Source organism: Sciurus vulgaris (assembly GCF_902686455.1).
Source record: "Sciurus vulgaris genome assembly, chromosome: 15".
Taxonomy (NCBI): domain Eukaryota; kingdom Metazoa; phylum Chordata; class Mammalia; order Rodentia; family Sciuridae; genus Sciurus; species Sciurus vulgaris.
This window is the reverse complement of record NC_136476.1, coordinates 35,525,543-35,669,721: the sequence shown is the minus strand read 5'-3', so window position 1 is coordinate 35,669,721 and position 144,179 is coordinate 35,525,543. Positions and strand designations below refer to the sequence as shown.

General features: G+C 38.6%; 1 protein-coding gene, 1 long non-coding RNA gene and 1 pseudogene across 15 annotated transcripts in view; 1 reads left to right on the top strand and 2 right to left on the bottom strand.

Moving 5' to 3' along the window:
- Positions 1–35,695: 35,695 nt before the first annotated feature.
- On the bottom strand, positions 35,696–41,980 carry LOC306644740. The gene is made up of 3 exons (XR_013759456.1): positions 41,858–41,980; positions 38,847–39,059; positions 35,696–37,157 (listed from the first exon to the last, which is right to left on the bottom strand). It is a non-coding gene; the product is annotated as an uncharacterized lncRNA (long non-coding RNA).
- A 27,084-nt stretch (positions 41,981–69,064) lies between these two features.
- LOC306644948 (ER lumen protein-retaining receptor 1-like) lies at positions 69,065–131,717 on the bottom strand (annotated as a pseudogene). The gene is made up of 2 exons: positions 131,693–131,717; positions 69,065–69,977 (listed from the first exon to the last, which is right to left on the bottom strand). The product of its transcript is annotated as an ER lumen protein-retaining receptor 1-like (transcript).
- An 8,323-nt stretch (positions 131,718–140,040) lies between these two features.
- The window catches only part of BNC2 (basonuclin zinc finger protein 2), a 404,537-nt gene continuing 400,398 nt past the window's right edge, over positions 140,041–144,179 (top strand). For 8 of the 13 annotated variants that reach the window (XM_079113184.1, XM_079113182.1, XM_079113181.1 and 5 more), the window contains exon 1: positions 140,075–140,169. In XM_079113184.1, the coding sequence (XP_078969310.1) occupies positions 140,167–140,169 (3 nt within the window). In that variant the 5' untranslated portion in view covers positions 140,075–140,166. Of the gene's footprint in view, positions 140,170–142,676; positions 142,898–144,179 lie in introns of all 13 variants that reach the window. The other 5 variants (XM_079113168.1, XM_079113185.1, XM_079113183.1 and 2 more) reach the window with 5 other exon arrangements.

The following is a 144,179-nucleotide window of genomic DNA, read 5'->3' as shown; positions in this document are numbered from 1 at the left end:
CTAAGAATCAAGATCCCTTTGAGCTCGATTTTCTTCTCTCCTTGGACAACAACCCCACTCACCTGCAAGTACCAGGAGGGCTTTCTGCAGATTTTCCTTATCTCCCTTCCCAGATCCCCAATTGCCTCAGTCTTGAGAGCCAGAGAAGACTAAATTCATAGCTCAGGAAGAAAGACTGAATTCTGCCAACACACGTGGACTATCTTTTGTCATACACTGTATTGGTCCCATTGAATATTCCAAAGAGAATAGTTTATAAACCATTTCTGTTCTGTTGGCCAAGCATTTTGTCCCAGACTGTTGAATGTTCTCCAAATCCATTCAGTTCCCTAAAATTCATATACCATTTCCCTAAAAATTGTCTATGTTTCCCATTCTTCCCCCTCCTATATAAAAAAGGGTATATGAGTTTTTTAATCACATCGGGCTGGGGTTAATTACATTATGTGATTGCCTCAAAGCACATAATAAATTTGTGTGTCCTTTCTCCAATAATCTGCTTTATTCAGTTTATTCCAGTGAAACCTCAGAAGGCAGAGGGGAAATTTCCTTTTGCCATTACAACAGAAAGCAGTATAAAGAAGAAAACAATCACCTGAATTCGTATTTCCTCATCTAGCAATAAATCATTAAGGAGATCAATCAATTGATCAATCTATTTCTACATATAGATATATAAATTTTGAAAAAAATTGGAATTATATCATACATGTTTATTTCACTTAATAATATATCATGAGTATGTTCCTATGACATTGAATGTCTCAGCAATTAATTTTCTATGGTGATATGATATTCCAGTGGATGGATAAGGATTTATCTCTTTACTACTTATTATCAACCATTTGAATTCTTTTCATTTTTATTTATTGCTAATAATATCTCAAACCCTCTTTGTACATAAATCACCGTACACATCTCTGATTATTTCTTTAGGTTAAATTCCTGAAATAACAATTATTGTGTAAACACTATTAACATCTTTAAAACTAGTCATATGCATTCCCCAAATACCCTATAAGAGAATCATACACTTCCCCCAGTGTGAAAGATGCCAGTCACAAAACAGCATTTTTATGTAACTCCATTTATATTTGGCAAACATATAGAGACAGAAAATGGAACAACCTGAGATCTGGGGGGTGGGCAGGGGTTGTGCTGGGAGGAAATGGGGGTGACTTTTAATGTGTACAAAGTTTTTTTTCTTGTGATGATAAAAACATTCTAAAATAAATTGTGGTGATGGCTGCACAATTCTGTGAATATAATAAAACTATTAATTGTATGCTTTAAATGGGCAAATTGTGCGGTATGTGAATTATATCCCAATATAGCCAGTTAAAAGTGTAACTAAGGATATAAATGACTGAATAATCATGTGCTGTGAATATATTTTTCCATTAATCTTAGGTTTTGAATATGTTTATGATGGTTTTTATGGAGTACAGAAAAATTAAGTACTCATGTGGTAAGGTCTCAATCTGGTTCTTTCTTTATATTTTTTCTTTGAATGCTATAAAAGATCATCTTACTATTATAATCAGATAAATATTTATCTATATATTCTACTTTGGATTTTTCTTTTTTATATTTAACTTACTCCTTTAGAATGTGTTTTCCATATTTTGCAAGTAGTTAAAGGGCATTTTCTGAGTGGTGTTCTTAACCTGTTTTGCTTTCTCTTCTTTCTTTCTTTTTTTAAAATATCAATAAAACATGGTGATCAGTAGTTTCAGTGCCCCAAATGTAACTTTATTTCTCATTCTTTGTTTTGTATTCAGACTACAATCCAGCTTTAGCTGCTGTGATAAATCAGAAGCCACCTCCTCCTCCCCCTCCACCCCTCCTTCCCCTCCAACTGCATCCTCTGAATTATACTTGGCAAATTATATTGCTGGATATGTTACTTGTTGAGTTGACTTCAGAGCTATAATCTGGAAGTTTGTCTAATTGGACTGATTAGTTTTGGTCTTGTGGTCATGAAAGAACCAAGAAATAAGTCTGAAGTATCAGATACATTCATCAGCCAAGATAGGGAGGTGTTGATGGCTTCCCTTTCATGTAAATCCAAATGGCTGTGGCATGTTTGGCTCATATTCTTTTGATTTGTGATTTAATTTTTACAAACTGTAGGAAGAAAACTGCTGCCAATGTTATGGTTTGAAGAGCTGGCTTTTCTCTCCAAAGGCACAGAAAATGTAGAATAATGACTGAACTCAGATAATGAGGTGGGGGAGGGAAAGGAGAAGGTTGGCAGGAGAGTGTGTCCCTTTCTGCCATTTTGTGGGAAATCAGAAATGGCAAAGAATGAGAATGAAAATCTGCTCATTAGTCTTGTCTCCAAAGGCTTCCTCATTCTCTAGTGGGTCCTGTGTTGCCTTGTAAGCCTTCCTTGATGGCATTTAGCCTGAGGGACACCACCTGAAGGACACATTCTGTACCTGAGAGCTCTGTGGTCTGCTTGTTCATTTTGGGGTCCTTCTAATTGTCTTCCTCCCTTGGTACACGATCTTCCTCTTCTATTAGGAAATTGAAACATGGAGGTGTTACACTAACATAAAACACTAATACCCCTTTACTGGCAAATGTCTCCAGAAATTGACCTGGGCCCTACTCTTACCTTCTCTCTTGTCGTCCATGTTCTGGCTTACTACCTAGCTCAAACTACATTTTCAAAAGTGACTAGTTGCCTGTTTGGTTACAATCAGATAGTCTTCCCTTAGTTTTCATTTTCTTCTTCCTATTAAGTAAAACTCACCCTGGCCTGCTTCCTTCTAGTGGAACTCTCCTCTTCTCTGATCTCACAGATACTCTTTCTATTCCCTGGGTCAGCAGGGTGAGGTGGTTAAGAGTATAAGCTCTGGAATCAAATCCTTGTCTCCATCAGTTATGAGCTGTGGACCTGAACTTCTCATAACTTGGTGTCCCCTGGTGCAACAGGAGAATAACTATGCCTATCTCACAGGGTTGTAATTAATGAATTAATGTATATAAAGAGCTTAGAAGAGTGCCTGCCTCAAATGGGTCAGATACTTCCTGTGTACCACTCAGATCCACTCAACTCTACTTTCTCCTCCAGCCAATGCTGTCATGGTCATATCCTTGCAGGCTTCACCAGTGTCCTGGTTCATTTATGTTGGTATAACAAAATGCCTGATGCTGGATAACTTATAAAATAAAAGTATTTGCTTGGCTCCTGATTCTGAGGCTGGAGGATCCAAGCAGCATGGCACTGGTGTACTAACGAGTTCTGGCTGCATCATGATATAGCAGAGGAACAAAGCAGAAAAGCCACGTACAGAAGAAATAAGCAAGGAAGCAAGAGAGTGGAGCATGGCAGGCTTCCTCTTTTATAATCAGCCATGTAAGAAATAACCTGGACCTGTAAGATCTATATCAACCTCTTCCTAGAATAGTGCTCCCATGATCTAATCATTTTCCACTAGGCACCACCTCCTAAAGGTCTACCACACTCCAACACTAGAACATTCAAGGTACAAACAATATCCACACCATCCCAACCAACGTCACACTAGTGCAACACACAGCATCTCACTGTGGGTTCCTAACAGGTACCTCTTGCTTCCCATCATAGTTTTCCTGCTGGATCACCTTCAGGAATTCTGCAATATAAATATGCAGGTATATCCATGTACCTGAGGCCATGCTTGACCAATGGGGATAAGACCCATGGATCAATGTTTCCTTCTCCCTTTCAGATCTGAATCTCATTTCACATAGCTCCTCCTAAGGACCCAGGACAAAAAAGTCAGCTGCCAGTTAGTCAGAAATGATTTGACAGCAGGTCCTTGTCTGGCTTTTTCTCCTTCCATATTTTTACTTATTTCTAATTCTTGCTCCTTGAGATCAAATTCCCAGGTTAATGTCCTTATGCAAGTCTTTGCTCCAGGTTGTCTTGGAGAGAAACCAGGCTAAGACCTTTATTTAACATGTAGTAATATTTAACTTCAAGTATTCTCTGTGCAGTTTTCTCTCTAAATTAGAGATTTCCATTAATTCTTGCCATAGGACAGCTCTTTATCAGGGGGTGGTCACTGAAATAGGTCCTTTTTTTTTTTTTTTTTTTTTTTTGGCGGTACTGGGGATTGAACCTACCAACTGAGCTATATCCCCAGCTCTTGAAATAGGTCCTTTAGGTCACAAATAAATAAAATAAATAAATAAATAAAAGTAGCCATCCATGATACTGGGAGAAACTGAAAAGTGTCCTTATCTGAGCACAGATGTTCAGTGTGCTATTCTCCACATAAATTCCTGTGTCCTGTTTTCACTTAAAATGATCTCTCTGAGATGCTTCTTGCCTTTGTTTGGTTAGGAGGGATAGTTCTGTCGTTTGTCATTGGTCGTTTTGTTTGTTTGCTCTTGGTGGAGGTAAGGAGTTGAGGGGAAAGAAATGTGTTCATTTATGTGTGTTTTGAGGTTATCATGTACCTGAAATATTGCTGCTCCTGCAAGGTACCCGGGGCTTTGATGTGTGGTAGAGTGAGAGGGACGGTTTGAAGAAGATAAGGAATGAAAAGGGGAAGTTGATGAGGATACTCTCTATGGGACTTTATGGAACTGATAAAAGAAATATTGTTAGGGGCTGGTGACAAAATGTACCAGGAGGTTGGAGGTTGGAGGTTGGGTTCTTCTCCCCTTTCCTCTTCCCAGCCTCCACATTCACCCAGAACAATTCTGATACCCCAGAAGTAGCAGCTTTGGCAGCATCAGGGGACCTCAGGCGTGGCTCAGACACCACTGTTTCCTCAAGATTCCTGCCCACAGAGGCAGCACCGTTTTCTTGGGCAACTCCAGGCGGCAGCAGAGGCCTGGGAAGCCACGTTGGAAGAAATCAGAGTAGATGAAGTAAGTAGGCAGACTGGTTTGCGGGCCCAGATCAAGCATCTTTGGGGAGGCTCTCCTATTTATTGCGGCACACTTAGTTGGAGATTCACCCCTCAGGTTCTCTTGACCTTCCCTATCTTCAGAGCCTCTAGCAATTTGCTTCTACCAGACATGACTGTGGTGACCAGATCTGAGTCTGTGGGATGGAACCCGACAGGCTCTCACCCCATGCCATACTTGCTACATTTTGTCCCTTGTCCCATGGCTTTCTGATGGATACTGTGACTTTAGAAACCATGAGACTCTCATAGTACCTACACAAGCACCACCTGAAAGTGTGAGTTATTATCCCATAGTGCAAACCTTTGGCCTATGTGAAATGGAGCCAGAGAATAATTTCATCCCACTTCCTCCCACTGGGTTCTCCTGAGAACTAGTTATTTATATGGATTCTTAGAAGATTGAGTAATCAATCTCCCTTGATACCAAAGGGTGGCTGTCTCATTAGCACACTTTTATATTGGCTCCCACCTTCGCTGCCTCACTCCCACTTTCCCTCCAGTCTGGTACCCAGGATTGTAGTCCCTAACAAAGAAATGGCTTACAAGCTTTTGCCTCAGGCTGTGCTTTCTGAGGAACAAAGAATAAGATAGGGTGGAGCTGTGGTTGGGCAATGAGTCAGTGGGACTGGGGCCAATGTAATTTTGGATATTAAAATTTAATACTATTTCATTTTATATTTCTGAGTCCACTAAAGGCAGGTTATCTCTTCACTAGATCAAAATATGGAGCCCTAGAGCCTCCCAAATACAAGTCTCATATTTTCTACCTACTAGACAACTCCACCTCAATCACTCCACCATCATCTCCATCTGTAGTATTTCCAACTCAATTTATCCCCTTAATTTGGATTTTTCAAACTTCCCCTTAAACTGATCAAATGATTCATGATGTATGTTCCCTGTCTCAGTTGTCATTTTTATCCTAATCACTACCCTAGTCTAGCAGACTAGAACAATCAAGTAAAAATTGAACTCCTTTTCCAGAATATTCCATGGCTAGTCATGCATGCTCCACTGTTTATTTCTGCCTCTTCCATATCTCTACCCTTGGACCCTTTTGCTCTGTTCTTGTTGCCACTGTCCTGATTGATGCTCTTATTTTCATTGGCTTGAAGGGTTGCGGTAGTCTCTACAAGTTTCCTTGCTTCAGACTTCTCCTCTCTGGTCCACCTTATCAATCCCCCACCCACAAAACCATCATTATGTTCTTTATTCACCCAAAGTTCAGAGATTTTAAGACTACAATTAAAAGTACCCTTGAAAATTCCTTAAATATTTTGGCCTATGAAGCACTGTGTGAAGTCTTTACGCAAACATACAAGCAAGCAACCCTAAGTGCATTTGATTTATGTCTCTTTGTAAGTCCAACACAGCTGGTTGCTGTTCTTCTTGTATTAGGACAGATTGTTGTCTTTCTATTAAACACTCAGTGGAGTAGTTGCCTTGTGTTTAAGAGCCATGTGCATGAAAAACACATATCTTTAAAGACAATAATCACTCTCAATAAGGTATGATGGTCACATTATGAGAAGCACTTGACAAATGAGACCACCAAGAAAAGGAAATACTCACCAGGCCCATCTCACAGGCTCTCAAGACATTCTCATTGGTAGAAAGGCAGGTGGAACTAGCTGCTCTGTGTAAACAGCTCTCTTGAGCTCGTTCTCATACTTCTCGGGGTCTTATTGAACCAGGGTAAGGTAAATGAACATGTGATTGGCCTATATTGTATCAGAGATTCAGTGAGGTAGCCTGCCCAGAGATGAGACAATCAAATGAATAAACATAACAATAAATTGAATCAAGAGAACTCAATTTGTGTCTTGGTTCTAGCATAGCGAACTGTGATTTAGGCAAGTCATTTAATATCCCACAACTAAATTTGATTTGTACAAGTGTATAATTGGTTTATTTATCCCAAGTTATATGTATTATATGCACACATATGATTATGCCTTTTATGATTTATAATAATGACTAGTATTTATTGAGGATATACTTACACCAGAAACTAGGGTGTTTTAGTCAGTTTTTTCATTGCTGCTACCAAAAGACCTGACAGTTTTAGAGAAGGAAGGGTTTATTTAGGGACTCACCATTTCAGAGGTCTCAGCCCATAGACAGCCGGCTCCCTTCCTTGGGGAATGAGCAGAGGCAGAACATCATAGTGGAAGAATGTGGCAGAGGAGCCACTGGGGACATGACACCAGGGAGCAGAGAGAGAGAAAGAGAGGCTCCACTCAACAAGGACAAAATATATACCCCAAAGGCCTACTCCCAAGGACCCACTTCTTCCAGCCATACCTACCTGCCTACAGTTCCCACCTGGTTAATCCCTATCAGGGGATTAATATACTCATCAGGTTAAGGCTCCCATAACCCAATCATTTTGCCTCTCAACTTTCTTGCATTGTCTCACACAGGAGCTTTTGGGAGGCACCTCATATGTAAACTATAACATAGAGCCTTTTTATAGATCATTTCTAATTCTCACATTAACCACATGAAGAAGCTACAAATTGTAAACAGGTACCAGAAGTGTGTTTTTCAGAGTCCTTTCACAAATGTCCACTTACACTAATTCTTTGTGTTAGGCATCATGGAGAGCTTTTGCTTTAAGAGGTGGATTTGTATTGATACAGTGCAACTTGTTGACTCTAAGACAACTTGACAGTAAGACACAGGAGTATTTTGAGACTACGAAAGCAAAAAGTATTTTTTCGATTAAGTAACAAAGCTATGCTTCCTTGTCACATTTTTTTTTTTTTTTTTAATCTCAGGGATTGAACACAGGGGCACTTAACCACTAAGCCACATCCCCAGCCCTTTTTTATATTTTATTTAGAGACAGGATCTTACTAAGGTGCCGAGGGCCCCACTAAGTTGCTGAGGCTGACTTTGAACTCTTGATCCTCCTGCGTCAGCCTCCCAGGCTACAGGCATTACAGGCATGTGCCACCATATGTGACTTCCTATCACATATAATGTTCATTTTACACTTCCTGAAAGAACTCTTTCAGCTTTTAATATCGTATCACTCTTGCGCACACATAGAGAGGGAAATATAAGTGAAATGGATGGGTTAAAGTTTCCCTAAACCTCTGCACATTCAGAGGTGGGGTTTTGTTCTGAATTACTTTCCCACTCAGGATTGTTGTTGCCTGCATTTTCCAACACAACACTGTCCTGTGTCCATCAACAACGTTGATGATGTAGTTTTCTTAAGAGAACACACAAAAATAAACCACTGGTTTTGGGTCCTTAAGCCTGCTTTGCAATGATCGTTGTCAGACTGAGTCAACTGACATTGACTCCAACTTTGCAGATAATTGCTGCACACATCTGGTTCATTACCTCCTCGTCCCTTTGCTATCACCATTTAGTCTTATTGTTTGTACTTGTAATTTTCATCCAAGCCTCCTATGCCCATTTTACAGCTTGGGTGCCGGCATTTTTTACATTTACACACGTACAGGCATGATAACTACCTTGAGACTAAAGTTACTGTTGGTCACTATTGATTATAAAGCACATCCTGTTTTGAAGATGTTAAAATGTGGGTGGGGACAGCATTTTAGAACTGATAAAATGTGTTAAATTCACAGACATAGAAGCTTTTTGTGTGTGGTGCTGAGGACTGAACCCATAATTCCCTGTTTAAGGAGGAGGAAACTGGCTCACAGAAGATAGTTAAATATGCAGAAGATATGTCCCATGTGATTCCAAAACACCATGTCCCATGTGATTCCAAAACACCCTTCAGTCATCACACAGCCCCTCCTTCCCAGCCAGCTACTGGTTCGTTTCTACCTTAAAACAGCTCCATATTTCTTGCCCTTGAACCTTTAAGAGGGGCCCCCAGTTGCTGGTCATCACTACCACGGTGACCTCAGTGGGTGTTGTTGCTGGATTGTTTCCCCCAGTGTCTTTGCTGCCTCCTCTATTTATTAGTATAGTTAACAAGAGACCTTTAGTCTCCAAGAAACCAGATGAGACAAATAACATCACATGGCCAAAATTAAGACATTTTTACCAGAGAAGAATGAAATGCAGCAGTTTCAATTGACCAGAGATTTGGCAACATGTTTTATGGATTTCATTGTGCACCATTCAGATTGTTGGCAGCCAATGAAACCAAGTGCAAAATTCCAATTATTGCCTCATTTTTACCTAAACTGTACAGTTTTTTTTCCTGGTTTCTCCCTAATTGTAATACTTTCATTTTACATCTGAAAATCTGGTATAGATTTAAGTGTTTCCAAATAACATCAGGGTTTTCTGTTAACTTGCTATACTTTTGTATAACTTTTGATCATGGTTGGCAAACTTTTCTTTCCTGGTGCTGGTTCATTCCTGATCAAGTGGATTATCATTACTGCATAAGAGGCCATCTTCCAGAAGGTATCTACTGAGGGTTTCATTATATATATATCCAGTAACACATGAGACCAGGGCAAAACTATTAAAATAAAAGCATTTACCCTCTCCCTACTACCAGGAAGGGAATGTTCTTGGTTGCCAGACATGTTATAAGGCTTGGACCTCTTTCTAACAATTGTAGTAATAGGTAGAGCTGCAGAATTAACACTACCAGAATTGATTAGAAGATCACCGTACATAAAAAAGGATACCAAGTTACCCAATAGGAAAAAAATCTATAAAGAGAGAGAATAAAGAGACTTCAGACTAGCCAGAGTTCTCAGAAAGTGGAGAAAAGAGCTAACAATCTGCTACGAAGATTAAGGACCTTTGAGGAGACAACAATATAATAAGAATTTTCAGGAAATTTTACCTAGTACTGTGAAATGTAATTGCTTCTCTTTGTAGAACCTACAGAAACTAATAGAAATATTATTTTTCAAGACTTTAAAGAATCATATTTCCTCTGAATGGGGTGCTTCACTAAAAGTATAAAAAAGCTGTAGGACAAGAGATAAAAGACCTTTCTTTATATTAGTTATAATATATGTAATTTCATGATTATTCTGCCTGTTTTCTGATGTCATGCTGGATGTCACTCTAAGTCTGAGACTTCCAGAGTGCAGCACAGTTACTCCCTAGCCTGTGACTAATAAGCATGCAGAAGAATGACTGTCTACACCTGAACCAGTCTTCTCTTCCAAGGCCAGACCCACCCTCCCCCCAAAAAAATTTCCCGATGTTAAAAAAGTGGTGGTGATTGAAAGCAGATATAAAATTAAGGAGAACACATATTAACTAATCTCTGTGCACCATCCTCTGAACAGCACAGGGCGGCGGGTGGGCACTGACCCTTCTTGACTTTAGCCATCCTTATCAATAAAATTCTGACAGACGTGAGAATGCCTGGAGTTCTGCATGCTTTCCTTAAATCGTAGGAAAAATAGGAGTTCAAATGAAACCTCTATTACAAATATTAAACCAGCCAAACATATTAACAATAAAATTCGCAAATATTTGGCCAACCTCATTTTTTCAGAGGTTAGTTTAACACTGCTCTCCCCTACCCTCTGATATTATTGTAAGTGCTAAGTAACACTTTATTATATAAATATGGCCTGCCAGCTTTAATTGCTATGTGCAATTTTTGCTAAATCACAAAGTAAGGGTACATATGAAGCTGCTTATAGAAAATTGCAAAGTATTTAAGTGATGGGAAGAGAATGTTATGATTGGCAGGAATATACATTTACTCTACCTAAAATTGAGGAGGCTACATAAACAAAGTGGAGTTTCCATACACAAATGATCTCTTCCCCCCAAATTTTGTAAGTAATACCAAAAATGAAAAGAATAGCTATGAAAAATGATCCCTGTGAGACAATGTATGGCATTGGAGTAATACAACATGTAAACAGCCTTTTTTCTTGGACTGCAGAGGAACACAACCCCAAAAGAGTCTGATTTTAGATTCTGTTCTCCATTTACACAGTTTATATCAAAACTTATTAACAGTGAATAAAGCATGGAGATAATTTCGAAATGATGATCATTGGCACTTTCAAAGGGCTAAGTGCTTTTAACACTTGAAAATATCTATTTCAGAGATACTTAGATCCTAAACTGTAGCATTAGTTAAATAACATGTCAGGAGCATATGGGAGAGTTGGGAGAGTTGCATTCATGCAACTTTCAGGAAGCATTGATGTTTTTTTTTTTTTTTTTTGGAGAGAGTACCAAAGTATTGTTTACAAACGACACAAAGCCAGGTGTGGTGGTACACACCTGTAAATCCTAGTGACTTGGGAGGCTGAGGCAGGGGGATCGAAAGTTCCAGACCAGCCTCAGCAACTTAATGAGACCTTGTCTGAAAACAAAAAATAGAAGACTGGAATGTAGCTCAGTAGAAGAGTGCCCCTGAGTTCAATTCCCAGTGTGTGTGTGTAAATATATATGTGTGTGTGTGTGTGTGTGTGTGTGTGTGTGTGTGTGTGTGTATGGAAGGAGGAGGAGGAGGAGGAGGACTAACATCAACATTCAGGTTGTGCCATTCATTTCAGGATTTGCCACCCCCTAACCCAACTCCTATTTGTTGCTTTGATATTTAACCTTCTATTTTCACCACAAAACAACATACTTTTGTTATGCTATCTTCAGATACCTAGCAGGGACCTACTATGCTGAGATTTGCACACACCACTGCAAACTGCAACTTCCAAGTTTTTGTTCTGCCAAAAGTCTCTCAGTCATTGAGAAACCACCATTACTTGGTCTGTATTTGTTAGGAAAATAATCCATCCCTAGGGATTTCCTTGAAAGGGTTGTTCCTTCATACTGGGTCAATTAAGTGTACATTGCTTCCAAGAGCGATCACTCCACTGGCAAGACAATTGCTGCTCTAGTAGTAGCCGAACAATTGGGGGAAACATTTAGAGACTAATTTCCTGTCCTTGGATTGGGTAGAGAGCACCATCAGCATTTACTTGCCTCTGCACAGTGATGTAGAAGGTTGCATAGTTAACTCATTGTTGGGTCAGAACGCCTGATGATGAGGATTTATAAAGAATGGCATGATAAATGGTATCACCTAACATTTATGATCACAAGATTTAGCACAGGGAGGTTTTATTAATGACAATACAATTGGTATTAATCACAATTGACTTAGAATTTAAATTTCAGAAAAAGCAAAGTATTTGCTTAAAGTAATGTGACTAAAAAATAATGGACCCAGGCTCAGAACCCAGACCATTATTTAAATAAGGGAAATTTTTTATATGTTGCTTTTTCTTTTCATTAAAATGTCAGAATATTTCCATTTTTTAAAATATTTTTATTAATTCTTGATGGATCTTTAGTTTATTTAATGGTGCTGAGGATCTAAACCAGTGCCTCACCACTGAGCTACAGCCCCAGCCACCATATTTCTATTTTTGAAATAGCGAATACCTACATATTCTTTCTTAGTTGAGTATTTACATCATCCCACATATTTTGGCTGTAATTCTTCCCTTTATTTAAAAAAGTTGATATTCGGGGACTAGGGCTATAGCTCAGTGGTGGAGTGCTTGCCTAACGTGGGAGGCACTGGGTTCAATCCTCAGCACCACATAAAAATAAATGAATAAAATAAAGGTATTGTGTCCATCTACAACTAAAAATAATATTAAAAAGAAGTTGACAGTCCACTTTAACATGGAAGTCATCATTGTTTGTTGCATCATTAGGAATTAGGAAGCAGTTTTTTGTTTGTTTGTTTGTTTCCCCTTTTTTATTCTCTCCCCTTTCAGAAGAAACAGTATATATCACCCCTCTGGAAATCTTACACTAACCTATAGTGAATAGGCACTGCTCCACTCAAGTATTATATCAACTTGGTATCACTTGTTTTCTCATAATAATGTGATTGTTTTGTTCTCTTCCAGGTACCATTGAAGTGAATGTGTATCAAGGAATATTGAAATTACATGTTTCTAGTAATCTCCAATAAAATGAAGATGGCATTTTGATGCCATGGGAAAAGAATGATGCTTTAACAAATAATATTTGTATAGTTAGTTATGTAGCTAGAAGAAAACAAACTTAAATTCCCACTGCATTGTGTAAATATACACCAAAAAATTGAAATGAGAAAGAAATGTAAATGTAAATAAAAATGTAAGACATTAGAAGAAAATTTAACAGAATATTTTTATATGGCACAGGAGATTAGGGAAAACATTTTAAGATAATTCAAAAGGTTAAGAAACTGTAAAAGAAAAAAAAATCAATAGATTTGTCTATGCTGAAATTAAAATGATTTGTATCAAAAGTATACCCACATACAAAAATCTAAAGATAAAAGGAGAGGTAGAGAAAAATATTCATAATATATATGATAGTGTAGAGCTAATTATTTTTATACACAAAGCCCTTATGAATTTATAAGAACCAAGACAATCTATTAGAAATCTAGGAAAAGAAAATGAACAGGAAATTTACAGAATAAGATCCTGAACTGACCAAGGTTAAGTAACATGGTTGGAGGTCATGAAACAGTTCGATCCCATCAAATGACTGAGGACACCAACGGTTAGGCTAACCCACAGAGGCCCATCTCTGCCTTGCAGACCTTGATTGGTTGCTGGCTAGTCTTACTGCTCCAAAAAGGTTTCTGAGATCAGAGACTTTTCCTACCCGTCCTCCTTCCTTCTCTGTCTCCTTCATAGGTGTCAGAACTGCCTTATGTGGCAAAGTCTCTCTCTCTCTCTCTCTCTCTCTCTCTCTCTCTCTCTCTCTCTCTCTCTCTCTCTCTCTCTCTCCTCTCTGTTTTCCTTCCTTTTCATTACATTTCAGAGGATTTTACCCAGTATATCTTGAATTTATAATTCTGTTTTGACATTTGCTTCTAAAAGCACTCAAACTAATACTAAAGAACAATGAGATCTGTGGATAAATATGGACTCTATTATGCTGGTCTTGGGAGTATAAAACTACTTTGGAAAACATTGATATCATCTAGTGACGCCAGAGAGGTCCATGTAATATAGAAATTTCATTGCTAGGTAGACCTTAGAAATGTGGTCCTCCAGATATTTTCCACAGAAAATGTCCAGGGAACAGTGAAAGTCAGTAAGTCTCTTCTAGGGTGTCTATAAGGTCAAATCTTTTTAAAAACTATAGTTTTAAAAATTGTCATTACCACCTCAGTGTACATTGGTATTTTTGAGGAACTTCATGATATAGGAAAAAATGATTACTCTGACAGATAACAGAATCTGTACTTGTATATTCATATTGTTTTTTAACTTTCTAATATAACTAAGTTAGGGTATAAAAGGGCATATTTTTGGATATTAACTCAAAGAGTTCATCTGTGAACTTTTGCTATGTTGTTAATTAGCTGTTGCTGATTATATCTATCATCATTTTTGTTAAGCTTATTGTCCTTTATCATCTAATGCATCACTATTTTGAAAGTCTAAAAATTTCCCAGCACTTATGCAGGCACATAAAAAGTATACTTCATTTCCTTATCTTGAAAAATCTTACAATTGAAAAATGTTTTTGAAGACTTCTTTACACAATTAAATTCATTTCAAACTGTTGGGTTGTTTGTTAGTTTGTTTGTGTTTGAGACGTCATCTTGCTATGTTATCCAGGCTGGTCTCTACATTCCTGGGCTCAAATGATCCTCCTAACTCAGCATCCTGAGTGCTGGGGCTACCAGTGGACACCATCACTCCCAACTTTGTTAGTATTTTTAAACATCATAAAATTCATTGGCTTTAAGATGGAAAATTATTCAAAAATGACAAAAAAATTTTAAAGGAGCAATTTTTCATTGTCAATTGAAAATTATCATTTTGATGGCTATTCAATATCTACTCAATTCATAGGAGATAGACCAAATGCACTTGAAAAGATGCTCAACATCACTCATCATCAGGAATATAAAATAAAAACTATGAGACACCAGTTTCAATTTTGCAAGATGAAAAGAATTCTGGAGATGGATAGAGGTGATAGTTGCACAAAAATGTCATCCATTAGGATGACTACAGTATTTTTTTTTAAATTTGAAAACAGAAAGTAAGTGTCGGTGATGGTGTGAAGAAATTGGATCCCTGTGCACTGCTTTTGGGAAGGTAAAATTTTGCAGCTACTATGGAAAACTATATGGAGGTTCTTCAACAAATTCAACATAGAAATACCATTTGATCCAACAATTCCACTTCTGGACATAGGCCCCAAAGAATTGAAAGCAAGGGCTTAAATACAAAAGGTGAAAGTAACCCAAGTGTCCATTCAACAACAATAAAAACATTGATTAAAATGGGGAAATTTTTTCATTGTCAATTGAAAATTGGATGAACGGATTTTTTAATGAAGTATATATACATGATGCAATATTACTTAGCCTTAAAAATGAAGGAAGTCTGGCACATGGCATAATGTAGATGAAACTCAAGGACTTATGCTAAATGAAATAAGCTAGTCCTAAAAGAGTAATCTCTGTATGATTGATTTACATGAAGTACATAAGTAGGAAAATTCATAGAGACTGAAAGGGGAATGTGATTGCCAGGGAGGCATTTTTTAACAGGTACAGAGTTTCAATTTTGCAAGATGAAAAGAATTCTGGAGATGGATAGAGGTGATAGTTGCACAAAAATGTGAATATACTTAATGTCACTGAACTGAACAATTAAAAAGGGTTAGGATGGTAAGTTTTCTGTGATGTGTATCTTAGCACCTATGATTTGAAATGCTGAAAAAGATGATATTGATATCCAGAGAGCTCCCTTACTACTAGAAAGGAGTTGTTCTACACCAAAGAAACTGAGAGCAACTGTTGGAGGAAGAGGAGGAGAAGGAGGAGGAAGAGGAGAAGAAGAAAAAGAAAGTTTGATATACACTATCTTTCCCTTAGCTTTACAGATGATAATAATATGTCTTATATGTCTTTGTCAATAGGACATTTAAAAATATTTTTTTGGTTCAAATTAAGTTGTAGCCTCATTTGGAGACCAAACTGAATTTAAAGAAAAAGAAATTGAACATTTTAAAAACCAAAACTTGTTTTGTAACAAGGAACAAAAAATTTCCTGAGGTCTCCTACAGGGTAAATCATCATGGTGCATTAGCTAGAGAAGGGCACACAGTAGCTGAGAGCCAATAAACCCTTGTGCAGTTGAATCGCTTAATAATTGCTGGATGAAAAGTTGTAAACGAACTCATGGCACTGCCACCGTCTCACAAAATGGTAACCTGCTGAACCAGAAATATGAAGACCGATTTGCTCTCTCTTTATTGAATTGTACTTCTGCCTTATAAATTGATGACTCTAGGAATGGGACAATTTTATTTATACTTGTCCAGCATAAGTACCAATCAAATATCAAAGTTTTGAATTTACATATATGCCAGGTACCAGCTGCACTGAAATACATGAAGTGTCAAATAGCTTTTTTAATCTCCAAAGTTGAGTGGTAAATGGGGAAAAAGAAAGGAGGACCTGGATGGTTATAAGTAACATTGTTGTTGGAATAACAGAAAATATCTAGAGTATCAGGCACTTGTATTGTAATACAAACTTCAAAATTATTTTTCAAAGTTCAATACTAGAAAACCGTAATTAAAACAAAATATTCTGAAAACTGAAATAGTTGAGACATTCTAATTTTTTTTTTTTAATTCCATTTAGAGTTATTCAGAAAATCCTTTTGATGAGCACGCCTACATTCTCCTGCTCTGGGAAGTGGACATACAGTTGTAAAGAAGCCTCATCCTTGCTTCCAGAGTCCACCATGGGAACCAATTCTTGTGAGGCATCCTTCCTATATCTGCTCACACCGAACTACCACACTTGGGAGAGCAGGCATCTCTTCTCTAGGATGAGCCAAGGGCGTTTGCCTCTGGTAGATCATTTCATACCAAGCCTCTCATTTGGATCACACTAAAGAGATCAGACAATGAAGAAAATCCCACAGCTATTAAATGTTCAAAGTAATTTCCTTGTTTTTTTCCCCTGCAATTAAAGTCCAGACTATACAAACCAATCTTAATCCCAAATCTCAATTATTTTAATTATATATATATATATATATATATATATATATATATATTTTTTTTTTTTTGGGGTGCTGGGGATCGAACCCAGGGCCTTATGCTTGCAAGGCAAGCACTCTACCGACTGAGCTATCTCCCAGCCCCTTAATTTTATATTTTTAATGGATTATTTTTGAAGTCATGTGTGGCTTGAGGATTTTACCCAATGATTTCCATTCTTACAGTCATTCGCTAACACAAGAAACATCTATTCAACATTTCCCAGGGCTCCGGGCACTATCATAAACACTGACTGGTAATACAATAATTAATAATATGGACATAGCCCCTCCCTCTTGAGGCTTTCAGCTTACAAAATGAGAATTGACTATAAATGAAAAATGATAACTGATAACAATAACTCTCTTCAAGCAAATGCTGTTGTCACATGGTGCAAATGAGAGGAGTTGGAACTGCATGAAACCAGAAAGCTTTTCTTTTCTAGGATTCTTGTGGCTACTATAGAAAGTTACCACTAAAGCCAGGGATGGTTATGTATGTCCATCCAGTGGCACATACCTGTAATCCCAGCATCTGGGGAGGCTGAGGCATAGGAACTGTAAGTTTAAAGACAGCCTCAGCAACTTAGCAAGACCCCATTTCAAAATTTAGAAATTAAAAGGGTTGGGGATAAAGTTCAGTGGCAGAGGGTCCCTGGGTTCAATCCCCAGTACCACAAAACAAATAAACAAAAATAAGGAAAAAAATTAACCATTGAATTTCCTAACTTCAAATATGGAAATCAGTATTTCAAGAGCTCTCTGGTTGGATCTGTTAGTTAAAAGTACTAAATCAAGCACCAGTATTGGAAAGGGTCCCAGTCTTGTTTAAATTTCCTAACTTAATATTGTTGGTTAAGGTTTGAATTTTTTGACTCAATTTTTGGTATAAAAGCAAACATAGGGTGAATATGTGTAATCACAAAATTATAGTAGAGATTATATTAAATATTGGATAATATACTACAGTAGTAAACAGTACAGCAGAAGGGTAAAAAAATTTAAAAATTATTAATTAATAAAAAGTTATACTATAAAAAATATCACATCCCATTGCACACAAGGATAAGTTGACTGATTCCTTCTATCTTCAGTTGTGAGCACTATAGGACAGACCATTTTAAAATAAGAATTCATACTTACATAATTGAAATCAGATCATTTTTTTTCCTCCTCAGGCACTTTACCTACTTACGGATGTCCTTTGAAGTAATAATATTTATATTAGTGGGGCCTGTACTATGGTTTTCAAATGAACTTTCTTTTGCTTTGGGGAGTTGTCCATGTTAATTTTTCTGAGGAAACTCCCTAGTTTAAAGGTCAAAGAGTCAAAAATAATAAAGCAAAATAAAAATAACAGATGGTTTTTGTGTTATTCTAATTATTCTTACCTCGGATCCAGTGATTCATTTTAAGATAACATTTATCAACAGGTCTTCCCAAGAATAAATGATGATAACAACAACAGCTCACATTCACTAAGTGCTAAACCTGTGCTCTGTACTGTGCTATGAACTTTCTGTGTACTGTCACATTTATCCTAACAGTCTAAAAAGGGAGGAAATCATATCATATAATCCCCATTCTACATATAAGTAGCCTGAGACCAAAAAAAAAAAAAAAAATTAAGTGGTAGCTCTGCAAGTTTTCACTTGGGCAGTATTATTCAGATCAAGAAGTAGAGGCATGACCAGCACTCCCCTGAAATCCCTCTTTGTGTCCCTGCTAGTTATTACCCCTTCCTGAGATAACTACTATCCCGACTCCTAATACCATACATTAATTAGTTTTGCTTCTTTATGCACTTTTTATAGATAGAATAATACAATACCTTCTTTTTCAGGTCTGGTTTCTTTCATCAACATTATGATTGTGAAAGTCAACCAGACTGCTGTGCATAATAGTTATTTTATTTTAATTGTTGAATTCTAATATATAATCATACTGTAATTTACTTATTCATTCTACTGTTGAGAGAAATTTCAGTACTTTCCAGTTTGGGAGCATTAAAAATAAAATTACTATAAAGATCCTTACTTGTGTATTTTGGAGCATATGTATATACTTTTGTGTTGTGCAATTGATTAATTGCTAGTTTGTGGTGTATGTTCCTTTTATTAGAAATTATCAAACAATTTTCAAAATGTTTGTAACAATTTACACTTTTGCCAGTAGTACTTGAGAATTCCAGTTATTCTATATCCTTTCCAATACTTGGTATTGTTTGCCTTTTTATTTTTGGTCATTCTGCTGGAAAGTGTAAATCTTACTGTGGCTTCAATTTGCACTTCTCTGACGATTAATAATGTTGAGCAAATCATTGAGTACCTGGTTCAAATCTTTTGCCCAATGTTCTATTGGGTTGTTTATCTTTCACTCACTGGTTTTTAGAAGTTTTTATACATCCTGAATATGATTCTTCATCAGAAATATCTATTGCCATTATTATATCACACTTTGTTTTGCCTTTTCAGTCTCATAATAGTATCTAGATGAAGAAAAGTGCTTATATTCTTAACCACCACACTGTACTGCTTCAGTTTTAGAAAAAAGAGTAATTTTTAGTGTCATCGTGATAATGAGTATCTTAGAAAGATTTCTCTTTTGTTACCATTTAAAAGTTGTGCTTCTCCCATGTGGCCTAATAAACTATGATTGATTATTTATAAATGCATGGTTTGTCTGAAGGATATGGAAACTGACAACCCCCAAGACAGTGTGACCTGGGAGGAAGGAGGGAGGAAGAGGGCAAAACATTGATCCTTCCCCAGTAAATCCTTTCCTAGTGACAAGACAATCCCTGGGAAGAAGGCAATCATCAATCCTAAGATGTCAGTCCCTGGGAAGAGGACAAATATTGATCCTTTCCCAGTAAATTCTTTCCTAGTGACAAGGAAGCCACATATTAATCCTGTCCCAATGACAATACAATGATCCCCAGAGGACAAGATAAGCACAGGGCCTGAGCTCTAGACCTTCCATCCTTGCCCAAACAAGTTTCAAACTTTTACAACCTTTTTCCTGAATGCCAGAACCGAGATATTCTGTTGAAGTGATTAAGCCACCTCTCAGTATAATCTATAAAAGCCCAGACCCATTCTGTAACTGGGGGCCATTTTCTACCCAGAAAGTGAGCCCCTTTGATATCTGACTCTGCTGCTGAATAAAAGTCATTGCTGATCCATGAAGTCTGCTCCTATCCTGGTTATTTGTGCTTCCATTATGGTGCCAAAACACTTTTGGTTATTTTTGCTTACATTGCCTTTAATGACTAAACTGGATTTTGTGTCACCTAGAATGTCTATGAACAATTCTGTGCTTTGGTTTTTTTGGTCATAAAAATATAAACACAATCTGACCTACGAAAACCTTTCCTCAAAATCACACTGTTCTAATCTGGGCTTGGTGGCATGCACCTGTAATCCCAGTTACTTAAGAGGCTGAGGTAGGAACATCATAATTTTGAGGCCGGCCTTGGCAAATTAGCAACATCATGTCTGGAAATAAAAAATAGAACAGCCTGAGGATGTAGCTTAATAGTACAGCATTCCTAGGTTCAATCCTCAGTATCACAAAAAGAAGAAAGAAAGGAAGGAAGGAAGGAAGGAAGGAAGGAAGGAAGGAAGGAAGGAAGGAAGGAAGAAAGAAAGAAAGAAAGAAAGAAAGAAAGAAAGAAAGAAAGAAAGAAAGAAAGAAAGAAAGAAAGAAGGAAAGAAAGAAGGAAAGAAAGAAAGAAAGAAAGAAAGAAAGAAAGAAAGAAAGAAAGGAAGGAAGGAAGGAGAGGGAAGAAAAGAGAAAAAATCACACTGTTCCAATAATGCCTTTAAGAAGAAAAAAATAGAAATAAAAATTTAAAAATTTAATTTAAGTCATTTTTTAAAATGGTTCCCTGATGAATTGGGGGTACATAATAAAATTTAGTTTTCCGTACCAACCTGCTGACAATGGCCTCTTTATACTATACAATTGATCTAGCTAATTATGTTCTCATGTTGTCCAGTAGTTTTATTCCTGATTTTTTTCCCCTTGGAAATGCCTTAACTCCACTTTGGGGGTTGTTTTTAGCCTAGAGGCTTTTATATTGCTCATGTTTGTTTGGTAATTTTTGTTTTATTTTTTATTTTTATTTTTTCACTTTTACTCCACTGGGTGTTTGTTTCCGAAAGCTCCTAAAAGAAATGGAATTTTCCAGTTGATTCATTTGAAAGTATGTGTGGTGACATACATAAAAATTTACTTATAAAACCATGATTTGTTAAGCATTTATTTGAGATTGAAAATAATGCTTACTTACAAACTGTAGTGTCACATTTTCGGGCTCAGTGGACTCCGAATTCTTCTCTAGGATTGCTCTATCTAGTGGAACTCCTTTCTTTATTATCGCAATGCTCATTATCTGCTTGAACTGGGCAAGCAAATGCTACCCCCATAAAAGACAAACTCTGAAATCCAGATGGCTTAACACAATAGAAGTTTATGCTGGTAGTTTTGTGTGTTTGAAGGGAGAAGGGATATTTTATGCTCTGCAGAGTCCCCCTAAATTGATAGAGGCTTTGTTGCCCAAATCTAGCCAGCAGGATAGATAGTGTGAAGGAACCAGTGGGACATTTTATGGGTGAGGCCCTAAGGTGATGTAAATTATTTCCACCCACATCTTACTGACTTGAACCCAGGCTCATGCTTCTACCTACACGCAAGGGAGGCCGGGAAGTCAAACCCCTGTAATAATTCCATATCCTGGAAAGCATGGATGGGGAGCCTGTACATTAATGGACAGTGAGCCTTTATAGTTTTTACCATTACAAGGCTGGATGCAGAGAAGTGGGGCTTTAAGACAGGAGAGGGCAGTTTTGGAGCTAGAGATCTTGTCATTCAAGAGAATTCAGTTTTCCAACAAAATGACTTGCAATCCCCTCTGTCTGACCCCTTCCATGGCCCGTTTGTTCCTGTCAGTTTTTAACCTCAAAGGCTCTGTGAATTTCACCACCTGTGTCTACTTCATCAGAGTCCCGTCTACCATTCTCCCCAGGGACAATTCCTGGTCATGCTCTTCTGGTCACTTGCATTTCAGGACAGGTGTCCAACTCTCCCCTGGCCTTCTGATTCAGCTCCTTCCTGGTTCCTGAAACACTGACCATCCCATCAGCTGAGCCTGCAGCGAGGCTCTCACGAGGCAGTCCGTTTCATCCGGCCCAGCACAACTCTTGCTAGTATATAGTTCATCTTATTTTTCAGACAGTGGTTCAGAAGAATAGAAATTCACTTTAAGCCACTAATGAAGGCATAGAACTTTCGACATGAGTTCTCCTTTTTAGTAGTGTTTTGGCCAGCTTATAATAGACACCTTTGCCTCTGATGGTATTTTCTAAGGGCTGATTCCTAAACCAACATCATAGAAGAGTTGCTAATTTTACATTATTTTTCAAAGAAATTTCTTGTAGTTAACTAGGATGACAAGAGTCTAAAATAACAACCCTAAGCAGTGTCTTATGCTTCGTTGGTTAGACTTGCCCTTCTCTTTGCCCTTGTGTCAGGTCTAACTAAATACATCCACATATTGCTCTTACTTGGAAAGCCATGGATTTTTCACAGAGACTTAACTTCTGCTTCAGCAAACAATGAATGAAGTGTGACTGTAAAGCAGTGGTCAGCCACCTATAGTCCACAGGCAAATCCAACCTGATGCCTATGTTTGTAAATAAAGTTTTATTGGAACACAACCACGTCCATTCACTTACATATTCATATTATAATGGCAGCATTGAGGGGTTGTGAGAGAGACTAAATGAGCCTCAGAGCTTAAAATATTTACTATCTGACTATTTACGGAACAAGTTTGTTGACTCTTGCTGTGAAGTACAGAGACAACTTCCTATAGATGTGATATATGAGCAGAATTTTTAAAAATAAGTAATCTTTTACAGAGGTGAGGGAAGAGGCAGAGATTGTTTTTGTTAAAAAAAAAAAAAAAGTCTGAAACACAGTGATAGGTGTGAGGACAAAGGTCTGCTTTGTTTTGCCAGAGCATAAAACCCTAGAGGAGGACTGATGAGAGATGAGCTGCAGCAGAGGAGGAGGGGCCGGGCCACAAAGACCCATGTATACCTCATGCGAAGCAAGTTGGATTTTCCCTCTGTACTTCAGTATTTCTCAAAGCATTTTCAAACAATGTCCTAGATTTTATGGAAAAAGGCAGGGTTGCTCCATGGTTTAAAAAGTAAAGTATTTGGCGAATACTTTTGACAAGTTGTTGAAACACTTAACATACAGCCAATTGCTGCAGACCTTCTCAGAGCCCTTAAAATACATCTCCGTTGGAAATCTCTAATAAAAGGAAAGATAGCCTTGAAGAATTCCCAACTTCACTGACTACACACCCTTCTTCCACCAATTGCCCTACAGAATTAGTATTCACCAAAACACCTAGGGAATCTGCATGAACAATAGGCAGGCAGTGGAAGGGTTTAGGCAAAGGGGAGATGTGATCAGACTTGTGTTTTAGAAGAATCCCTTTGGCAGCTACATAAGGAATGGATTGTCCGGAAGGAAGACCAAAAGCAGGAAGACAAGATAAGCTGGTGCAACAGTCCAGGTGAGAGGTGATGAGGAATAATGTATCATTTCCCAACACTTATTTGTGTGACATGCTTGTTACAAAAATAAAAGTAATCCTCTTATCTAGGAAATTTTCTGGCTGGAGTGAAAGAGTGCCTTGGGATCAAGACCTTCCCTTTCCCAGAAAGCACCAAAAGTCTGCAGCTCAGATGGCTTGCCTGAGGTCTCACTCCCAGCCACTCCCTAGACCTGAACCTTACACCTGGTTTTGGCTTTTAGTTCTTTCATATCACTTGTCTCATCACTGCTTGCAGGGTCTCTGACTTGCCTTTGTTTTTTCCTACAGCATTTCTGACTTCCTGGAGTCTGCTTTGAGCGACTGCCTTGTCTTGTCTTCAGACACCAAGCTCTCCGAGATCCTGCTTGACGGCAGGTTGGTTCCTGAAGCTGGTTTTTGCATGCCTCGGGGCTCTTCCAGTTTCAATTCCCTCTTGGGAAGGATTCTGACCTCATGGCCCATGCCGGGGTGCCACCCTGATTTCCCTGACATGAGCACCTTCAGAGAGCAGCCTGCCCTCCTGTGCTGCCTTCTGCACCAGGTTTTACGGTATGTGCAACTCCATTTCCTAATCACCTGCTGCTCCTCTCTGCCTGGAACCTCTCATGTTGTGAGGCGACAGAGCCAAAACCCTGACAACAAAGACGAAATCAAACTCTACCTGGTACTTTTCTCCCAGGGGATTTCCAAGACTTCTTTATACTTCCTTGGGCTTTCTTTGGGCTGAGTGATTCAGCTTTTCTCAAAACTTTTGCCCAAGAATAGATTTAGAGATAAAACATCCTGAAGACGGCCACACCTGCCCTTTATCCCCTCCTCGCTTTTCGCACTTAAGGGATGCTGTTTCGTATTTCTACCTTTAGGAGGAAAGAAAAGAGGTTCAAGGCATCTCGGAGAAGCAGGCCAGGACTGGAACTCTTTAGAAGAATTGGGTCCTCCTCCTCCAGTTGTGGCCGTTAGGTCTCCGGTTTCCTTCCTCTCATGTGGCCTGCAGTCAGACACTCCCTTCGCAGGACTCTTCAGCCCTGTCCAGTTAACCTTGTTATTCCACACAGAGCACATGCTGTCCCAGGAGTGGTCCAGCTGGGAGGGGCAGAGAGGTGCTAAGCCAAGAGATTCCAGGGAGAGCCGAGGCAGCTCAGCAGGAGGGGTGTTAGGGGCCTGTGTCCGAAGCAGGCAGGCTCCAGGGGACACCGAGTGGTTTGGCTGGAGGGGAATGAACACTGTGTGTCCCGTAGAGACCACCAGATCCTGCTGCTGAGCTCTGCAGCGATCAAGCTGGTATGTTTCAGCCACATGCCCTCCTCCTTACCCCTGCCATCCCTGGCTGTGGTCTGGTCCTTAGCAAGGCCAAACTATGTGATCTCTTCTGGTGAGCTGGCAGCCACATGCTATGAGCTGGACTGAACAGTGTATGTCCCTGTTCCCTTGACTCGTTATTTTACAACTAAACAATCAGCATATTTTTGTGAAAGCCTGTCTCCTTTTCTGAATTCTGAAGCACTATTCATTCAGGAACACATTTTAAGTTTTCACGTCCTAATGAATGTCAGATACATATTCAGGAAAAGGAAAAGGAAGGCTCTGTAAAGGAGCAGTTAGTTACCTCTAAGTGATAAAAGATGTGAGTGCACTCTCAAAGTACTTGCTCCTAATTATTCTCCTTCTGAGAGACTTATTTGACTGTTCAGACCCAAGCCAGCTCAAGAAACATCTGAGGCCTCAGGTTTCTGTCTGGCCTGGAGGACGCTGAGCTTACAAAATTCCGGGCCAACTCAGAGACTTTTCTTTGGAATTGAGATTGAAGGGGAGCATTTTTCCCCCCGACAGACTTAAGTTTCAGAAAAGGAACAACAATCAGTGTCAGGTAATTCTTTTCAGGGAGTGTGGTCTTCTGTTTATTTTATGTTCTTAAAACTTCAGGTAAGAAGAGGAGGCTAATCTCTAAGAAGGAAATCACAGTTGATGGAAAACACGTTGCAGAGAAGGGCGGCCCCGTTCCTCTGACGTTTCACTTACTGGCTCCCGTACATGTGTGTGTATCTCAAATGAGTCCCGCTGCTAGGCGGCAATGCAGTAAATACATCCTCCAATTTAAAGTTCTGCACAACCTTGAAACATCTTCCTCGTTAGAAGTCTTTCAGCTCAAAATTTATTATATTGTAGAAGAATTGAATTAGATCAAACTTTTGAGTTTCAAAAGTTTGTGGATGGGGTTTTTAAGTTTAGTGTCTTTATTTCAAACAGTGTACAAATCAGAATTTCTAAAGATAAGGTTTAAAAGCTACAATGAAAACTAAAATGCTCTTTAAACTTCCTTTCATGAGGGACATCTAGGTAATTGTAAGCTGCAATTTGGCAGATTCATGTCTCTGACCAATTTAATACTGATTTTTTTTTAATAGCAAAAGAATAGGGGGGAAAAAAGGATCCTGAAAACATTAAAGTTGGAATCCTGCTGACTCTCACATTTAAATAAGTAATTCTTCCTTTACTGTCCACCTAGCAAATGTCACTCACCACTATTCCCTCTCTTGCCCCACACCTGAATTCCAAGCCCCTGGTTCTATATTCCCTATTTCACACTCTTCCATCCAGAGGACTTGTACCCATCATTTTTAGTGTTCATTTGTAACTCCAAATCCTTACTTACCTGTCTTGAAAAATGTTGTTAGCAGTAAAGTGGTGCTAAGTATATTTTTCTATCCAAATTTCCTTATTTCTAGGTTCAAGATAGTGTGATCACTCACTAATATTATTTGTTAACATTTTCCTTACAATAAGCACTGGAAAATTACAACAATGCTTATCACTTGGGAAATATGATACGCCCCCACGGCCTCCTTGATTTAATTCGATATGATCAGTGGATGGGTGCACACTACATGGCATACTTTGATGTGGTGAACTAAAAAAGCAAAGAATAATGGAATCAGAGAAAATATTTAGCCTATTTGTCATTTCATTCTCCCTCTGGATATTCAAAAAACCCTGTAAAATAAGAAAATTGACACACTTATATAACTCCCATTGACATCTAGCAGTATCTTTCAGTGGAATCTGATAATACAAGTATGAAACATGTCTTAGAGAATTTCTGCTATGTCATTACTTTGAAGTGACTCCAAGTTGAATAGAAGAGTAGTCACTCATGCCATTTTTTGCTAAATGAAAGACCTAAACATATGTTTTTATTTTATTTTGTCCCTATATGTCCTTGCTTCTTTAAAAAAAAAGGGGGGGGGGAAGGAATCAAATTAGCAATCCCCTGTTAGATTCTTGAAAAATATGGCATCACACATAGAAGATGAATAATTAAAATTGCTAATCTATATAAAGCCACATTGTACATTATAAATACTATCATTGGGCCATTCACTTAGATAATTATGTAGTTAGATGTGTATGTGTGTGCATGCACACATGAGTTTAAATGTGTTTAGATAGCACCATGAAAAAATGAAGAATGATTACAATATACAGAAACTCCCTGACTCTTAAATAAGTAAAACAAAAAATTAAGTAGCAACTTATAATGCACAAATAGTAAATTTTTTGTACTGCAAAGCTCATTTGAAGGACATTTTACAGAGTAGCTGTTCTATGAAAGAATAATGTGGGCAGCACCCAGTGTAATATTCCAATGTGATATGGCTCTTTCCATGGTCAAAGAATTTCTACAAACATTACCCGACTAATCTTCACAACAATTCTGTAGGAGGCAAATATTATTAATGATTTCATTTCACCAGTGGGGAATCTAAGTCAAGAGATTAAGTGACATGCTGAAGACAGCAGCAAGACAAAATGCTAGAAAGAGGATTAGAAGACAGAAGGTTCTGAATTTCAGTCCTCATTATAAATCACAGAAGCAAGATAAAATACATGGTAGCAGATTTTTTTTTTTTTGACAAATAGGACCTCATGAATCTGAAACTTCTAATGTGAGCAATTTTGAAATTGCCAATAAAAAATGTATATTTTAAATAAATCACATCATTTATCTCATTTCTGCTGAAAATAAATCTAGTAAAAAACGTAGTTGAAAAATCAGAAATTAATAAATGCCTAACACCATCAATCCTAATCATGCTGGATATGGAGGTGGCTCTAAATAGGTCTAGCCTATTGTGTCCTATGTTCCAAACTCATAACATCCAGATTTTAGGGTTAAAAATCCTGTCAGGCCATATCCAGATACATGTATCATGAGTGACTTAAACTCCAAACTTCATCCAGCCCAATTGGTTTTCCTTATTCAGTACTATTCTTCACTTGAGTCAGCTAAACTAAGCCAAGCCAAGAAGTAAATAAAACAAAATGGGGAGAAAATAAATAGATACAGAGATAAAGAGAAGAGGACAAAGTTGAAATGATGATGACTGGACAATAATTTAAACTATTCTATGCATCTGCCTGGATTCTGCAAAGAAACAGAACCAATAGGAATATATTTAGTCATGCACCACGTTATGATGCTTTGGTCAATGATGAACTATATATTCAATGGTGAATCCATAAGATTATAGTGGAGCTGAAAAATTCCTATTGCTTGGTGAACACATAGCTGAAGAAGAGGCAAGAGAAAAGGAAACTGCCAAAGAGAAAGAACTCCCAGAAAAATTAATAGTACAGCATTTAGCAGAAGTTTTTAGAGAACTCAGCGAGCTCCTTAAGAGTTTGAAAACCTGAGGATCTAGGAATGTAGCTTAGTAGTAGAGTGCTTGCCTCTCATGTGCAAAGCCCCAAATTCAATCCCCAGCACTGGAAGAAGGCAGAAGGGAGAAGAGGAGGAGGAGAAAGAGCAGGAAGAAGACTTTGAAAACATGGAGCCCAATAGCAGTTTTCATTACTAATGAGGAATGTTCATGCTGCATTATCTGCTCACAAGCAGATAATAGGCACATTTCTGTGAAGAGTGACAACTCCTTAAGAAGGGCCTGAGGCATGTCCTTCCTTAGGGACTCCAGAAGGCATTGTTATCACAGGAGCTGACAATCTCCCCTGAAGGCCTTCCAGCGGGACAAGATGTGGAAGTGCAAGAGAGTGATATGGGTGATCCTGATCCTGTGTAGGCCTAGGCTACCATGTGCTTGTGTGTTCGTTTTTAACAAAAAAAAAAAAAAAAAAAAAAAATTGAAAAGCAAAATAATAATAATAAATTTTCTTTAGAAAATTAACAAATTATTTTTGTGAAGCTGTATAATGTAATCATGTTTTAAGCTATTTTAACAAATCAAAGAGTTCAAAACATTTAAAGTTTGTAAAAAAGTCAGAGTAAGCTAAGGTTAATTTATTATTTAAAAAGAAATGTTTAATAAATTTAGTAGAGCCCAAGAATACAATGTTTTATGTCTATGGGAGTGTGATATCCTAGGCCTTCATATTCATTTTACACTCACTGACTCACCTAGAGAAACTTTCAGAGTTTTTATCTTTTATACTGTATTTTCTGTACCTTGTCTATATTTAGGTACTAAATACTTACAATAGTGTCACAGTTGCCTAAAGCATTCAGTACAGTAACATGCTGTATAGGTTCGTAGTCTAGAGCTATGCCATATAGTGTAGGTGCATACTAGGCTGTACCATATAGGTTTGTTTAAGTACACTCTTTGAAGTTCAAACAGTGATGAACTTGCCTAACAATACATTTCTCATACAGTACCTCCATTGTTAAGTGACACTTGACTATAGATATATAGATAAAAGAAACTGTCTTGTGTGGTTATGAGGACAAGAAGTTCCATATTCTGCAGTAAGCCGATCAGACACAGAGGAGTTAATGGTATAGTTCTGGAGCAAGTCCAAAAACCTGGGAACCAGCAGAGCTGATGGCACAAGCTATAGTACAAGCCTGAGTCCAAAGGCAAAAGACTGATGTCCCAGCTTATAGACAGTAGGGCAAAGAGAGTTAATTCTCTTACTCTGGATTTTTGTTCTATTCAATGGATTGGACGAGGCCCATTCACATTGGAGAGGACAATTTGTTTTACTGGTTGTAGTGATCAAATGTTAATCTCATCCTTAAACACCCTCATGGGCACAATCAGAATACTGTTTAACCAAATATCTGGGCAATCCATGACTGTCAAGTTGACACACAAAATTAACCACAATAGCATCTCTCTCCAAATTTTCCTCCTATTTCTGTCCTTCATCCCACTCAGACAGTGTCGGATACCAAAGGAAAAAGATCTAAACTTACCTTTTGGGGCTTATGGATTCTTTATTTATCCATCGTAACCTATAATACATACTAATGACTATGCATAGGGACTGTTCTAAGTGCTTTGTAAATATTAACTCATTAATCCCCATAACATCAGGAAATAAACACTATTACCATCATTCCTGTCTTACAGATGAGGAAACTGAGACACAGAGAGTGTCCCAGGGTCTAAATCTATTGTCCAATGGAGTGATAGTTCAAACCCAGCAAGTCTGGCTCAGCGTCCATGCTCCTAACCTTTACAATATGACCCTTGAAACTCATGGCAGAGAAGTTTGATAGAAAGACACTGGAGAGGCAAAAGAAAAGTGAAAACCCTGAAAGACCCTATGTATAAAGTTAGTACTATAAGCAATAACTACAAAAATGATGCATGATTATCTGTGTGGGGTTTTGTCCTACCTTCAAAGAAGTTTTGATTAGTATAAGGATGGAGCAAAGGAAGATTTGTGCCTTGTGTCCTCAGTGAAACTGGAGGAGCCTCTCGTAGCTCCCCTAGCTCCAGCCCCACAGGGGAAATGAAGGAGGGACGCCATGGGCACTGGAGCATGATGGGCAGGATACAGCTCCAACCTGGGGTCCCAGAGCTCCAGAGCAGCACGAGAGAGCATCCGAACACTTGCTGTATGTCCCTGTCCGCCCCCCAAGTGGGGCACAAAAGAGAGCCTGGGGAACCTCAAGCAGCCCAGCAGTCATGACCCAGAGGAGAACAAGGCCAGCTCAGGGGTATCACCAGGGCTGGATCCCTGTTTGGAAACAAAAGGGTGCCACCATGAGTAAACAATAATTCTGAGGACCAAGGTCCCCTTTCCGTGGATGACTTAAGCCTCCCAAACTAAAAGGCCAACCCAGGGAGGAAAGGGTGAGTGAAAAGCCTTGAATGGACTGAATAAATAATTAGCAAAAATTAACTGCAGTGAATAAGACTGAAATGAAATTCAGTTAGGAAAAATAAAGTTACTCTTCTTTTCTTTTCTGCACAGCTGATTTTGCTGCCGAAACTTATACCTACTCAGCTATAAAGCAATAAAACTTGTTTACCTTTGCAACCAGTACTCTCTCTCTGAAAGCCAAAGGAAAAGCTCCAAAAATGTTTTGAGAAATAACATCATTATTGGACTAAGTATATAACTTCCCAAAGGGATTACTTTATAGAGCAACACTCCTTTCTATCGAGTGTTTGTTCTGCCTGTTTCTTGAAAACATTAGTATCATTAGCTCAAACTGGTACTCATACTACAGACCCTATCCTCAAAATGACTAAAGTAGTTTAATGATGGTTGCTGTCCATGAATTCAGATAAAACTGCTAGATTTGAGGCTAAGATGGAAAAAGATTTAAGATTTTGTGAAGTCAGGATCTAATTCAGCTTGGAGTTTGGCTACTACTCAAGCCAAAGCTTTGAAGCTCTTAGACATGGTGAAACGATATTGTGTTGAAGGATCAAAGGATGAAAAATTCAATGCAAATTTGGGTTGGTTCATACATTTTAAAGGTAGTGATGTTTTATATAACATCGGGGTACGCAATGAAGCTGCCAGTGCTGAGGTGGCACTTCCAGAGAGCAAAAGGATTTTCTCTCTCGAAGGCAGAGAAGGATCTGACACTTTGTGCCCTAACCCCCATTCTAGACATAGGTCACTTGTGATAGGAATAAAAGTGCAGCAAAATGAAAATCACTGAATTGGTTTCCTCAAAATTCATCAGATGATCCCAGGTCTCTCTAAAATACTCTCTTACTTGCTTGTGATTAAAGAAAAAAAAATTTTTTTTGAGTGTTTTTCAAACCCTTTGCTCTGATTAGCAAAGGGTTTTCTTAACTTCGGTTATTATACTATAACCCATAGTATAATAAAGAAGATTTATCTAAGGTTTGTGTTTGTTTCTTTGTTTTGTGACTGGCCTTGAACTCAGGTCATCCTGCCTCAGCCTCCAGAGCAGCTGGGATTTGGAATTACAGGTGTGTGATGCCACACCTAGCTCTGATTTTTTTTTTCCCCCAAACTGGGGATTGAACCCAGGATTCCTTTACCACCAATTTATCCTAGTCCTTTATAATTTTTTGAGACAGCGTTTCTCAAAGTGGCCAAGGCTCACCTTGAACTTGCAATCCTCTTGCCTTAGCCTCTTGAGTTACTGGGATTACAGGCCTCCGCCACTGTGCCCAGCCTGAGATCATTTTAAAAAGAACCTGGCCTTCAGTTTCCCAAACAATGTAACGAACTACTGTGCTATTGTTCCAATATGAAAAAGAAATAAAATTGGTCTGACTTAAATATTTTTCCTTACAGGAACTTCTAGAAGAAATGTAACTCACTAAAAGTGTGAGGAATACCACTAGAGTTGGCATATGAAAACACAATTACAGGAGCAATCTTCTAGAAGTATGTATTTTTGGGAAATCTTAGTCATTAAAAATATGCTGTAAACCAAATATAATTTTGATTCTTAAAATTCTCAAATTTAATGGATTTGTCTTTGAAAAATTTAGGGCACTCAATATGATTTCAAATAGATTTATTAAAGAAAATTCCAGGACTCTTCTTTAATACCTTCCCTATTATACCTTTCCTAAGTAATCTATGAGTTACAGAAGGACTGTCAGACTTCAATTTGATTTTATTAGCATTTGTTGCTTTAAATCAGAGCTTTCACATTATTTATACAAGGTTTTCTTAATTCAATATTCAAAATGATAGAACATATACACTGAACCACAAATAGGGACATAATTCATTGTAGTATGAAGCATGCCTTATAACACTTAAGTGGTTTATTAAACCTGTCTGCTCTTATATTGGATAAATTCTATCCTTGACAACAAGATGTGTGTATGACACATTTATCATGTTTAGGATTCCTCTAAGTTACATAAAACTATTTCATCTGGGGATTGCTAAGAGTTCTATCCTGAAGTGAAAATACTCCAAACATCCAAATATTTCTCTTAAATATGAGTTAGACCTGGACTACCACATAGAATTATTTTAGTGGTCTCAATTCCATCCCCGGTGGACAGTAGCACATAGTAAGCAAAACCACCTCATATAATTTGGCGCTGTTTAGAACCAGCAGCCTCTGATCAAAAGGGGCTCGCAATGAGCCCACGGAGACTGAATGACCTCTTATTAGAAGGAGCACAGTCTCTCAAGCAAGGCTGAGGTTGGAAACTACAGAGGACCAGACAGCAGCTCTTGGCTCCCGTTTTGACTTGGGAAGGTAGAGGCCTTTCAGGGGCCGAGCTGCCCACTTACTTCAGAAATGGGGAACTGGTTAGTAAAGAAGAATGAAATGAAAGAGCTTCTTGTGAGTGTAATATAGGTGAAGTTTATCATTTGGGGGAATAATAAATGTCAAATACCACTTCTATATAGATAACATAGGATCTAAAACTAGGGAAGAGGGAAATAAAAAAACACTGTCGTCCTGAAAGAACTTCAACTCAGTTTAGTTAGAGTATTGATAAACACATGACCTATTTATCATTTATACTCTACTGACTCCCATTGAGATTTCAACAGAAAGGCTATTACATAATTATTTTCACTAACCTCTAACTAATGTCATATTTCTTAAAGAATGCAATGCATGTAAGCAATATTAGCATATACACTACCTGTGATGTTGACACTAATAGAAATCACAGATATTTTTCTAACACAGCATAGTAATTACAAATATTTCAAAAATATTGTTTATATTCATCTCTATTTTGAAATTATGGTAGTTAGTAGACCTGCTGTTAGTTCTTGTTATTTAATGCATTAATAAAGAAGAACATTTATTAAAATCTCACAAAATTGTTTTTAATATTTTACCAATTATATTTCAGTAATCAATTGCCTTTGTATTCTATGCATTTTATTTTATTCTTTCAAAACATGCTTAAATGAGAATTAAAAACAATTTTTCTGAGATAAGGACCAGAGGCTTCAACAAATTGCCAAATGAGTTTATTTTACTCTCCGATAGAAGTGTGCTATTCAGTCAATGTGAGAAGGACAAAGTCGTTTGCGACTGTGACTAGATATGACCATTTTTCAGATGTAACTAATTTGGGTTGTTGTCTGCAAAAATAATCACTTTGAATTTACAGGTGATTTTGGTTGCTACTCAGCTGTTGCCCATTTGATGAGAGTTTTCCTTGAAATGAAGAATGAAAGTCAACCTTTACATTTCATCTTTTCTTGATCTCACAAGCAAAGTGGAAAACAAGGAGATGCATCCAGGTCCTGGGAGTCATTTCCATGTGCACATGCCCCAAGGCTCTTAGAGAGTCATTAGGATTTTACGACACCAAGTTATTGGCTTTATTTGTGGCAAAGGTACTGTGAAATAAGATAAGAATCAGTGGCTTTTAAATCTTGTCTCTCAGCCGTTAAAAATAAAAACTGATTCAATCATCGGCTAGTTAATATTTCCTTACATTTCACTGGTTCTGCAACATGCCAAAATATGCCCACTTGCAACAGCTGGAAAATTATACTGCAACTAAAATTAATTCTTGGTTTTCTATGAAATATTTTTGCTCAAACTCAGGAATAGTCAAACCAGTGATTTAAAAAAAATCTACGTCAATAATCCAAAGAGAAATATCACCCATTTTTGTTATAGAACAAAATACATTTTATAAGCTACTTTGCTGTATATGGACAGCATATTTCTTATTCTAATGTGTACATAAAAAAAGATTGCAGCAGGGTAATTTATAATGCAGCATATGTTAAGTCTGAATCTATTTTTTTAATTTGGTATACTTGCATTTGGTATACCCTTTACCACATGGGTAGTCTTACAAATGAATCAAACAGCATCACATGTGTTAACGTTCTCTTTATGGCAGCATTTATTTGAAAGGAAGAGAATAGAATTTGACTAATGTTGAGTGCAACTGGTTTTAAACAGTGCTTATTCACCAACAACGTCCTTTAACCTGTTGTTGAGATAAACATGCCATTGACTGCATGTCTGTACTCACTGCAAAGTATTTCTGAGGCAGGTAGACTTTTTAGAATCCCAGCAACCGTCTTTCTTCCCTTTTCAGTTGTTACCAAACACCTGCTCTGAGTTGTGGAAAATGCACTTCCTAGTCTGCCTTTTAACGTTAACTTTATTTTGCCCCAACTTGGCTTACTTTATACATTGAAGCAAAGAAAGCCTAGTTGAATACTTCATCCTAATAGAAAGCACTTCCCGTTGAAAGAAACATCCCAATGGTCCAGATGGAGTCCTCTTTTTCTGGAATTACATATTAGAGGTTGGGCCAATTTTTCCTTTCCATATTATTCAAGACCTCTGACTATTGGAGACTAAAAGTTATAGAGTTTCTACTTCTATAAGAGTGTAATCCTTATAGAAGGATCTTATTTTAAAAAAAAGCATATGCTATTAAGTATAATATGATTAATGTAGATTTTCTTTTTCCTTATTCTGCTCCTTCTCTCCTTTTTTCTTTTCTTCATTCCTAATCCTTCAATAAAATGTTTACAAATTTGGTGGCAAAAGAAAGTCAACAGACAAGATCCTGGTGATCCCTTATTTTTAAAACAGTGAGATTTTATTTTTCTTTGTTAATGATTACATGCAAAAAGATTTTTTTAAACCCAACAGTGCTAAAAGCTTTATGACATAAATGGTTTTTTGGTCCCTTTCATATTTCAAAGACCTCTCTCCTTTTTGCCCTTTCTTAGAAGAAATTTCTTTAAAAATTCTTCATTATTTCTTTCTGACTTTACTTCCATATTTCTAAAAAGTATTTATAGTAATGGATGTTTCTAATCATTTTCAGTTGACTTTTTTCCATGATAGATGAGGATTTTGGCTCAGTTGTCTTCTCTGTTGCTTATCCTTCTAATTTTATGTAAATTAAAATATTTAGTTTATAATTACTCTGTATGGCAGTAGGATCTGATACTTATTTACTTATTTAATTTTGATTTTAATTTGTTGTTCAAGGTTTTATTTATCCTAGAGTTAATAAATGCCTCATTTAAAAAAAAAAAAGAGTGTGATCCTTTTCTTTCCAATTGAAACCATTATAATAAGTGATCTCTGGAGCTCAATGTCTCCTGTGCTCTCTGTTCATTGATTGGTTCACCCATTCGTCCAATAAGCATTCAATATGCGTCAGTGAACAGGTGCACTGATTGCAGCTCCACCCACTCAGATTCTCCCTCCTTTTTTTTTGCTTTTGTTTTTGCTTTTGTTTGCTTTTCTAGTACTGGGCATTAAATCTACTGAGCTACATTCCCGCCCTTCCTCTTTTTTTTTTTTTTTTTTTTTTTTGAGTTGCCAAGGCTGGCCACAAACTTGGGCTCCTCCTGCCTCTACCTTCTGAATAGCTGTGATTACTCAACTCCTCTTTATCTTCCAAGAGAACTTATCATGGCTTTAATGAAAACACGACTCATTCTTGGCTTGCAATTGCATAGTGAATCTGCTCATCTATGAGCCAAATTCAGGATTTCTCCTCCTTCTCCTCCACACTACCATGGAATGAACAGGCAAGAAAGAGGTGCTACTGTGACTGGTGGATGCTGAGGGTCTGGGTCACCTGCCCATACAGCTTATCCAGACTGTACCATTTCTGCCTTAAAGTGGACCCTTGCTATAGCTGAGCCATTCTGACTTCTTGACTTGGTTGATCTAAGAGAATAGCCAGTATAGGGCTGTAGCCAATATAGCATCTGTAGATGCTGAGTTAATTGGTTTTTGTGGTTAAGGGTTTCATCTTTACCAGGGCACAGTAACATGCCAGGGAATGCTACATAATTCTCTGCTGTAGATGTCATGTCTTCTAATTTTCACACTGTGACCTCTCACCACTGAATGTTTAGTGATACTGGTACCCCCACCAGCTCTTTCCTATTGTCCTTGGCAAGGTGTATGCCCTCTGGGCCCTCTCACTGAATATATTCCTATGGTAAGTCTTTGACCTGACCTAAGATAGCCATTCTAACATGACTACTTCTCTCAGACTCTATTCTTTCATCATCTGCTGGACATCTGCTAGGCATTTCCATCTCATTCAGTCTTCGCCATCATTTTTTCTACACTTTTTAAAAGCTACATTTAGCAACAAAGACGCCCTCTTTCTGGGGTTCTTGCCAGAATGTTAAATCCTGTGTCCTGAAGTCATATTCTGGCTCCTTAATCAAATATCTTCAAAATGCAACCTCAGGAGTACTTCTCTAGCCAGTGCTGGTTTGTGGTAGCTTGTTCACATCGAGTCTCCAGTATCAAATCATCTTCCTTCCTGCTCAGGTGCTGCTTATCTCCAGCTAGTTGTGCCGGACTTAAACTCCAGTTATTATCCCATCAAGCAGAAGAGGAGGTGGAGGCAGCTTCTGAGGCAGATACCTGTTCCCTTTGAGAAGTCTTGCTGTGTCTTCCAGCTGGAAAGAAGCACCAGTTATTACTAAGGAAGAGCGGGGCACCTCTGCAATTTCTGAAAGGATAGGGGGTTGGCAAGGTCAGCATTCTGAGGGACATTCATTCAAATGCCCCCCCCTAATGTCTGCCTCTAATATTTTGGGGCCCAAGTTTGCCTCATCAGGGCCTTGATTTTAGCATAACAGAACTGCCTTGGCTGAGCACCAGACATCAAGCATCTCAGAGCTCTGCAGCTCTGACTATCAGATCCTATATCTGCCACTCAGCTATGACAGCTATTCCATTGAAGGAGATAAGCACTTCTCTGTATGCTACTAAAAGAAGCCCTCTGGCCCTCATACTTAGCCTTTACCCTTGTTAACGGTCTCTTGTTATTCTTACTCAGAGTGTCAGAACAACTTGACAGTAACAGTCAACTCCACTGCCCATGTAGGACTGCTCCCTTTCTCTCTCTCTCTTTCTCTCCAGTACTGGGGATTGAACCCTACCAAATGCTAGGCAAGTGCTCTACCACTGAGCTACATCTCCAGCCCACCCTCTTTAAAAAAATTGTTTTGAAGCCAGACACAGTGGTGCATACCTGTAATCCCAGCAGCTCAGGAGGCTAAGGCAGGAGAATCACAAGTTCAAAGCCAGTCTCAGCAATTTAGCGAGACACTTAGCAACTCAGAGAGACCCTGTCTCTAAATTAAATATTTAAAAGGCCTGGGGGTGTGGCTCAGTGGGTTAAGCACCCCTGAGTCCAATCCTTAGTACCTAAAATAAAATAGAATAATGTTTTGAGACAGAGTCTTGCCAAGTTGCCTGCCTGGCCTCAAACTGGCAATCCTTGCCTCGTCTCCAGGATTGCAGGTTAGTGGCTGGGATACAGGTTGTGCCACCATGCACAGCTCTCTCCTTATTTTATGTCAAATGCCTGAAGCATTGTAACTTCAACAGTTCCCCCATTCACCAAGACATTTTCTTAGGTCTCCACCCGTGAAGTCCTCAGCAATTAGGCTGCCACCAATTTTTGTGTCCATCTACTACACAGGTTGGTGTTCTGCCTGTCAGGCAGTGACTGAGCATCCTTATTCCTCATTTTACTGCTCTAAGAAGCAGACACAAAGAATTAACCTTGTAAAACATGTCTGCCTGTGAAGGATAAAGGTGAGGGAGTTAGAGGATGCATTGAGAGCTCAGGCTCCCATTAAGAAGACAGGGAAGAAAGGATGGTTGACGGCAAGGTTCCAAGAACCGATCCTCAAGGTTTACCAAGTAGCCTGTTAAAGAAGTTGTATCTGTCGTGGGAATGGGCTTCCCTTAGTATGACGGTGTGCTCATTCATTGGCTGGGAGCACTCCCTGGGAAGTGTTGGTGCTAACGTGGGGGCGGAGCTATAGGATAGCACCGTGCATGCCGTGAGTAGATAATGCCCCCCAGAGCGGGAGCTCTGCAGGATGCATTTTCCTGACTGCTCCATCATGGAATTGTGTTACCTTCCTTTAGAGCACGTGCAACTTCTTTCTACTGCATTATATGCTTCCAGAGAGCTTACACTGCTTTGTTCACCACTTTCTTTCCAACTCCTAGCACGCTGCCTGGCACAAACTGACTCTCAAATATTTTTTCATGAATGTGGAAGTGACATGCTACTCCTAGTATCCCTTCATCACTCTGTATAGTAAACAAGGAAAAATATGTTCTCTTACCCTAAATAGAAGGTACTGCCATCAACATCACATCATGGTGCATTGGTCCTTGACACTGGGCAGAGTGTGCGGGCCCACCCCCAGCCACCTTCAAGCCAACCATGAAGATAGGGCTTTGTCTCCATTCTGATGTCCCTTCACAGGCTTCCCCTTGAGCATCAGCCCCTTCTTCATTTTTATAGACTTCTCACTCCCATGCCTAATCAGAAGCTGCTGTAAAGAGAGGATCATGAAGTTAATCATTCTAAGCAGTAAATGACTTGCAGCTAAGCAGAAATGAAACACTGAGGTTAACAAAATGAAACCTCTGCGATAGAATTTTCTGACGTGTTGGCAATATGGGGGTAGCAACAGACGTATACTCAGAGAGCAAAACCCTGATATTTTCCCCTACAACTGCCTTTTTACCTGTGCTGAGGCCCTGCATTCCCAGGGTAGGCTCTGAACTTAGCAGTCTAATCACATTTTCTGGTCTAAGACACAAACTTTCAAAATAAAAGAGGGATCCTGTGGAATATATACGTTTGCAAAAAGCAGAAATCCACATTTTTGAAATGTTTATGGAAATGAAGCAAGACCAAGTGCTATAGGATATCGTTCTGAATCTGCTGAACAAGCTCAATTTTAAACAAGTTCCTTGCCTAGACTGCTGTATTCTCTGACCAGTGCCCAGCAACAAGAAACCCATAATGCCTTTCATCTACTGCAGTGTTTACAATGGAAATACATGTCAAGACAAAGATTACCATTCATACCTCTATTAGTGCATATAATACATTGTGTTGTAATTATTTGTTTATGGCTCTATTCCTCTCAAAGGCAGGAATCCTAAGGGCTGGACTCTGACTTACTCATATTTCTGCCCCCAGGGTCTAGGCTAGTGCCCTGCATAGAAGAGGTTCTTAGCAAATATTTGTTGAGTGATTGAATCAAAGATTATTATAGAGACAGATGTCTCAGACCAGGTCTTCACAGCCCAAAATAGTTATTCTGTGTATCAGAATGGTGTAGAGTTAATTCAGATTCCTCCTTGACCCTGCCAAACTATGTAATTCACTACCATCTTTCCCCCTTCATTTTCCACTTGGTAAGATTGGCTTTGGTGTTAGATAATACATATGTAATTAAAAACTCTAATTACCAGTTACACTCATCTGCTTATTATGATACTAGTCTTTTATTAAAACTAGATTTCACTTCTCCATGCTCTTGGCTATAAAATAGAGCTCTTTTACTTTCTACCAATTCTATTGGCACTCCTTTTTAATTCAAATACTGCTCTGGGATCAACAATGCAATAAGACATAATTATGTTTTAAGATCCATGAATTGGTTGTGAAAAGGCAGGTATTTTCTCTCTAGGTAGTTTGCTCCAGGAAATACACTGAGAAGTATATTTTTATCTTGATGTATGGGGATTTACATAGGAACATACCCCTTAGAGTTGGAAGTAGTATTTTGTAGAAATGCTGGAACAAATACCACCCATCACCACTTTATTATGTTCACAATGTACTCCATTATCATCAGTATGTGAGTATAAATCCTCATAAGAAACCTCCCAGTATTAAAAACCATAATTATAACATGTATTTATTCCAAACATATGTACCACCGTTTCAAACTACCCACCAGCTGAATATATTTTGCAGCTTTCAAAATTTGACTGGTGCGAAGATGGCTTTTATAAATGTGATTTATGACAATTTAGGTGCCGAAAACCATCGTAATTACAAGTACTGTAAATGTTTTCTCTCTGCTTAAGTAGCCTCGCTGAGGAGGACAGCCTTCATTTCCTGTGGGCTGGGTCTTTTGGCTCCAGCCTTCTCTACAGCCAACAGGCTGCTCTGTTCCCAGCTCCGTTTCACCAGTAAAAGATTAACAAAAACTTTTCAGCGCTCGGTTTTCTTTTCCCTCTGGAGCTATCCATTTTCCCATCTCCAAAGAGGGCAGCCTCTCCTAACATATGTTGGAAATTGTTGTTCAACTTCACAGAGTATACAAACATAAGACTTTTCTCCATTCTCCGTGCCAGAGCAGACGTTTCAATGGAATATTTCATTATAATGCAGAGCCCATGTGCCAGAAAAGAGGCTTTTCAAATGAAATTCATGATTTTCTTTTTTTTTACCATGTGGTATCTGGGGTTTCTATAAAGCACCAGAGACTTGACTTTTGGTATAAAAAGTTTAAACTTTTAACCTACCTGGATTTAAACAGGATAATAAATTGTCAAGTAACGACTCTTTGCCAAATGTTAATAATCTTCATGAAAAGTAAAACCAGAGTGTCATGGAGAGGCTCTGATGTTCTGCACCCTTCTAGCACCTTCCATTTCATTAAAGTCTCTCTCTCTCTCTCTCTCTCTCTCTCTCTCTCTCTCTCTCTCTCTCTCTCTCTCTCTCTCTCTCTCTCTCTCAGCACACCCACAGAGAGTCAAGCCACCAGAAAGTGGTGACTCACCCAAAGTTACAAAGGGAGTTGGTGGCCAGACCCATGCATGAGAGAACTTGGGTTCCTAATTCCCAGTTCAATGCTGTAGTCTAAAAAGCACCCCAAACACCACTCTTGTAAATTACACTGTCAGCAGCACTTTCCTTATTACTCTTTGTTTTCAGTAGTTAGAAACTTAGTAGTTTTTAAAAAATGGCTTTGGGACAAAATTTAGCCAACAAAATCTCTAGCTTACAGTCAATTATTTCCAAAAGACAATTTAAAAATCTGTAGTTCAGCTACTTTGGGGGAATAGACATGCCAAAATCCAAAGTTCACTGTCTTCTTGGTGTCTTTGAATTTAAGGGAAGTTAACTTGTGGGATTTATTAATGTTGTGTGTTAATTACTGAGTTTGGGTTTTATTACCAAACCAACATAAAAGGAGAAGCTGAATTTTTAAAATATGTACTAATTGCTATAAAATAATAACGAGCTTGATTTATCTCAGCTTTACTCCTAAATTATGGTAGAAGTGAATTAAAGAAATTTACATACAGGCTTTCCATGAAAACTCACCATATAGCTGATATTTATGGAGGAACGTGACTTGGAAGGCGCCCGAGGGCAGGCTTTCCTTTTCAACCAGCTTTCAGAGCTCCACGTGCCAGCCAGCTCAGGATCAGATGGTGGCCACCAGTGAGACTCATGTGTTTCTTACAGTCAGACTGTCCTGACATCCCATTGTACTGTAGTAATGCACTCTACTGATATTAATTTGCATTTGTTTAGCTGTCAAAAGGACCATTCCTTCAAAATCAATAGAGGGACAGGAACAACACAGAAAATAACAGTCACTGAAACAAGAGCAGCCACAACATGTTGTCAGATGGAAAATGAAAACAGAACACAGACTAATCATAGTCTGCAATTTGCAATTCCTTGAAGGAGTATTTCTTGCACTAAGTGATTCATAGATGATGCAAATCACAACCCTCTTTGGCTTTTGCTGCTGCCTTTATGAAAATTCAGATGTGACAAGCTGGCTGGGTTGAACTCAAATATAAAATCCATGGGATTTCACCCCTCTTTTGCCTTTATTTTTCTAAACTCTCAAAAATTTTGATAGTATATACAGATTACTTTTATTACAGAATTACCACTGTTTAAAAATGAAAAATTAGAGTGCTGTTAAGATGAATATTATTTGTCAAATAAAGATAATAAGTTTAGTGTGGAGAAGGTTGCTAGACTGAGAATGTTTCAAGCCAGCAAATTTATACTTCTTTAATACATTCACTCTGCAGAGAACAAATGTTAACCATAATTTTTCAGTTCAGTAAGCCACAGTGAACATTGATAGGGGCTTACTTTCTTGTAGAACATAAACCCCAAAGACTATTCCAGTTCATACATCAGAATTAAGCCATTTCACATTATTTTCTCTTGTATTATGCCCTTGAATCCCAGTTCCTTACTGATTTGTAACACAGATTTGAAACATTTAAACATTTGAAACATTTAAAGTTTAAAATATAATTTAAACTTTTTTAAATTATATTTTTTCCGTGCAAATTGGAGATAATAATTCTCAGAGGTTAACCACAAGTTTCTCACTTTCCAAAGAATTCCATACTCTCTTAGAAAGGGGTTCGGCTTAAAGATAAGGAAAAAGTACAAATAAACTTAACAGGTTTCAAATAAGTGAATATAAGTATAAAAGTGAATGTGTGTGTGTGTGTGTGTGTGTGTGTGTGTGTGTGTTTCACTTAAAGACTCTTTCTTCCAAAATTTATGGAAGTACTGAAACAAAAACAAATAACAACCATTGAATCAAGATGGTCACAAGCAAGTTGTCATATAGACACACGCTACTTGTCCTGAAACATTCTTTCAAATTACCGTTTAGAATGAAAATGTTCAAAGTAAGGCTACCATTATCCAGTGGCAGAGGTACCCAGGAGAAACACTAAAGAGATCATGCAAGTCTTTTTTCTCCCATCTCAAACTTATTCTCTACATCAGATCTATTCCTTTCCATTAGCCAAAACTTCCCACCATGGCTCTGCACACCCTTCTCTTTATCTTTTCAGTCCTCATCCCTCCCACCTAACCTACCAGGATCACCACAACACAGTTATGGGTGACATGTACATTTTTTGCTAACAGAAGCCACTCCCTGACTCCTCTGCCCCATGAAATTTGTGTGTTTCTCATTCAGAGTCCCCGGAGTCCCCCTTGTCAATAGCTATTTTATGTCTGTTTAGACATACTCACATTTTTTTTCTCTACGAATTAATTTTAAAATAGTATTGTAGAATTAAATAGTAATAGGTGCATAATCTGGAGAAATTAGATTGAATAGTGAAGCTCATATACATCTAGTCTCAACCATGTTGTGCTGCATGGCTTATTTGTGGACCTCAATCAGTTGGGCAGAAGTGCATGCCAGACCCAAGGTAGACACCAGACACAAACTAAGCTAAATTTTCTTCCCAGAGAAGGCAGAACTAAAAGCAGGATAAAACCACTTAGGTTCTTTGCATGTGACTGGACTATACCATGGCACTTGGAACTGTACAAGGCCATTCTCTAACATGTGGGGTGTAAAGTAGAGAAGACCAGTAGCAAAGAGTGAAACAGAAGCTCAGAAAGAAGCAGGGATGAGAGAAGGAAGTTCTGATGGTCTTTCCAGGTCTTAATTCTAAAATCTTCCCAAGTCCTGAATGCCTGTCTGTTCATGATTTCAGTGAGCTACCTCTTTATTTCTAAAAAGTCCCTCCCTACTTTCTTAACCAGCTCATGATAAGTTATGGAGTTTTATTTTTTTATTTTTTTTCTTCAAATAGCTTAAACAACACTCCTAAACTGAGAGAGTGGGGTTCATTCTATTACCTCATGACTAACACCTGATTATTGACCTAACCACCCTGCTTGCCACACTTCATAAGTTGGACTAATGCTGGAAATACAAAAATAGTTGTAAGTCTACGCATTTCCTGATGGCTGTCAGACATCAGCTTGGAAGACAGCTGTAATTCTGAGTGTATTTCATAGAAGAGGCCAATACGACTAAGTAAGCAGTTCCTTTTGATGTGCTCTTCTTGTGAAAGAAAGTAGAGCCTCAATAAATGTCTGTTGAAGACAGGACTAAACAAATTGATTCTCCAACCGTGTCAGGATTACTAGATAAAGTTGAGCAAAATAAACATTTGTTACCAGAAAATGTTGAGAATTACTTTGGTTGAAAGTAGTAGAGGTTAAAGTAATTTGAGACCGATGAAAGAAATGGACTAGTTTGATGAAGTTGAAGGAATGAAATTTTCTATGAATTATCCTTTGTATAAAAAAAGTATTTTTTACAAGAAATTTTATTTTTTTATTTTTTCATTATATTGTCTTATTTTATCAGCATTAATATTTATAAATATTCTAATAATACCACTAATATTATTTCAGACTGTAATGAGTCACACCTATAGTTTGGTAGTAAAAGTTAAAGAAAAGTAGCACTGCTTCATAAAAATTTACCTTCAGCTTTACAAGGTGGTGCACCCTGTAATCCCAACAGCTTAGGAGGCTAAGGTAGGTGAATCATGAGTTCAAAGCCAACCTCAGCAACTTAGTGAGGCTGTAAGCCAACTCATAGAGGCCCTGTCTCTAAATGCAATGTTTTTTTTAAAAAAAGGGCTGGGAATGTGGCTCAGTGGTTGAGTGCCCCTGGGTTCAATCCCTGGTACCAAAAAAATTTACCTTCATGTCACCATTGCTCCTTACTACCTTACTACTAGATGAGGTATGTCCACAAAAATTGTAAATCAACACATTTTAAAATCATATATAAATTTTATATATATGCATGTATATATAAATTACTTCCATGAAATGATAATTTCAAAATAGTATTGCAGAATTAAATAGTAATAGGTGCATAATTTGGGGAAATTAAATAATGAACCTTATATACATCTAGTCTCAAACTGTAATTTGACAAATAGACTCTGAGGAATAAATAATAGCTACAGCTTAGCCAAAGTTCAAGCTCAGTTTCTGTATTAATCTAACTTCTGTATCTATAAAAAAATGCCTAAAGCTGAGGATTTTATAAAGAAAGAAGGTTTATTTAGTTCACACTTTAGAAACTGAAAGTTCAAAATCAGGTGACCCCGTTGATTCATCCCCTATTGAAGACCTACTTGGACACATCACAACATGGCAGATAGCATTGTGAGATGAGCATGTGCAAGAAGGGATTTAGGGGCTAATTTTGCTCTTTCATAACAACTTCTCTTGAGAAAATTCCATCTAGGAAAACCAACATTAATCCATTCAAAGGGCAATGCCCCCAACAACCTAACCACTTTTCCCTAGCTCCCCAATTCTTAAGGGTTGCACTACATCTTTAATGCCACTTTAGGGACCAAGCTTCCAACATATAAACCTTTGAAAGACAAACCACATTTAAACCTTAGCAGTATCCCTAGTTTCCAGTCTATTGCATGTTTCATCTTCTTTTTGATTTCCCCTATGGTAATAGTTTAAACCTGTTTTCTAAATATTTTCAAAACTAACCTATCAGTTTTCTAAACAACCGTATGGTTGAAATAAAGTGAGCATGAACTGACAGGGTCACATGTCTGTAGTTCTAGCAACTTTAGAGGTTAAGGCAGATCCCTTGAGTTCAGGAGTTCCAGACCAACCTGGGCAATATCACAAGACCCCATCTCAAATTTAAAATAAATAAATAAATAAATAAATTTTATACAAGTAGTGGATGCGTAGATAAATCAACATGCAGCTCCATAACAGTAGGCAATAGTGCGTGCGTGTGTGTGTGTGTGTGTGTGTGACAGATAGACTAGGATCAGCCAGTGGAAATTACATAGCTCTCTGTTTCCTCATTCATTGATTAAAATGGTTATTGAATGCCAGCTGGGGTTGGCACTGAGTAAGCACTAAGGATGCAATGGAGATTTCTAGACTTGGTCCTGTCCTCAAAAAACTTAGAGTCTAAGTAGAGAAGACCTCTGATACAGAGGAAAACACTGACTGAATATAAAAATAAATTTGAGAAAATTCTTTTGATGCTTGTGAACAAGACAGCAAGACTGAGAACAAAATGGAGATGAAGCGAAACACTCATCAAAAGAAATTTACAAATGGGGTAAGAGCTAAGAATGCCAGATAGAGGATCCTGTGAGAGCAACCGGCCGAATCGGAGGCTTTAGAAAACTCTTCCTCTAAAAAGTGCTGTTTAAACTCCATTCTGAAGGGTGAAGAGGAGATGGAGGAAGGAATGGGGTGGGGAGAAGAACTCCAGGCAGAGGGAGCAGTATTCCTATGAGTCCTGAGCTAAGAAGGAGGCAGGAACACAACCACTAGAAAAGAGCCAAGAGGAGCCACAGAGAGGCAGGACGCCAAGGTGAGGGCAGCTCATGTGGGACCTTTCAGAAGGGAGATCCTGTCACTAGCATGAGCTAGTGTCACTAGCATGAGCTCTCTATCACTTCTGTGCTGCCTCACAATTGACCTCAAACTTAGTGTCTTAGAACAATACCCATTTTCCAGCTCAGCTTCTGTAGGTGGAACGTCCAACAGGACTCATCTGGGTTCTTCTGCTTGGGATCTCAGAAGACCAAATCAAAATGTCAGGTGGAAGTTCTGGAGAAGAATCCCCTTCCAAGTTTAACGTCACCAGGGTTGTTGGTGGGATGTGCCTCCTTGGGCCATAGGTCCTAGGTTCCTGTTTGCTTGCTGTCTATCCACTGGATGTCACCATCGGCTCCTCCAAGCCACCCACATTCCTTTGCTTGTGCTTCTCTCCAACTTTACACTGCAACAGTGCACAAGTCCTAGTCAAATCTGAATCTCTGTGACTTCTACCAACAGCCAGATATACTCTCTGCCTTTAAGAGGGCTGTGGGAGTAGATCATCTCCTGCTTAAAGTTAACTGATTAGAAACCTTAATTACATCTGCAAAATTTCTTTTGCCATGTAATATCTAATAATGGTGGGAGTAACACCAGGGAGCAAAGGTCAAAGGGACCATCAAAAATTCTGTCTACCCCAGGATTCTAGAGAAAGGCCGAGGCTTTCAGAGTCTGACACCACTGTTAACCATCTCTGGAACCTGGGCATGTCAAACAGATGTCTTCACCAGTAAAATGGTGATGTCAGGCATACTTCATAAAGTTTGCTGCACTTAAATGAAATGTAATGTTTATAGAATGCCTGGTAGAGCACCTGACTAGTTCAGAGCTGAGTAAACATTAACTATTATTTTGAAATGAAATTTGGACTCGGTTATATGAACAAAAAGGGAAGGGGTGCCTTTGCTTTTGTTGTAAATTAAGAGATGGAGTAAGGCTATTTTTTTTTAGGAGTCAGGTTTTTGGAGGAATAATAAACACAGGCTATGAATAACTATATCTCAAAAAACGACCACAAATCCTTTCCCCAAGTTAGTTTTTAAATACTGTGTTTTTACCCTTCAGTAAATTTTAAATATAAATGTGATGCACGTTTTTTTGTTTGTTTGTTTTTTGGTGTTGGGGCTTGAACCCAGGGCCTTGCGCATGTGAGGCAAGCACTCTACCAACTGAGTTATATCCCCAGCCCCTTGATGCAGGTTTTGAGCTAAGCATAAAAAGTTTTTCCAGTATGACATATGCTGTCTGTGTGTGGAAGGAGAGGCAGAATACAAATGGTCAAAGGTGCTGTATGGGTTGGAGTCTCTCCCTAACTCTGCTTAGGCAGCCTTCGGCAAGTTGCTTGGCTTCTCAATGTCTTAATTTCCTCATCACAAAAATGGAAATAATACTGGATGCATCCCATGGAATTAATATGAAGATTTCAAAAACTGTTTAAAAAAAAAAGTGGGAAAGTGATAAACTATAAGGTGCTTAAACAGGTATCTGGTTCATAGTTTGCATTCAATCCATGTCATCAGTTTTGTAGATAAGGTGAAACACATCCAAATGCAGGTATTAATGTTAGGTACTGTCCCCCTTGTACACTTTCTACAGACATGTTCATAATCTTCTAATAGTTCTGAGTTTGCTAGCTTCTTAAGTGGGGCTGATACCATCTTGCCTATATACACTCTGAAATTTCTGCAGTGAATTCAGTTTAGCTAACATCTTTCCATCTGGGTGATGGAAATATTTACAAACTGAACTTGGAAACTGATGCTAATTGATGTTTGAGAAAGCTAAAGAAGGTAGACTTTGGTTATGATGATTTATTATGTCATTTGTTTCTTCCTGAAAAAAAAAAAAAAAAGAAAAGAAAAGAAAAAAGAAAACCACACACAAACTTGGCTTTGCCTAGACTGCTTATTTTGCAACCCCTTGATAGCAGTCAGTTTTCCCCTTGTAGAGCACTGTAGTTCATAAATACCATTACCTACTTCCCAATGAATCCCCAAGAAGTGAGAACAGATCCTTATCTAGTGTGATGGAGGAAGAAACCGAGGCTCAGTAGGGATGAGTGGCTTGGGTCAAGATTAATCCCTCACATGCTGGGATGGAGGTGAATGACTAAGTCTAGAGAAGAGGGAAGGAATGAGAAAGTAGAAAAGACCCAGAAATAAAGGAGCATAGTCAGCGGTAGCTCCTCCCATCCTGAATCTGAACTGCAGCTGTGAAGCACACTCAGGTTTGAAATCTGGGCAGAATCAGTTCAGAAGACCCTGAGCAGAGTTAGTGCCATAAAGGCACAAAGACAGAGGCTGGGAAAATAGCTGAGCTGAGGGAGGGAGGAAAATTCAGTCCAAATGAAGCAGAGAAGATCTGTACTCTAGGGAGAAGAGACAGGGAAGAACTGGGACCAGTATCTCCTCTCTGGAGCACAGGAAGGCTGAGAGAAGAACCTAGAAGGCCCAGCAATCTCCAGATTTGTTGCAGACCTATTGAGCAGAGCTGCTCACTCAAGCAGAAAAGGATACTGTTTGGCAAACTGATTTACAGAACTACAGAGAAAAATGCATCCTTGTTGCTTCAGTTAGTCAAACCAAGTCCTTCGTTTGTGTAGGAAGGATCACTAGTTACTTGAGGAAAATCAACAGCATGAAAAAGAATCATACAGAACAACTGACCCCGGGGTGGGTGGTAAGTCACAGAAAACAAGGAATTGCTGCAATGAGTGCCTCCTCCATCTGTGTAAGAGCAACCTACTATTCAAAAAGAGAGAGCTAGCCCAGCTCAGTGGCACATGTCTATAATTCTGGCAACTCAGGAGGCTGAGGAAGGAGGATCTCAAGTTCAAGGCCAGCCTCAGCAACTTAACAAGAGTCTGTCTCAAAAGGAAAAGTCAAAAGGGCTGGGGTTGTAGCTCAGTGGTAGAGCTCTTCTGTACTAAAAAAAAAAAAGAAAAGAGGGAGAGAAAGAGAGAGGATCATCAAGTAATAGAATAGACATACTTGAAGTCTAAATTAATTCTTTTTAAAATACAGTGTAGGACAATCCAGAACACAGGGTAAAGAGACAAAAAATAGGGAGATACCATGAAAAGCCAGTACAATAGAGCTAGAAATTCTATATCCATCTAACAGATGCCCCTAAAAAGTGAAATAAGAAAACAGGAGGGAAGAGACAACCTAGAGTAATAGTAAAATGCTTTTTCTCCTCACTGAGGAAAGGACGGAGAACGGAGGCTGCCGGGCAGGCCTGGCTCCAACCTGGAAGTGTCTTCTCATCAGAATAAACTCCCAGACTCGAACCACTGGCTTTCTGCACTGCAAGTGCAAAGAGAAAACCAGGAAAGCTTCCTCCCTGAAAACGTACACTATGCCCATGAAGAAAGGGAGGTAAACAGAAAGCACAATCCACAACAAAACCCGCCTCCGTCCCTCGGCGTGTTTTTCCTACGTGAAAAACTGAAGAGAATTTTAAGGAACTAAGATGTTTTCTTTTGAAGCAATGTTTTCTAAAGTCCTGCAATTCCGTTTCTGTCTTCCTATTAAATTCAAATAAATTTAAAATTATTTTTCAAGTTGATGATGGGTTGATAAATTAATAGTTTGAAAAGTCATCATTAGAGAGTAGAGCAAAAGAAAAGGGAAAGGAAGGAGAAATGTAGAGAAATCTGCTTCTGGTGTGATTTGAGGACAGCTTGTAAGTTCTCTGGGAGTCCCCCAGGAATATCTCTTCAGAGAGTGAAACTCACTAATCGTTATAAATTCCGTTATGCTAAACAGTGCCAATTCCCAGTGTTTGCCTTTTGAAATATAAATATTGTACTGTGCTCCTGGCAGGATTAACACATTAAATCCCTCACACCTTGGTTGAATGATTGTCGCCAGGAAGAGAAAACTGTCCTCAAACTCCACTGAACATCATAATCACCATGGGAACTTTAAAAAAAATTATATACACACACACACACACAAATTCACATGCTCCCAAATATATGGAAGGTGAGCACAGTAGAGGAGCACTAGACTCAGAGAGTTTGGGGGAAGATTACTCTTCTGCCACTAATTGTGTTAACTCCACCAAGTTTCTTGAGCCTCACTTAGCTTTCTTATGAAAATAAAAAAAATGGTACCCACTTCCGGAAATTTGGAGGATTAAAGGAGATAAGGGATAGGCAATGTCTTGAACTTAATAGTTGTTCAACTAATAATAATGAAGTTCCTACTAATTTTATCTAGAACCAAGTCTGAAGGCTTTAAAAATACCTTCTATTTGTAACGTCTTCTACATAACAAAATCCTAAATATTCAGCCAAGATTCTCAAAATACTCCATCAGCCCTTTTGCTAACCACTCCTTCAATAACATTAACTGCTAATCCTTCCTCTTCTAGAAGTTGTAGCAGCTTGAAGTGGTAAGCCTCTTTGTTCTAAGGTGTCATGGTTACAGAAGGACTCAACCCAGGCTCACAAGGCCTGCTCCTTTTGAAGTTCATCCAGGGAAAGAAAACCACACCCAAGGAAGAGTGCTCCAACTTAGTCATGCCCTGTGGATAAACCAGTCAAAGCTGGGGCAAGGCACAATGGGAACAAGAAATTCAGCATCCAGTTGAGCAAAACACATTAAAAGGCCACCTCGTCCCTACTCCATCTTTCAAACCTAGCCATCCAGGGTTTTGTTTGTTTTTGTCTTCTAGACAAGTTCATGACCAAATCATAGGGGCTAAGTGAACTAATAGGAAGAGGGCTATTCAATATGAGGTATTCCAAAAAGTGAATTCAAATTATAATAGTATTTTCTACATTAGTTCTTCGATTTTCTGATTTTCCATTTATCTTCATGGGAGTTTCACTCTTCTCCAGAATGAACGTTTGATTTTTTTTAGTACCCAAATATTATTCTTTTAAAGAGCTCTAATCTATACAGGGTTTCTTCTATTACTTCTTGTGTTGTGTGTGAGCTACTAGCAGGTTTTTAATAGATTTGTCTACATTATTAAGATGACAGCTTATTTTCTTCTGAGAAGTATCTTTTAAAAATCTTCCTAAAAGCATATAGTAATCAAGAGAGCAATAAGTTAAAATCATGCTCTTTTTTGTGCATTTTCCTCTTTAAATTCCATAAATACAACAGTGACTCAAAATAATTTACTGGTTTTTTTTTTTTTTAGTATTTTGTAAATGTTTTCCATAATCACAGCTCTTATATAACCTTACTTATGTGAAATAAAAAAAGAGGCTGTTCACAGAAAAGATGCTTCAAATGAGTGTAGGAGAAGCCAGATCATCAAGGGGATAGGTGGGGAAGAGTATTCCTGAGGAAGGAAACCATACTTGCAAAGGGACCATGAAACCACCCGTCATGCGTGGGGAGCTGCCACGAGTGAAAAGCAGGGCTGGGGGTGACACATGTGGGTGGCAGGGCGGTATGATAGGGAGCAGGGTCTTTCCACTGAAATGTGGGAAAGTGTAAGAGGGAGTTAATGTTGGAGACCAGACAGGTAGCACATGAAGGAAAATGGAAAAACAGGAGGGGCAAAAAGGCCAAAATCAAAATTGTAGTGTTTTTTCTTATTCGTTTTTATCTCTGATATTTTATCTTTATTGACCATAGGCACTATTATTACTTTTGGAATGTTCTATAGAGTCTTGCTGATTGACTTTTGTATTTGTTCTTTCCTTAATTCTCCTTGGTATAGCCTTAATCCTTGTGGGTATGTGCACTATGTTCAACAAACCGAAGTTTCAACCCAAGTGACATCGGTTGACCTCCGTGGCCAAGTCCTTCGTTTCAAAAGTTCTTGGTTTTGCTCCTGTATCTATGACGAGTCATTATTTATACATTTTCATTTGATTTATTTTTTTATGGTAAAACACACATAATACAAAATGTATCATCTTAACCATTTTTAAATGTTCGGTTCAGTAGCATTAAGTACATTCATACTACAGTACAACAAATCTCTAGGACTCTTTTCATCTTGCAAATGACAACTCCAGACCCATTAAACAACAACTCCCTGTCTCCCTCCCCTCTGGCTGTTGGCATCCAACCTTCTGCTTTCTGTCTCTATGAATTTGACTATACCACGTACCTCATATAAGCGAAAGAGTATTTGTCTTCTTATGACTGGTTTATCAAGATTCATCCATGTTTTAGTATGTATCAAATATCTTTCCTTTTTAAGGTTGAAGAATATTCCATTGTGTATAAACATGCCACATTTTGTTTATTCATTCATTCTTCAGTGGATACATGGTTGGCTTCTACCTTTTGGCTATTGCTAATAGTGCTGCTGTGAACACAAATACACAAATATCTGTGAGTCTCAGTTTTCAGTTCCTTGGGGTATATACCCAGAAGTGCTGGGTCTTTCTCTTTTTTAATTTTTTAAGGAACTGCCTCTGCTCTGATATTCTGCTGTTGGACACACAAGATGGTATAACCACTTTGGAAAACTGTGGCAGTTTTCTAAAAAGTTAACACATACCCACTGTGTGATCCAGCCATTCTACTTCCAAGTATTTACCCAAGAGGTGTGAAAACATATGTCCCTATGAATGTTCAGATTCATAAATCAAAAACTGGGGGGAAAAAAACAAATATTTTCAGTAATAATTATTATTCAGCTTTGTAAAGGAATAAAATATTGATGTATAATATAACATGAATAAATCACAAAATAATTATGCTGAGTGAAATAAACCAGGCTTTTTAAAAGTATGTGATTCTCTTTATATAAAATACTAATAAAAGTAATATAATTGTATAGTGATGATGCAGAGGCACAGAAAAGGGGAAGGCGGGATTATAATGAGGCATGGAAAAACTTCTTGTGTGACAAACATGTTTATTATCTTGATGTGGCAATGCGGTCATGGGTGTCTATATAACATATGTAAAAACTTAAATTTTAGGCTTATAGCTTAGTGCTTGCCTAGAATGCGTGAGGCACTGGGTTCTTTCCTCAGCACTACATAAAAATAAATGAATAAAAAATAAGAGTATTGTATCCATCTATAACTAAAATAAATTTAAAAAAAGAAAATTTAAATTTTACACTTGAAGGGTGTGTAGTCTATTTACATGTCCACTGTATCTCAATACAATTGACTAAAAATTGAGGCTAAAAATTGTAGACTCAACAAATAAAAAATATAAAATAATTAAGCATTAAAATGTACTAATGTACTATAAATGTATATTATTGAGTTGAAACATTTGGTCGAGTAGTGTAAATCTGAATGTCATTTGAAGTCTTCCTGTTTATGAAAAATCATAACATTAACAATCCCCTTTTAATGGAGTTGGAATGGAGACATGCTGTGAAGCAGAAATGATATCCAAGTCACTATCTCCTCAGAGGGAGAAATTACATAACTTGCCAAGGTCAACCGCTAATGGAAAGAGACAGAATTTGAAGCCAGGCCCTGTACTACATACCCACCTGACCCTTCCAGATTCACTTTCCATCCTCTCCTGGCTGCCCATGCCACAGAAGGCTGACCTAGAAGGACCAAAACAAGGAACTAGGTTGACCACTGGCTTCCCATGGGGTTTGGTCAATGAGGAGCACAGGTAGGATGTGAGAAGAAAGAGGAGGAAGGCCAGTGTGTTCCTTCTCACCACTTCCTCCTTGGAGCCACTCTTGAAGGTCGCCTCGCCAGTCCAGTGGTCCTCTGCACAAAGCCATCTTCCTGCAGGCTCCCGTAGCACTCCCTCCCATGCTGTTCAGGCCAGAAGTGCACACGCAGATGTTAAAGCCCTGGGATGCTGTACTATCTCTTGTGATTTTCTTATAACCTTCAGACAACTTTGTAAAGAGTCCTTTTATTCAGCTTCCCTCGAGTTAGCTAAATTGAGTATCCCAACTGTTTCCTGTCAGGTCCCCAACCTGTACCATTATAATGAAGGCTCACATTTTTCCACTGCAATTTGATAAGGAGGCATTGTTTTTTGACCAAAAGGGGCAATATTGGCTTTGGTGTCAGAATGAAAAAATAAAGAAAAAAGCAGAAAGCTGGTGGAGTTATCCTGAAGGTGCATTTGCAGAGGAAGCAGTGTTTTTTCCCTTGGTATAATTGCTTATTTGATGGATGCTTGGCGGGGCTTAGTGACATGACTGACTAAGATTCTCTGACTGCAAACTAGTCCACCAATGAACTCCATTTGGTCCCACATCTGATTTTCAATGGCTATAAGCAAGGCCTTAGTGTCAGCATTACAGCATTATTATGCCATTTACAAAGGAAGTAAACACTTTACCTTTAGCTATTCATTTGCCATTGGACCTGTGACAACTCACCCTTCCCGTCTTGCATCACCTGAAGCCGGTATACTGCAAAGAAATTATGATATGTAGCACAATGATGGATGATGAATGGCCTATGAAGTCTCCTCATTCTCTTACAATAGGGACTAAATTAATGAAATACTTTATTCAGCACCATTCAGTTCTTCTAGTGGTTGCCAGTGGAGTGACTTCCCCTCTTCTACATTACTTCACTCATGGAACATTCTCCAATGATGCAGGAAAGACTCAAGGCTTTTTTTGGTACAAGGCAAAAACAGTTTTTACCATCATCATGCAAGAAGGCCCTGATGCAACTTTTAGAAGCAGGAGAATTTCTATATCTTGTACTTAGAACTTTAATAACAAGTCTTTGCCTGTGCCAAAAACATACACACCAGCAGCACACTCTCCTCCCTTCTTACCACCCCACTACGTTTCCATGAGTACAAATGTTCTGTTCCTTCTCAGGACAAACCACTTTCATGCAGTTGAGGAAAGGGAATGGGCCCTGAGTTTTCCTTAAACAGACCTCCCCTTCATGCTCTTTCCTCTACCTTCTACCCTCAGGGAACTCATTCAAAGTGAATGTGCATCTGGAAATGTAGGCTTATTCTTGTCTGTAAGATTTTTACCCCAAGGGAAAGTGTGGTCACTAACAATGATCTGGCACCCATATATTTTAAACTCTTTCAAGGTGTCCAACTGTTCAGCATGTTTCTCATCATGAAGCCAAAGTTACTTTTAGGTAGCTTGAGCTTAAGGAGAAGAAAGGAGATCAAATACCTTTTGTTCCCAATAGGCTAACTACTCAAAGAGTAACACCCAGGGTTGGCATGCAGAGGCACAGTCACAAGCCACAACTGTGGTTCTTACACCTATGCCAGGAATCGAAAGGAAACATGCGCGCGCGCGCGCGCACACACACACACACACACACACACACACACACACACACACACACACAGAGCTCTTCTGTGAAGCAGTTACTGCAGGAATGGTGGAATGGTTGACTCTAGAGGAGATTTTGGATTTAGGTTGTCCTTTATTCATAGACTTATCAGTTTTTTCCCTAATATTTTCTTCATAGCACATTCTACATGCTTCCATATTTAAGAGAGAGAGAAAGAGAGAGAAAGTGAGAGAGTTTGTGTGTCCCACTCAAATCTATTGATCTTGGTGACTATCGTGATCTTGTCTATAAGTTTGTCTAATGTTTTTCTTCTGGATTTTGTAGAAATGAGTCCATTGTTTCATTAGTTGGAAAATCTGGATCTGATCTTTGGAAAGAAGGATTTGGAACATAATGACTGTGCCTTTTAATGAAAAGATTAACAATGCTTCAGAGAGGAATGGTTCTGTATTTGTTTAAAATGGGCCTTGTAGTTTGCTTTTTTGAGGAGAACATACAATACCAAGTCTTGTCCTGGATTTACATACCATGGCAATCCCCTCGCTCATGTTCTAAATAAAGGTGGTATGACTTTATGTTTGAAATAAGGAGTGACTCTAGTGTGCTATGACTCTGTTTATAAAAATGAAAGCGAGACGTTTTCTTGGATCTTTGCAAGAAATGACATCCTATGCCGATGCCCCTTTTGTAATCACAACACTAACCACTTCCAGCCCCTGGTATTGTGTTGCAGCATTTTGATGATGTTTAGTTTTACACTTATTAAAGAACCATGTCCCGCTTGATTATCCTTGTTCCTGCATTGCTGGCAGGGTGCAGACCATTCTAGTCTACACGGGATTACACACACTTCCACTGATTTTGCTGGCTGAGTGTAGGTGGTGATGCAGTTTGGCCAGGAGTCCTCAGTCGGTCCCTTTCCTAATTTGGTACTACTGTCAGCCTGTCCCTGGCAACACGAGGACACCCCACTCGCTCTTCTGGTTGCTCACCAAGGGAAGGGACGTACACAACCCAGTCTTGTTGCTGAGGAAATGAAGCATATTCATTTACACTGCTGCTGCACACAGACAAAAAAGGCCAAGACAAACAGTGACACAGCATGCCGAACACGCTGAAATGTCCAAGACATTCTTCCAGTCTGGGACTCCAGCCCCATGAGACCCAGATTTACAAGAGTGGCTTTCTCCCTCCCCTCCCTTTCTCCTCCCTTCCCCTCTACTCCCACATGTGCCAATTATGAATACAGGCACTTCTGAAGAAAGAAAGATTAAATCATGAGATTTAAAGAATGAATGGGACTTTAGCGCATCCAGTCCAATGGTTTTCAAATTGCTCTGAAGAGCCCCAGGAGCTTCCAAATGTGCCATAGAGCTATTCCCAGCCCCTTTCCTCCCTTGGCATCCTCCTACTCCCCAGCTGGGAAAGGAGAGAAAAGGGTGGGCTCCATACCCTTCAACCTCTTCCACTAGAGCAGCTTTGCTTTGATCTCTTCCATATATTAAAGTTCTTTATAAGAGTTCCTCTAAAAGGAATGCTGTACTTGAAAAAAAAAAAAAAAAAAAAGTTCAGGAACCACAAGGGTTGGAGAAGGGTGTGGTTCCGAGATGCCAGTCAGTGGGGATCACAGTCAGCTTCACAGTCCATGGTTTCCCCACCACCTTCCCTACTCCTCTGGAAAAACTGGATCAAGTGCCACACTGTTCTGTAGCTATGACATAAAAAGCCATCTTCCCCCTGTATTTTATAATGACCTTTTGCCAAGGAAAGGGATCCCCCAGTGGATCATTTGTTCTCACCCCTTTGGGGAGCATCAGGATGAAGTGGCCAGTTTCCCACCTTCAGATATTTGCCCTGGACTTACAAGAGGAGATGCATTTAGAGCTAAGGAGCTGGCCAGGACTAACAGCCAAGCGTCCGTGAATGTGCTCTTAGATGCCCTGGTTCAACTTCCTCCAACCACCAACACTCAGTGACAGAGGGCACCTCTTCTGGCTCCAACTTTCTCTAAGGGACGGGTTTCGCTGCCACTCCTCCCTGGAGGGGAGCGCCAGCTGGCTGGAATGCACTCCCTGCACTGCCTCTGTCCCTTTGCGTCCCTGCTCTTCCTCCCAGGCTGGGGTTTCTAGGTTACCTACACAGTGGTGCAGTTTTCAGTTACCCTTTCAGCCATACTCAGGAAAGAAAGAGCTTTCTTGGCTTGCTCATGAATATTCATAGAGTGCCCTGTTGCTGCCTTAAGTCCCCTCCCAGGTGCAAACACAAACCTTTGAAAATGATTACGGCCATCATTTGCCTCAGAAGCAGCCCAGGTTTCTCCCACTGGGGGTCCTGGAGACTTCTGTGAGGTAGAAAGTGCTGGCCTGGCTAGTTCAGGCTCTAGGGCACAAGAGAGAAAGAAAGTCCCTCCAGCTCCCTTCTGTGCCTGTGAGGGGATTCATTCCAAAGAGGAGTCCTGGAAACGAAATAATGTCATCAAAAATTAACTCTTGCCCTCTTCTCTAGGGAACCAGGAAGAATAAAGGAACGCAGAACTTTTCCTCCTTGTTCTGCTCTCTAGGGAAGGAAATCCCTGAAAGAAAAATAAAAAAGAGGGGGCAGGCTGGTCTGAAAAGTGAATCCCAGATCCCAAAGCCAAGCCCTAGAGGCACATGTCAGTTCCAAGTAGTAGAAAAAAGGCTAGATACTGAGAGGGGCCAAGGGCAGGGTGTGGATTCAGATACCCCTGAGAAAACCCTACTGCCATCTTCCTGCAAAGTTAAGGGGCATTCAGAGATCAGCTTTTGTTTGGAAGGGTACAAAATACATACTGCCTGAATTACCTAAACAAGAAGTTAAAAACGAAGGCTTTGCCTTTGAGCCACTGTGGCACTTGGTTGTTGTTTTTGTTTTGTTTGTTGGTAGTGGGGATGGAACGCAGAGTCACTTTATCATGTAGGGGATATATCCTCAGTTCTTTTTATTTTTAAATTTTGACACAGGATGTCGCTAAGCAGGTGAGGGTTACGCTAAATTGCCCAGGATGGCCTCTGATTTTCAGTCCTCCTGCCTCAGCCTCCCTAGTCACTGGGATTACAGGTTTGCACCAGGGCACCTGGCTGATTTTTTATGAAATCATTTTCCTTCACATTTGAATGGAACAGGGATGATTAAATCTGGACTCAGATCCTCTCTTTTTGTCCTTTTACCTCTTACTTTGGAATTCTCTGGCCTTTCTTCTTTGCCATAAATAACCTTCTTACCTTAATGCCCTGTGTTAAGAGCTGCCAAACTGGAGTTTAAGAGGTTTACTGCTCACCTTACTTTCCATTTGGGGATCTTAAGATGATTCTTCAGATGAAAAGTTATTTTCTTTGTGCTTTCATTTGGACAAAGATGGAGTCTGAGGCTCTGTTAATGGCCCCACAAAGTGGTTGGGCGATGATTGGTTTCCTGGCATCCCTGGGCGGAGGTGGGGGGACGGTGCAGGGGGCTGGATTCAGAAACTTGTCTTTAATTCTTCTTCAATCAAGTGACAGGTCAGGTGACAGGGCTTCGAAGCTGTTTCCAGCTGCTACCCTGCCATTCATGGCTTCCAGGCAGCCATTCCTCTGCTACCTGTCCTGCCACTGTGAGTCATCACAGTATCACACTTTTAAAGAAAAGTGTATGTCCTAAAGACATTAAATTGATCACAGTGTTTTTGTCTGGTCATTCTTTTCAGAGGCGTTATGCGTAGTTTTCATTCAAAATGCTCTTTATCCTGTCATACTGTCAAATGGCGGGTCTGGGTAAAGACATGTGTTTGCATTTGCGTGTCAGCTCCTGACACTCGTATTTATTTGTACATATGTATTTTGTTTGTTCAGATAAATGTTTCATCAGACGCGGAGTACAATGCAGAGACAGAGGAGGAGCTGGTACGATTCAAAAGCAAAGAAAATATTTCTCAATAAGACTTGGAATTCTGACTTCTGGTTAATTGTAAATATGATCTGGAGGAAGAAGTGGCACATCAGGGAGCTGAGGTCTGTATTTATCTTTTAATGTTATTGTTATATTATACAGTTTACTGCATAAATAATTGAAATGATAGTAATAACAATTTAGGGACCATTCAACTGTTGTGCATGCTGTATTTCACTGATATTCACTTTTCTGAACTGTGCACAGATCCACAATTCCCTGTGTAATGAATGCACTGTGGTAAACTAAGAATGAAAGTTTTTTCGAGCAGATACATTTTTTTTCTTAATTCATCCCATTTAAAAAAACTCAACATCATTTGTTCTTTAAAATATCATCCAACAATCCTAAACATGAGCTTTTCCCTTTCTATTTATACAGTATTTGTTTTTAAAACTGCAAATTTAATATGGTATTGCTAGGGGGGAAAAAAAAGGAACCCAGAAAATTTAATGATACTAATTAACCCTGAATGGACATAGGTATTTGTGCTTATCTGAATACTTTGCTACCTTTTTAAGGTATAATTGAAAAATATAAAACTAAGAATAGTGGGGTAATAATTTTCACAGGTATAAGGGAGAACAGTGGCCAATGCAAGATTAAAATTTTCAGTCTTTGAAGAGAACTTCTTATTTCCACAGGTCTTATAAGAAATAAGTCATTCTAATGAAATGACTTTCCTGAGGGATGCATAATAACTCATTCATCTTTGTGCCACTAGTGTCTGCAGCATAGTAGATGCTCAAGAAACACTTACTAAATGACTTCAGTGAATACCAGTTTGACCTGAAATGTTCCTCTCCCTCCATCTCTTTCTTTGAAGGAAACTTGGAAGAGGAGAAAAGATACTAGAAATAGTTAACATTTATGAAACTCTACCTTTTACCAGGCACTTGAGATAGATGATAGCACTAAATATTCCCTCCAAATCTGACATCGCTATCTATTCCAGTTTTGCACAAGGTAAAAGTGATATTCAGGGTTGTGGTTGTGGCTCAGTGGTAGAGCACTCGCCTAGCATGTGCTAGGCACTGGATTTGATCCTCAGCACCACATAAAAGTAAATAAATAAAATAAAGGTATTGTGTTCAACTACAACTAAAATAGAAATATATATGTTAAAAGTGATATTCAGAAAAGGGAAAAGATTTTTAAAAGGACACATAATACTTGATAAAGCAGAAATTTGAAGCCATTTGTCTGATTCCAGAGTCTGGGTTTTTTCCAACTCAATCACTAGTAAATTCAACAAACCTTTTTGAATATGCACCATGTACTGGGCACTGCTCTAGACACCAGAAATAACTGACTCAAACAGGCTCTGACCTTTCAGAGCTACCTTGTAGTGGGGGGTAGAGAGTCGGCAAATTCACGGTGCAACAGTCTATTAAAAAATTAACGTCGTTTGAGTATATCACTGAAATGGGATTAATCTGTTTTCTAAAACACAGAAATTGGAACTTGTAAAAGTAATGTGGGTAAAGCGGGGTGAACTGAGGGACAAATAGTAGTAGATGATTTCAGAGCGGCAGAGAGAGTCAGATCCAAATCTTGTAGGATTTGGCAGTCCATTTTGAGCCCTTCGTCCTTAAGGCAAGATAGGAAGCAGAGGAGTGATATTCCCTCAGCTCACATTGAAAGGATGTTTTTTGTTTGTTTGTTTGTTTGTTTGTACCAGGGATTGAACCCAGGGGGGTTTAACCACTTAGCCACATCCCACACCCCCAGCCCTTTTCTTACATTTTATTTAGAGACAGGGTCTCCCTAAGTTGCTGAGGCTGGCTTTGAACTTGGGATCCTCCCGCCTCAGCTTCCCAAACCACTGGGATTACAGGTGAGCACCCCTATGCCTGGCCAGATTCATGTTATTTTTGCAGTTTCCTTGTGTGTCAAATGAGAATGATTTTGAGAACCCATCTTGAAAACACTCCTCACGTAGGAGGCAGGAGCCTACTGCCTGGCGAGCATTCAACAAACACCATGCATTATAGCAATTAACACGTGCGGGGGAGAGTGCAGCTCTGCAACCGGGTGCAGCTAACCAGGGTGACCTGACCTGTTGGCTGAGGGGGCTGGCAAGATCAGTGATGACAAAACCTGGCACCTGTCTTGGTACTTCCGACTGTGGATGGGTTCAGGAGTGAGGAGAGGAGGGGACAGAGGAAAAGGGAGAGTGTGTGAAAGACAAGATTTCTAAGAAAGGAGAAATGTCCTCTAAAGAACAAATGTAGGCGGGGCAAGGTGGCGCATGCCTGTAATCCCACAGCAGCTTGGGAGGCTGAGGCAGGTGGAGCGAGAGTTCAAAAGCAGGCTCAGCAAAAGCGAGGCTCTAAGCAACTCATTGAGACCCTGTCTCTAAATAAAATACAAAATAGGGCTGGGGATGTGGCTCCATGGCTGAGTGCCCCCTGAGTTCAATCCCTGGTACACCCCCCCACCACCAAAAAAAAGAACAAATGTAGGCTCCATAGTTTACATATTTAATGAGCTGAGGAAAATAAAATGTACCCCAAATCCCACTGGGAGGGAGATAGTTTCACATTGGGAAGTTTTAGGTGACTAATTTATGAGATGCCAGAAATGAAATACTAGAGGAAAAAAATGTAGGGATATGGAGTCCCTTATACATTTAACTGTGGTTGTAGGCCACTTTTGTGTGGATGATTGGCCCTGGTCTCTTAATGAGGGAGGTTTTATGAAAGTTACAGGATTGTTTTTGGTGAACTACTTGCTTCCTTATTTACCATGTGTAATTTCTTTCTCAATAATAAGATAATCTCTACCCATGATTGAAAACATCTGTTGATAGATTTCGTTCTAAATTTTATTTTGATTCTGTGTTGTGATTTGTTAGATTTTAAAAGTTGCTAAATATATGTATGATCACACCCAAAGATTCAAAATTATACAAGGAAATAACTCAAATGTAAATGTCTTCTGGATCCTGCAAGCCCTGATATTTATCTCACCAGGAACTACTGCTAGGTACTGCTTTCAATAGCTTTTGTGTGTCCTAACAAGAAGCATCCTATACACATACAAACATACATATACGCATATTATTTAAAAAGTTTTACCCAAGCAGGAGGAAATAAATTGACAATCTCTCCCCTTATAGATACATGGGAGGTTTTATTGGGAAAATAGGAATCAAGAATAAGCTTCTCAAAACTAAAACTGAGCCCAAAATACAGTTTAGAGTGAGAAAATATTTTTGTTGGGACTTAGTTCTAAGAGAAGAAAAAAATCTAAAAATATTGAAAATTTCTCATTTGAAACAATATTTTGAATTGTTATTTCTTAGAAGAAAGAAAATAATCAAGTGTGACTGGGGATCAGAATTTGGGTCTTTCCCCCCTTCAAATTCCAAATTGTATGACAACTCAAAGTAGTTTCTTTCTACTTACATTTAATTTCATAGCATTATCTAGTGTTTTTCTTATTGTTTGGTTCACGTGGTGCCTAGGGATGGAACCCCGTGCTTTATGGCTGCTAGGCATGCACTGTACTGCTGATACACCCTAGCCCCTATAACGGTATCTTAAGGAGGGATTTTTGTGCAAAACTATTTTTGGGTTTTATCACCTTTCCTCAGCATGTCAGCTGAAAATTCCTTAACATACAAATTATTTTATTTTGGGTATATCTATCTTGTCATAATTGTTATTGTTTTTGTTTTAATTGTTTATTCATTTAAAACTATCAGACAATTGTTATGTGTAATGACTTGAGCTGTTTCCGTCTGCATAGTAGTATCTCAGAAAGAGAGATATTAGAAATAGAATGGGCAATTATTTAGTGCATATTTTCAGGTTTTGATGGCTTTTACTTTACTTCACAATTCTGTAACTACAAGAATCCAAATGATAGATATAAATGTAACATCTCAACTAGGCAGGAAGACCACAAGTGCAAGGCCAGTCTTGGCAATTTACCAAGATCGTGTCTCAAAATACAAAGGTCTGGGAATGTAGCTCAGTGGAAGAGTGCCCCTGGGTTCAATCCCCAGTACTGGGAGAGAATAAAAAAGACTTTCTAATAAATACCATCATTTGTGCAACCAATGCCTTCAATGCCTTATCGATAGCAAAGGTGTTTACACTTTTTCAAAGCATAATGATAAAATGAATACTCATACACGTGTATGTACACTGGCAAGTGAAATAGAATTTTTACTAGGGGCATTGCCAAGTCAAAGGGTACTAGTATATTTTACATTTTCATAAAATTTACAAGATGTCCTTTAAAACAACTTCACCAATCTATCTTCCCACCAACAATGTATGAAAGTGCCTTTTGATTACACCCTTGTCCACATTGAATATTATGTCAACTTCCTAGTTTTTGCCAATCTAATAGTTAAAAAAAGAAATCTCATTGTTTTGATCACCATTTCTTGAATTATAAATGATGTTGGACCTGTTCTTTTCTCCTTCACCATTTTCATTAATATTTCTGTAAACTTCCAATTCATGTTCTTGATCTACTTTTGTAATTGAATGACTCATTGTCTTCATAATTGAACCCACCGGTGCTTAATCCCTGAGCTACATCCCCAGACCTATCTCTCTCTCTCTCTCTCTCTATATATATATCCATTCATCCATTTATTTGGAGATAGGTTCTCACTAAGTCACTTAGGGTCTCACGTAGTTCCTGAGGCTGACTTTGAACTTGTGATACTCCTACCTCAGCTTCCCAAATGCTGGGATTACAGTCATGTGACACCATTCCTGACTGGTCATATTTATTTGAGTATTATCAAATAGTTCTCCAGGCCTGAGCCTGGTGGCAAATGCCTATGATCCCATCAACTGGAGAGGCTGAGGCAGGAAGATCATAAGTTTGAGCACAGCCTCAGCAAATCAGTGAGACTCTTAGCAACTTAGCAAGATCTTGTCCCAAAATTAAATAAATAAATAAATAAATAAATAGAGTTGGGGATATAACTTAGTAGCAAAGCACCCCTAAGTTCAATTCCCAGTACCAAAAAAAAGTTCTTTGCTATATGGGATACATTTCTTTTTTCTCCATTTATCATCTGCCTTTGACTTTGTTGGGTGGTAGTGTATAAACATTAAACTTTTTCTTCTTTTTTTTTTTGAATGCTGCGCTAGGGATCAAACCCAGGCCCATGAGCATAATAGGCAAACACTCTACCAATCTACCACTGAGCTGTGTCCCCAGGTCAACATTAATTTTTATGTTGTAAATTTTTGTGGCCTTTTATTTATGCCTTCTGAATTTTGTGTTGTGTTTAAGGCAGGTCTTCTCTGCTATAAAATTATTTTTTAATTTCACTATACTTTCTCTAGAACTTTGTATTTTATTTTTTGAAGCCCATAAATAGGCTTAGAATGAGATATCTTGAAAAATTATAGTTTTTCAGATCATTTGCAGATTTGATCATAACCTTAAACCTAGTCTGTGCCATCACTACATCCCTATATTCAAAGATAAGAGTATTACATGGTATAAACAACATTGACGCACCTTTCTCTATTAACGTGGAGCACATATGTGCCCACTAAACTTGTCTGATTACCAATTATGGCTGAAGGAATGTGGGAAGGGTTTTGTATATACAAGTCACCAGATGTTTTATAATGATTCTGTTAATATGAGCCTCAGGATTAGACTAGAACCAGTGTTACAGGTCAAGACTGAGGTTCATTGACCAAGCTACGCCGGGAAGTTTGTGTAGCGCCTGCTGGCACAATACATAAATATCCAGATTTATTACTCTCTGTCTCCAGCACTGAATTTGCCCATAGATTTATGAAAGGGAAAACATGAAATTGAGATTTGTAAATATTTGAAGTTTACTTCTGAGATCTAAAAAGGCAGTAAGAAGGCTAGTAATAAATCCAAAATAGAGGTTGGGGAATGCAGAGAGTTTGCAATTATAGAAATATAACTTAAGGAAGGAATCACAAACAATAAAATTTAATAATTTCACCCTTGGTTCATAAAACACTGAGCTCCAACTGACATAAATTATTAGCCTAAGGAAAAAATGGAGGTAAGTGAATATAGATTGTCACAAAGGAAATTGTTGGTAGATTTGGCAACCAGAGTTAGAATTTCTAATTCTTCTGACAGGATGATTCTCCTCGCAAACCAGTAAAGGCCAAAAGCCTTAGAGAATTTTAACCAATATGAATAATGTTCACTATCCCTTGCTCTATCTATAACTAATGACATCTTAGAAGCCCCTAAAACTAATCATTTAGGCAGCTTGATCAGCTATTCATTTTTCGTTAGTCAGGAATCTAGTTCCTTCAAGAATCAATTTTAAGTAGTTTTTATGTTGTGTGTGAGTCTATGTCAATTTGCTAGGATAATATTAGACTTTAAGAAAAGCCATTGGACTAGCGATGGAACCCATGTGCCTTAGAGTCAGTTAATTTGCAAATTCCAACTTGTGAGTTAGCAGCTTGTAACCTTGGTAAATTGATATCTTTATGACTCGATTTCCTCATCTTTAAAATGGGACTATTAATAACATCTAGTGGTTGATCCCATCTCATACCCAATCCCACCACTGTCTTCTTTACTAACCAGTCAGAGCCCTTCCTAGCTGGTTCCAGGCCTTCCTAAGATTTATAAGAATGCAACCTAATAAACAGACAAATTGCAAAGCACTAGCCCTTCCTTTGGGTCGACATACCTGGGACACAGTGTGATGTGTGGGCTGTAGCAGGGGGGCTGAATTCCAGCCTCTGCTGAGCACCTTCCTGCAGCAAGAACCTTAGTGGGACCCTTAGTGGGTTGTGTTTAGATCCTGAGCAGAGATTCCTTTATTCCTCAAGGAAGGTGGGCCCAGTGTCTGGCCTAGGGATACACGTGACTAAGATGAAATGAGATGAGATGAATGGGAAAGTCAGCCAGGGAGCTTCCTTCATGAGGAATAGGATGGGGAGAAGTCTCATTGTGGTTCCCACTTGTGAACGCCAATCATAGGTAGCAAGATGCTCTGGGCCCTGGGGGTTATTATGCAACCATGAATGGAAGACTAAAAGATGACCGAGAGCCATGACACCTCTGGCCCATTGACCAGTGTCAGAACTCTCCAGTTTCTGGGCTTTCATGAGGAAAACCCACTATTTATTTAAGCCATGGTGAGTTGAGTTTTGACAAAGGACCAAAGAACTATTGCAGAATTAAATAAGAAGGTATAATCAACCCTCTTTGTCAGGAGTACAGTAAGGATTAATGACTGCCATGATGGTGATAATAATGACATAATCATGGTCATATTGAATTTGGAATTGAGATAAAGCACCCTAATTTGAGTTTCTAGGTTTGCATCTTGAGCAAATTACCTATCTGAGAACTCAATTCATTAAAAAGAGTTGGTAATAATAAAGAGTTAGTAATAATAATACTTGTCTCATAGGATAATTATAAGGATCCAAAGGGAAGGTATATGACAAGCATTTTATAAACTGTGACATGTGATACAACATTTAGTTGTCATTGTTGTAGCATCTTAGCTGTCAGTTCTAAGACAGGATAAAAATTGCCCTCAAATTAGAGATAAAAGCAATAATAAATAACTGAGTCTGATTTTAGACAAGGATATTAAGTAATAAGAATAAAAATAATGTTCAATCTGTTTTAGCCATAAACTGATCTCATCTTCATACCTGGAAACCTAGAAAAGAGGTAATAAAATTACCTTATCTAGAGTGGAAAAGAAGAGTTATTTCCCCACCCCTCAAAGCTCAATACAGTATTAAAGAAGCCTTCACAATGAGAATGAGACATTTTAAATTGGAAGCTAACCCAGCAGAGAAAAGATTATAAATATGGAAGCCAGGTAACTCAGAGGGAGTGAGATGTTTCATAGGCTGTTCAGTCTCAGAAAGGATCCAGAAAAGGAGGTAAATTATTGTTAACATTTCCTTTTCAGTATTCTCTGGCTCCAACTTTGGTGGGCACTTCCAGTGGAGACATGTTTTATGTCCCAAGCAAAGAGGGATAAGACTTGCTTAGGCCTCAGTCAATAAGACTTGCTACTTAATGGGTCTGTCGATTCTTGACAGCATCCCCTCACCCTTGCCAGGATTTAAACCCAAGGGCACTTAAACACTGAGTCACATCCCAGCCCTTTATGATGATGATGATGATGATGATGATGATGATGATGATGATGATGATAATGATTTACCAGGGACTGAACTCAGGGGGCATTCAACCACTGAGACACATCCCCAGCCCTTCTTTGTATTTTATTTAGAGACAGAGTTGCACTGAGTTGCTTCGGGCCTCCTAATGCTGAGGCTGGTTTTGAACTAGAGATCCTCCTATCTCAGCCTCCCAAGCCACTGGGATTACAGGCATGCACCACTGTGCTGGGCTCTTTTTATTATTTTGAGATAGGGCCTCACTAAGTTGCTTAGGGTCTCTCTAAGTTGCTGAGGCTGGCTTTAAACTTGCTATCCTCCTGTCTCAGTCTTCAGAGTTGCTGGGATTACAGATGTGCACCACCAATGCCTGGCTTGACAGCATTCTTCCCCCCTCCCCCCATTTTCCTCTGTTTATTTCAAGAGAACAAAGAATTAACCATCAAAAACATGGCCTATTAGACCTATGGTGATTCTCATGCCAGCCCCTTCCCATGCCTGAGCCCAGAGCCCCCTTTGTGGGTTAAAAAATAAGAAAATACCCAAAACCCAAATTCTGAGGGGAAAATTATTATGAAAAATCAGGGGAGAACTTCCTGGGCCTCTCTTCCTTGCTGTCCCCAACCCAGGAACTTGGATGAAGTTGCTGTGGTCCTGGCCATGGTGAGAGGTGGGGCAGGCTGCGCCAGCAGGTTTAGTGTTTGGCAACTGGTGGGTCTGTGGGTAAAACTGGAAAGGAGCTGAGGAGCTCAAGGAGGGGGAAAGATCTCTGGCCCTGCCTTGGCACACAGGACACTCAAAAGCAGTTTATAAAATTTGGGGCTGAGAAAGAAGAGAAAGGAGTCACCAGAATCAAAAACTAAGTAGTGGGCTGGGGAGATAGCTCAGTTTGTAGAGTGCTTGCCTTGTAAGCCCAAGGCCCTGGGTTCAATCCCTAGGATCGTGGAAAGAAAAAAAAAAAAAAAAAAAAAAAAAAAAACCTAAGTAGTGGAAAGATTTTCTTTTTTCTTCTCTAAAAGGCAAAAAAAAGAAAGAAAAAAAAACCCTACAAATAGCCCAGGTCCTGAGCTCCCCACGACTTGAGTCCTCCACTGCCAACCCCCAACCCGGCAGGGTGGGTATGGGGAGCAGGGAGAGGTGGATTTTTTAAAAAGCCACCCCTGGACGGGAAGGCTCTTGTCTTCTGTCACCTTCCTCCACCTCCAATCACTACTGAGGAGAGGGCTAATGAGGGCCAGGGCTATGCCTGCAAGCTTAGTTTCTTCCCTTTTAGAATTTTGGTGATATAGAGGTAGAAGAAATCACAGTGAAGAACTGTCTGGACCAGGCCGGCCACAAAGGTGATGATATCAAAGAAGCCCTCCAAGTGGTCGCGCCAGATCCAGCTGAAGAGACGGAGGGTGCGCCAGATGCCTGGAACCCGCAGGTACTGGCTCGCGATGGTCTCGGCCTGGCCAGTCCTGCTCACCACGATCACCCAGGAAGAGGGCCACCGATTCCAGGTAGATGGAGAAGGTTCAGAGGATCTCCAGAGGGGTGAAGTCTTGGTTGACCAGGAATGCCAGGATGGCCGTGGGAAGACAAGGAACTCACCCGGAACGTATCGTGGTTCCCGTTGTAAATGGCTTTGAACTTGCCATAAATCATCCAGACCATGATGAAAGAGCAGGCTATGGAGACCACCTTCATGCATGTGTTGTAAAGTGAGATGTAGTTGGTGAAGAGGTCCAGGTAGCCAGCAGTGGACATCCCAGCAAACAGGACCTGGCTCTTCTCTGAAATCCCAGCACAAAGCACACTAAGTAGGACTTCCAAATTTTAAGCAGTAGCAAGAAGATGGCTAGGAGGTGGGAGAGAACTTCCAGGAATCGAAGAGATTCATGGCTGATGGGTGGAAGGACTCTGGCAGGGCTGAGCTGGAGGAAAGCAGGCTGGAGGGAGGCTGCTGTTCTGGCTGACTGCTGAAAAGGGACCCTCTGGTGGGCTGCATTCCAGAGAGGGGGCCCTATAAGGGGGAACCAAGGTTGGAGCTAGCACTTGACAGCATTCTTAAATGTAAATATACAAACACCACAAAATATAATGGAGATGTGTAATAATTATATATTTGGTATGTATCTGGTATTTCATCTCTTGCAATTCCACACTAAGACATTAATAAAATTTTTAGCCAAGAATGATTAAGAAAATGTCTTCATCTCTGGTTTGGTATGAGTTTTTGTTTTGTCATCCTGGTTCCAAGTAATTTAGTAATTTTGTGTCCAAATCCCACATGGATTTGGTTATTTCCTTGTAACACAGTAGAGCTGTGAATTACTGTGAAATCTCTAACTAACACTACTAAATGTTTATATTTTTAAAAATAAACTTTATAAATTGAAGATGTTTGGCTTTAATTCTGATTTGCATAGTCGGGGACTTTCGTAAATCCAAGGGGTAAAATCATGTAAATTATAGAACATGTGACAGAGACCACACATTTCAGAATGTCCTGAACACTCAGCTAATCTTGACTGGAGAAATATTTATGACCAGTTTTTTGTGAGCAAAAAAAAAAAAAAAAAAACCTTTGGGTAAGAATTAATATCAGATCATCTTTGCCCATTAATCAAAAAATAATTATTTTATCGTTAATTCCTGAGCTATTTTGATATCCCCACTAGATAGCTTTTTAATCATTTCATGCCCATTTCAATGTAGGCACCATAAGCAGACAGATTCAAGTGCTGCTCCCAGCATTATTAAAAAGTTAAATATATAACTCTAAGGAGACTATCTACTTGCTCATCTAACTATGTTAATACTCTGTTAGTGTCCATGCTGAGCTCAGATATCTCAATTTGCAATGACTAAAATGAGAGATGAATGCTTCTCTTTAAAGCAGCAGTCCAGAGAGAGAGATGGGCAGGCCTAAACTAGTAGGTAACTATGCAATCCTCAACCTGTGACTCCCTCTAATGGATCCAAAGTGTTTACCATAGTTCTCCCCAGCTCGCAGCTTGGGGGAAGACCTAGTTATTGTCAAGACAAGATATGTATGTAGCTCCGATTACTCCTCCAAACACTCCATTGACTAGAATGTAGTCTCAGTCAGGTAGAAGAGAGCTAGGTAAATGTGGAGCTGGGAACTCAGCAGTGTAACCAGATAAGATTCTATTATCATGGAAGAAGAAAATGTATACTGAAAAATAACAGAAGTCTGCTACATTAGTTATACTAGAATGGAGTTTTAATGTGTATATACATTATCTGGAGAACTTGCTGAAGTGCAGATTCTTTTTCAGTAGGTCTTGGGTTGGCCTGAGACACTGCATTTATAACAAGCTTCCAGATGATGCTAATGCTGCTAGTCTATGGACCACACCTTGAATAGCAAGGAACTAGAAGATCCCCTTCGTTACAAGGAATATTTCTTTAGACCATCTTAATGAAACATTTTCTATTAAGGCGGTTGTAAATAATTAAAGCAGACTCTCAACTCCATCTTAACCATTGGATTCTCTACTTATATTTGCATGAACACTCCATTTTTCTTTCATATTGAACTAGAAAATTCTCTACATATTCTCCAGTTCAAAATCTGACAGAAATATTGTTCCTTCAGTTAGACAGGGGAACTCCCCCACCAAGAGCTATGAGTTTATGGGTCATCTGCCAGGTTGTAAATTAGATAAGTTTTGGTTCAATTGGTAATCACATTAGCATGTGCAACCTAACTTGGCTTCCCTAAGCAAGAAGCAATGAGTGTGAGAGCTTAAGTCACAAGGAAAGCTGAAGAGAAAACCACATACAGTACCTCTGCATCTTATGGCAAACCATAGGAACTTAATACTTTATGGATAAGGAACAGAAATACCAAGGAATAAATGTCAATATGATATGATACACATAATTAATGCAATTATTAAATTCACTATTTTCCACTTATAGAACTAAGAAATACATATTTTTTTATACTGAAAAGTATAAGGAAATAGTACAGAAATTGTTAAATGATCTTTGACAAGGGTGCCAACAATGCACAATGGGGAAAGGATGGGGGAAAGTAGTTTTCCATGTGTAAAACAAAGCAGTTGGACCCTGAGCATGTCCCATACACAAAAATGAACTCAAAATGGATTAAAAACTTAAACATAAGTCCTGAAACTATGAAATTTCTAGAAGAAAATGGAAAAAAGTTCTCATAGAATTGGTCTTGGCCATGATTTCATGGAAATAACGCAAAAGAATGGGAGAAAATATTTGTAAACCATATATCTGATGTCGGGTAAAGATTTAAAAAAATATGTAAGAAGCACATAAAGTTCAATAACAAAAAAACTAATAACCTGAATAGAAAATGGGCTAAGGACTTGAAGAAAGATTTCTCAAAGATATACAACTGACCAAGAGGTATATGAAAAAATATTTATCATTAACAATAATCATGGAAATGTAAATCAAAATCACAATGAGATTTCACCTCACCTATGAAGGTGGTTAGTATTAAAACAAAAAAAGTTTTGGCAAGGATGTAGAGAAATTAAACCCTTGTATACTACTGGTGGGAATACAAAATGGTGCAGCCACTACAGAAAGTATAGAGACGCCTCAAAAATTAAAAATAAAGCTACTGTAAGATCTCACAATCCCAGTATTGCATATGTAGTCAAAGGAATTAATATCAGGATTTTGAAGAGATAATAGCCCTTCCGTGTCCATTGCAGCACTATTCACAGTAGCTAAGATGTGGAAACAAACTCAACATCATCAACACATGGATGGATAAAGAAAGGGTAGCATATACGTATGATGGAATACTATTCAGCCTTAATAAAGTAGAAAATTCTGTAAGATGTGACAACATGGATGGACCTTAAAGACATGTTGCTAAGTGAAATAAGTCATATAAGAAAAGACAAGTACTGCATTTTTAGGAGATATCAAAGAATCAAATTCAGAAAATTAAAGACTGGAATGATCACCAGTGACTGAAGGCATGACATAACATTTAGTAATAGGAATAAGCTCTAGAGATTAGCTATACAACCTGATACCTATGGTCAATAATATTGTGTTACACACTTAAAATTTAAGAGAGTAAAACTTGTATTTAGTGTTCTTAAAACATTAAAATTAAAACTAATTAATTAAAATTTGAAAGCATCAGGCAGGGTGGCATATGCCTATAATCCCAGCAACTCCAGAGACTGAGGCAGGAGGATCACAAGTTGAAAGCCAGTCTCAGTAACTTAGTGAGAACCTGTCTCCAAATTAAAAAATAAAAAGGGTTGGGGATGTAGCTCAGTGGTAGAGCACCCCTGGATTTAAACCCCAGTACCAGGGGAGTGGGGGGTGGAACAGAAATTATAAAGAAAGAAGCTCATAATTTTAAAAATAACAGTTAACTCATTTTTTTTTTTCAAAATAACTAAAATGCAGGTAAGATAAGGAGTGCCAGGTTATTTTTTGAAGGAGTAATTCAAATAGAAAAGCATAGTTCATATAACTAACCACGCTTTGCTCTTCAATTAAAATGTGTTCTTCCAGTTTAATGCCACTGTAGGACAAGTTTTAAACTTACCACCCACTTTAATTTACTCAGTCTGATTCTCTCCTGATTCTCAGAGCATGCAGGCTCTACTCACACTTGTCTTGGCTTCTAGAGAACTCCCATCTCCAAGGAAGACCTCCATTTTTTCCTCCGGGTTCTGTCTTTCCTGTGCCCTCCAAGAAGGAAGTGTATATAACTATGATCAGATGCAGCTGTTTTTAATTAACCCCTTCAACTGTGCTCCAGATGAATGATTCAATGTGACTAGGCAAATTGATGATTTCTAAGGAGTCATACGTATACAACATACCAACATGTTTAACAAAGTTCACCCATGTTACACCAGCACTGCAAGATGAAACCAATGCCTCCATTGTATTCATAAAATCCAATTCAGATGACACCAAGTCAAAATTACTTTGACAAGCTGAGGCTTCACTGTGGAAAATTATAGTTCTGACAGATGCTTTTCCTCTTTTGGGTGGCAGTCAGGGCTGAGCAAGACATGAATATGTCCCTTAGGACTACTGTGGGGCATGTGGAAAGGACTTCTCTTACATGTGGCTGTGCTATGAATTTGAAAGATGTAAAATGTTGGGTGGAGGATGGGCAGCTAAACCCAGGACATCAAGCAGAGGGCCAGGTTGAACACAGGAGTCAAGCTATGGAAGCCAGAGCAGGAAGCCAGGAAGCAAAGAATGCCAAAGAACGTGGAGTCAAAATGAACCAGAAACAGCTGGAAGAAAGTCCATGAATAAAGATAGAATTTGTCCACACTTCCTCCTCTACCTGGTTTTTTTTTTTTTTTAAGTTTCTTTTGTTAACTTGGAAGACTATGAAGGATTGATGGGAAGAACATACAAGAATAGGTGGGATCAAAATCAGTTTCTCTGAAGCCAAAAGGCAATGTCATACCAGGTAAGGCTGAGGTGTTACTTTGCACAATGGGTCTGTTTCCATTGGTCCTAGGTTCACCTGACCCAGGTCTATGATTGTTCTCTGCTTATTCTGCAATGACTGAGTAGATGTGAAGAGTACAAATATGAAGTAGACATGCTCTCTGAGCTCAAATACCTTATCTTCTTGTTGGAGTTAGAAAGAAGTCATAATACAAAGCAAAACATACGTCTCAAACACCTAGTGGGGCAGTTGAGAACCACAGATGAGTAAGCCAAGGATCCTGCCCTCAAGAAGTGTAGGAGTAGGAAAAAAGAGACACATGAACAAAAACAGGAGATCACAAGACAACGCTGCTATGAAGGCAGTTTTACAAAGTGTAAGGGGCAGAGAGGAGAGAAGTGAGTTCCTCCAGGATCGATGGCAGAGGGTGGGTAGGAAGGTAGTCTGAAAATCTCCAAAAGAAGGTTAACATGACCACCACATTGAGGGCTGGGGTTGTGGCTCAGAGGTAGAGCACTTGCCTAGCATGTGTGAGACACTGGGTTTGATCCTCAGCACCGCATGTAAAGAAATGAATAAAATAAAGGTCCATCAACAACTGAAAAATATTTTTTAAAAAACTATATTTGAAGAATGAACAGGGAATTGTCAATCTGACAGCAATAACAAAAGCATTCACAGAGTCAGGAAGTATTGTTGCAATGTGAGGGCAGTGACGTGGAGTCCCGTTAAGCTTGAGGGTGACACAGTAGGGCTGAATGATTATATAGGTAAGATGGGACAAGTAGGTGGGGACTCAGTTGCAGGACTGCTAGTTGGCTAGGATCCTTGGCCGAAACCAACCTGCACCAATTCCTGCAACCAACTCAGTGTTCCATTGGATTTCTAAGAAATGTGTTTTATATTACACACCCATTTTAACTGAGCACTCCTATAATCCCAGCAGGTCAGGAGGCTGAGGCAGGAGGATCACAAGTTCAAAACCATCCTCAGCAACTTAGCAAGGCCCTAGGTAACAGCAAAATCCTACCTCAAAATAAAAACAAAAAGGGTTGGAAATGTGACTCGGTGGTTAAATGCCTCTGGGTTCACCCCTGAGGCAAACAAACAACAACAAACCACAATAAAAAAATACCCATTTTACGCAAGAGTGAGGCCAATATCCCACAGAATAGCTAGGACAGCTAAGGGCAACTCAGGGTTTACTTTCCTTCTATTTGGTATCCACAATGAGAAGAGGACATGGATTTTTCCTGAGAGGCCAGCAAAAGTGCCAGGTAGGAGTCTAAGTTGCCCTTCTTGGAGCAAATGCCCATTACTAAACCAATAACTCTGTCCAGGAAGATCTGGATTCTCTGACTGGTAGTCCTGGTCATGTGCCTGGATCTGCCAAAACCCTGTCGAGGGGCAGGATGAATTTTGAACACTCTTACTTGCTACCATTCAACTTGAGGGATCTTGGAGCACAACCTAGATCAAAGATTTTAGGCTTGGTTGGTGGGGGAACCACACCTGTCTTCAGGGAAAAGCAACTTAAGGGCCTTGAAACCTGGATGAAAAGATCTATGGAGGAAAAGGTAGCAGAAAGGGGCCAGTCCCAAGGGACTCCACTGACTTCACAGACTCGTTTGGGGATTCCTGGCTTTGTCTCTCCAAGAGGGGAATAGCAAAGTGCTTTATGGAGAACGTGCATGCAGAAAATACAGTTAATCCTCCAAAGGAGTTTGCAAAGCTTGCCCATTTCTTAACCAGGTAATGTGCGTCACAGGAGATCATTCTTCAGTGGAATCACCTTTAAGTAAAGGAGTATAAATCTTTACAAATATGTAAAGTGATTCAAAGCAGACCTAAAGATCTGCTTTGAAAATACAGGACAGCATATGTATCAAGCCAGGTGTGCAATGTCAGCAGCCATAGTACTGGAAGTAGGGAGGTGCCTTAATCCAACTTGCTTATATTTTCAGATGAGGAACAGTATGATTTGACAAAGGCCACACAATCATGCACTGGTAGAGCTACTACTGAAATTTGCATCTTCCCCTTATCCCTGATTGTATTTCATTACATCATTCTCCATCATTTAAAGCTTCTCCTAGAAGAAAATTGTTCAACTAGAAGATCATTCTAACATGGCCTTACATTTGTTCAAATAGCCACATAATGAAGGTTGGGGTGGTTAAACTAGAGTTAATCTTGGATGCCTATGATCACTGCTTCGAACATTTGAAAAAAAAAAAAAAAATCAATCCAGATTAGTTTAGCTGATTAAACCAAACCTGTGCTTGATTTCATCGTTGTTGTTGTTTGCTGTTTCGTGGCATTTGTTTCATTTATCCCAGATCCCTAAAACTCAGCCCATTTTTGCTGATGATCCCATAGGTCAAGGACCACTAGGATTGAATGTCAGTAGATGGAGGAACAGTCACTGCCATTGATAATCAAGAAGCCCTGTCGAAAGAACTGAATGTCTAACTAGGAAACTGTCACAGCAGTAAAAAGAAGGCAGGGAGAAATCCCACTAGGGGATGCAGATCAAATAAAACAGAAGAGTATTTTATTCAGGCCTATTAAAATAGACAATTAAAAACAATACAGTTGTCCCTGCAGGGAAACCACTGAGCAGCTCCTCACTTACATATGCAGAGCACGGTGCGCTTATGTGGCACCTTTCAGACAGGCCCTTCTGAGGCCCTTGCGGCACGCTTTCAGCATCACTAACTACATCAGGCCAAGTCAAAGTCAGGTGTGAACTAGAGGACTATAATATCTGATGCCTGGGCCTATCAGGAAAGTTTCAAACTTGAGATATGAGTTGGAGTGTCCAAACAATTATTTTTGCAGTCTTAATATGATTAAGAGAACAGCTAGGAGACTAGCCCTATAACAGTTATTGCTCTAAAAATTGAAGACTTGGTATTGAAAGATAGTGCCCTGCCCGCTGAAGGGCTTCCACTGAACTTTTAGCTAGTGTTTGGGAGGGAAAGGCATTATTCACCACCACTATGCTAGTCATTCAACAAATTCTCCTTGGATATCTACTATGTGCCTGACTCATCCTAGCTCAGGATACAGCAGGGCATGATGGAGAAATTGGTACTCTTGTCAAGCTTATTTTCTAGTGGGGAATGTCTAAATTACCCTTTTTTGTTCTGCTGCTTTTCTTGCCAGAAGCACTCTTGCACTTAAGCAAAAGGAGACCCTGGGCTGGGTAGGGTATTTCCCAAACACACACACAAATAAACATATTCAAAGGCTCAGGGGTAAGTCTAGGGATATAGTATAGTGGAAAAGTGCTTGCACAAGTCTCTGGGTTCAATCCCCAGCACAGACACACAGACACACACACACACACACACACACACACACACACACACAACAGCAACAACACCAAAATGAATTTGAATTCAGGGTGCTTTCGATACTGAGAATCAGCTTTCAGCACTGACTCTGCCCTGACTTGAAACCATAAATACATACATTTCAGGCTTAGGAACATGCTTCTCTCTCTCTCTCCCCCACAACCCTTTTTCTCTTTTTTCTTTCAGTATTGTAGCTTGAACCTACAGTGCTCTTTCACTGAGCTACATCCCCAAACCCTTTTCTTTTTCTTTTGTTCCAAGTGTCACTGTATTGCCAAGGCTGAACTTGAACTTGCAATTCTCCTGCCTCAGCCTTCTGAGTTGTGGGGACTCCAGGCGTGCACCACTATGCCTGGCTCCCACATCTCTTTCCTGTGAAGTCAAACAAAAAGATGACTGTGTCCAAATATCATAAGGGTTTAAGAGTTTTACCATTGTGACTTCAGGAAAGTGTTTTTCTCCAGAACAAGGGAAAAATTGAGAGATGAAAATGCTTAAGAGAAAAGGCAAATTAACTTGCCAAGCCCTTCTGAGACAGCATGAATCCAGTAGATTTTTGCATCGGAAATATCCTTTCTCATTGCCAAGCATCTCAACACTGACTTTCCATTGAATTCAATTTCATGGCACCACGAAATTCTGGAGATAACCGCAAATATACCACAGTATTTGCAACACTTGCACATGATGACACTTGCAGACAGTTTTGTGAAATTAAGCAATTTATTCTAAACAATTTATTCTGTTATTCTTACATATGCATACCAATAGGCCTAGATATTACATGTCCAAAGCTATACAAGCTAAAACGGCAAATAATTTTATTTTTAGAAAAATTATAACAAGATTTAAATAAGTTTTCATTCTAAATTTAAAGTACATTTTTAAGTTAAAATGTTAACTTAAAATGTTACTAGTTTAATTTAAATTTTAAATATTTAGACATGTGCTATGTCAGTCTCTATTTGTCCTCTTGCCCCAGATCCTGCAAATAACAGAAGTAAGCCTATTTCTTCCCCATACCCCCATGAATGTAATCTACATACTGATGGAAAGAATAAATAATTGGTATTTCAGAAGTGGTAAATGTGACCAGTGACCAAAACGGGAAATGTGAATAGCAAAAATATATGTTGAAATAATTAAGAATTAGGGCTGGGGCTGTCACTTAGTGGCAGAGTGCTCGCCTAGCATGTGTGAGGCACTGGGTTTGATCTTTAGCACCATATAAAAACAAACAAATAAAATAAAGGTATGCTATCGATCTACAACTACAAAAAAAAAAAAATTAAAAGAAAGAATTAACTACTTCAAGTCCACCCTGATAGTTCCACTTTAATTGACAATACCATAAACCTTTTCTTAATAGCATTGAACCCCTCCTCTTTGAAAGTCTCACATCTTAACCTCCATGACTGAATTTCATTATATCCTTTATCTTCCAAATTCTTATCTTAAAAGCTCTTCTTTTATTATTTGAAAGCAGTTTGTGGAATAGTTTTCTACTTGTTTTAAGCCCATATAGTTTTATCTTCATTTTACATTCTCAATAACTAAAAGGTTAATCAACAAATGAATATGAAATATTGTTCTAGCGACATACTACATGGAGATACAGAACTTGCTAGCACCATATTCTAAATAGAGACATCTTCAGAAACATTATCTCAAATTCAAACCCAATTTCATGGTTATCCAAAAATTTCCATTGTCACACAGATGTGCTGTAACAAGCCAGAGAGTGCAATTCACTAAAGACCATGTTAGTAAGGAAATCACAACAGCTGGTATTACTGAGAACATTAAGAATGCTGATTGGAGAAATAATACCCAGATCAACTTTGAAGACCATGAAACTGAATCTCACTAGGGCAGTTCCATTCCTTCTACTTATCGCTATCCAGAAATGAATGAATCAGAAATTTTTGCAAATGATTTATGATTTCCCTTATATGTGGAAAGGGAATATAAATGAATAAAAGGATGAGCCCAAGAGGCCATATGGATAAGTGTGAACATGACAGATGAAAGGCAATTAAGAGAACAAACACCATCATACTGATGAAGCCTCGACCTTATACACGTTTCTGAAGGAGACCAGATATGGCTTATTGTCTATTAAATGGTAACTCTCTGTAATTAAAGAAATAGCACCTAAACAGTACAGTAAACAAACTAGATGGATATGTGTCTAGTCATTTTTATTGAAAACCACTCTCATCTACTCATATTCACAGGGAGCTCTGGATTACTGGTCACAAATGACTGGACCAGGGATGAATGCTTGATCCAAATTAGGCCCATTTAATAGTTTTTCATGGAAATCTGGAAATTGGAGTGAAGTTTAGGTTTTGCTTGAGCCTCTTCTACCATGTACCCAGTCAACCAGGTGCAACTGACCTAGAGCAGCACAGAGAGAGAACAGAGCTGGAAACACAGAGCAGCCATGACTGCATAAGTGCCTGGTGGCTCTCCAGGTTCAGCATTTGGTCCCTGGGTGGGCCAGCTGCCTTTGAGTTCTTTGAGATACTCCCACATCCTCCCAATAAATTCCATTTATTACTTAAGCTGTTAGTTTCTCTTACTTCCAACCAAAACAACTTAGTTAAGAAATGGGAAGTACACAGGCTCTAAGCACATCTGTAATGTGCTTGGAACCTTCATGTGATACAGGCCCATGTCCCCAGTGAACTCTTTGGTGAACATGAGAGGGAAGCTACAGGCTCCAGAAACAGCTACACTTGAAATTAAATCTGAAGTCATTTTATTTTCAGATCTACAACTGACGAACAATAAAGTTTAAGAGAGAAAAGTGTATATGTTTAATGAATTCCTATAAAACCTAGGGGACTTTAATACAGAAAGAGAGAGAGAGAGAAATGGATGGGATGAGATAGGTAAGGAACTAGTCACAAGAAAAATATAAATCGGAATTTAACCTTTTCCGCTGCTTCAACTGGCAATGTTTCTTGTATTATTCGTGCAGTATCTTGCTCTAAGTTAGATGTGAATTCACTCACAAGAGAGTTGGAGATAATGTCACTGTGAATATTAAATCAACCCGCAAGAGGTGCTAAGGTGGTGACACTAAAGATAAGATCAGATGCAAACCCAGTGAATTCTTAAATAAAGAAACAAGTGAGTCTAGCAGGACAATAAACAACACCAAAGTGAAAGGCAATAAAAGAGAAGGAAAATAAGATACTCAAATGTAATGAAGCAAGACTTATAATGACTAGTGCCTGGAATGCCATTTTGAGTAACATAAGCTTTTGCAGCCAGAGTGATTAAGGAATATATTTACCTGGTTGTCTAAATTTCACTGGAATCAACCTGTATGGAATATACCTTACATTATTACAATGTAATTTTCCTAGCACTAAAACAAACACCAGAGAAGAAAAACACTGACATGGATTTGGCAGACTTAAAATGGACCTTGTGCTTAGGTGCACATTGGGTGACAAGTTTCAGGGTCTTTCATTAACAGGGGAACCTCCCTCTGTCAACAGAGTACTTAAAGAGGAAAATGAGCTCAAAAGTAAAGAGACAACATACATAACTTAGATTTTCTACATTCCACAATTAAGTGTCTCAATTAATTAGCAAATTCTTAGTATACAATGAAGATTAAAATTAAATAATAGTAGGAGCATAAATTTATTCATATGGAAAATGAATTCAGAATACTCATGAAAGATTGTGATGAAAATAAGAAATCTCTTATTTAAGACAACCATGATACAAGAATTTGCCAAGTATTGCTTATTAATATTTGTAATGATTAAAGTCATAAATCCTTTGTGACTCTTTGTTAATTACAACAGCAAAACAAACTGCGCTAGCTTGTGACCAAAGAAAGCTATGCTATATGTGAAAAAACTCTCTAAAGCACAGAAGTATTAGACAGGAATGGACCATCCTTACTCACAGAATGCTAAAATATGCTGGACCTAAAAAATATAAGGCTTGTTATGGTTGAAATTGACCTGAAATCAATATAAAAACCCCACAAATTTTTCATTACTCAGTAAGATATATAAACTGTTTTCAAAAAATATTAGTACCAAGATTAATTATTTGATTGATATGCTAGTGAATGTTGTTTTTAAGGGTTGGGAAGAAGTAGTCATTAAGAAAATTTATTTCAACATACATTTATTGAGAGTCTACTGTGAGTAAAATTATGTAATAGCTGAGGTATTAATAATGGAAATATGAATCAGCATCTTTCTCCCCATAGAAAAATAATTTAACAATATGTATATAGGGTTTTACAAATGTTTATATGTTTGACACAGAAATTCTACTTCTGGATATATAATCTAAAGAAATAATCAGATGGCTTCACAGGTCAATTCTGTAAATTAAAGAAAAAGTGATATTAATTATTTATGAGGGGCTGGGGTTGTGTTCAGTGGTAGAGCACTTGCCTAGCATGTGAGGCACTGGGTTCAATTCTCAGCACCATTTATAAATAAATGAATAAAAAAAGGTCTATTAACATAAAAAAATTTTTTTAATTAATTCTTTATGAGTTCTTCCAAAAATTAGAAGAGGAGAAAATATCTATCAACTCATTCTGTGAGCCCACTATTACCCTGATAGCAAAACCAAAGAAAGACATTACAGAAAAAGGAAATTACAGACCAATGTCTCTTGCAAGACAAAACATTTTCATAAAAATAGTAGCAAATTGAGTCCAGGAATATATAAAAAGAATTATATACTGTGATCAAGTGGAATTTATAGCAGGAATGCAAGGTTGGTTTGATGTTTGAAAATAATGTAATATATTATATAGGTAGAATAAAAGAAAAACCTACATGATCATCTTATTAGATGTCAAAGAGCATTTTGCATACCCCAACACCTCTTCATGAAGAAAATACTCAACAAACTGGAAAGAGGAGTGAACTTAATTAACTAATAACTCTGAAAAATGCACATTTTATCTAACCGTGAAAGCCTGGATGTTTTCCCATCAGGAAAAAGATAAGAATGCCCACTTTTGCCATTTCTATTCAACACTATACTAGAGATTCTAGTCAGAGTATGACAGAAGAAAGTTAAAGGTGTACAGATTGGTAAGGAAGAATGGAATTCATTTATAAGAGACATGATCTTGAATACAGAAAATCCAAAAGAATTGACTAAAATATTATTAGAACTAATACAAGGGTTCAGGAAGAATGCAGGAAACGATATCAGTGTACAAAAATTAGTCATATTTCTGTACACTTACAATCAATAATCCCAAAGTGAATTAAAGACAAAATTCCATTTACATTAGCATTAAAAAGAATAATATATTTAAGAATAAATTTAACCAAGAAATTGTAAAACTCACACTCTGAAAGTGGCAAAATGCTACAATGTTCAAAAAAGAAAAAGAAAGAAAAAAAGAAAAAAGCCTGTGTTCAGGGATTAGAAGACTTAATTTTGTTAAAATGGCAATATTCTCCTAAACAGATGTGCAGATTTAAAACAATACCTACAAGAATATCAGTTGGCTTCTTTGTGTAAATTGACAAGCTGATCCTGAAATTCATAGGGAAATGCAAAGGAACCAGAATAGCCAAAATAATCTTGAAAAAGAAAAATGTTGAAGGATTCTCACTTTTTTTTTTTTGGTATCCCTGAGTAGGCACATTTTTTTTTTATTTTAAAACTTACTATAAAGCAATATTAAAGATAGTAATACTGGCATAGGTTAAACATAAGAATCAAAGGAATAGAATGGAGAGCCCAGAAATAAGTGAATGTATCTATGGTTTATTGATTATATACAAGAATGCCAAACAATTCAATAGGGAGAGTCTTTTTAACAAATGATATAGGGACAACTACATATTCATATGAAAAAGAATGAAGTTGGTCCTCCTGCCTTACAGTACGTGCAACAATTAACTCAAATGGGTCAGAGAGCCACAAGTAAGACCCAAAACTATAACAATCTTAGAAATGCTTCAAAGGACACTATCAAGCATATGGTGCTGGGGAATGTGGCTCAGTGGTAGAGCACATGCCTGGTATGCCCAAGACCTGGGTTTGACACCAGCACCACAGAAGAAAAAGGAAAAAAAAAAAAAAAAAAAAAAGATGTGAAAAGATAATGCATAGAATGGGAAAATATTTCAAATCATATACCCAACAGGGACTTATATGTGGACTATATAAAGAACTCAATAATAGAAAATTAATTTACCAGTTTTAAAATAGGAAAAGCACTTAAGTAGGTGTTTCTCCAAAGGAGACATACAGATGGACAAGAAATAATCAGAAAAGCAAACAAATTTGTGTGTGTGTGTGTGTTTGTGTGTGTATAAAAACACATACCCACACAAACATATATGTGTATATATGTACATACCCTCACTGCAGCAATATTTACTTTACGACAAAAAAGGAAATAATAGGGGAATATTTACATGAATTATACTATATCCAAAAACATTGAAATATGATATAACCATTAAAAGGTTTATGGAAAGGCAGTATAGGGAAATCATTAAGCCCCAAAGCACTGGAGACAGACTGTATGTGAATCTCAATTCCACCAGTTGCCAGATTCATGCCCTTAGGCAAATTATTTAACATGTCTAAACTTCGGTTTCTTCATCTGTAGGTTTTTGCTAGGATTAAAGGTAATTATCCATGTGAAGTGGTTAGCACATTGCATAGCACATAATGAGTATTAAGAAAATGTTTGAAAAAATGATTATGATATCCTTTATTGAAATTTCAGCATCCTTAAAATACGGTATCATGTAGAAACAGGATAAAACTGTACATTAATATTCAATAAACTTTGATTAGATATGTGGATAGGAGAATACATAGAATGTATAAATGAAAGGATATAGAAATATATTATGGAATAGTCTATCTTTTTCCTTAATGGATCAGGTCATCTGGCTTATTATTATTCATATGTCTTTCTTCTTAGACAATTTTCCGTAATATATTCTTCTTATTTTTTTGTTTTGTTTTGCCTGAGTTTTCAATAGATGTCTGCTAAGGAGGAGACATTACTAGAAATATCCAAAGACCCCAAAAAGACTTGGTTGTTTTACTAGTCCTCAGAGTCTATGATTACTACTACTATATTCCTTTTGTTAGTTAGTTAGTTTGTTTTGCAGTGCTGGGGATAGAACCCAGGCCTTGTGCATGCTAGGTAAGTGCTCCACTGCTGAGCTACACTCCCAGCCCAAAACTGTGTCACCATTGCTCTCCTTGCTGGAAGAAAAAGCCTCCAGTTTGTATGTACTACAAGTATATCCCTTATTTAACTTACTTATTTTTTTGAATCCCCCCCTTGATGGCAATTAGTAATCAAATTCTTAATTAGCTCAAATCCACCTGGCTATTTTGCACCTAATAAATCAATTAATTCAATTCACATGGAGGGGATGGTATTTAGTTCCATACTTCAGTCATTACTGACCATCATTGTGTGGCTGCTGTATATACAGTGAAGACATGATATCCAAGCAGAATTTTTATTCTCCACTGTTTTGCTGTCTGCCAGATAAGTGGAAAGTGTGGTTAGTGTTTTTAATGTAGAAAGGGATTTAGCAACAGGCCTCAGAAGACCAAAACAGAAATTAGGAGTCTAGTGTACATTATAAACAGGTTCACTGTTTAGGTTATGGCCTTCTCACATATACCTGATGATGTGCAGTGTCATTCATTTCAGACTCAAATTGTATTTGTTCAGTAGAAAAACTGTGAGATTATATTCTCTGTTGTTGCAATAAGGGTTACTGAACAGTGGCCTACAGGAACGTGTCAAGAATGAAGTTCATATCATTATGCTTTGCCCCCAAGTTTGCTGGTGGGCACATGGTATGGGGAAAGAGGGCAAATTTAAGATTTTATTTTAAAAATCAGCTTGAAGAAAGACTTTCATATAGATATGTTTCTTTTCACTGTTTAATACTGTTTCTTGAAAGATTTCTTTGGAGGAATGGTAATGAACTGTCAGTGTGCAGAGAATTTTAATGATCAAAATAAAAATTTTAAAATAGGTTAGGTTTTTACACAAACACTATGACATGTCAGTCTTTTAATTTTTCTGGATATCTGACCTAGTGACCTCAATTGTTTAGTAAAAGAAATTTCCCAAGTGTAATCAATATATCAAAATGGTTAAGGGCTGCAGGTATGGCTCAGCAGAGTGCTTACCTTACCATGTGAGAGACCCGGGGTTTGATCCCCAGTACTGGCAAGACAAACAAAAAAGCACACTTAGGTATGGACTGAAATATAGTGCCGCAGCTTAATAGTGTGTATTTTATTCAGGAGTCTGGAAAATAACTGTTGTGGATTAGCAAAATAAAATGTTATTAAACTATTGTGATTCAAGCTTGTCAATAAAGTGTGTAAGAACCTCAGAACCATGTCTGGGCAAGTAGACAAAGCTAGTGAACCAACACTACTTCAGAGCTAGTCTTCTGGAGGCATAAATTCTAATGGGTGAAAGAAAATTATGCCTTTTTTTGTGTGTGTACTAACAGCTTTATTGATATATAATTCATGTGCCTTAAAATTTGGCCTTTAAACTTTAAAATTCAGTGGGTTTTTGTGTTTTACAGATTTGAGCAAATAATTAGTAATCAAATGCTTTCTTTTCCTTTTTTTTTTTTTTTTTTTTTTGGTGTGTGTGTGTGTTGGGGGTACTGAGGCCTCTCTATCCCCAATCCTTTTTATTTTTTATTTTTGAAATAGGGTCTCACTAAATTGACCAGGCTGGTATTGAATTTGTGGTCCTCCTGTCTCAATCTTCTGAGTCGCTGAGATTACAGGCATGTGCCTCTGTACCCAGCTTAGTAATCAAATCCTTAGTTAGCTTAAATCCACCTCAGACCCTAGCTTTTGGCAACCACTAGTCTGGTTTGTGTCTCTCTGCATTTGGATAATTCATATAAGTGGGATCATAAATATGTGACCTTCTGTAACTTGCTTCTTTCACTTAGCATAATGTTGATAGATGTGTTAGTAATTTATTCCTTTTACTCCTGAATAATATTCCATTTTATAGACTTTCAACATTTTATTTAACTGCTCGTTAGTTGATATATATTTAGTGTGTTTTCACTTTGGGGCTATTATGAATAATGTTGCTGTGAACATTCATGTACAATTTTTTATCTGGACATAATTTTAAAAACTATTGGATTAGAACAGTTGCATCATATAACAAATCTATATTTAACATTTTAAGGAACTACCCAATTGTTTTCCAAAGTGGAGTTACCACTTTACACACATACCAGCAATGTATGAGTGTTCTAAGTTTTCTACACCAGTGCCAACATTTATTATTACTATGATTTTTATAATAGCCATCCTAGTGGGTGCGAAGTGGCCTTGCATTGTGTTTTGGTTTAAATTTCTCTAATGACTAATGATGTTGAATACCATTTCACTTACTTAATGACCATCTGTACATTTTCTTTGAAGAAATCTCTATTTACTTCCTTTGCTGATTTTTTAAATTGGATGGTTTGTGTGTTGATTATTGAGTTATAAATACAAGTCCTTTATCAGATAACTCATTTACAAATAATTTATCCCATTCTGAAGTTTGCTTTTCCACTCTTTACCACTGAACTACAAAAAAGTTGTGGCTTAATCTTAATTTATATCAACACCTAATAGTTCCGTGGACAGGAATAACTGATGACATATCCAAGGAGTAGTAACCTTTGGAGTTAGGCAGCTAAGCCTGCTGTTCCAGGTGGTCAGTCCTACCCAGAGTAGACCCTTGGCAGCATGTGGGAACACAGAAGCAGGCTTTGCTCACAGAGGAAGGAGAGAGCTCACAAGATCTGTACAAAATATGAAGATCAGAGCCCACAACACAAATTCGGGGGTGAGGAGTATGCTCTAAGAACAATCTTACATATCAGAGAACCACAGCCAAAAGCACTGTGCCAGCCATGGGCCTGTGTCAGTGTTCAGTGGGTGGCAGTGATGACCACTGTAACAACTCATTCACAGAATCCTCGATATCATGGAAATCATGTTACCAGCTCAGCCTTTCTACTAAGACCAGTTCCCCACATAACAATAATAACCAAATCAGGGAAGCACTTTCCAATTTATAATGTCCTGTCACATATACAATTTCACAAGATCCTTACAACACCTTACATGGTGTTTATTATTTCTGGAGCAGTTTGAAACATTCACTGAACATCCCTCTGCTTTTTTTCACCAAAGTTCTTACTGTTTTTAAACAATGGGGATAAAAAGCTGAGGGAAGGCCTTTTCCATTAGAAACCAACTTAATAATGGAGATGTAAACATTTAGCTGAATAATATGAAATCACCAGTATTCACAGTGCTAGTGGGTTAGAGTGTAACCCAGTGATAGAGTGTGTGTTCAGTACATATGAGACTCTGGGTTCAATCCCCAGCACCAAAGAAAGGAAAAGAGAGAAGAAAAATTACCAAAGGACCTAAGGAGGCAGGTTCTCATAGAAGTGTATAGGAACAATCTCCTGTTCTGACTGAGAACACATGCTTCACGTCAAAAGGAGGAAATAGAGGGGTCAAAACTAAACCTAGATGTGACAGTAACATAGCCTGTGTTTGAAGTCCTAGAAGAAGCAGCCCACTTTGGAAAAGGAAGTAGGAAATAGACAAATTCCTCCACCATTCCTGTTCTGTTACCTGTGGCATCTTTATTTCCCTTCTCCAACTGTTTTAATAATTCTATTCATGTCTTACTTTTATTTTAAATTATGTGAGTAAACACTCTAGAATACATGAAACTCAAAAACAACCTTTATTAAGCTAATATCTGAGGGGAAAAAACCTCAATATTAAAAATAGTAGTAGTCATCTTAAATTTACCTTCTCATTTTCCTGAGTCTTTATCTGAAGGCATGATAGGCATGTTAGCTAATGCAATCACATCACAAAGGTAAATTTTAACTTTACTTATCACTTGATTTTTTTTTTTCTCTTCATGCTATTTAATTTGAAAGAAGCTAGGTATAATGTTTGGGACTGTGCCATAGTAAAAGACCATCCTCAATCAAATAGTTAGAAATAGTTCATAAATTTAGTGGAATGATTATTGGTTTTTCCAACTCTGATTATTTCTCTTTTATTTAATCGTTATTTTTAACACAGCAAAACGTGATTCATCGAAGTTCATTAATTTTGGCATCATTGGCTGCACACAATAGCTAATCCTGTCTTTCTTTGTAGTATAGAATCCCAAGGAAGCAACATGCATGAGGGAGATGGACTCTTCTGCACCCCAAGGACTAGACCAAGACTGATCTACAGTTTTGACTGAGACTGTAAAACAAAGATAGCAACCACAGACCCTTTACTAATGATTAGTTTATGAGTGGGCATGTGACCCTATTCCGGTCTTTGAGACATAAGAAAAAGTTTGATGTGTGGGTTCTCAAAGAATTTCATTTCCACATGAAAGAGAAAGGGAAAGAGACCTGTCTCCTCTGACTACCTTGAACAAGTGTGTGAGGATGTAGTATCTTGAACTGTAACAATCACTTTGCAATCATGTCCATAAGCCCAAGAATAAGCAGTCAACAATGAAGGTGGCAGGGCCAAGACAGAAACAACCTGACATTGTTGAGAAGCGATACCTGGAGCCAGCCACCCACTCCAGACCTCTTGCATTATGAGATAATTGAGTTGATCATAGGGCTGGTCAATATCCTCCTCCTCCTCCTCCTCCTCCTCCTCCTCCTCCTCCTCCTCCTCCTCCTCCTCCTCCTCCTCCTCCTCCTCCTTCTTCCTTCTTCTCCTTCTCCTTCTCCTTCTCCTTCTCCTTCTTCTTTCTTCTTCTTTCTTCTTCTTTTCTGCCTGGTACTGGTATTCAGGGCCTCACACATGCCAGTCAAGTTAGATTCCCAGCATGTATTTGCCATTTTCACACTAGAGTTGTCTCAGTTTTAGTAATGTTTTCTAAACCCCCACATGCTAGTACTTAAGGAACAGAAGGCAGATCCCAGATCTAACCTCTCTGCAACATCGGACATGTCCCTCCACCAATGTGAATTTTAGTTTCTTCATAGGAAAAAAAAAGAAGAATGTGGATGAAAATAATAATAATAAAGAAGTTGAAGTCCTTTTAAGCTTTCTGACTGCAGGAACTGAAACCAGAAAACTAGGTACAGATATATAGATTAGTATAATTGAAAAAAAGTGATTTGTTGTTATGCAAATTGAACACGTGTTTTACAAATTGTCTTAATGACAAATTCTTTATGTAAGAAAGCGTTTTCACTCTTTATATGTCTAGTCTCAAGTAAAATTCCCCCCTGCAGAACCAGGCTCTCAGGGAACAATTTCATCAAAAAGGAGCCTTGTTTGTACCAAGCAAATAGTTGCTGTGCAGGAAATTACAGCCACACGGTGGGAGCTTAGAAGTACTTTACCAGGCAAACTCTTATGGACATGAGGGAACGTGAGAGGTTCACAGATCAATTAAGATTCTTGAATCCCATATTTTACTAAATTTTAAAATACCCAAATGGGAAGCAACAGTAGAGATGGGGTGGGTTAACACCTTACTGTAGGGCACAAAATTTTACTATGGATGCAGAGAACTAGAAAGAGCATTATTCCCAGTGTTATAACAGAGTGACTAATCTAGAAAATCACTTCTTCGATGCTTCAAAGAGCTAAGGTTGCAGGACAAGCAACTAACCCAAAAATCTAATGAAAGACAGTTACCTCCAAGGAGAGATGGATCATAAGCTTTTACTTCCTTGGGGTGGATGTGAGATACTATATAGGCAGGTTAGAAAACTTTACTCTAGATTAAAATGTTTGTTGGACTATTAAAAGTATAAAAGCGTATCATGTCTAGGAGCCATAGACATGAAGGGGATTTGTGCACTCTTTAGATTTTCCCCAAAGGATCATCACACTCAGTGCTCACAAGGAATTCTGGAGACAAGAAACACAGGAAAAGTGTAGCCCTGGGGAAGGTCAACTAGCCACTTCTGGAAAAGAACAACATCCAGTCCAGTCCTTTCTCTCCTGAGATATAAAACCTTTAAGCCACTGAAGGAAGAGTAACAAACCCTGTCTCCATCAGGACACTCCCGTGGGAGGGAACAAAAACAACCACCCTTCTGCTCTTGGAGGAGGGATGGAAGATGGTCTGGTTTTTCCTGAATTCCCTGACCACGGGGGTGGGGGGGGTTGGGGGGGCATTCAGAACCCTGAGGAGGCCCCAACCCTGTGACATAGGAAAATGGCCTCTAAGACTGAGACTGACCAGAGTAACAAGTGACATCAATCTGCTCCTGAGAGAAGGACAATCATGTGGACAGAATTACTCTCTGAGGTACAGGCACAAAGGGAAGTCAGAGAGCAGACTTCAGGAAAAACTCTGGTGACCAGCACCCACCCTGTGCACAGGAAGAACTGGAAACCTATCCTGAAGATATAGCAGACGCCATAACAAGCATAATACACAAACGGAGCTCGACTCCAGATTCATTGACTCAACACCCCACAGTAAAAGGCTAACAAAAGAAGTCTATTTTCCAGCATAAATATTGCTGTACTGCACAAGATGTACAGCTTTCAATCAATTGCTACAAATAAGCGAGCAAAAACACCATAGCCTCAAAAAGAGAAAAAAAGCAATGGTCTAGATGCTAAAACTCTCAGACAGGAAATTTTAAGTAACCACAACTAATATGTTAAAGGTCATAGTGGAAAAGTTAGTATGCCTAAATAGGTGGAAAATTTCAGCATAAAGATGGAAGCTATAAGAACCCAGTCACATGAAATGTTAGAAATAATTAGTGTTGTAATCCAGATGAAGGATGATTTAGAAGGCTCATTGGTAAAATCTACACAGGCAAGAAAATAACCAGTGAACTTGAAAGTAGGGCACATAAATTACCCATATTGAAAAATAAAGATGAAAAAATGGTTAAAAAATAGAATAGATCATCTGTGAGTGCTGTATCAATATCAAACTTTGTAACACACTTCTAATGAGACTCCTAGTGGGATAGTATAAAATAAATAGAGGCAATATTCGAAGATATCAATGACTGAGAATTTTCCAAAATTATGAAAGACACCATGCAACAGATCTAAGAAACTTGAAGAAATATAATCACACACACATGCACACACATCATTTTCAAACTGCTGAAAACCAGAGATTAAATCTTAAAGGTAGTCAAAGAGAAAAAAAAAAACACACAGAATTACAGTACAACACATTTCTGATCAGACACGATGCAAGCCAGAAGACAACAGAGTGACATATTTAAAGTTTTAAAAATAATTAATTCTTTAAAATTGACACAAACTATATATTTGTACATGATTTTTGAATTACATACACATTGTGAAATGGCTCAATTGAGCTAATTAACATGTGTGTTACCTTCCATACTTATATTTTTTCGTGGTTAGAAATACTTTTGGTGATTATCAAGAATACAATAAATTATTATTGCAAATAGATCTTTGGAACTTATTCTTACTACCTAACTCAACTTTTATAATCTTCATCCAATATCTCTCCAACCACCATCCCCTTTCCAGCTCCTGATAACCTACATAGTTACTATCTATCTCTGAGTTCAACATTTTTAGATTCTACATAAAAGTGAGATCATGTGAAACTTGTCTTTCCATGCCTGGCTTATTTAACTTAACATCATGTCCTCCAGGTGCATGCATGTTGTCACAAATAACAAGATCTTCTTTTTTAAGGCTGAATAATATTCCATTGTATATCTATACATTTCTTAATTCATTCTTCCACTGAGGAACTCTTAGACTGATTCCATATCTTGGCAATCGCAAATAATGTTGTAATGAACATGGAAGTGCAGGCATCTCTTTAATAGACTGATTTCATTTCCTTTAGTTATACACCCAGGTGTAGGATCACTGGATCACATGGTAGTTCTATTTTTAATTATTTGAGGAGCTTCTGTACTATTTTCCATAATGACTAAACTAATTTACATTCCCACCAAGTGTGCAAGGGTTCCTTTTCTCCACACTTACCTTTCATATTTTTGATAATAGACATACTGACACATGTAAGATGATACCTCATTGTGGTTTTAATTTGCATTTAGCTGATAATTAGTGGTGTTGAGATTTTTCAATATCCCTGCTGTCCATTTGTATGTATTCTTTTGAGAAATGTCTATTCAAGTCCTTTGTTCTTTTTTGTTGGTGCTGCTGTTTTGTTTTTCCCTTGTGGTGCCAGGGATAGAACTCAGGTCCTTGTGCATGCTAGGCTAGCATTCTACCACTGAGTTATATTCCCAGCCCCTTTGGTTCATTTTTAAATTCGTTGTCTATTTTCTTGCTATTAAGTTGTTTGAGTTCATTATATATTTTGGATATTAATCCCTTATTAGATATGTGCTTTGAAAATACTTTCTCCTATTCTTTAGGTTGTCTCTTCACTGTTGATGGTTTACTTGGCTGTCCAGTAGCTTTCCCCCTAGCTCCTTCTAGTAGTTAAACAGTTTCCTTTCTTAAGTTTTTAATTGATCTTGGGTTGGCTATTGTACATGAAGTAAGGGTCTAATTCTATTTGTTTGCATGTGAACTTTGTTTTCCAACACCTTTTATGAAGAGACTGTCCTTTTCCCACTTTGTGTTCTTGGTACTTTTGTCAAAAATCAATTGTCTAGGGCTGGGGTTGTGGCTCAGTGACAGAACATTTGCCTAGCATGTGTGAGGCACTAGGTTGGATTCTCAGCACCACATATAAATAAATAAAATAAAGGTCCATTGACAACTAAAAATATATTTAAAAAAAATCAATTGTCTAGCTGAGCACAGTGTTATACATCTATAATCCCAGAGACCTGGGAGGCTGAGGCAGGAGGATCACAAATCTGAGGACAGCCTGGGCAACTTAGTGAAACCCTGTCTCAAGATAAAATAAAAAAGTGTAGGGGATAAAAATAAATAAAAAAGGGGGATATAGCTCAGTTGGTTGAGTTCAACCCCCAGTGTCCACCAAAACAAACAAACAAACAAAAGGCCCTATCAATTGTCCATAAATAGGCTCTCTGTTTTGTTCCATTGGTGTGTCTGTTTTTATGCCAGCACCATGCTGTTTTGATTATTATAGCTTTGTAGTATATTTTCAAATCAGGCTGTAGGTGCCTTCAGCTTTGTTCTTTTTGCTCAAAGTAGCTCTATCCAGGTTCTTTTTGGTTCCATACAGATGTTATGATTATTATTTTCTATTATTTTAAATGTCACTAGAATTTTGATAGGGAGGCTGGGGTTGTGGCTCAGTGGTAGAGCGCTTGCCTAGCATGGGGTAGGCACTGGGTTGAATCTTCAGTACCACATTAAATAAATAAATAAATAAATAAATAAAATAAGATAAAGGTATTGTGTCCATCTACAACTAAATATATATATATTTATAAATAAATATATATTTTTATATAAATTATTTATGTATATATAAGAATTTTGATAGGAATTTCATTGAATCTATAGATCAGTTTGGATAATATGGAAATTTTGACAATATCAATTCTTCCAATCCATGAACATTAGATACTTTCTATTTATTTGTTTCCCCTTCAATTTATTTTATCTGTATTTTATATTTTCAGTCACAAATCCTTTACCTCTTTGGTTAAATTACTCTTTGTTTTGTTTGTGGCTTATTGTAAATAGGATAGTTTTCTGATTTCTTTTTCAGATAGTCTGTTATTAGTGAATAGAAATGCTACTGATTGGGCTGGGGATATAGCTCAGTTGGAAGAGTACTTGCCTATCAAGCACAAGGCCCTGGGTTCAATCTCCAGCACTGCAAAAAAAGAAAAAGAGAAAAAATGCTACTGATTTACATATACTGATGTTGCATCCCGCAACTTAATTTGATTTTAGGTGTAACAAGTTTTTGGTGGAGTCCTTAAGGTTTTCTACGTGTGTATCATGTCATCTGCTAACAGGGATAATTTAATTTCTTTCTTCCCAATTTGAATACCTTTTATTTCTTTCTCTTACCTACTTACCTAACTGCTCTAGCCAGCACTCCCAGTACAATGCAGAATACGCAGGAGAGAGTGGGGGTATCCTTGTCTTGCTTTTAGAGGAAAAGCTTTCAACTTTTCACCACTGAGTATAACATGGTCTTGTCATGTATGGCCTTTCTTGTGCTGAGGGACTTTCCTTTCTGTGCCTAATTTGTGGAGCGTTTTTACCATGAAGTAGTGTTGAATGTTAAGTGCTTTTACTTATCTATTGAAATGACTGTATTTTTTTTTTCCTTCATTTTGATTAATGGAGTGTATTGTGTTTATAGATTTTTATAGGTTGAACCATCCTTGCAACCCTGGGATAAATTCCACTTGATCATGATCTTTTTAATGTGCTATGAAATCAGTATGCTAGTATTTTGTTGAGAATTTTTGCATCCATGTTTATTGGCAATGTTAGCCTGTAATTTTCTTTTCTTTTAAGTGTTGATGTTTGGTTTTGGAATTAGAGTGATGCTGGCCCTGTAAAATGAATTTGAAAGTATTCCTTCCTCTTCATTTTTTGGAAGAATTTGAGGATTGATTAGTTCTTCTAATGTTTAGTAGAATTCAGCAATGAAGCCATCAGCTCTTGGGCTTTTCTTTGATGAGAAACTTTTTATTATTGATTCGTTCTCTTCATTCATTATTGGTTTGTTTCAATTTTGCACTTATTCATTCATTCTTGGAAGGTTGTATATGTCCAGATATCTATTTGTTTCTTCTAGGTTATCTAATTTGTTGGTGTGTAAGTTTTCATCATAGTCTTTCATGATCCTTTGTATTCCTGTGATATCAGTTTTAGTGTCTCATCTTTCATTTCTGATTTTATTTTTGAGTCTTCCTTTTTTCTTAGTCTAGCTACAAGTCTGTCAATTTTGTCTGTCTTCTCAAAAAGCCAACTCAGTTTTACTTACTCTTTATTATTTCCTTCCTTCTACCACCTTTGGGCTCATTTTGCTTTCTCTCTTTTCTTTTTCTTTTTTTTCCTCCCTAGTTTCCTGAGATTTAGCACTAGGTTGTTTGAGAGCTCTCTTCTTGTGTGAGGTATACAGTTATTGCTAGAAAATTCCCTCTTGGAGGCTGGGGTTGTGGTTCAGTAGTAGAGCATTCACCTGTGGGGCACCTGTGGGGCACTGGGTTCCATCCTCAGCACCACATGAAAATAAATAAATAAAATAAAGTTATTGTGTCCACTGACAATTAAAAACAAATATTCAAAAAAATTTCATTCCTTCTTGGAACTGCTTTTGTTACATCCCTTAAGTTTTGCTATGCTGTGTTTCATTTTCATTTGATGTGTCAACAATGTCCTCCATGCAATGACTTTGTCTACTTGCCCAGCTATTTGTAATTCTCCACACATGTTCTAGAAGTTTTAAAGTATAAGAAGCAAAATCACTGAAGAGTTTTAAGTGGCAAAATGACTCAAGTGCCTAGCATAAATCCTGGCACACCACGAACTTTGAAGTAAATTTGTTTGGTTGCAAGATACAAAAATTGCAATTCAATCTAGTTTAAAAAATAAAGGTGGGGTGCACACATGTAATTTCAGCAACTTAGGATGCTGAGGCAGGAAGATGAGAAGTTCAAGGTCAGCCTCGGCAACTTAGAAAGACCCTGACCCAAAATAAAAATAAAAAGGACTAGAGATGTGGCTTCATTTAAGCATCTCTGGGTTCAGTCCCTGGTACTAGTAAATAAAAAAATAAATAGATATGGACTGGAGAAGTTGTTCAGTGGTAGAGTACTTCAATTCCCAGTACACACACACACACACACACATATATACACACAAGTAACTTACTGGTTTATGTAGCAAAATGTCCAGATATGGCTTTAGCCAGAGTTTCTTCTCATAGTTTGGTCTCTGGCTCCATTTTTCTGTGATTCTTGGCTCTCCTCTCCTCTCTGTTCACTTTATCCTCAGACTGGCTTTCCTCATGGAGGAGTGTATATAACTTTGACAATTATTAGGTCTTATGTCTGCTTTCTACACCCTTTAGAGGGTCTCAGAATACCCTTATCCTAACATTCCAAATAGAACTTAAGATTGATTCTAATTGGCAGGCCCAGGTCAAAAGTCACATAGGAAACAACCTGTGGCAGTCGAAGTCACATGCTCCTTCTGTACAGTCACATGACTTTCAAAGTGGAAATAGAAGTTTTTAGAGGAAGAAGGAAGTTGAAAAGTTACCAGCAAGTTTATAAGTCGCCCCCATAAAAGTGTGCCAAATGGAAAAAATTCATGATATTTATAACCTAATATGATCTCTCTGGTGAAAGTGTGAAGAAAGTGAAGGTGAATACAAGTTTAGAGGCAAGGACATCAGTAAGGAGGATGCTATGATAGAAGTGATGCTGGGAAGGAGGGATGGAGATGGAGTGAATGGGGAGGGAGGGAGGAAGGGAGTGACTATCACGAACTTGTCCTTCCTTGAAGATGTAGCTGAGAAGTGCCCATATGCATTATTCCAACCTAACATATTTTTAAATGCCTCCTGGACATCTTTATCCATGTGGATGCCTCCCCAACCCCTTTCCCTTAACCTATAAATATGCTTAAGTCACTCTTATTAAAAAAAAAAGATTGTAGAACTTTCCCTTGGCCTTGCTGGTTCCTCATACAACTCATTTCTACCCATACATATCATTCCTATCCATCCTTTGGCTACCATTTTTGTTATAAAAACAATTCCTTCCCACTGATAATCTTCTCTTTACTAAATCCAGTGGGTATTTTAAGTCTGTTATTACTGGACAGCTGCTGCATCTGCAAAACCCAATACCACTAAAAACTCTATATTCCTTGGATGTTTGCTGCAACACACTTTTAATTATTAACCTTTCCCTTTTCATTCTGGTTTCTTCATTCTGTTCCAGAGTCGTCATTGTGAGTGTTGTTCTAGGACCTCTGCTGACTTTTCTGACTTTAGACAGCTTTGCCCAATGCAGAGGCCACTGGCCACATGTTACTACTGAGCATTTGGAATGTGCTAATGCAAACTGAGATGTGCCGTAGGTAGAAAATACAGGCCAAATTTCAAACACCACGTACAAAACATAAAAAGGAAAGTAGCCAGGCACAGTGGTGCACGTCTGTAATCCCAGTGGCTCCGAAGACCCAGGCAGGAAGACCGCAAGTTTAGAGTCAGCCTCAGCAACTTAGCAAGGCCCTGAACAACTGAGGGAGAACCTGTCTCAAAATAAAAAATAAAAACAGGCTGGATATGTGGTTCAGTGATTAAGTGTGCCTGGGTTCAATCCTAGATACCAAAAAAACACCCAAAACAAACAAACAAATGAAAAACCCTCGTGCCAAAAAAAAAAAAAAAAGTAAAATATCTCCGTTTTCTATATTGATATGTGTTGAAATGCTAACATTTTAAATGTACAATGTCAACTAAAATATATAATCAAAATTAATTTCACTTATTCCTCTTTAGTTTTTTTTTTTTAATATGACAGGTTTTTCTCCTTTTTTCTTTAATTTCAAAATTTAAAATTAGACATGTGTCATGTTTTATGTTTCTATTAGACAGAGCTGCTTTGGATACTGTCCCTGGGAGACATTCAGTATCATAACTTCCCTTAAAACTTTTTCCCGGGGCTGGGAGATAGTTCAGTTGGTAGAGCGCTTGCCTTGTAATCACAAGGCCCTGGGTTTGATCCCCAGCAACCCCCACCCCCCCAAAAAAAAAAAAACAAAACTTCTTCCCCCACCTTCAGATTCATATCCATGTGAATACTAGCTAATTGCACCAGACACTTATTTGGGGTCCTCTCTGTGCCAGGTACCATTCTAAATACTTTACATGTATTCACTTATGTGCAATCCAGAACTCTGATAGGGATATTACTATCCTCTCTTTCACAGACAAGGGAACAGAAGCACAAAGAAGCTAAGAAATGCATAAAGTTTACACATCTAGTAAGTGGTGAACCACACAGGCAAATAAGACAGTTCTGCTCTCAAATCCTCTTTTCTCCCTAAACATTATGCTATGATAGCCCCCAGAAATCCCTCAAAACCCACAAACTCCACCTGTTCTTTACTAAACTATGTTTCTCACCAACACTGAACTGTATAACCTTCTAGTCTCCCCTCCAGATATGCTTGCCTGAGGAGAGGCTTGTATAGATTGCATGGATTGAGGGGCCTGATTTCTTCTGCACACTGGATTGGCCTGTGAGCAATCCCAGCAGGAGATCAGAGGGAGAGGAAATGAGGTATAAGTGTTTCTCCTCCTCCACCCCTGGAGAGCTGCAGCCCGATGGATGGCTGCCTCCCTGACCCTGTGACCATGACCAAGGTCACAGTTCTTGTCATGCAGCCTTCTACCAACAGCCCCTTTGTCTCCAGGTTCCCTTCAGCTGTTCCCTTCAGGTCTGGGGTTGATTACAGCATTGCTACTCTCTCCCCATTATTAGCTCCAAAGAGGTAATAATGTGGGTTTTGTTTGGTACCAGGGATTGGACCCAGGTGCACTTAACCCCTGAGACACATCCCCAGCCCTTTCTGTGTTTTATTTTGAGACAGAATCTTACTAAGTTGCTTAGCGCCTAAATTGCTGAGACTGGCTTTGAACTTGGATCCTCACGCCTCAACCTCCCAAGCCCAAGCCACTGGGATTATAGATGTGCGCCATGGCACCCAGCTGAACTGTGGTTTTATAAATACACTGTCCTCAACTTTGTAAATAATTTAGTTATTAGTGCTCCTCAAATTGCTCAACCACCCTGAGTGTGATTCCTGCTCCCCATAGGGGCCCTAATAAAGACTTAAGACATACGTGTTCTTTTTTCTGTACTCGTTAACTCATTCAGCAGCATCCTAAATACAGTCCCCAAAGCTAAACTTAGGAGTCATGCTATTTTATCCTTCCCAACTCCCACATCTAACCTTTGCTCAGTTTTGCCTTCCTGTTAGTTTCGTCTTCTTTAGGGCTTTGCTACCTCTCCCTAGATTGTAGTGCCAGCCTCCAATGGTTCTATTCAAACCCCCAATAAGGCAAAGTAAGCTCTTTGGCTTCCTTTCATTTCATTCATAGAGTGAAAAATCTCAGCAGGACCCTCCCTTGTTTAAAACCCTTCCCTATCTCCACAACAAGACCGCATTCCCTAAGTCTCTATCTACCTAACAATGTATGCTCCAAAACTAGCAGACTGCTTGTGATCCCAAGTTCACACCACCAAGTATTCCTCACCTCTGTGCCTTTGCACTTTGCTTCTGCTCGCTCCCTCCTCTGCCACCCCAATCCCAGCCTGGCAAACTCCACTCCTCCTACACAACTCATCCTATCACTTACAGAGTTAAGGGGAAGTCTTCAAATAACATCCTTCTGCACTTGCCTTCATCTCACTCATCCTGGGTAAGTTTCTCCCTCACTGTCTTGTGCAGGTCTGCGCTGCGGCACTTACCCACCTTATCTTTTTATGACTTTTTGTATGTCACTTTCTTCCAGTCACCTTCACATTCGTGAGCTTAACATAGTGCCTGGCACTCAGTACATGTTCAATGAAAGTTTTGTGTTGAATGAATAGGATAAATATTATATCCAACTGAAAAGTGAAGTCACTGACCAAAGTGTATAATTTTGACTATTTAAGGCCATTTGAATGTTTAGTTCAATTTTATGGCAATTTGAGAAAATTGTCTTTCTGAATCATCTAATTCAATTTGTATTTAAAGACCCAACTTCAATTTTTGTTGAGCACATGGAGTCAATGTTTCTACACTGGCTTACTATAGAGATACATAATCTGCCCCTTACGGTATTTAATGTTTTTCTGCTAGACTTTACCCCTAAACTGAGTTTTCTAGGGGTAATCTGTTTGCTTTTTTCTAAGAAATATGCCTTTGTATGCAACTAATCCTTCCTAAGATTTTCTGTTCCTTATTTCTTAAATGTACCTTTTTCCCCCACATTCTATGTGATTTAATTTATATGAAACTATGAAAAAGACAACATTAAGGGGCTGGGGATACAGCTCAGCTGGTAGAGTGCTTGCAAGCACAAGGCCCTGGGTTCAATCCCAAGCACCACAAAAAAAAAAAAAAAGAAAGAAAGAAAGAAAGAAAAAAAAAAGAAAAAAGATTGGGAGCTTAAAAAAAATCTTTACACCTAGAATTCTACATAGATGTAACTGTTCCTGAGTTTACACTCTCGAACCTTCTCTAGCATGTGGTTGAATAAGGCATGCACAGAAGCAAGAAACCCAGGACGAGGGCTTTCCTCCCTGTGCTGCCCGGCTCCATTGGTCTCCTGTGTTATTCCCCTTCTGAGATCACTAAGTAATGCTAGCCACCATTATCACAGGCCAAGAATACCCCTTCTTGGACAAAAAAATATACATACATAAATAAAATAGAAAATCAATATTTTTATTCTAACCTTTTACATTTACCTTTGGGAAAAACATTTCATATGATTATTGACTTAAATAAAATACTTGAATGTTCTTTTAACAAATGACTTGTTGCAATTATATACCTTCGTAAAACCTTATATCAGAAGGGAAAAAAAAAACATGCTTTAAGTGACTCTGAAAACAATATCTTCTGGGATTCCTTGGCTGGACAACATTAAGAGGATCAACTGCTTGCTCACCAAAGATATTTTAACCCTCAGTGAAACTAAGCTGTTTACCACTTTGTCTCTGGAGCTATGGAGGTATTGGGGGCAGAACTGACTTCATGATCTTTCGAGCTGCACAGTCACATAGGAAGCAGGAGTTAGAAAGGCCCTGCATTCCCATGTTTGCCCTGCCGAGGCTGTCTTGAAATTCTTAATAATTTTTGAACAAGGAACCCCTAGTTTTCATTTTATACTGGGCCCTGCAAAGTATGTAGCTAGTCTTGCTGGGAGGTAGGAAATAATAAGCACAATTTAGAGGGAAAAAGTATACTTAATCCTCTATACATTCTTTTCACAGAATCAGGCCAACTACATTCCAAAAAGAAAAAGAATTCCCTTTCCTTGCCTTGGTTATTTTCCTCACTTTGATCATCTTATATGAAGATGAATACAGTATCTCAAAGAATGTAAAAAAAGGATCAAGAAAAGGAATGATGAGTTGAAATTGTTTTTTATATTAGAGGAAATAAAACTAGTTTGGTGAAAATAATGCAGTTAGTGTTCTGTGTTTTGTTTTGTTTTGTTTTGCTTTTTAATTCACTCTCTCTGCCATGGGAAGTTATAGATGCCATTTAAATACAATTTAAGTCTAAATCACCTTAGACATCTCGAGGGGATCGACTACATAGATTGCTTTCTTTTTGGTACTGTACTTAAATTTGGGGAAAGGTGTATTTTAGGAAGGAATTTTTTTTTTTCCCCCAGATAATTGACATTAATGAATTGGTTGGTTTGGACATGAGGATGTGCTGGTTCTTATCCCTGCTCTACTCTGGGAGGCAGTAGAGCATAGTGCAAATCCAGGTCTCCAGGAAGGATGGATTTCAATCCCAGCTGAATTAATTACCTTGGGCACATCCTTCACAAGCTCTGGAAAGCTGGGTGACTAATCCTGGTCTCCTAGGGTGGCTGTGATGGTTAAACAAGAGAGTGCCCGTAAAACATTTAACCAAGTGCCAGGCATCGAGTCAGCTGTTATTATTATTCCTCACTCTCCTCTTCTAATGGAAGCCATGTCTAAAATAATCTAGTCTTTCTAGAGAGCTTGGATAAAGAATTTGGCATGATGGTGCTACAATATCCTCACATGTAAAATGGTTTCTAACCCAGCACTGCACCTACTAGGTAGCAGATACTCAAAAAACAAGTTGGGTTTCAGGGTTGAATAAGACTTGGGAAATGTGTGACCCACACCAGGAAATGCACAACTTCCCTGCAACAGCCTTGATCTGTAGTGTGAATTATATTTGAAATAAAAAAGAAAGCAAGAAAGATTAATTTCCCTGGCCATGGATGAAACCTACTACCAGTTTCAGTTAACAGAGGATTTTCAGGCATTATCTCATCTGATAAGGTCATGTAGCTGGTAAATGACAGAATATGGGAATTTGAGTCTCAATTTTCTTCTTCATCACCTGTTTATTCTATCAAATATTTGGGGTTTAACTATAGTGCTATCTTTAGAAAATTCACTTGTGCAAGATGACTTATGAAAGGTGGTAAAAGTACTCTACAGTCAAGAGTGGTCTGGTACTTAGGAAGTAACTCCCATATTCCCAACAGCTGGTGTCCATATATCATGAAGGTTGTCAAATTCAAGAGAACAACCAGATTCCACATACAGAGGACTCTGCCAGTGTGGAACGAGACTTACCAAAGATATATTCCCCTTCATCCCAGTCCTATCTAAAATCAACCCCAAGCTTATGCAACGGTGTTAGTTTAAGGAGCAAATTTCACAAAAACCTTATTATGTCCTTTATTATCAAGCATCAAATAAAAGCACTCTATCCCCACCATAAAAGCACTTATTTTCTTGTAAACTCTTCTCAATGATAGACAGTACTCAGGAGAGATTTGGCTAATCTCTTAGCTGTGTTGTCTTCTAGTTCTAGTCTCACTACATTTGGCTTCTACTTGATGTGGAATCCTGTGCCCAAGTCTAAACTCACCTTGTTCAGGTTCAATGACTTTGGGCCCAGTGAAGACGGCTTGGGACCTTTAGATATTTACTCTTTCCTCTGGATAATGGCCCAACCTTCTCAAACCTTTCCTGTCTCCAACAGGATCCACCTGGAATGGATCATAATCCAAGACAACAGTCTGCATTATCTTCTTGGTGGTGGGCTTGCTAGGAAACATTAACTCTTCCCTTCCAGTCACCAAGCTACAAGAATCAGCATAATGAGTTCTTATCACAGTTTTAATTATAGCTCCTCTTTCTTGAATGCTAAGTAAGCACTGGTAAAATTTCTATAACAAACCAGTCGTATGAAAACCATTGATGCATATGGTATAAAACCTTTGCTGAGGATTTAATCTTTTAGCTAAGTGGCCCCTCTAGTAGGTTCCAACTGAGAAATTCCATATTAGATGTACAAAAATTTTGACCTCCTTTAATAGAAACAGGACAAGAAAGATATTAACTACCTTCCTTTCCTTGCTGCCAGGAAGTTCAGAGATATTACATGAACAATAGCAGACTCTGTGATTCATATATATGCCTCCTCTTTCTTTTCTTTGTTCTGATTTTCCATTTTATCATCTTTTTAAGTTGGTCCAAATAATTTTTGAAAAGAGATAGGAAAAACAACTTATTGCGTGTGTATACAATGAAGGCCTAGAGTTTTCCAAAGTTTTCATCTACACAATCAGAAAGAGAGAGGTCTCAAATATCTTACAGTATCCTTTAGAAATAAACAGACCTAGGAAGCCTTCTTAACTCTCAAATCCCTGACCTGGAGTTGAAGTTCTCAAACTTCAAGGAACATCAGAATCCCCTGGAGGTGGGGCTGGCCCCACCCCTAGAATTTTGATTTAATAGGTAGGAGTGAACCTGAATATTTACATTCTTAACAAGTTCCCATGTGATGTTGATGCTGCTTATCAGGAAACCCAAACTGAAAATTATTGATGTGAAAGAAAAAGAGACATAGTGCCCCAGAGACATATAAGGAAAGAAGATATTGATATAAGCGCACTCAAGCAAAAGGACAAAATAAAAGGAATAGGAGGAAGATACCAAGAAATAACATAGGTGCTGGGGAAAATAAGGATTGAAAAAAAAAAAAAAAAAATGAGAAAAGCCAGAGACCTGGAACTGCCTGGGGTGGGGTGCAGGGAAATGGAGGTTTGAACTAAGCCTGAGGTAAAAACCAGGTGGGGAAGGCAAGCCAGGAGTTGGTGGGGTGAAGGATAGATCTGAACAGAGTCAGGAGGCAGAAATGTTAATGGTGTGTTGGGTGAATGTTGTCCTCAGAATGACCATCAGAAGAGCTCAATCCTAAATGCACAATAAACAAATTTGATTGGCGGAAGCAGGGAATTCCTGGAAGGAATGCTCACTTGAGGGTTAACAGAGATGTGAACAAAGCCAGGAATGTGGTGGGTTTTTAATGTGAAATCAAAAGGCTTGATTTAAGGTTTCTGTTTCCCACCCCCTGTGCTGGGGATTATACCCAGTGCTTCTCCAATGCTAGGCAAGTGCCCTACCACTGGACGACACCCCAACCATGATTTAAGTTCTTAAGCAATGGGAATTCATCAAGGTTTTTGAGTAGAGTATTAACTTGAGAAAACAGTATTTTCAGATATCTTTGTATTTTCAGATATCTTTGTGTGTGTGTGTGTGTGTGTGTGTGTGTGTATACATACACACATATATATAAAAATATATATAATACCATATTATTGACTTATTGTGGCTTACCGCCCACAATTAAAAAGAAGGGAGACATTAAAATACATCATTAAAAGGCTGGTGTTCGGGGAGTAGATGAGAAAACCAATACAAGGCCATATTTCCAATCCTGAGTAGTAAGGAGAATTACTGACGAACGTAAGGAAGTGTGGAATAGGAGATAGGTTTTGGAGAAGGGATGATAAGTTTTCTTTTAAAGCAAGGCAGTGTGAGGAGAGCAAGGAGAGAATACCAGCAGGCAGTATATTGCTAGTTTTAGTTTGGTAAGAATAGAGCTGGAAGTGTGGTCAGTCATGAGAACGATAATCCTAGAGTCATTAGTAAAGGCATTAACCCTCACACCAGCCTTTCTCTCTAACCCCCTTGTTATTAGGCACGTCCCCAAAGCATTCATGACTCTGGCATGCAACTGAACGCCTTGTTCCGGGTCCCATGTCTCAGGCAGTAAGGAAATGCATATCAGTCACACACAATAACCCTCGCAGTTGGGATGGGTCCAGCATGTGTCCATGGACTAGAGTGCTTCCACAGCCCACTCAGGGCCTAGAACTTGGCAGACTAATTCTGTGACAACTCTGGCAGGTCCAGCTGGCAGTGGTGGGGATGGCAATAGCAAAACCCTCTGTCATCACACCCTGGGAATGTGTCCTGTCAAGAAGGGGAAAGGTCAGACCAGGGCTTAAGCCCATGTAAGCAACCAGCTCCCAGGAAATTCTGAATATAATTGGAGGTGAACCAGAAGAAGACATAGTAACCACGGCCAACAGGAATGTCAATGTAGCCACACTGAGGATCATTCAGAGAGAACAATCCAGAGGGGCCTTCCAATGCACCTGGTTAGGAGAGCACACCAGAGGGCATCCAAAGGAGATGAGAAGGAACAATTTTCTTCAAGGTTAGAGAAAAGATACAAAAAGATGGAGCATGAGAACTAGAAAAAGTTTTATGAGAACCAGTATAATTTGGGATCTTGGAGGCTGTAGGGAAAAGCCAAGAGGTTTAGTCATCAGAACAAGAGAACTAAGATTATACATAGTGACTTAGAAGAAAACTGAATCCTCAGAAGATAACAGAGAGTGAAAACATTCCATCTGAGTCGGTGGGGATTTAGTCTAGTTAAATGTGGGATGCATCTCCTTGCATACCTGGTGGTATACTACTGAATCTCAATCAGCTAAAGTCTGATGAACAATTTCCTAGGTATTCCTGGTGTTTAGCTAGTTTTGAGAACTAGTACTAAGCAGGAACTCTGATTCAGGGATATATTTGTGTGTGTGTGTGTGTGTGTGTGTGTGTGTGTGTGTGTGTGTGCGTGTATTTTGTTTTGTTGTGTTTTGTTTTTGTTTTTGTTTTTGTTTTTGCTGCTGTGGTCACAGAGAAGCACCAGAGGAAAATAGGAAAAGTAAAGTATTAAGGTCTTGTGGGCTCAATGTCATGAATTGTATGATCTAAAATGGAAAGTGGGATTTTGCAAATGTATCAGGTTCAAAGGTTGACAATCTGGAGAGTAGCAAGGTAGCTCTGATTAGTCAGTTCTGAAGTGATTTAGCAATAGGATCTGGAAGAAGGAATTGGAGAAAACAAAATTTGCATTTTGACAGTGGCTTGAGAATAGAGAGGACTGATTTGCTAATTACACCAACATACCAGTGAAAAGTGTTGTACCCAGTATGCCTACTATGTGCCAAGCACATTGCCAGCAGTCTTAACAGTTTCTAACCCAAGCCTGTGTTCTTTATGAGATACAGTTCTACCACAGATTTTTTTTTTTTTTTTTTTGACTGGATTGAACCCAGGGCCTCAGAAATGCTAGATAAGCACCCTAGGACTGAGCTACATCTCCAACTGCAGAATAGTCTTATGTTCCTATCTATGTGCTTTAAGACCAATATAGTGGAGACTAGTAAGGACCTTAACTCCACTTCTTGGTGAAGGAACACCAAGAAGACTGAAAGAAATGGACAATGCAGGGGTGGGGGTGAAGCTCAGTGATAAAACACTTGCCAAGCATACATGAGCCCTTGGGTTTCTCTCTAGTCCTGCAAAAAGAAGAAAAAAGGAGCGATGCTATCTATCATATTTCCCTTCATGACAAAAGGATGCTGTGCTTATCCCATTGAAACAAAAGTAAAAATTAAACAAATGCATGGGTTACAGTATTAATTTTTTCTGTAATAAGAAATATGGGAAAAATAAAAGTAGACTTTGAACTTTCTCCATGGTCGGTACAGACGTATTACTTTAAAGTCAAAATGAGTCAGCCAAAAAGAGGTCGTCCTTAGCTTTTCTGAAGCTCTGTTTTCTCAAGCATACTCCCAAATATTAGATCCTGAAAAAAAGAGGGTTTGTGATGTCCAAAGTAAACCAGCCAGAGGCAAGAGCAGCACTCAAATGTCTTTTTAATCATTACTACTTTTCCTCCTACTTCTCAGCACATAAACCTAACTGCCAACCCACCAGGTGGTTGTGACAAGCAATTCAATTACTTAAGTAAATGTAAGGACATCATTATCACCAATGCATTAAAATTTCTGATTGTTGTACAAAGCAGCACAGGATTACAGTGAAATTCTGAAAAAAAAAAAAAAAAGAAAGAAAACTCCCTTAGTTATTTTGAGACGTTTACTTTTTGAATATACGTGTATGTGTGTGTGTGTGTATATCTGCACGTTTAGACACATACACAAAAAAATTTTTTTCAGGTCTACTAAAGAACCAGTGGTTCAGAAAAGTGAAACAAACATAAGATACACTTCTGTGATCTCAGAGGCAGTGGCAGCGGTTGGGAGAAAGAGGCTTTGCCTCAAGCTTGGGTGTGGACCAGGGTCACTGTGATCTTTTAGGACAAGAACAAAGGTGTGCGGAAGGCCAGGCAGCCTTGGCCATGTTGGCAGCTGAAGTTCAGCAGGCCCTGTTTTCATCTTCCTTGGACACGACCAGAGTGCCAGGTGTAATTCTCTGGTTCTCTGCCCAGGTTTGCAGGGATCGAAAGTGGCGCCAGACACATTCACTCATGGCCAGAAAGAGCCTCTTGATCCTGAGCATATTGTATGTTACAGGCCACAGAATCCGAGTCAGAGAAGGCACCAGCCAGGCACAGAGCAAAGCAAGAGAAAAAATTCAGGTACTATTAGAGGGATAAGATAAAATCATTAGGCTCCAAAGGAAAAAGCCTTGCTTATGATTAATTAATCCAGGCAAAGAATAAAGCTATAGCTTTTGTATTTGAAGTGCATGTGATTTTTTCACAATGATAAATTCCAAGAATATTTTTTGCCCTTCAGGCTTTGTACTGGTAGCCTTTAACATTGGAAAGTGGACTGTATAATCTTATAACTTCTTGAAATACTATCATTTCCTTAAAAGAAAAATAAATAGAAACCGACGTTCTGTAGACCATTCCATCACTATAGCAATGTCAACGTTGAAAAATTGACTGATCCTCCCTAAAATGGGTATTTGTTAATCCCAAAATGTTTCTCCTCTTTCAAGTTTTTTTGGCAATTAAGAAGAATAAAATCGCTAGCACATATTAAAATGATTAAGTACTAGGATGGTAGCTATTATAAAGACAATGCTTCAGAACTGAATAAATGTAAAAAGTGAGATTCATTGTGAAAGAGTATCGTGATGTTTTCATTTTGAAAATATATTCTGCAAATGAACTTCTCAAAATGTATTCTTTAAGTCTTCAAGAATGTATGACTATGGAAAAAAATAATTACCTTTTCAACTTAACAGAAGGAAAACTGTTGGAACTGTTTAGGCAATGCCTATCCAATAATAAAAAAATGTTTCTTGGACCACAATTCATTCTCTAAACCTTCAAAAGCCTATCATTTATCATTAATTTTGAAATGAAACAGGAAATACCTGTACTAAGAAAACCTTTGAAAACAAGCAGAATAATTGGCAAGGAATATTTTGGGAGGCACTGACAATAATGTAATGCCTGGATTAGTCTTTCAAAAAACATGAAATTGTAGCTGGGAGGCATATGTAGCTAAAGATTCAGCATTCCAGCACTGAGCATTATAACTCAGTTCTCTTGATATTCTGACATATTATTTAACAAAAAGCACATGGAAGATGTTCCCAAAACCAAAGGCAGAGTTCCTATGTGGATTAAACTTCCATTGATATAATGGAGCTCTTGGGTATAACAGGCATAAAGATATTAAAGTGCTTTTGTGCTGGGTACTTTTCAAGAATGAGGGAAAAACACTTCAAAAAGATGTTATATATTTATGTTTATATGAGTATGCATGTATGTATGTAAGCATTCATGCATATAATCATAGCCTATTCCATTCAAAACAGGATTCAGAGATGCCTAAACCTACTTGTCTCTTTTTTGAAGTAATGGGGATTGAACATAGGATCTCTAGCATGCTAGGCAAGTATTCTATTACTAAGATAGACCCCTAAGGCCCTTACTTTTTTTTTTGAGACATTGTCTTCCCAAGTTGCCCCAGCTGGCCTCCAACCTGTGATCCTCCTGCCTCAGCGTCCTAAGTAGCTGAGATTATTGGTGTGTCCACTGAACCAGCTAATTGTCTTCTTTCTTTTCTAGTTGTTGATGGAACTTCTTTTTTACTTACTTATATGTGGTGCTGAGAATTGAACCCAGTGCTTTATACATGCTAGACAAGTGTTCTACCACTGAGCCACACCCCCAGCCCCGTCTTTTCATATGCCTTATTTTCCAGGGCTAGAAGTGTTTGGGATTATCATCTTGATTTCCATCTACAATGTTTGCTCTTATTTTTCCCTAAACAGACCTTGGATTTCCCACCTCTGTGTTTCCTCAGGCTATGCACTTTGAATACCCTCTTTTGAACTTGCTCTGAATTCGCTCAAGCACCACATTCTTTCCTGAAGTCCACAATTGATTGTGATCTCCTTCATTCTGTTGTTTTGTCCCCCTCTTATGATACATTTTACTTTACTTTTGAATTAAGCTTATTAATGATCACCTTCCTCTCCTTTCTTCTCCCATCACCCCAACAAACACCAGTTAGTAAATTTTTTGAAAGACTTACTAAAAGCAATCATCTGGAAGCCACTAGATTAAGTTGGCACCAGAGTTCTGAGTTGCTACATAAGGAAACAGAAACTCAATTCAGAATAATGAAATGAATCAGAAATCCACAACTAACTCTAGTGACATTCCCAATCAGAAAAGTTTGAGGAACCTCTAGGAGGGACCTAAACACTACAGTTCCATTTGAACCAATCAAATATTGTCTTTGTCTTGCTTTCTGTATACACTGTATAAAAAAAAAATTTTTTTTTTTTTTTTTCTGGGAGGCTGGGGGTGTAGCTCAGTAGTAGTGCACTTACCTAACCAAGTGGGGCCCTGGATTGCATACCCCAGGACTGCCTCCTGGCTTCCCCTCCCACCCTCCAAAAGAAGGTTTTTCCCGGGAGGACCTCCAGTGGAGCCTGAATCAACTCATCTGCAGTCTAGTGAGATCACATCTGTTCAAATAAACACTTCAAAATGTTAATGTGTCTATATTGATCTTTTAACAACCTACAGAATACCACTCAGTACAGGGACTTTTGCATATAATGGGTGCTCAAAAACATAATTTGGAATGAATGTTTCTGAATTGAATTGCTGAACTTTTTATATTCATTGAAATAATGAGAATTCATTTGGAGGGGATCTTGTTTTCTCAGAGATCATTCTTTAAAACAAATTTTGATATGAAGTAAATATTTGATTTTTCTCTCCTTTTTTCTCTTCCTCTTTTCTCCCTCCTCGTGCCTTTTTTTTTCTTCCTACATTATTTTTTCCAACATAAATCACATCCCTTTTATCTGGCAGTTACAAGATTAAAAAAAAAAAATAAGAAATCTGGATCAAAAATTTGAATTTAGTAGTTCTGACAAAGCCATAAATCATATTCTTAAAAAAAAAAAAAAACCTATCCAGTGTACTCATCTTAACAACAAAAAAAAAATTTTAAAACTTCATCCAAAAAAAAAAAAAAAAAAAAACCCAGAAAACCCTAAAGGGTCAAAATTTAAATACATCCCAAGTCTTTTCTTAGGCCAATTCCTCTTCATACCAGCAATTATTTTTTCATCAGAAAATATAACCCTTCATAACATGACAGTTGTTTAATCTTAAACTATAAATTTTAGAAAATAGTTGGTGAGGGAAGTCAGTTTTGGTACACCTTTGCCTGCATCCCACTGCCTGAGTCAATACCATTTAAAAGACAAATTGCCGAACCTCTCTAACCTGCCACTAGCACTAAGGGGGAGCTAGTCAGTGATTCTCAAATACTTACTGAGCTCCCACCCCAAGCTGGGCATTGTTCTAAGTGTGAAGTTTAATAGAAGAAAGATACAAAGCACGTCAATTCCAAAAGAATATAACTTGATCTACTTTTGAAGGAGAATAGCTGATTTCACATCAGTGAGGAAATAGGGTTACCAGAGCCTAACAGGGGGGTGCACACCTGTAATCTCAGCTACTCGGGAGGCTAAAGCAAGAGGGTCACAAGTTCTAGTCCAGCCTGAGCAACTCAGTGAGACCCTGTCTCAAACTGAAAAATTGAAAGTGCTGGGGATGCAGCTCAGTGAAGTGCCCCTGGATTCAATCCCTAGTAATGATAAAGAAAAAAGATTTCTTAAAGAAAGTTGCCAGATAAAATCAGGATAGTTTGTTAAGTGTGAATTTCAGATAAACAACAAAAACATTTTTAGTATAAATATGTTCCATGTGATATCTGGGATATGTTTATACAAAAATGTATTTATTGCCCAACAGAAATTCAAATTTAACTTCATGTCCCTGCATTTTTTAATGACTAATTTTAGATTCACAGCAATATTAAGAAGAAGGTACAGAGATTTCCCATATGCACCCTGCCCCCCCCCCACAATCTCCCCAGTTATCAATATCCCCATCAGAGTAGCAAATTTTTTTATAACTTCCTTTGATACCTCATTATTGCCTAGACTCCTTAAGTTTCACTCTTGGTGTAGTACATTCAATGGGTTTGGACAAATGTGTAATAACCCTTTATTATAGAGTAATACCATATAATGCTTTATTATAGAATCATACATAGTATTATCACAAATGTAATGATTTTATAGATTCATACATAGTATTATCACAAACCTAATGATTGGCCTGATTACCTCTCCACAAAACTCCCACCCTGCAAATCTTGTATTTTTACTTGCTAAATTTGGCAACCCTAGTGGGGAAAAAACTGATAACATTGCTGCCTTCCTTTCTAGAAGCTGGCTGGAACTAAGGAATGAAGCCCAGACAGCTCAACATGTAGAAGAACAGCTTTGAGTAAGCATAACTAGGTAGTGAGCATAAAACTAAGAAGTAGAAGCTGTAGGAAGCCAACTACTTTGCATAACAAAATTGAAAACTTAAGATGGGGTGGGGATGGTGGCAGACACTGAGTAAGAGAAAGGAAAAGTCAGTAAATGGCTAAAGTTCATTATTATTATCATTAAATCAGTGGCTCTCCATATCTGTGGGTTTTGCTTCCACAGATTCCAAAACTACAGATTCAACCAACTGCAGATTAACAATTTTTATAAAAGAAATGTTACGTTTTTGCTGACAAGTACTTTGTAGTTAGGCCTGTAAGGGCTGCATTCCTACTGAACATGTTCAGGCTTTTCTTTTTCTTTGTCATTCCCTAAACAATACAGTATAACAACTATTTACATTGTATGAAGTATTATAAAAAATCTGGAGATAATGAAGTGTGCTTATATGCAAATACTATGCCATTTTATACAAGGGACTTGAGCATCCACAGATTTTGGTATCCTGAGGAGGGGTTTCTGGAATTAATCCCCTACAGACACCAAAGGATGACTAACTATTATTTTTTCCACATCTCTGTGATAACTATCCTCTGTCAACCTCTAATCTTCAGCAAAATCTGCTGCAAATACCTATTTCTGTGTGTGTACATAGAAGAATAGGGAAGATTTTTATATAGGAATATTCGCTTCGGTCTTGAGGGCTTTACTAGTTCTACAGAGTGCCAGGCATCTAGCTGTACTGTGATACAAGTGAGGTAAAAAACTAGACCTATCAGCTTTGGTTCTAATTTGCTCCTGGTGCACAGCTGTAGCTACAGAATGCTTAGCATTCTGGATTTGGCTAAGAGAGCTATTTATCCAAATGGCAGGGTATCTGTGCCAGTCCTTGCCCCCGATCTAGGGCCATCCCACGTATTTGCAAAAGGTACCCAGGAGAAGGTTGCCCTTCCCTTCCTAGAAGCCAAAACGTTCTGCCAAACATCATGCCTGTGGCTCTTACTCCAGAGGTGTGTAGAAATTTTCGATTGACTGTGTCCAGGGACTGAAGCCAGCACCTGGTGTTTCAATGGAATTGTCAGATGACGATGACAGACCCCTAAATAGCATCACAAGGTCAACTCTATCAGCCTGGCTTTTTTTTTTTTTTTTTTTTTTTTGATTAGGGTTCTTAGTTACCTGGAGCTTCTCCATATCGTCTGTGTCTTTGGAATGCTGTATCCCAGCTGGCTGTCTGGGGCTTTCAGTCCTACCAGCCTGATTTCCTGCTTTGTTCCAGTCAGACTCAGTTGAACACCCTGAGATGTACAGCTAGTGTTTACTCAGAAGGATCACTCTTTATCACTTGCAAGTCTGAAGGGAGACCTTTACTCTGTTTCTTTCAGTTCAGACCTGCCTCTCTGTGATCTGGAATCTAAAATACATTGGACTGATATAGTGAAATAAAATGTGGTGCCAGATTTCTGCTTCTCTCTTATACAATCTCTCCTGCCCCTTTTTGCCCCACATCCCAGACATCTCTTTCCCCTCATTGGTACATGGCATTTACTCTCAACCCTGGGTCACAGCACACCTTGTCACCATATAGCCTTGTCCTCTAACTTTTCTGGGACATGGACAGAGACACTTTGATACCCTCCTAAACTATATTTCATTTTTTTCCTTGAAGTTAATACTGGTGGATCTTAGAAAAAATGTCAGATTTGTTCCCCCTGCACCTCCACCAGAGAGTGAGTGAAAGAAGAACATCACAGATGTGTCACATTTGCTGCTGTGAAAGACGCGTCAACTTCAGAAAATGCAGGCAATAAAAATGTACATCTTGATCATATAAGCAGAACAGATTGACTACTGGCTTTTCCTTTACATAACTACAGGTCAAGTGTCCTATCTTGTGAGTCCATCTTATAGGATTTTAGATTTCCCTGAACTGAGTACACAGTTGGAGAGAGAGGGGTTGGAGAACCTAACACAAACCCAGCTCTTAGGAACCTTAGTTGCAATTACTTTCTCATCTAAATGCAAAGCAGTGGGAAATGTGATTGCGGACCTGGTAGCCACTATCCAGTGACACCTCTGTACCATGAAAGTAGGGTGTGTGAATCGGGTAGAAAATGAGCTGTCTCTGCCACACATAGTTATCCTCAGTTGTCTCTGTCAAAAATACAGCTTCCACCCTACAACAAAATTAATACATAAAAAAAACTAAACTCTTAGCTGGGGATATAGCTCAGTTGGTAGCGCTTGCTGCCCTGAGTTCAATTCCCAGCACTGCAAAACAAACAAACAAACAAAAGAACTAAACTCTTCAAACAGACCAAATGAATTGTGAAGAAAAGGTTTATGCGTGAAATGTTTCCTTCAAAGTGATTTGCTGAGTATTTTATATATCTATAGGTCCTCTTCTCTCTGCATATGTAACAGTATGTAACTGGTTTCCTCAATCTCTGTAGCTAAGCAAAAATAATTGAGGCATGACAGTATGCAACAGGCACTTAAATGCCTATAGCTAAGCACACCTGGTTGAAATAACATAAATTTGAGGGATATCTGAGAGTCTTCCCATTTTTGTTATTGCACACAGGGTAAAAGCACAGATGTACATAGGCCTGATAATACTTGCTGAGCAGATTTATTCATTGGACATGCATTTCTTGAGTGTCTACTATGTTTATGTCATGATCCCAGGCACTAGAAATATTAGAGTAATAAGCAGGATCTCAGCTCTCATGAAGTAAAAAGTTCATGTCAAATTGATTCCACTTCTGAGACAAGACAAATCTGAGTTTATCTTTGGAGAAGAGAGGAACAACCTTGATTGTTCCTCAGTCAGAAAGGAGTTAAATTGCCAGGCGCAGCGGTGTATGCCTATTTATGATCCTAGCAGCTCAGGGAGGCTGAAGTAGGAGGATCATGAATTCAAACCCAGACTCAGCAATTTAGCAAGGCTTTGAGCAACTCGGTGACACTGTCTCTAAATAAGATACAAAATGGGCTGGAATGTGGCTCAGTGATTGAGTGCCCCTGGGCTCAATCCCTGGTACCAAAAAAAAAGGAAAGGAGTTTAAGTGTCATTGCTATTGTAAGACTCTGCTGGTCATGAGAATACCCAGCAGGATCAGTGGGAGGAGGACATTTTTTTTTTTTTTTTTTTTTTTGCAGTGCTAGGGATTGAACCCAGGGCCTTGGGCTTGCAAAGGAAGCACTCTACCAACTGAGCTATATCCCCGGCCCATAACACTTTGAATATCTTAAGAATGTGTTCTGAATCTTTCTTCAGGATTAGGCTATTCTTCAGAAGTTGAGCAATTGATTTGAACAGGATTTTTATACCATTAAGGATAGAAAATTAGCATGAAGATACACTGGAATGCAATGTACAGGCTTTTCTCAGGTTCAAGTTACATAAAGTATTATTTATTTATTTATTTGATGGGGGGTGGGGTCTCACTGTGTTGCCTAGGCTGGTCTCAAACTCTTGGGCTCAAATGATCCTTCCATCTCAGTCTTCCAAGAAACTTCTGCACTCAGCCGAAAAGGACTTCTTTGAGTCTCTGAAAAAACCCCATATCTTTCAATTTTCTCTACATTCAGTTCTTCTTGGGAACCTTCTCATGAAGAACCTCTTGTTAGAACTAATATCTCCATTCTTCCATTCTTCCCTTGCTAACATCTTTTGTGGTATTTTCTGTTTCTTCTGATAGATTAATATTTGTGTGATACTTATTTCTTCTATTAGATGGGAAATGGCAGTAAAACATGGTACTTAAAGACACATTCTAGATTCAGCCAGATCTAGGGGATCTCCACTCAGCCTACCTAATAAATGTGTGCTCTCAAAACAATAGTCAACGTCTGTGAGTTCAACATCTTCTTCTGAAAATGGATATTATATTATGGATATTATGTGAAATGTCAATAGCACTGTCCTTGGAACACACGGTATTCAGTGTATGTTAGCCAGTTTTATTGGATACTTCCTTTCTTAATGTAATAATTTCAACCTCAGGAAGCTGTGCTTTTTTGTTTTTGTTTTTTTAGGTTATAAATGCAACCAAACTTTTCTAACCTTATTTCTTAAATGCAACCAGATTTTTCTGACCTTATTTCTTAAATATTATTGTGTCCATTTGCATAGCATATGAAATACTTTTCCAAATGTATTAGTATTTTTATGTATTTCAAGATTCTCTGTGTCTCATATCCTTCCCTTTCTCTCTCTCTCTTTTTTTTAAATTTTGTTCTAATTAGTTATGCATGACAGTAGAATGCATTTTGACACATTGTACACAAATGGAGCACAACTTCTCACTCCTCTGGCTGTACATGGTACAGAGTCACACTGGTCCATGTAATTATACGTGTACATATGGTAATAATGTCAGTCTCAGTCCACAATCCTTCCCATCCCCACACTCCCTGCTCTCCCCTCACTCCCCTCTGCCCAATCCAAAGTTCCTCCTTTCTCCCCTACCTACCTCCCCATTATGGATCAACATCACAGTAGTATGCTGATTTTAAGTTTTTTGGGTATAAATCAGGGAGTGGGATAGCTGGGTCAAATAGTGGTTCCATTCAAGTTTTCTGAGGAATCTTCATACTGCTTTCCAGAGTGGTTGCACCAATTTGCAGTCCCACCAAAGCTGATGTTCTTAAAGTCATTTTCCTGACCATGGTTCTGCATTGCAGAGCTTACAGAACTATTTTATGGGAGAAGAATCTGAATTTGAATCAAGATTGTGTCTGTGTGACCTGTCTTTTCAGGAAAACAGTTATTTACTCACATCCATTGCTGATTTACTGTGAGGTTTCATGACTCCTTTTGTGTGTCTTCCTTTATCTCTCTGGTTGGAATGGATCTTGGCTCCAGTATGCTTGTGTTTGTCTCAGAAATAGCATTTAGTAGGCATTCAATGCTCCAACACTGTCTTTAATTCTGAGAAATGACTTGTTAACATAAGGAAACATTTAAATTGCTCTTGTAAAGAAGTATTTCACTGATGCTATGATGCTAAAGTTCATAAATATTGTAAAAGTATAAGGAAATAAGTTATATTGTTGGAAAGATATATGTCTTTAAATTTTATTTTTCTGCAGTTTAAGAGAACATAAAGTTAACTTTGTTGATATTTTTCCCCCAAAGGGTTCAAATGATAATGACACTAAGTCATGCTAAACTCTCTTGGTTTTAGTATTTTTCTTCTAAAAAGAACAAATGAAAGAGATTTTTAAAAGTCCAAATGACATTTTAACAAAAAAATTGAGTTTCAATTTTTAAATAACCTACTTTGCAAAAAGGATCATTTTTGTTCTTCATTTTATTCCTTCACAAATTCTATTACAAGAATAAAATGAGGGCTGGGGAGATAGCTCAGCTGGTAGAGTGCTTGCCTCACAAGCACAAGGCCCTGAGTTTGATCCCCAGTACCGCAAAAAAAAAAAAAAGGGGAATTTAGTAGCTATTTTAAAAGAACATATTTCACCAAGAATTAATTAAAATAACAATTACTTTTAATTTTTTTCTCCCAGACACTGACCATACATCCCAAATTAATTTATACTCTATAGTATAAATAGAGTATATTCTGGAATATTGAAATATGCATTACTCTGCATAATATGTAAAGAATTTCTCAGTTGATCCCAGACATTCATTTCATCGGAGTCTTTCTTTGGTCTCTCAATAATTCAGCCAACATTTATTGAGAGTCACTTATGTTCTAGGTTGCTGAGAGACTTAAAGCTGAAAAGGTACATTGCCTACACTCTGCAATCTCTCAACAGACATTTAATAAATAATTTTAATTTCTGTTGTAGTAAAACAAGCTGATAGGAATTTCTCTAGGTATCACTAAGTGATCTTTACTTCAAATGTAAGTCTCTCTTGATGGAAGACTCCACTATTTTATACACATAATGCACTGTTGCAGATTTTTAACCCTGAATCTGATGTTTTATTAGTTTCATCTTAAGCCACATTTTCTGCTCCTAATGAAGGATTTTTGTCATTCCTTTATTCATACGACAAATATTTGAGCATCAATGTGTGTAAAGAAATATGTTAGTTTCTCTACAGGTTAAAATGAGTGGTATGATGCAAAAACTTCATGGAAGAAATAGAGGCTTCAGCTGGAACTTTGGGTAGAAATCAGTTACTGACACATGCATCAGAAGGAATAGATATGGTATCTATTTACCTGATGGATTGTTTTCTTTCCTCAAGGGAAAGACACCTAGTTACCATGCTAGGTGTCTGTTACTCAATATGAACAGTTTTTATCCAGATTCTTTTCTGCTTCTCTCTCCTAAAACAGAATTTGAATGGGCATAGGGTGGGGGGGGTGGTCCTGTACTTCTTTCTCAAAGCTTCTAGTGAGTTCCAATCAATTAGGTCCTACTTTGTATTATTTTCCAGAGTCAGGAATATACACCAAAATATCAACCGGAGGCTAGTATGGAGTAGAAATAATGTGACTTATGTTCTATGTTATACAATTCTATAATGTTTTCACCTTAATACACTGGGAATATTTGCTCTTTCATTTTTAAAAGAAGTTTAAAAATTAAAAGATCAGATAACCATACTTTCTGTAGTCAAAGGCAGTTCCCAGCACATTCCAGATCATTACACTAAAAATGTAAGAAATGTAAATTTTGGGGGGAGTTTATATAATTCATAATGTCTTCACTCATCCAGTCCCAGATTTTCTTTGCTAAGGTGGCCTCATTTATTGTACAAGTGTGTGTTTTGAGATTCTTCCCGAGGAGATAGAAAGAGATGGTGTGTGGGTATAACATCTTTTTTTTGGGGGGGGTGCTGGGGATTGAACCCAGGGCCTTGTGCATGCAAGGCAAGCACTCTACCAACTGAGCTATATACCCAGCCCTGGTATAACATCTTAAATGGGGCTAGTGTTCAGGTGGGGTAGGAGAAATTGTGAAGTGGGCTGGAGGGTAGTTAAAAGTTGGTCTATGGAAGGGTTCACCTATTGCCAATGTCACCATGTGTATGTTTGGATGCACTGGAGTTAGAACTGGAGTTTTTCATCGCACATCTGAGGTCTTCACACAGCTGGCTTGGAGGAATATTACTCTTCCGTTCATCTCAGGTCGCACCTTAAATTTGGTTGTGAGGGATGACGGATTACAGGTTTTCTGGGGACATACTTTAGCTGTCAGATGGGCAGAAGGTTCTGTGAGTCCTTAGAGAACTTGCATCCTTCAGGTAACGAGTTTTTTGTTTGTTTGTTTTTGCTTTGTTGGAAGTACTGGCATGGAACCCAGTTCCTCACACCTGCCAGGCAGGCACTCCACCACTGAGCTACATCTCCCAAACGAGGTAACCAGTTTTGACAAATGAGTTCAGTTTCTTGTGAACATTTGCTGTTTTCTACATACCTATCACATCATACTCGGAAACTGAGTTTTGTTTTGTTTTTTTCCTAGGATGGGTGGGCTGGAGGGACAGTGGACCCTCTTTCTTCTGTCCCTTTAGCTGTCCTTTAGGAACTGTCTTACTAGCAGCATCCTGTAGTGAGCACTATAACTAGGATGGAAGGCCTCCTTTGAGTTTCTTCCCCATTATTGACTCCCCAGATCACACGGGCCTGTTCAAAATCTTGTGATTGATTTCTCTGAAATTCCAAGGATAAAAAAAAGAGAAGCAATACATCTGAGTGCCTCTTGGGATAAATATACGTATATACAGTTCGTCATTCAGATTAGTGTGTTTTTAGCTTTAGTATACACTTTGTTGGTCAAATACATTAGTGTTCCATTAATGTAATAATATTTGGTGGCGTGCCAAATGTCTTCTGATTTGACACAAAGTGGGAATGACAGCCAACTTCCAAGAGTGAACTAGCATCTGTGAAGCTCCTCATCATGGAGATAACTGATTTTATATTGGTATTTTCTAGTTTTCCTCATTTGCTTTTGCTTTCTTTCTTAAGCAGCATATTTATTGCTATTTTGGATCAGTTTTTGTGATCTTGGCATTAAGGGAGACAGCTATGTAAACAAGTTGCAAGGCATTATTAGTTTATCAGTAGAAAGATGTCTGGTCCATTGCCAAGATTCATTGATCTGTTTATTATGACCCTACCCAGTACAATATTAGTGGCAATTTAAAAAATCATCTAAGGTTTTCACTTATGGAAGTCCACCGGTTCATTTATTAAGCTACATTTGAGGGCTAGCTCACTGTATAATCTTACCAGCATTATTATGACAGTTGTTATAATCCACCGCAACCAGGGAGCAATATCCCAATTATATGTTCTATTGTTTCACTTGTGATATGAGAGCAATACAAATTGTTGATGATAATTATGTTGATTTTCAACAGTTTGCAAATTAGTAAATTAGTACATTTAGAAATATAAATATACCCAAAGGCTAATATGTGTGTTGGGGCTAGTTAACGAGTATTTATTGAGTGCCTACAGTGTGTGTGGTGGACTATAATAGGCACAGTGGTAGGGATACCAGCAATGGTATAAAATAAACAAGGAAACTACGCTGGCATAGATTATAGTTTGTGCTAGATCAAGATAAAATACCTTACTAATTGAGTTAGCTTTTACTGGCAACCTACAATTCTGAAAAAGTGGCATAAAATAGCAATTTATTAATCCCCACAATTCTGTGGGTTGGCTGGGCTGTTTGCTGACTGGGTTTACTCAGGCTTACTTATGCCAGAGGGTCATCCTGCTGGAAAGTCATTGGGTTGGAAGACCGAGCCTCACTCACATAAGTGGCAGTTGGTGCTGGCTGTGGACTGACCCCTTGTTCCTCTTCCAGGTGGCCTCTCATCCTCCAGTAGGCAAAATCAGCTCCATTATGTGTTCTCAGACAATGCTCCAAGAGCGTGAAAGAGGAAGCTGCAAGACCTATTGGGGTCTAGCCTCGGAAATTGCATAACATCATGTCTGCCCCTTTCTGCTGATCAAAACATGACCTAAGGCCAGCCCAGATTTGCAGGGTTGGGAGAGACACACTACACCTCTTGATGAAAGATGTAGCAAAATCACATGACAAAGGTGCACACTTAGCAAGATAGGTGGGATTTATGCCATGTTTTGCAATGTACCATCCTATAAGGATATAAAATATATATTTTATATAATAAAAATTAGTCCTTCACAAGAGCTATTTCTATACTTCAAAATTCCTATTCTATTATTTTGGTGATTAAAAAATTGGGTCAAAACCCAGCTTTTCTCAAACCTGAAGTTTACATAGGTCCCTTTCTTTTGTCAGTTTAAGTGTTGAAGTACTTGTATGATTTTCTTGTCAAAGTGTTTGTTCTGAATACAGTGGCCAGCTATTTGATTTAATATTTAGTTTAACAAGAGTGGATTGCTACTTCTGCTTAGAGGATTGCTAGAGGGAGATCACTGTAGATCCTCGGAAACAAAGAAGAGCTAATTAACTTTGAGTTTCTTAGTGTTAAAGTCCATTTATCTTCAGTTGCTTTTAATTTTTTGAGCCTGAAGGCATTGTCTTCTTTAAACTTTTTTTAAAATTTTTTTTAGTTGGCAATGGACTTTAGTTTATTAATTTAAATGCGGTGCTGAGAATTGAACCCAGTGCCTCCCACATTCCAGGCAAGTGCTCCATCTCTGAGCCACAACCCCATCCCTTCTTTAAACTTTTAAAGAATTTTTTTTTCCTTTTTTGGTGGTGCTGGGGATTGAACTCAGGGCCTTGAGCATGCTAGGCAAGCATTCCACAATAGAGCCACATCTCCAGCCCCTAAAGAACATTTTCTAACAAAAATAATGGGTTCTAAAATAATATGATACTATTTAAGAAAATAAGCCATTAATCATATGGCAAGTTAGATGTGCTCTGTATGTAGACTAAATTTATTTTTATTTCTGTAATTGAGCACTGTTCATACATTAAAACACTGTATTTTATTTATAGGTCCTCTGGAAACAAGTCTTCAGAATTATGATGACTATGTAATTTATTTATGATTTAAACTTTTCAGAATAGGTTATTCATGCCAGGTTTTGAAACTCAAAAGCTACAAAGGGATGTATCCAGTCAAGAGTCTTGCTCTCACTCATTTCTCACTCTCTGACAATTAGAGGTATCAATTTCCTCTGTGTTCTCTTAGAGATATTTTACCCATGTATATGCCAATACACAAAAGGCAGTATACTCTATATGCTGTTTTTTACTTTGCTTCTTTTCTTTACTATATCTTACTCAATTTCAGTAGAGATTTTTCATTATTTTTTAGTGTTACATAGTATTTTCCGATACTCCACATATCCTAACTTATTTAACCAGCATTGAATTGACATTTGCATTGTTTCCTAACTTCGGCCATTAAAAACAAAGCTACAATAAATGACTAGATCACTTTCCTCAAATGGAAATACACTCAAAATATTCTGGAGATTCAAAGGATAGATGAATTCATAATTCTTATAATGCAACCAAATCACTTCTTTAGCAGCTTGACCAATTCACACTTCTCACAGCAGTGTTCAAGTGTGTCTGCTCCCCACTCACTTGGGCAGGTATTAGTAAAATGGCAGTTAGTAATTATTAATATAAGCTGCTTTTCTATTATGCTTACAGAAGGAAAAATATTTTAACATACTCTGAATTCACACAGCAGTGGACTGTTTTATTATCATAAGTTCCTGGGTGACAACCTCAAGACTCAAATGTCCTATGTAACTTGTCTAGTGTCACAGGACAAATAAGAATCCGAATAGTATCTGGAACCAGGTCTCTAGCTCAGAATCAGAATTTCCAGTGGTTAAATGAAGCAGTTGTAACATGTGCCAGAAGCTAACCTGCTCAGGTACAGCAAAAGAAAAAATATTTGTTATGTAAAATAGCAGATCCAATCTTAGGCAAGAGGGCAAAATCTGAAGGTTTCTGCATTTCCATCCTCTGGGGTTGGTGCAGGGGGTGTGAATCAGGAACACAAAAAGCTTTATCACTCCCTCCTTTAATCTGGAAGTACTTGCAGGAATTTAGAAAGCATTTTCAACCCCAGTCCACCCCTCACTGTATTCTTCAGCATGGGCTGTTTTAACAAAACAAAACAAAAACAAAACAGACTGAGTGGTTAAACAAGAGTCATTTATTTTTCATAATTTTGAAGATGGAAAATTCCAGGATAAAGATGACGATTCAGTTAGTGGTGAATACCTGCTCCTGGACTTGTAGACAGCTGCCTTCTCCTTGTGCCTTCACCTGATGGAGAAACAATAAACTCTAGTCTCTTTTCCTTTTATAAAGGCACTAATTCCATCTGAGAAGTTCCCTCTTCATGACCTCACCCAACCCTAATGACTGCTCAAAGGTCCCCATCGCCAAATACCATTGCATTGGCAGTTAGGGCTCCCACTTAGGAATTTGGGGGACATACTTTAGTCCATAGGAAAGCTCTGGATCAACTGGTGAGGCTCCAGCTTCCTAGGCTTAGCTTTGGAATTGTTGATGGTGAGCAACCCATACCACATTTGAACAGGAATTTAAGCTCACATCAATTCAACATTGGTCATGCAATTGTCTCCTCTCTTTATTTCATTCTGAACACTCAACTATTGAGCAGCTATTATGGGCCAGGCATTGTTTTTGAAGTGCCAACAAGAGCACTGAACAACACCCTCCTGGGGAGAGATACATAAATAAACATTAAATGTCAGGGATCATAGGTACTATTAGGAAGAAAAAAGCAGGTTAGGGGGCCAAAAAGAATGTTACTTTGAAGAGGTTGATTGACCAACCACCTCCTCTTATTTACAACTTCTTCCCTTCCTTTCTGCTAAAATTCTGCCTCATGACTTCCTAATGCATGCAGTATTATCTTTCAAGACTTTTGACATTATTTGAAAGAGCATCTAATAAGAATACTAGCTATCATTATGAATGTTTACTATGTGTTGTACACAGTGCTGAACTGTTTTCTTGGATTTATTCACTAATTCTTACAACAACCCTACGAGATAGGCATTATTGTTGTCAACATTTTTCAGATGAGGAATCTATGGAACAGAGAAGTAATCTTTTCTGTAGCACACCACTTGACCGCACTGCTGTTAGTCATCCAGCCAGACTTTGAACCCAAATAATCTGATTCCTATCTACCCTTCCTTCCTTCCTTCCTTCACTTCCTTCCTTCCTTCCTTCCTTCCTCCCTCCCTCCCTCCCTTTATTTTTTGTGCTGGGAATTGAACCCAGGGCCTAGCACATGCCTTGCCACTGACCTACATCCTCAACCCTTTAGTTTGATATCGCATGTGGTTAAGTAGTTCAGGATGGTTTTGAACTTGTGATTCTTTTGCCTCACCTCTCCATTACCTGGAAGTATAAGCATGCACCACTGCACCTGGCCCCAAGCATGGTTTTTATTTTATTTTTTTGGTACCAGGAGTTGAACCCAAGGACGCTTAACCCCTGGGTCACATCCCCAACTCTTTTCTTATTTTTTATTTTGAGATAGGGTCTCACTTAGTTGCTTAGGTCCACTAAATTGCTGAGGCTGGTTTTGAATCTACAATTCTCCTGCCTCAGCCTCTAATGCTGCTGGGATTATAGAAGTGTGCCACCATGCCTGGCTAGTCCAGTTTTAAATTGAGGTAAATTCACATACCATAGAAATCATCCCTTTAAAGTGTACAACCCAGTGGGTTTTAGTATATTCACAATGTTGTGCAACCACCACCACTGTCAATTTCAAGAACATTTTCATCACCCCCACCTGAAGTAATCTCATATCCTTAGTAGTGACTTGCCTTCCCCTCTCCCCCCAGCTCCTGGCAACCAGTAATGTACTTTCTGTCTCTCTGAATTAGCTTATTTTGGACATTTCATATAAATATAGTCACATAATATGTCATCTTTTGTGTCTAGTTTCTTTCAGTTAGCATGATAATTTTTTTTTTTTTTTTTTTTTTTGTGGTGCTGGGGATTTGAACTCAGGGTTTTGTGCTTGCAAGGCAAGCATTCTACCAATCGAGCTATATCCCCAGCCCTAGCATGATAATTTTAAGGTTTATCCATGGATCAGTAATTTCATTCCTTTCTATGGCTATTGAATAATATTTCATTGTATGCAGATAGCACATTTTATTTTTCCATTCATCAAATGAGTTGATGGACATTGGGATTGTTCCCACTTTGGGATATTAGAAATAATGCTGATATGAATATTCTCATATAAGCTTTTTTATGGATACATTCTTTAATTCTCTTGGGTATAATATATCTAAGAATGAATTCTATGTTAACCTTTTTGAAAAACTGGCAAAACTATTTTCAAGTGACTTCACCATTCATGAGCAGTATATAAGGTTCTGATTTCTCCATGTCCTTGTCAGCACTTGTTATTATCTGTTTCTTTGATTATAACCACCCTAGCGTATGAGAATTGGGATCCCAATATGATTTTTAAAACTCTGTAATCCCAGTGGCTTGGGAGATTGAGGCAGGAGGATCACAAGTTCAAGGTCAGCCTTAGCAACTTAAAAAAAGGCTGTAAGTACATTCACAGTGTTGTGCTATAATCACACTGTCCATCCAGTGTGATTATATCATTTTTATTGATTGATTGATTGATTGATTGTGGTGCTGGGCATTGAACCCTGAGCCTTACATCTGCTAGGCAAGTGCTTTAACACTGAGCTACGCCCCCAGACTACAACTGCACTTTAATACTTTAAAATCAAAATAAATTACTATGTGATGGAACTCACTAAGGTGATTTTCAAACATAAAGTTTGAAAACATGATTCTATAGCATAGCCAAATATGGCACATTTCTTCAGACTTTAGCAAAACCTACTCCAGTGAAACATGAAAATCACCTGAAGAACTGAAATTAACAATAACAACAACATATTCTAGATCTCCACCTTTGAAAAATTCTCACTTACAAGGTCTGTGAAGCATCCCAGAAACCCATGTTTGTGTTTTTAGTAAATCTCTCCAGTTAATTCTGTAGTGCAGCCATGTTTGAAAACAACTGTTCTTACCATCTACTATTTGTCTTGCTCCCAACACAAATATTTCTCGCTTCCTGGACCTTTTCTTTGCATACCATTTTCCTCTACCTGGAATTGTGTTCTCAGTTGGAATCTTTCCAAGCCCATCTAAAATACCACTCCCTACTTTTTCTCAGCCACAAGAACAATTTCATTTCTCTGGACTTGCTACAGATTTTTATTTAGGTTTTACTGATGGCACTTCTCTTGCCCCACCTCACTCTGCTTATCTTCCTAATCTACCTTAAACAACCACATTATAATTGCTCCTCAGTGGGGAGAAGGATGACCTGATTAAAGTCAGGATTTGATAAACTTCCTCGAAATGGAAGCTTTCATTCTGGGGCCCAGCTAGTTAAAAGAGAGACTAAGCAAAAGCAGATTGTTACATTTTAAAATGATATTGTAGACATGGATAGGTCAATGTTAAGCCTCTTTGCATGGGGTATTCATGCAATCTAGTCTTCGATTAGTTTTCTCATCACTTTTCATCACAACTCTCCAAAGGAAGAGAGAGAATGGCCAGATCAAAATGCTAATATCCAAAATAGTCTAGGATTAAAATCTTCCTATCCTATTTAATGTTAGGCTCCCTTAAGAGTTCCTTGTCTCTGTGACCAGAAATTTCCAGGTCATGTCTTTGAGCTTAAAGCAAATCAAATACCCTAAACATTTTGTTCCCATCTTATTTGGCTGCGCGTGTTCAGAGCACTGTTACAGTATTATGTTTTCCATTTTGCATGGGTATAAATTAAAGCACAGAGAGGATTTGATTAGCTCAAGATCCCAGAGTGACTGGCAATGATGGGAATAAAGCCTTGTTCCCCAGATTCCTGGCCCAGTTCACCCTGTACCAAACCACAGGTATGTCGTCTTTTTGCTGATGAGGCCACACAGCGTTCCTTGGAGGGGATACCCATTAGCTCTGGGAGGATGAAGGCATAGAGGGAGGGTTCCAGAAAGCCATTCAGAGAGTCAGAATAAGGACCAATCATGTCCCAGCACTTTGAGTGAGCATTTCTGAATATGGTTTAGAAAACATGTGGTTAGCAAATACTTAACAGGGTTTTGGTATATTTATTTTAAATGTCGAACTACTTTGTATGTCCTGCATGTCCATCTCTTACTCTGAGTGCAAAGCAAACAAAATGATAAGCCAGCACAAAGTTTTTAAAAAACACATTGTCATTTGCATTCTTAGAAAATGCTAAAATTTAGAATGACACCAGTAATAAAAGGAAGGTGATATGGTGCTCAAACTATAGAACTGGGTATCAGAAATAACAATGACTGGAAATTCTGGCCTTCAGGTATATCTTACAAGAAGGGTAATCACTGAAGATTCCCACATGTACCCAAGGTTCTAATGTCGCCCCAATTCAACAGAGGACTCTCTATTTGATGAATCTGATCTCATCTTGAACTATAGGTATCTTGGTGTTTTTGTAGAACATTTCTCAGAACTTGTCCCCATCATTAAGTGACACATGATTATAGAATCTTTTCTCCATGGTTATCTGACACCAACAGCACCTGGTGCAGACACTGGATCACAGACCCTATTTTAAATTCATTAAAGCATTTATCTAATTTGTTAACTTATTAATTGGCTGTCTCTGAGATAGTAAGTTCAGGGTCAATGTTGGCCTTGTCTACCTTAGTCAGGGTTTTATCTCCAGCACCCAGAGCAGTACCTGGTATCTAGTAAGTGTTAAATATATATGTGTTACATAAATGAAACAGCCTCAGTGATGTCACTGAGGGAAATGCCTCTTCAACCCATAGAGTGCTCTAAGAAATTGCCTAATAAAGATCTTTGGAATGACTTCAGCAAGTGCATTAGATAATATCCCCCAAATGTCCGCTGGCTTCATAAGTTCATTCAGGAAGATGAACTCAGAGTTTGCATAACCAGTGGGGTCAATTTCCTACTGGACAATCTTTTACATGCAGGTATTAAAGGATGGAGGGCAGGTGTCCAGGTTGTTAGGGAGCCATTGTACCCTAGCATGCTTTCTATGCCTGCTGCTGGCAGAAGAGTCTGATGAAAAGCAGAGGAAATTACAGTTGTGGGGCTTTGTGGTCACAAGGGCATGTGTTGCATTTGCAAGGTCATCATGGGATAATTCAGGGTGTAACTTGCACACATTCTGCTGCTGAAAGGGAGATTTTTTTTTCCTACCACATCCGACACATGGTTTGCCAGAGGAAGGGCACGAGATCAGCAGCACTGATGAGCTGGCTTGGTGTTTTCAAGCCACATCTCTAGTAAACCAGTGACTCCCTTCTGATTTCTCCAAAGGAGCCAACAGAATTTACTCATTACCAAGTGTGAACAGCAATCACACAAAGCCTCCAGATTTCTTTTGCCTGCCATGCCAAAAGGAACTTTTCAAAAAAAAAAAAAAAAAAAATCATAAATAATAACACTGTCAATGCTTGTTGTACTAAAATCTTTGGTAGGGAAAAGTTTTAAACTACTTCTAAAATGTGGATAAATTCAAGATTTCTCTTGCATAAATCTAGAAAAGAAAATAAAATACTATCATATAAAGCTACATTTAGAAAATCACACAGTGCAGTTAATTCATGTAAAGTAGATAGAAAGCCAAACAAATGCTCAGGCCTATCTGCTGGTTAGGTGTATAATGCTCTATAACTAAGTGACTGGGGCTTCCCTAAAGTCTTTGGTAATATGAGTCAGAGGGCATGAGACCATATGGTCGACTAGCTCATTTGACCATTAAAGGACAAAGAATTGACATAAGAATTGGTAACTTGTGCTATAATTTTAGGTTATCTATGTTTGTGCTTTGTGGGCTTTGTAAAGGTATTTAAATTCTCTCAGCTCTAATTTTTTCATCTATAAAACGGAAATAATAACTACCTCATGGGTTGTTGAGAAAATAAAATGAGATACTTTGTGTAAAGTGTTTTGCATGTATTTTTTTTTTTTTTTTGGGGTGCTGGGGATTGAACCCAGGGCCTTATGCTTACAAGGCAAGCATGCATGTATTTGTTAAGCGTTAGCTCCTATTTTTTGGTTCCCCCCCATCATCTAGTAGCTTAGACTGAGGTAAATGGGATCCTCCCTAGGCAAAATGCATTTTAAATTCAACCTTCAGCTTTTTTTATAGTTTGCCTAAAGCCCTACAGCATTCTAACTTCATTGGCTTTATCAAAGTGGCCATCAGTCTCATACTTGACTGATGGACTTGTATAGATTTCTTCTTCTGAGGTTTGTTTTGTTACAATGCAAACTTTGTTTTAAAGTGTTTAAGTTTGGTAATTTGGGGACATAGGATAATGAATGAGACCCCTGAAATTTTTAGAAAAAATGAGTTATGGTTCCTAAAAATGAAGAGCATAAATTCAGCAAAATAGTAAATGCCTATGCTACTATAGGCAAACTAGAAGGTAATGCAAATGATAATTTAGTCATAAGCTACGGATAAGAGTGAGAGCTTTAGGATTTACTCATCAAATACACTTTCTAAACATTTTCAGGGCAAGAGTTGTAGATATATGTATGTATAGACCATGAATTATGTTTTTTTTTTCTTCTTTTTGCAGTTGGGGAACAAACCCAGGGCCTGGTGTACACTAAGCAAACACCCTACCACTAAGCTACATCACTCTTTCAGTCAGTTTTTCGTCACGGTGACCAAAAGACCTGACAAGAACTTAGAGGTTGAAAAGTTTATTTTGGCACATGGTTTGAGGTTCAGTACATGGTTGGCCAACTCTGTAGCTCTGGGCTGGAGGTGAGGCACAAAATCATAGCAAAGGGTATGGAGGAGGGAAGCATCTCCAGAGACTCTAGCCAAGAAGCAGAGAGAGAGCTCTACTCACCAGAGACAAAATACAAACCGCAATGGCACATCCCTGATGACCTGCTTCTCTACTCACCCCTATCTGTCTACAGTTACCACCCAGTTAAATTCATACCAGTGAATTACTCCACAAATTAGATGACAGCTCTTGTAACCTATTGTTTCACCTCTGAACATTATTGTATTGTCTTACACATGAGCTTCTGAGGAACACCTCACACCTAAACCACAACAACCATCAGCCTGAGCATGAAGCATATGCAACATAAATGTGATACATATTTTCTGGGTAGAAGAGGTGACTTGGTCTGAGATAATACAGAAGATGAAAAAAATACACAAGGGTGGCTTTATTTTGAATTTTTTAAAAAATATTTTCAGTTGTAGATGGACACAATACCTACCTTCCTTCCTTCCTTCCTTCCTTTCTTTCTTCCTTCCTTCCTTCCTTCCTTTCTTTCTTTCATGTGGTGCTGAGGATGGAACCCAATGCCTCACATGTGCTAGGCAAGCTCTCTACCACTGAACCACAACCCCAGTCCAACAGGGGCTTTATTTGACACAATTATATTGCAATCATACACATAACTCAAATGAAATAGGACTTTAACAAAGTCCCTTTCTACTTGAGAGGCAAAGACAACTACGTGGGTGAAGCAATAAGTTAACATATCAAAGCAGAATGCAACTGAGACAGACAGACACCTGGCCTTAGTTGCAGATGACCAGGTAAACTGGAATCACTATATAAGAATAAATAACCTTGGAATCTGTGATGAAGGGACTTTAGTTCCTACACAGACGCTTTTTACGTGAAATTATTTCATGCCTAAGAGCAAAAGTGTTTTCATAAACTATTTCATTAATCCCTTTTCTTTGTTTATGTGTCTGCAATTATATCAGGGATGGCGGGGAGTTGAGAAATGTGCCATCCATGGGGCCTCCGTCCTCAGAGAGCTCACTTTCTCATTACAGAGAAAAGACTGACACACACAAAATAATCACAGAGTGTGTTCAGGTGATGAATCAAGGATCCAAGCTATAAATATGGTAGGAGCTCAGAGGAGAAAAAGAACCACAGAAATGAAGGCAGGCCCCATGAAGGATGGGAAATCTGGTCAGATCCTTGAAAGGTGGGATGGAGGATAGATTGGGAAAGGACACCTGCTTTAACACTTACATGCTAGGTGTCCTTGGGTAAGATAAAGTTTCAGAATCCCTTTCCTATCCTTATAATAGTGATGATAATGCCTAATTCTACAGTTTGTTGGAAAGATTCAATAATCCATGTTAAGAAAATGATAAAGCACTTGATATATAGTAGATACTCAGTAAAATTTACCTATAATTTTAAGTGTGATACCGTGGTTGTGCCTCATTCTGTGAATGGCTTTAACTCACCTGTGGAAGTAGGTACTGTGTGCATGTTGGCACAGATAAGAACAGATAAAGAGGAAGAAGTGCATCCAGACTCAAGAGAAAAATGTAAAAGTGATTATGTATGTTTGCAAGAAAGCCTATTGAACTACAGCAGTGGGTTCATGCTGGGATGGGGGGAAACTTTGTGTAAAAGGGTGAGTCATTCATTCCTTCAACATAAACTTAATGAACAACTGTTAAGTACCAGGCACAGCACTAGGTGTGGGAGATGAAAAAAAAGGTGAGCTCTGGAAAGCAGACATTACATTTAACCTTGATGTGGTAGAAAACAAGGCAAGATTGAAGATTATTTACCTGCTTATTAAGCAGAGGAGGGACATATAATAAAATCAAAATTTAAAGAAGTAAAATCTGGCAGCAAATGAATTAGAATATGGGTAGAAGGTGGCTATTAGGATTATAACTGAAACACTGTTGTAATAGTTAACCTGAAAGAATAGGGGTCATATGAATAAAGTGTGAGTAGATGTGAGGAATTAATTGAAGGAACTTCTGTGAGATTGAGTGAAAAGATGATTCAAAGTTGAGTACAAGGTTTGCCTTTGAGTGAATGGCTGAACAGTAAAGATGGAAAAAGGAAAGTTGAGAAAAGAAATTTGGAATGGTTATTGATGGTTTCAGTGTCAGGTTAAGTTGAAGAAAAAGCTATTTGTTGAACATTCAATTAGCAAGATTCATTTAGACAATATAAGCTAAGGGATTAGAATCTGGGGAAAATAGAAATGGACAGTTCATTTTACAGTTAGGGTGGCTCAGCACTGAAGAAGATCATATTAAAAAGAAAACTGAGGGACTGGGGTTGTGGCTCAGTGGTCGAGTGCCTACCTAGCATGTGTAAGGCACTGGGTTCAATTCTCAGCACTGTATGTAAATAAAAATGAAAAAAACAAAAAACAAAAGAGGTCTAACAACTAAAAAAAAAAAAAAATGCTAAAAAGAAAAAAAAAAAAAAAAAGAAAGAAAGAAACCTGAGGTTTAACTATTTGGGTTACTCTGGCACTTTGAGTGAAAGAAATGAGTATGAAGGGCTATGAGGGGACACCACGGGGGAAAGGAAAGTGTCAGCATAGGAAAGTATGAAAGAACCACCAGAGATCAGTGGTTGGTTGGTTGGTTGGTTTGCAGTATTGGGAGTTGAACCCAGGGGTGTTTTACCACTAGGCTTCGCCTCCGTTGTTTTATTTTGAGACAAGGTCTAAGTTGTGGTCCTGAACTTGAGATGCTCCTACCTCAGCCTCCTGAGTCACTGAAATTACTGGTGTGTACAACAATGACTAGCTTTTGAGGCCAATGTTTTTGAAAGACCAATAATATCAAATGCATCTGCATCAAAGAGAATGGGATTGGGGTAAATATTACTGTATTTATCTAAGAAATTATTAATGGGTAACTATAAATAAGGCAGACTTAAAAAAAATATTGGGTTGGGGATGTAGCTCACAGTGGTAGAGCACTTGTCTTGCATATGGGAGCACCAGGGTTTGATCCCAGCACTGCAAAAAAATACATATGTTAAGGTAAAAAAATGTTTAGAAATACTTTGATATGACAAACATATATCTAATATTTTCAAATTTCCAGCAGATATCTAGCTTTGCTTTTGAAAATGAGAAACTGGAATTCCTGAGAATTCTCCAAATAATAGATTTTTTTCCATGACATTTCACACAGATATTTTTTTTTAAAAAATGAGTGATTATAATGATAAATATTGAATCACTTTTCTGTGATAAGGTTTCTTCCTCTGTTTTCTGTTGCTATAATAGAAAACCTGAGATTTTGTTATTTATAAAGAAAGGAATTTTATTTTGACTTATGGTTCTGAAGTGTGGGAAATTCAAAGTCAGGTGGCCACATCTGTCAAGGGTCTCATCCTGTTTCATAAGATGCTGGAAAAAAAGTGGAAGGCGAGGCTGGGGAGATAGCTCAGTTGGTAAAAGTGCTTGCTTTGCAAGCACAGGGCCCTGGGTTTGATCCCCAGCACCACAAAAAAAAAAAAAAAAAAAAAAAAGTGGAAGGCAAGTGGGCACATGTAAAAGAGGCTCATGTTAAAGGGTTCACATTCTCACAGGAACTACCTTAGTTGCTTTGTAAGGATGAAGTCCCATGATCAATCCCTTAAAGGTCCCAATACCTCTAAATGCAGTTGCATTAAGGAATAAAGCCTCAACATGAGTTTTGGGAGATAATCCATATTCCATCCATAGGAATAAAAATAATATTCAAAGTGTGGTTTATTAGTATATGAACCAATATTATGACAAGATACATATTTCAATAATGTAAAAATTAACTCTACCTAATAAAGACATTTAATAGAAAACATTTTAAAAACAGGTAACATTAATATAACATTAATATCAAATAAAATGTACTTAAAGCTGTAAGATCAAACACAAATATTTAATATTTAAAAATTATCTTGGTTTAAATGAAATTTTAAAACTTACAAAACATCAGTGCCTCTGACAGTCTTCATCCTGGTTTTATAATAAAGGCTCCACATTAGAAAAAAAAAATTTAATTTTGTGTGGACATTGGTCAAATTGTTTAGAATGACTCTGAAAGCATCCCCAGGTTGAACATTAGTGTATATGTTGCTGCATATAAATCTATCTTATTTTTTAATGATGAAAATATTTTCCTTGCCCTGATTTTGGACTTGGCATTGAAATTTAGTTGCTTTAAGTCCAGATTTTTTCCTACAACATTTATATTTCTTTTTCTTTGTATTTACAAAGAACTATGGTCTATTGCGAATATAGCAAGTAGTGTGAATCATGTAACATTCAGGATCTCTTAGTAAGGTTAACAGCACTATACAAAAGCATGTGTTGAAATTGTCAATTTAAAGACTTCTTCTGTTTCCAAAACATGTTATTTCTTGGAACACAACTCAAAGGATTTATAAAGAATATATTATGCAAATAAATTTACATTTCCTTAATTTGCAAGAATGACTCATCAGTAGCAGTAGACAGGGCTGGGAGCACAAATTTATAACGTGGTCATAAACAAAATTAACTGATCAGACAGTAACCACTTCTGGAAATGTCACCCTTAACTTTCAACTCCCTGTATCAGCATTTCTTTATCCTGGGTTCATTCTAAAAAATAATGTCTCTATGTTGATAGTTAAGTTTTAATATTCTCACAAGAGAATTCTGACATTCTGACACTTTTCCCCACTGATTTTTTTCTTTTGTTTTTTTCTTCTCCTGCAGTACTGGGGATTGAACTCGGGGCTTTGTACATGTTAGGCAAGCACTCTACCACTAAATCATATCCTCAGCCCTCCCATATACAGATTTATTGACAGATTTTTCTCAGAATGTGGAAAAAAATCTAAATTTCATGGGAAGTTACAGGAGGGAATTTTTTTTTTCATGGAAACTCCAAATGACATGTCTTCCCCCCCCCCTCCCATAACTGTAGGAGGCTTTAAGCAGCAAATGATGGACACGAAACCTCAACATGATGAGGGGATTAAATATATCACATAAAAACAAGTTCCAAGCAATCTGGGGTTAGTTAATTCAGTAAATCAATAACATCAAGTGCTCAGGTGCTGGGCTGGACATGTAGCTCAGCAATCAAGATGTGCTTAGCATGTGGGAGGACATGGGTTCAATCCCAGCACCAAAATAAATTATCAAACAAATAAATAAGAGCTAGCTCAGGTGCTTTCTCACCTCTCCACTCTATCATCCCTACTGTGTGGGTTCCCTCCTGAAGGCAGGATGAGTGGAGCTGTTTTAGGTAGCACATTCTCACACATTAATATCCAGAGCAGAAAAGGGACAATTTATTTCTTGTCAACCCTTTTTTTAGTTTTAATGAGTAAAACAATCTTTCCCAGAAACCCTTCCAATGACTTCCCCTCATCCTTCACTCGCTGGAACTAAGTAACGTGTACCTTCAGCCAATCACAGTCCAGGGGAAGAGGGCCACCAGGATTAATTTCAAACACTGGAGTTTAAATCCGAGGCACTGAAGGGACAGAAGCTATTGTGTAGGCCGGCCATTTTCAAACTGTTTTGTCTCATGACCTCTTACACTTTTTTTCAACCTCTAAAAATTTTTTGAGGAGAGTAAAGAGCTTTTGTTTGTGTGGGCAATAGCTGCTGTTGATACTTATTGTATTAAATTTTTTAATTCTGAATTTTAAAAAAGTTATTAATTTATTTAAAATAATGTTAAACCCATTAGTTTTACTATTCTGTGGTAGGCAGAATAATAAGTCTCTAATAACAATAGTCAATATTCTAATTCTTAAAACAAGGAGATGGGCAAATTATCCTGGCTTATCTGGACAGGTCCACTGTAACCACAGGGCAGTTAGTTATATTTAAAAGAGGCAGGGCTGGGGAGATAGCTCAGCTGGTAAAGTGCTTGCCTCGAAAGCACAAGGCCCTGAGTTCGATCCCCAGTACCACAAAAAAATAAATAAATAAAGAGGCAGGCACAAGGCCACAGTGATGGAGCCTGATGCACATGAGATGAAAAGGGGCCCTGAACCAAGGAATGAGGACAAACTCCAAAAGTTATAAAATTTATAAGAGGAAAGGAAATAGATTCTCCCCCAAGTCTCCAAAAGGGACACGGGCCTGCAAGTACCTTGATTTTAGCTTAGTAGAGTCTATTTTTTACTTTGGATTTACAGAATTGTAACAAATTTGTGGCTTAATCCACTGTTTGTAGTTAAGTTGTTAGAGCAGGAAAAGGAAAAAAAATACACTTATTTTTAAGTGAAAAATGCATATTTTGCAAAACAAATACATTCAGTGAGAAGAATGGCATTGACTCACATTTTTTGTGGCATATCTCTTCAACATCTGATGGAATAAGAGACAGGTAGAATCCCGTACCTGCTGCTGCTTTTCAGTCGTTTTGATATCACATCACCTTTTTTTTTTTGGAAAACTACTGTACACACATGAGAGAATAAGAGAAAGGTAAATAATTTCTTGGTATTAGAATAATAAAAAGTTTCTATCTCACAGTCCTCATAAAAGGGTCTTGGGGACCCTTTGAAGTCCCCAGATCATACTTTGAGGATCACTAGTATAGGAAGCCAATAGTGTTTGCTATAGCCACCAAAAGAACAGACTCTTGCTCCCCACCCCCACATATTCTTAGGACAAAGAATGTATCAGTGTAATGATTTTGACATTTCTTCATATATTAAAATATTTAGAAGAGTTTTTTTTCTGTCTGGCACTATCTAGACTCAATAAGATGGAAAGGAGGATACAGTCCTTGTTCTACTGGAGCTTACGCTTTAGTTGAAGAAAAATAACGAGCATATAAACAGATAAGACATTTTCATATAATTATCAGGGGTATAAAGAAAATAAATAATGGGAAAAATGTAAGGGGTATTTTGGCTGGTGAACAATAAGCTACTCACTTTAAAGTTTGCAGAAGGGAAATTAGAGCTGAGATATGAATGCTAAGAAGGAATCATTGGAAAACGTGGAAGTCCATTCCAGGTAGAGAAGAACAGGGGCAAAGAGCAGAAAGGAGCTTGGTAAGTTAGAGGAATAGAAAGAACCGCCATGGGACCTGACTGTGGCCCATCAGAGGAATGAACAAAGGGAATAAAACAGTTGAAAGAGTGAGGCAGGTATCAAGAATTGGGTCTTGCAGGACACAGTCAGGACTTCAGTTTTAGACCAACTGTCATGCAAACCCACAGGAGGAAATAAGGCTGTGGAGTTCTTGTACACTAGGCTCTGCTTCTTTCTGTAAATTCTTCCACTTTCTCCAAGAGCTGCTCTTCAGCCCAACACGTTCCCCATCTTTGTAATGATAACCATCTAAAAGGTACAGGGACTCCCAAAAAGACACATCTTGCCTCATGTAAATTGTTTGTATGCTAACATCAAAAATAGACAGATCTGGAACAAATCAGGGGAATGTAAATTACAGGTTGCTTGATGTAGAGTAACTTCTGCATGTTGGCCAGTATAGGTGCACAGCCAAAAATGCACTGTGTGAATACAATTGTTTGGCAATTGCTGGCCTGTCACTTGTCCAAAGCGGTAAGTGTGTGAATGGAATTCTGTGGATAATGACTCTGAAATGAACAACTAGTTTTCTCATCTTTCCACAATACAGGAAAACACATCAGAACTTGGCTTGTGTCTGGAGAATTCTTGTGATGATCCTCAGTTGCTCAGATTGCACATTTGGTCATCATTATCCCTTGTGTAATCAGTTTCTACAAACTATAGGATGATGTTACAGTTATGTTTAGAGAAAACAGGAACATGTTCTACACCTTAATCAAATGTTTTAAAGATGAGTTTTCTTAGATAACATGTATTTAAATATATATGGATAGTGGTTAGATATCTTATCTATAATTTATGGTATAGTGAGAGAAGTAGTCTTGTCTTTCAATGAAAACTTAAGAGATGATCCATGTGCCAAGAACTCTAAGGCATTTACTATAATATGGGAGAAATGTGTACTAAATCGTTCCAGAACAAAACGATGTATGGAATTTACAAATGCAGAAGTGACTCGAATTCTGCCTTGAAAAAGGCTAGAACATAGAACAGGTCAAGAATTAAGACCCAATCAGTACACAAAACTGCAGGTGCTGTGACCTGCCCTTAAAAAAAAAAAAAAAAATGCTGGATCCACGTGAATAAGCTTAATCACATTTTCAGCCCAGCTGTGGCTATTTGGGACCTACTCAACCATGGCTCCTGCCAAACATTTTTTTTAAATTGTGAAAATTTATATTAAACCCAAGACCTGACTGTGCATCAAAGACAACTCCGCAATTCCAAGGCTACTTATCTCCAAAGGATTTTAATTCTGACCTCTGAATGCAATTATGCAGTCTCTCTCTCCCTCTACTTGGGAAAGAGAGAAAAGAAGGATGATTCTTTTTTTCAGTAGGAATCAGTAATCAAACCTGTTGTTTAGCCAAGCAAGTCTTCCACAATTCTGATTTCTTAGTGCTAAGGGAGTATGCTTGAAACCTGTGTCTTCCTCCCATGTCAGATAAGCAGAAAGTTTGCTCTAGCCATGATAAATCTGCACAACGCGGAGATGTTTTTGGCACACAGTGTACATTAGAAAGATGATGAAGATTAACTCCCCCCACCCCAATCTTGCAGCCGGGGAGTGTGTTTTGCCTGCATTTAAGAAATGTCCTTCAGCTGCAGGCGTGTGCGCGCTCAGCCTGTTTCTGCGTCTCCGGGGCAGGGTGACTCGGGTCGACAGAGTGTCACCCACCGACGTGACCGGTCTTCCCTGGCGGGCGCCCGTGAACGCAGTAGCCTCCTTCCTTTCCCGAGCCAGCGCCAGCCTGAGGCCCGCGGCCCAGACCACGGGAAGGGGAAGGAAGCCCTAGCCGCAAGCCGACGTCTGGGCCGGCACAAAACACGCCGCCACCAGAAACTTTTTCCCCCAGCTGCGCGCAACTTTTGGCCTCTTATCTCGGCACGTTCTTGTCCCGAGTTTCTGTACCCTGTTTTCCTCCGCTTCCCTCGTCTTCTCCCTAAAAGGCGCGTGGAGGACCTGGACAGAGAGGGACAACAGGAGCTGGGGCAGCGGCAGCCGGGACGCCGTAGGGGAAGGGAGAGGGGAGGCGGGGGTGCGGCGGCGGCTGGGCAGAAGGAACTGGTCAAAGGGGAGTAAGACCGGAGAGTGCCCGAAAAAGAAAGAGCCGCCGCGGTTTGCTGCAGTCGGAATAAAGTTCGCGCCCTTTCCTCGGCGTTTCGGAGCCTTGCCTGGTCTCCTCCCTCCTCCCCCTTTTGACAGCTGGGAGCTAGCTGCCACCTCTACCTCCACGCCCGCACCCCCCGGGGGGCGCCAAAGTTGTTTATCCATCTCCGGAAAAAGCCAAAAAAATAAAAAGGAACAGGGTTGGGTGGGAGGGACAAATATACATCTCCTTCAGGAAACCCCCAGAAAGCTGAGGACAAACAACAACAAAACGAACCTTATACTTCGCAAAAAAAAAAAAAAAAAAAAACAACATTGTAGTCACCACAATTTTGCAGAGGAAAAACTTGTGGGGTTTGCAGAGCCGCCCTAGGTCACCTCGCCCGCTGCTCTCCCCCACCCCTCCTCCCACGAGCAGCCCCCTCCCGGGACAGTCCGTTCCTTTTTTTTTTTTTTCGGCCCAAGGAGGAGCCGAGGGAACTCAACAGGCTCGGACTTGGGGAGCGAGCGCGACCCTGGGCGCGTGTGTAAATCAGTCACCTGAGCGCAGAGGGGCCGCGGCGAGGGCGCGCGCGGGCGGCGGGCGGGGAGTGGCGGAGGCGGCGAGAGCGGCGGCCGGGAGGAAATCGGGAGGGGGAGGGAAAGAAAGGCCGAGACAGAAGGAGCGAGAGGCGGCCGAGGGGCTGGTCCAGGCGCGGCCGCTAAGAGGAGACCAAGAGGCGGGGGCTGCACTTGACAACCAGCATGCCGAGATGGTAAGAAGTTTCCACCCTCCTTTCCTTTTTATTCTAGACTTGGTAAGAAATGACCCCGGCGCCCGAGCGCCACTGGGACCACCCGGGGCCGTGTTTTTCTCCAGTCCAGTGGCGTGAGGTGGAGGGGGGCGCTGAGGAGTGCGAGCAGGAGAGAAAAGCCCCGGTCCAACCTGGCCCCTGCTGTGCTCCCAAATCGTCCCCTAAACTTGGCCCCAAGTTTCTGAGGCGAGTTCCAGGTGGGAGGGTGTGAGTGCGTGTTGGGGAGCTGGTTAAATTCGGCTCCTCGTGCGGCTTCCGAGCGAAGGTGAGCAGTTGGCTAGCGGGAGGCTCTAGGGAGTTGGGGACCAGCTTGGGGGGACCGAGTGGAAAGGACGCGGGGGATGAATGGAGTGCTGGAAGGAGCTCCGGAGGAGGGGAAGGCGCTTGGGACCCACGATAACTTTTACAACTTGCCGGTGTGTGAGGGACCGGCGGCTGGGCGTGGGTGCCAGAGTGCGCTGGGCGCAGTGCCGCGCGGGCACAGCCACCAGCCCCAGCACGTTTGCTCATCCCCTCCCCTCCGCTTCGCGCTCGGAACCCTCCCTTTGTGAGGATGGTAGGAAATGCTCCTGCAGGTTTTATGAAGAATGTGCAAAACGCAGGGCAGCAAAATCAACCCTAGATGTGTTTTTCCGAAGTACAATTCTAAAGAAGCCGACTTGTTTTACTTACACAGTGGCTGGAGGGTGAGATTGGGGGCCCGGGGAGGGGGCCGAACTCAAAAAAATAAAAAGGTTCAAAACAAAACTAGGTGAAGTCTCCTGTGAGGTGAGCTAAGATTAAAAAGAAGTTCCAAGGGCAAGTGGTGGAAGAAATGGGATGGCATCACGAAGCGAGACTCCATCCAGCACAGCCCCTCTACACCAAGTGGCTTCTCTGTAGCGAGGAAGCATGCAATTAGTTCGCCTGGTGATGAGCCGCTCTGTCCGCTTTCGGGGAAGTGATTTGTTAGAAATGGGGCTTGACCACTCCCTTCCTTTTAGTTTGCTTCCACCCAGCGTGGCTATTGTTGCCCCCACATGGGAATCTGATATGCTCTGTTCCGTGTGTAGATAGAATATATAAGAAAAAGGGTGATAGCGCGTTGGCGTTTTTTCCCCTCTACCCTTCCCCCTAATGTGACATCTCTTGTTTCAGTGATCAAAGTCACAACTGGAGTGTAGGAGATGCGACTGTCAAATGCAGGCACCAGGAAAAAAAAAAAAAAAAAAAAAAAAAAAAAAAAAAAGCATGCGCCCAGGACTGTGGTTACAGTAACGCTGACAGAAATTAAAGTGGTTTTGAAAGCAGCGTGCGATTTATGATGGTTCCCATTTACCCTAGAGTCAAGCTGTTGTAAAACTGATGTACAAAAGACATCATAAAATAATCCTGTGTACCCAGGATTAAAGTGGCAGAAAGTGGCCTCTTTTATTATATTTTCATGTACTTCGTGGACAGTTGCTGGAACCTGTGTTTAAGTGAGGCATCAGGACAAAATATTAAATATATCTGCTTAGAGCTGGAGAGAGTCTCTTCTAACGGCATTTTACACGAGAATATTGTAAAAGCCAGTTGTAGATATTAGTTTTCTTTTCCGCTAGCCAATATCACTATTTGTCTACACATCTTTTCCCATATACTAATCATTTTGAACAGTGGCTAATCCCATTTGTCATCCAGTGTTTTGTATTCTGCAGTTTCAGATGTTACTGTGCACACACATCCATGCTTTAGGTGGAATTTATTTCTGGCACTATTAGTGTGTCTGATCAGAAGATGTATGCGAGTAGTGAGACACTGGACAAGTTAATAGAATCTCTTTTACCCTTTGGAATCACACACAAAAATCCCTTGTGAACCTTTAGAGCATAACATGTTTTATATCATATTTGTAGCTGTTTTATTTAAATTGTTTGGTCTTAATGAAGTTCTTAGTTGTAGCTACTCGTTCTGTTCTCTGAGAGCAGTGTATTTAAAATCCAGATTGCTAATCACTTTACCAAAGTCACAGGAGAATCTTCACCTGAGGGAAGTTAGTTTGTGAACTTTTATTCAGTGTATCACGTCAGAAAGGTCTGAAATGCTGCCTCCCCCCACAAAATATTAAGTTGGGTTGTGTTTACATGTAAAACTTTGAAGAATCAACACCACGTGATTTTAAAAATAAATATTAAGAAAATATTAATGGCAATAGTACATTCCTAATACCTGATTTTTTTCTTCTACCTGAGATGTAAGATATCTGTCAAGCAGGGATATGTGATTACAAAAAGAAGCAGACAAAAGCAGAGCTGACTCTTGCTATATTAAAATGTAAGTGTTACAGTTTGAATTTTCAAGTGAGAGTTTTTGAGTTCAGTGCTTTACATAACATTTTGTCCTAATCTTGCTTGCTGTCAGGGATGTTTCATGGTTGTGCAATTGCTGCAGTCAAGAATGCCAATTTGCATTCCAGGAGTGTCATTTGATTACTTTTATCTGCACAGCTCCAAGACCGGCCCAGACCTCTCGTTTCATCTTGCCATGTCACGAGTCAATGCTGTGTCGTCTTTTCAAAAATCTGCCTGATTTAGACAAGAAAGAAAAGTACTTTCATGTTGCAGCCGCAGTCCCCTGCTAACTTGTCAGCAGCAGGATATGATTCACTTGGGCCCAGAAGAATGGAACAGAGAGGCGGGTTAGGCGGTTCAATAAAGCCCACGGACAGGTAGTGTGTGACATCCCCAGAGAGCCGCAGTTAATGAAGAACAGGTCTGCTTAGTTCTCCACACGCTGACCTGGTGCTGTCCCCACAGTTTTCTCATTTGATCTTTCCCAGCAAATTGATCTTTTCTTGTATTTTTTTGCCTTCCAAGTTAGTCCTTGTGGGACTGAAATTAGCAGAGCAACTTAAGTTGGATAATACAGCTGTTCAGAAAAGAAGAAATTGGACACTGGCGCAAAAAGGGGCGGGGGCGGGGGTGGGGTAGAAGCAGCTATTCTTTCTGTTGTTGTTCCTGGGAATATTTCTTATTTTAAGGGAGTCCAAAATAGGTGATGACTTGAAGTTAGTGGTTTTCCTTTACTCTAAATTTTAAAGTTGAGTACTAGTTTAAATATTCCTTAAGTATTTCTAAGATGGTCATAGTGAGTATGAGTTTGATTTAGCATTGTTCATATTCACTTATTTGAAGTGATTTGCCAGTGGACTATGTGGCTTTTATGGCTATTGTTAAGACGGACTAAATATCAATGATATACTTCAACTATGTTATTTATAGTCTTCTAAATAACTACATCCCCAAATATTCAATACTGAATTGCAGAAAAGATTAAACAATAAAAAAGTCATTACCAGCATGGTATATAAATATTATGGTACATGAAACTGTTTTCTACAAATTACTATCAGAATCTTTGTTTTATATAAACTCCACAAATACACTGTTGTTTTCCTTTTTTTTTTTTTTAGATTTTGTGTTTAAATGTACACTTTTGGATGAGACCAGATCATAAATCTGAGTTTTTGTGGATGTTCACAAGTTACTTGCTTTTGAAATTTAATTTTACATGAGATAGGTAAATCTAAGTTGGGAATGTAAACAGTTTAAATAGGTTAAAGATGATAGCATTTAGTATATAACATTTAGATTGGAAGCATTTAATAGATTTTTAACTTACTGCATACATAAGGAGGAGTACTTTCTGCATTCCTCTACAGATGGTCTCATTTACCATCTACATCCTGACAAGAAACAGAGTTGAAAACATTTCTTGTGGAAGGGGAGACAGCCTCCTCAAATCTTTCCTGTTGGATGGGAATTATATAGGATCATTGGTTAGTAAACTCCTCTCTGAAGAGCTAGAGGGAGCCTCATGATTTTATTAGATATACTTAAGGGTAAATAAAAAGCACTCTGGCAATCAGAATGTTGTACAGAAAGAGTAGGTAATGAATACTGGCTTAGAGTTTAGGCTTGGAGGTGCGGTTATTTTTTATATAGTATTTT